This window comes from Balaenoptera acutorostrata, chromosome 6 (assembly GCF_949987535.1).
Source record: "Balaenoptera acutorostrata chromosome 6, mBalAcu1.1, whole genome shotgun sequence".
Classification (NCBI taxonomy): Eukaryota; Metazoa; Chordata; class Mammalia; order Artiodactyla; family Balaenopteridae; genus Balaenoptera; species Balaenoptera acutorostrata.
The window spans coordinates 21607735-21751913 of NC_080069.1; the positions used below are offsets into that span (position 1 = coordinate 21607735).

Sequence of the window (144179 nt, forward strand, 5' to 3'; positions counted from 1 at the left end):
TTTCATTTATACCTCAATTTTAAATAAATAGATAAAGAAGGGCAAAATCAATGAAACCTGGGCTTCCCTGGTGGCGCAGTGGTTGAGAATCTGCCTGCTAATGCAGGAGACACGGGTTCGAGCCCTGGTCTGGGAAGATCCCACATGCCACGGAGCAGCTGGGCCCGTGAGCCACAGCTGCTGAGCCTGTGCGTCTGGAGCCTGTGCCTCGCAACGGGAGGGGCCGCGATGGTGAAAGGCCCGCGCACCGCGATGAAGAGCGGTCCCCGCACCGCGATGAAGAGTGGCCCCCACTTGCCGCAACTAGAGAAAGCCCTCGCACGAACCGAAGACCCAGCACAGCCAAAAATAAATAAATAAATAAATAAATAAATAAATAAAATTAAAAAAAAAATCAATGAAACCTCAATTTTAAAAGAAATAAAGGAGGAAAAAAGAGAGGAAGGGAGGGAGGAAGGAATGAATATGTAAATAAATTTGTAAGAATTCATCTAGGAAAGTCAGTAAATTGTAAAGATACTGAAAATCATGTAATTTGGCTTGCTGGCTAGATGTATGAATTCAATCAGTAGCAGTCTGATCAACTATACATTAATAGTAACATTCCTTTTTCAGCAATACCCAGGACCTTTCCAAGGCCAAAGTTACTGGATTTTACAAAGAAATAGCATGCTTTCAATAATCCTCCCAAGTCCTGACAAATATATAAACTTTAGTTCCCAGGCACATCTCTGAATAGCTATATGAAAATGGCTGTGGAATGTGATATGTAAATGTGACTATCATTCTAATTTGGATGTTTCTTTGATCCCACAACAAGAATGATAATAACCTCTCTTCCCCCAACTTCTATGACCCCAGTACGCACCCTGGACCTCAAGAGCCATTTCTAGTTCCTACATCTTGGTGAAGGAAGGTCACAATCCTTGATGCCTGGTGTGCTCTGGACCAGTGTGTCTCTCCCAAGGAGGGTGGCAGCCTGCATAAATGATCACATGGAGGACCCAAGGTGTCACCATTGGTGACATTTGTCTTTTCTCATTTTGCTGGGATTCCAATAACATCCTTATTATTTGGTGGACTAATGCAAAGTGGTTAGTCTGTGCTTGGAACTGTGAAAATGCATTACAGAGGTTCTGAAATAATTGCACCCTTACTCCAGAAATCTGTTCTCTGGTCCCTAGAACATTAAAGACAAAATTGGGTTCCAGGAGCAGAGAGATCTGGGTTCAAATCCTGGTTCTAAAACTTCCTGCCTATGTGACCTTGGGCATATTAATTCACCTCCTTTTCCTCAGTGTCTCCATCTGTAAAATGGAAATAATAATGGTCCCTACTTCACAGGCTATGTTGAAGAAAAAAAATAGATACAGGGAAAGATTTTAGCAAAATGCCTGGAGCTCTTATAAATATGTATTTAGTATAATTTATAAGCAAAGGGCTAGGGAAGGTCTTCTGAGTGCAATGAAAAAAAGGAATGGTCCTATCTTGAGTAAAAAAGCTGTAAATGTTGCTATCTGTACTAGAAAAAAAGGAACTGGAATCTAAGGAGTTATAAATAATAAATAAATGTTAATAATAATAAATAATATTCATTGATGTCAGGGATCTTACACAAGTTATTGCTTTTAGACTTCACAACAACAAAATATAGTAATACTTTCAATTGCTAGAGATGTAAACCTAATTCAAAATGGCTTAAGACAAAAAGGAGAAAGAGCAAGGGAGGAAGAAACTGAGAAAGTGAGAAAGTGAGAGAGAGAGAGGGGGGGGGAAGATGTGTTGATTTCCACAACTGGAACATCAAGGAGGAGATTTGATATAGCTAGAAGACCTGCAGGTTAAATGATGCGTGAATGGTTTTCTCTCTGTTTCTTGCTCCATTCTCCCAGCTACATTGTTCTTTCTTTCTTCTTATTTGCTGGCCACATTCCCTCCTACTTCAGAGAAGCTGTCTCAGTGAGCCAAGAAATTATGACTCTGGAAGCTCCAGGGACATATCCTTGCAGTACGCAATCCAACAGAAGGACAAACCCACCCTTATCCATGATTCCTATGTCAAATCTCAAGGAAGCAGTCTAGGTGGGCCCTAATTGAGTTACATGCCCACCATTTGTCCAGTCACTAGGCTTACAGGCATGGGGTACCCCGACTGGCTCTAGAAAAAGAAAAACAAACTAAGCCCAGAGTTAGGAGGAGGGAGGAAATAATAAAATTAAGAGCAGAAACAAACGAAATGGAGAATAGAAAAAAATGAACAATACTAAGGGCTAGTTTTTTTTTAAATCAGCTACTTTGACAAACCTTTAGCTACAAGAAGAAAAGAGAAAAAAGACTCATATAAATAAAATCAGAAATTACAACTGATGCCACAGAAATAAAAAAAGAATTATAAGAGACTACTATAAACAATTATATGCCAACAAATTGGATAACCTAGAAGAAGTGGATAAACTCCTAGAAACATACAACTTACCCAAACTGAATCATGAAGAAATAAAAAATCTGAACAGACCAATGAGTAAAAAGATTGAACCAGTAATAAAAAACCTCCCAGCAAAGAAAAGCCCAGGAAGAGATACCTTCACTGGTGAATTTTACCAAACTTTCAAAGAAGAATTAACGCCATTCCTTCTCAAACTCTTCCAAAAAATTGAAGAGGAAAAACACTTCCTAACTCATTTTACAAGGCCTTCATTACCCTGATACCAAAACTAGAAAAATGCACTACAAGCAAAGAAAACGACAGACCAGTATCCCTGATGACTCTAGATGCAAAAATCCTCAAAAAAATACTGGCAGACTGAATTCAACAGCACGTAAGAAGGATCATACACCATGATCAAGTGAGATTTATCTCTGGGATACAAGGATGGTTCAACATAGGCAAATCAATAGATGTGATACACCACATTACCAAACTGAAGAATAAAAAAAAAAATCACATAATAATCTTAACAAATGCAGAAAAAGCATCTGACAAGATTTAACATCCTTTCATGATCAAAATAAACTACAAACAGAAGGAAGTGATCTCAACAAAGGCCATGTATGAAAAGCCCACAGCCAACATAATAATCAACAGTAAAAACAACAATGTTTTTCCCCTGCAGGTTAAATACCAGGAAGACACTCTCATTATTTCTATTCAACACAGTACTGGAAGTTCTAGTTAGAGAAACCCAGTCTATGCTCTTGAACATACTGCTATATTTGTGACAGCTGTCTGTAAACTAGACTGCTGTGACAATAGAGGATTAAGTCTTAGCTCCAGAAGGTAGCCTTAACACCAAAGGAGAGATGTCTTAGGATGTAAAAGTGTTGATCAATATGAGAAAGAACTTCATAAAAATTGGGTTCTCCAAAAATGGAACAGAGATTCTAGGACTGTTCTGATCCTACACGCAGACCCTGGGAACAAAATGGCTGGAGGCACCTATGCCTTTATGGATGCATCAAACAGGCTCCAGAACAGAGCCGAGTTTCCAAGGGGGTCCCCACATGCACCAGTGTGGGCACACATGCTCATATGCAGAGTTCCTGCCACTGGAAGGAGCTCAGGGGGGATCCTTTCCTAAGTAGAAGCACAAATCCCCCAACACAAGCCTGCTCTTGGTGGGCTGGGCTGTCTGAACCCCCCAGGGAAGGGATGTCTCCAGCTAAGCCAAGGCTGGCTCTGGGAGAACCGTGTGGAGGCAGAGACGGCGCTGCCTTTCCTTCTCCTGACCTGGCACGCTGGCCATTTTCCCGGAAGCAGAACCAACATCCTGACAGAGTGTGAGTGAATTCAACTGCCTCTCCCCAAGGTCATTGATAGAATGTTCTCTGGAAACATGAGAACATGTGGTTTCTTTAAAGCAAGATAAAGGGAAACAATTTTAAATACAGAAGCACATGCTCAATGTGAAGGCTCAGCTGGCAGGAGGAAGCTGATACACTCCCTGTGGTATAACTGCCACTTTTTCTCAGAGGTGTTTTGGGGATTTTTTGGCAAGTTTTTAGGTGTTTTGCTCCAGACTTTGTTTTCCAGTCATCTGCAACTAAACAAACCCTGATAAAACCATGCACCCACTGGAGACTGTTCTGAAGTAGAAATGCTGACAGCTATGACAAGAGGCTCATCGAACCTGGAGGGCCACCAGCCTCCAGGGTCTCACCCCACACTCACCTGGTGAAAAGAAGGGGTGTCTTGACAAAGCCAGCAGCCCTGCCCGAGAGTGCTCTCCTGTCTCTCCTGCCACAGCCCAGAAAATGTTCGCCTATGGTTCTCGACTTTTCCTTTTCTCTGACGGCCACCAAACTCCCCACCAGAACCTTGATTCTCAGGATGAGTTAAACCAAACAACCATTGATTCTATTTTTAATTATTACATTCATAAACTCTTTGTTGTTTCTGCTGAATTAGATTGCCACAGAAAGAATTTAATTTGTAATTTAGGAAGAACTTTCTAATTATGAGAGTTTTGAGTTTCCAAAAAAAATTACTAAGGGTTTCTTTCTGTCATTATGGACTGGGCATCTATCCAAAGATCTTTGGTTATTCAAAAGCACTTAAACAAAGTCAGGGGAATTTTTTATTTCTTTCTCTCATTGGTTTTTACATTATAGAATCAAAGAAAATCAGATCTCAAAGGAACCTTCAAAAGTAGAAGGTCCAGTCTTCTTGTTAAAAACGTTAAGTGTGAATGTGATTTTGTCTTATTGTCGGTAGTGAAGTTTAAACAAGAAAGGGCACTGAATGCAGCTTGGAATCCTGAACTGGATCCTAAAACAGGAAAAGGACATTAGTAGAAAAGCTGATGAAGTCAGAATAAAGTCTGCAGTTTAGCTAACAGTATTGTGCCAATGGTAATTATTCAGTTTTGATGAATGTTCCGTGGTTATATAAGATGTTAACGTCAGGGAATTTGGGAGAAGGGTACCTGACTGCTCTCTATAGCATTTTTCCAATAGCATTTTTCTGTAAATCTAAAACTATTCCAAAATTTAAAGTTTTTTTTTAAAAAATGGAAGACAGGGCTTCCCTGGTGGCACAGTGGTTGAGAGTCTGCCTGCCAATGCAGGGGACACGGGTTCGAGCCCTGGTCTGGGAGGATCCCACATGCCGCGGAGCAACTAGGCCCGTGAGCCACAATTACTGAGCCTGCGCGTCTGGAGCCTGTGCTGCGCAACAAGAGAGGCCGCGATAGTGTGAGGCCCGCGCATCGTGATGAAGAGTGGCCCCCGCTTGCCGCAACTGGAGAAAGCCCTCGCACAGAAACGAAGACCCAACACAGCCATAAATAAATAAATTAATTAATTTAAAAAAAAATGGAAGACAGATTTCCATTTATTAATATATTTCTGAGTCAAATTTGTTTTCTGTATTGAGTAATAATACATTTTTTAATCCTTTAACGTGTGTTTAAATCAGGATCTCTATTCAAGATCCCCAAAGGTTAAACAAATCAACACTGCCTTCTCATTGTCATTCATGAGATAAAATGAAAATTTTCCGAACAGTTAAAACCTTTATAAATGTTAAAAAGAACTTAGAGTGAGCACCACACATGGATACAAAAAAAGTTTGACCCTGATACTCCTAGGAAAATCAGCATGCACCATAATTTTTTGAACAGAATCGTTCTTTTAAAAAGTTTGCATAGTAGTAATACCTTCAATGAAAGAAAACAGAACTTTTTTTTCCTCTTATATTTTTGTATTTTCTTCCTTTCATTATTATATATAAAAGAGCAAGAGTGGGAAAGCTTATGACAAATATTTCATATTTAATATAAGATTTAGTATAAGCCAAGACATAACCTCTGGCTTCTGGAGGGTGGCGGGTAGGTGGGGTGGTGTTGGGGGTGATCAGGTCCCTGCAAAGGTCACATAGAGTGAGGCAGGAGTCGGAAAGCTTGCCTCAGTGGGCTCTGAGGGTAATGAGACCCTTTTTTCTTTTTCCTGACTATGACCAGGGTAACCCAGCTCAGAATAGTTATTCAGTCCCAAGTGACTTGAATGTGCTTTTCAAAGTAGAACCTAACTTCCGGTTAAATAGTTTCTGTCTCTTAAACTTACTTAATGTGTTATCTCCAACGCTGCACTATGCCACCTGTCTCTGACTTTGGGCAAGGAATCCATGCACTGTACAGAAGGACCATAATACTCTCTAGATAAGCCTTGAATAATCTAGATTATTTATGTCAGAGGTCCGCACACCTGTTCCGGGAGCCAGATAGTAAAAATGTTAGGTTTTGTGGGCCACGTGGAATCGCTGGAGCACAGTCAATAGTGTTTAGTTTTTATGTGCGTTTTTAAGTAGCCCTTTAAAAATATAAAAACCATCCTTGGCTTGGGGGGGCATAGAAAACAGGCCACTGGCCAAATTTGGCCAGCCGTTGTAGTTTGCCAATGCCTGATCGCTGCTGACGACTTCTTTAATTTTTACTTTTAATAAAATGTCTCAAAGGAAAAAAAGAAAGAAAAGGCCTGTTAAAAACCTTTCCCTAAGATGACAAAATCTTCCTAGATTAACAGGGCCATTTCCCAGGTCATGGTTTGCTCAGACATCAGCTTCTGCAGGTTCCAGGCAGGAGGGCTGTGGATTTGTGGGGGGAGTGTGCCAGTAGCCAGAGGCTCACACTATCTCTGGTCAAGGACTTCCTCCTGGGCGCAGGGCGCAGAGGATCCTGAGGGCTCTCCAGGATCTGAGGGTCTTGTCCCAGGAGCCCAGAGGACCAGCCAGCAGCCTCCAATCTCGGGTGTGGCTTTGAGTCTGCCTGATACCTGCTCACCTGATGCCCACTCACCTGAGCTCAGTGGCCAGCTGCATTCCCCGCTTCCCCTCCCCTGCATTTCATGCCCACTCCCCTCCCCAGCCTGCTCAGACAGCACATCCAGGAAGCTCTAGTCCTGCTTCTCCACTGAGATGCCCCTGGACTACAAGGACACTGAGACCAGGTGGACAGCAGAGGATGGTCCAGTCCTGATGGAGCCATCATTGGCTTCTCATCCATCATGAGTTATTCTAATGCTCTGGTTGCTCAAGGTGTTTTCGGCCCTCAGTGCAGCCTCTGACAAGGAGGAAGGATGCAGAATTGGGGACCTATTTTGGATCACTGCAAGCCACACCTTCCATGTTACCGAGGTTGATGCCCTCCATGGCTGAGAGCTCCACGCAGGAGCTCCCTTCCCATCATGTGGCAGGAATGTAGGACACTGACAGGTCCCCTGCTTCCTGCCGCTTCAGGCTGTCCATCCTCTGAGTGTGACCACAGACACTGTTCCTTCTAAATCCTCAAGGGTCCCAGCCATGTTCTAACATTTACCTTCTCTAATACAGAAGGTTAGAGTAGGGAACGTGTCTATATATTGCCTTGCAAACTATAGTCCTCTTAACTGTAGGAGAAATAAATAGCAGAAGTCTTTAAGTACTTAGGTTCTATGTAGTTTGTGTGTCTGTATTTAACAGAAAGGTTACTCCAATGTATACTTCCTATTAAGGAGTCTCTTCATAATATCAAACATATACTGAAAGTGGAAAATCTAGTTACATCAGTTATTCAAAAAAAACTGTTGACAACAAACACAGCCTCTGATTTTGAACTAAAATAAACACATTCTATAGCATAAATTATAGTTTAACACATTTATATTAAATACAAATATGTCCAACAGCATTTGTGAAGAGGCAACGCAGTGTAGAGTGATCCACACTTGTTTTTTAGCAGCTCACTCTGCTGCAGGTCACCAGAAATATCAGAAAAATTTAACATTCAATGTAGATCACTGTAGTAGAATTGTGGGATATCACTATACCAAACTCACTTTTCCACCTGATAACCATGAATTGGAGAAAAATTTCCCTTTGTTTTCCTCCTTTATCTCCTCAGAACTGAATCAGAGAGTCTGTGATCTAAGAATTCACATGCATATGCATTTTCTCAGTCTACTAATGATGAAACTAAACAGCCTATCATGTTGGGGGAGGGGCTTTTGCTATCAAAGAAGACTTTTCAAATCCTGAGAAAGAATTATAATGAAGCAAAATTACTGAGCTATAGCAATTAAAGCAGTAATGTCCTAGCATAATAGACAGATAAATGAAACAGAACAGAAAGGCCAGAAATAGACCCAAGTGTTTAGCAATTCAGTATTTGATAAAACATAATTATCAATCCGTGAAAAGATGGACTGTTGAATGAACTGACTAACCATTTGGGGAAAGAGTCTGAATATCTATTTCACTCCTTATGGACAAATAAATGCCAAATGGATTATAAACATTTAAATGAAAAAAGGTGTGAGTATTTTTATATATTTGAAGATAACAAAGGCATTAAAGCTAGAAATGATAGGTAACTTTTTATATAAAAAATTGAAATATTATTTTTGGCATAAATACATAAACAAATGAAATAGAGGAAGCTGAAAGACAAGAACAAATAGGAGGAAATATTTACAACATAACTGGTGAACATAGATAGAAATGAGGTTTCTAATCTACAAAATCTTTTTATAAATCAATACAGAAAAATTAGCATCAGTTGAAAATACTGGGAAATGTAATGAATAGGCATTTCACAAAAGAAGTAAATATTAATAATCAATGAACCTATAAAATGATATTCAATCTCTCTAGTTAAAATGATACAAATTGGAAATAAAAATGAGATATCTTTCACCTCTCACACTACATGACATAAAGGCATCAATGGAGCTTGGAATAAAGTACAACAGGTAGCAAACTTGCAAACTGCTGGCTGGCTCAAGGGCTTTGCTTGCCCCAATGACACCTGTGTAACATGAAGAATCAGCACCCTTCCTCCGGGCAGATGCTGGTCAAGCAGAGTAAGGGCTAGACTTCATCCCCACCTGATCCTGTGCTGAGCACCACCTGTGCAAGGTGGAAGTATAAATCAGACTCACATCTTTCCAGAGTGCAATTCAGCAACAAGCATCACAAATAAAACTGCACACTTTCAACAAAATTCAACACCAATTTATGATAAAAACCCTGCAGAAAGTAGGCATAGAGGGAACTTTCCTCAACATAATAAAGGCCATATATGACAAACCCACAGCCAACATCATCCTCAATGGTGAAAAACTGAAACCATTTCCACTAAGATCAGGAACAAGACAAGGTTGCCCACTCTCACCACTAGTATTCAACATAGATTTGGAAGTTTTAGCCACAGCAATCAGAGAAGAAAAAGAAATAAAAGGAATCCAAATCGGAAAAGAAGAAATAAAGCTGTCACTGTCTGCAGATGACATGATACTATACATGGAGAATCCTAAAGATACTACCAGAAAACTACTGGAACTAATCAATGAATTTGGTAAAGTAGCAGGATACAAAATTAATGCACAGAAATCTCTTGCATCCCTATACACTAATGATGAAAAATCTGAAAGTGAAATTAAGAAAACACTCCCATTTACCATTGCAACAAAAATAATAAAATATCTAGGAATAAACCTACCTAAGGAGACAAAAGACCTGTATGCAGAAAATTATAAGACACTGATGAAAGAAATTAAAGATGATACAAATAGATGGAGAGATATACCACGTTCTTGGATTGGAAGAATCAACATTGTGAAAATGACCCTACTATGCAAAGCAATCTACAGATTCAATGCAATCCTATCAAACTAGCACTGGCATTTTTCACAGTACTAGAACAAAAAACTTCACAATTTGTATGGAAACATGAAAGACCCCAAATAGCCAAAGCAATCTTGAGAATGAAAAATGGAGCTGGAGTAATCATGCTCCCTGACTTCCGACTATACTACAAAGCTACAGTAATCAAGACAGTATGGTACTGGCACGAAAACAGAAATGTAGATCAATGGAACAGGATAGAAAGCCCAGAGATAAACCCACGCACATATGGTCACCTTATCTTTGATAAAGGAGGCAAGAATATACAGTGGAGAAAAGACAGCCTCTTCAATAAGTGGTGCTGGGAAAACTGGACAGGTACATGTAAAAGTATGAAATTAGAACACTCCCTAACACCATACACAAAAATAAACTCAAAATGGATTAAAGACCTAAATGTAAGGCCAGACACTATCAAACTCTTAGAGGAAAACAAAGACAGAACGCTCTATGACATAAATCACAGCAAGATCCTTTTTGACCCATCTCCTAGAGAAATGGAAATAAAAACAAAAATAAACAAATGGGACCTAACGAAACTTAAAAGTTTTTGCACAGCAAAGGAAAACATAAACAAGACGAAAAGACAACCCTCAGAATGGGAGAAAATATTTGCAAATGAGGCAACTGACAAAGGATTAATCTTCAAAATTTACAAGCAGCTCATGCAGCTCAACATCAAAAAAACAAACAACCCCATCCAAAAATGGGCAGAAGACCTAAATAGACATTTCTCCAAAGAAGATATACAGATTTCCAACAAACACATGAAAGAATGCTCAACATCATTAATCATTAGAGAAATGCACATCAAAACTACAATGAGATATCATCTCACACTGGTCAGAATGGCCATCATCAAAATATCTACAAATAATAAATGCTGGAGAGGGTGTGGAGGAAAGGGAACCCTCTTGCACTGTTGGTGGGAATGTAAATTGATACAGACACTATGAAGAACAGTATGGAGGTTCCTTAAAAAACTAAAAATAGAACTACCATACGACCCAGCAATCCCACTACTGGGAATATACCCTGGGAAAACCATAATTCAAAAAGAGTCATGTACCAAAATGTTCATTGCAGCTCTATTTACAATAGCCAGGACATGGAAGCAATCTAAGAATCCATCAACAAATGAATGGATAAAGAAGATGTGGCACATATATACAATGGAATATTACTCAGCCATAAAAAGAAACGAAATTGAGTTATTTGTAGTGAGGTGGATGGACCTAGAGTCTCTCATACAGAGTGAAGTAAGTCAGAAAGAGAAAAACAAATACCGTATGCTAACACATATATATGGAATCTAAAAAAAATAAAAAAATAAAAAGAGAGAGAAATAGTCATGAAGAACGTAGGGGCAAGATGGGAATAAAGACGCAGACCTATTAGAGAATGGACTTGAGGATACGGGGAGGGGGAAGGGTAAGCTGTGACAAAGTGAGAGAGTGTCATGGACATATATACACTACCAATCGTAAAATAGATATCTAGTGGGAACAGGGAGATCAGCTCGGTGCTTTGTGACCACCTAGAGTGATGGGATAGGGAGGGTGGGAGGGAGGGAGACACAAGAGGGAAGAGATATGGGGACATAAGTATATGTATAACTGATTCACTTTGTTATAAAGCAGAAACTAACACACCATTGTAAAGCAATTATACTCCAATAAAGATGTTAAAAATATTTATTTCCATAACATGCTATCTAATCTTATAACTGAGTGATAAAACAACATATATAATCATACATTTATATGTCTCTGTATGCAGAGAAATGACTAAAACTACATCAAGAAAAGTTTGAGTAGTTGCCTCTGGGGTTGTGACTTGGGATGACTTTTATATTTTACCCCTTTTATTAGATATATATTTTCCTTGGAGAGCCAGAGTTCTTTCTTGAGTCATTTCTGTGTATAAATTCTGTCTTCATTTAACCCCACCTGTCTAGTAGCCCCCTGACATTCCTTGCCATCTATTTTGTCTTTGCCTCAAATCAAAGAGCCCCCATTTGGAGAGGAGGGAGACTTGAGGTCCACAGACTCAAAAGTCAAAGTATGTATTGACAGATAACTTCAGTCAGTCACTCCTTTCTTCAATTTCTATATGGCAACAAATTTCACAACAAACTGTGTTAATAATTATAAAAGATACATTAATTTGAAAATAATTATAAAAGATACATTAATTTGAAAGCTTTTCATTTTTAATTTCAAAAATAAATACAATTTTTTTTAAACAAAGAAAGACAAAAACAGTTCACCCATTTCTCCTATCCCCCACCTCCTCTGGCAACCACCAGTCTGTTCTCTGTACCTATGGGCTTCTATATATATATATATTAGATTCCATGTTTAAGTGAGGTCACATGGTATTTGTCTTTGTCTGACTTATTTCTCTTAGCATTATGCCCTCGAGGTCCATCCATGTTTTCACAAATGGCACAATTTCATTCCTTTTTATGGCTGAATAATATTCCACTGTGTCTATACACCACATTTTCTTTACCCATTCATCCACCAATGGACACTTAGGTTGTTTCTATATCTTAGCTATTGTAAATAATGCTGCAATGAACATGGGGTTCATGGGGTTCATGTTTATGAACATGGGGTTTTCGAGTTCATGCTTTTATTTTCTTCAGACAAATACCAAGAAGTGTAATTCCTGGATGATATGGTAGCTCTATTTTCAATGTTTTGAGGAACCTCCCTACTGTTTCCCATAGTGGTTGCACCAATTTACATGCCCACTAACAGAACAAGGGATCCCTTTTCTCTACATTCTCACCAACATTTGTTATTTCTAGTCTTTTTGATGATAGCCATTCTAACAGGTGTGGGGTGGTATCTCATTGTGGTTTTGATTTGCATTTCCCTGATGATTAGTGATGTAGAACATCTTTTCATGTACCTGTTGGCCATTTATATGAATGAAAAGAACGACAAGTTTTCATTCTTAATTGAGTTTCAAGGTGGCAACTGCAACCCCAGATCAAACCTGAAAATTCAAATCAGTCAAGTTTTTCAAACATTATTAAGGGAAGAGATATATGGGAAATGCAAGCAGGAAATGCCCATTCATGGAACTGCAACATATTTTTTTGCATCAGAATATGTTTCTTTGTTTCTAGGCATATTTTTTCTAGGTACACTTGAAATAGATTATGATTCCCAGGGTACTAATATTTAATAGAATTTCATACCAATACACTTAATGCTTTACATTAGAAGACTTTCTTAAAATAATATTTTCTCATCAAGTTATTTACTTTATATTTAACTTAATTTCTTCCACAAATTATTCACCATCTCCCTAAGACCACATATAGACTTAAAGAAACAAAATTCATTTGAGTACTACTGAACTAAAAGAAAAATACCAGTCATTTTTTACAAAGTGTCAGTTTTATAAGTTTAATATTCTACTGTCTGAGATAGGCATGTACAATCTCTAGCATGCATGCCAAGGAGGGCACAACAATTATTTGTTTGGGTCAGGGATGAGTAGGTCCATAGGGACTAATGTTAGTTAATGGGAATAGAACATAAGGAAGTTCACATCTAAAAGTGTTGTTAAAAACAATAGACGTTCTGGAGGTGAGCAATTAAAAGGAAGATGGTAACTTAATAATACTAGTAGAAATAAGCAAAACAGACCAGCTGGAAGATTAACAGAACCAGAACAAGAGGTAGCTAAAAAGAGCCTTCCTGGGTAGGAGCAAGCCTCAAAGCCTGGTAACATCTGTCCCTGCAAAGAGAACTGACTTTAATTGGATCAGACAGTTGAGCAATTTATACCCAGGGCATTGCTGAAAACAACAAAGAAATCAGCAGGCAATTAAAAGAGGTTAAAATCTTGGTGTGACACCAACAGCAAACCAGTCAGAAGCTCGTCAGGGAGGTCAGGGAAAGACAAAGTCAGAGAGACCCCATTAAGACCACAGTCACTCCCCATGGTCAGAGATATTGCCCCACACCCAAGGCTGTGCCCTCAGAGGAGTGACATCACAGGCTTCCCACAGCCAGGAAAATAGTCCAGCCAATACCAGACAAATGCACCAGCAAACAGGCAAACATCAACGAGCCCTGGTGGAGAGATCAGTCTCCAAACTTGCCATATATAACCTAAAGTGTTCAGTTTTCAACCAAAAAAGAAAATGAGACATGCATAGAATCAGGGAATCATCACTTATACACAGGAATAGAAAGCAGGCAACAGAAACAGCCTTTGTAGGCCCAGACGGTGGGCCTAGTGGACAAAGACTTCAGAGGAGTTATTATAAATATGTTCAAAGAAGTAGAGGAACCATAAAAAAGAAAGAAAAAAAAAGAAAGAAATTGAAGAAGACCTAAAAAAATGGACCATGTTCATGGATAAGAATATTTAATGTTGTTAAGATGGAAATGCTCCCAAACTGATCTACAGAGTCGACACAATCCCTATCAAACTCCAGCTTCTGTTTTTGCATAAATTGACAAGTTGATCCTAAAATTCATATAAAAAATGCAAAGGAACCATAACAGCCAAAACAATCTTGAAAAAGAACAAAGCTCGATGACTCAAACTTCCCAATTTCCAAGTTTACTACAAAACTACAGTAATTAAGATTCTGTAGTTCTGGTGTAAGGACAGATACATAGATCAATGAGATGGAATGGAGAGTCCAGAAATAAACCTTTATGTTGATCTTCAACAGGGTGTTGAGATAATTGTGGACAGAATAGTTGTTTCAACACCTACTGTTGGGAAAACTGGATATGTGCCTGAAAAAAAGCTTAAATTGGACCTTTGCCCCAAACTATATATAAAAATTAACTCAAAATGGATCTGAGACATAAAGGTATGAGTTACAACTATAAAAATCTGAGTGAAAAACATAGGAGTAAATCTTCAAGATCTTGGGTTAGACAATGGCTTCTTATATATAATACAAAACTACAAGCAAAAAAAAGAAAAACTGGGAAAATTGAACTTCATCAAAATTAAAGACTTTTGTTTGGTATATGATACCATCAAAAAAAGGAAAAGACAACCCTCAAAGTGGGATAAAATATTTGCAAATCTTACATCAAATAAGGGACTTGTATCCAAAATACGTAAAGAACTCTTACAACTCAATAATAAAAATGAGTCAACTGAAAAGTGGGCAAAGGATCTGAATAAACACTTCTCCAAAGAAGATATACAAATGGCTATAAAGCACATCAAAAGATTCTTAGCACTATGACATAAAGGAATGCAAATCAAAGTCACAGTAAGATACCACTTCACATGCACTAAGGTGGCTATAATCAAAATGACAATAACATGAGCTGATAAGGATGGAGAGAAATTGGAACCCTCCCACATTGCTGGTGGAAATCTAAAAATGGTAAAGCCACTTTGTTGGCGTTTTTTTAATTGAAGTATAATTGATCTACAATGTTATATTGGTTTCCGGTGTATAGCAAAGTGATTCAGTTATACATATATATATTGATTTTCATATTCTGTTCCATTATGATTTAGTACAGGATATTGAATATAGTTCCCTGTGCTATACAGTAGGACCTTGTTGTTTATTTATTTTATATATAGTAGCTTGTATCTGCTAATCCCATACTCCTAATTTGTCCCTCCCCCACCCCCTTTCCCTTTTGGTAACCATAAGTTTGCTTTCTATGTCTGTGAGTCTGTTTCTGTTTCATAAGTAAGTTCACTTGTGTCATATTTTAGATTCCACCTATAAGTGATATCCTGTAGTATTTGTCTTTCTCTGTCTGACTTACTTTACTTAGTATGATAATCTCTAGGTCCATCCATGTTGCCGCAAATGGCATTATTTCCTTCTTTTTTTATGGCTGAACAGTATCCCATTGTGTATATATACCACATCTTCTTTATCCATTCATCTGTTGATGTACATTTAGGTTGCCACCATGTCTTGACTATTGTGAATAGTGCTGCCATGAACATTGGGGTGCATGTATCTTTTCAAATTATAGTTTTCTCTAGGTATATGCTCAGGAGTGGAATTGCTGCATCATATGGCAACTCTATTTTTAGTTTTTAAGGAACCTCCATACTGTTTTCCATTGTGGGTGTACCAATTTACATTCCCACCAACAGTGTAGGAGGGTTCCCTTTTTTTCTGCCCCCTCTCTAGCATTTGTTATTTCTAGACTTTTTGATGATAGCCATTCTGACCAGTGTGAGGTGGTACCTCATTGTAGTATTGATTTGCATTTCTCTAATAATTAGTGATGCTGAACATCTTTTCATGTGCCTATTGGCCATCTTTATGTGGTAAAGCCACTTTGGAAAACAGTCTGGTAGTTCTTCAAAGTGTTAAACATAGAGTTACCATATAACCGAGCAATTCCACTCCTAGCTTTATATCCAAGAAAAAAATAAAACATATATCCACACGAAAACTTGTATACAGATGTTCATGGCAGGATTATTCATAAGAGCCAAAGAATATCTACTATCTAGAAAAAAAGAAAGAACCATTCCTCCTCTTTCACCCACACCTCCCTTCTACCCCTCCCCAGTAAAAAAAAGGAAGAGGGAGAAATAAAAATGTAAGTTACCAATAGTAACCAAACAAGAAAAGGAGAAGCGCTTAACTGGATGAGTTTAGAAAAGTGCTGGCTCATCTACAAAACAGAAGTTTGAGAGTATCACAATGAGGTCATGTCCCCACCTCCCAAAAACTACATCTTGTGAGGCTACAAAATCCTGACAATTCTCTCTCAAATCTTGAGAGAAGAAAAAGGTGTAATTACAATCTAAACCATCAATCAAACGTGAAGGTAGAAACTTTTGGGATAGGGAAGGTCTTTAAAATACCTACTTCCGCTTCCCTTATCTGGGATTCACATCCCAGTTAGTGGTCAGCTAGAATTCTAACCACATTGGAGGTCACCGCTACATGGCTTCTCTTATCAGTGGCAACATAGCCACCCCAGGTATTGATAATTAACATAGGGATGTTAAATATGGACTCTCATTGGGGGTATTAGGGCCATTAGAAATATATGATTGCCTAAAGTATTTTAAAGACACGCTTCACCTTGTGGAGTCATATGAACTGTAAAGTATCTACTTGTTAATACGTTTTAAAAAAAATAAATATCTGTGTACAGGAAAAAAAATACCTACTTCTGCTTCTCAGGAAACTCCTGAAGATTGTGTTCCACCAAAATGATGGAGTGAACTAAGGGAGAGAAAGCATGGAATACAAAAAACACGGACTCAAAGATTAAAAGAAATGTGAATGGAAGCACAGAGCAGAGCACAGAGCATAAGAAGTGAATCCTTGAGAAACAGTAACCACCAGTTGACCAAAATTGTGCCCAAATTTCCAGCCCAGATTCATATCACCTAGGTGGTCCCAAAACACATAAGCTGAGAATTTACCTTAAATTGTCCAAACACCAGTTGCACCCTAGGCTTCTGACAGAAGCAAAGGCAAATTCTCTCTGAAAGAAAGTACCTTCTCCCTAGTCCTCAATTAATCTCCACAAATAATTTTTCAAGGACAATGAGTGGCTCACATCCAATGTAACCAAATACACAAGGAAGCCAGGCACCATGAGCAAGAACCAATGGTAACACTCAGACAACATAAGTATACATTAAAGACTTCATAAGGTGAAATCAACACAGCAAAACCACATATAAAAATATATTTACTATTTTCAAAGAAATACAAAAATAAAGGACCTCCAGGTAACAGGAGACTTTAAAAAGTAAAGGTGTCAGGAGTCCCTGAGACCCTCTGTGTGCAGGGCTTTGTTAGGAAGGCTTCCAGGACTCGGCATATAATCACAGCTAAGATTTATTTCAATGAAAGATAAAAAGCAAAGTCAGCAAAAGGAAATGGCACATGGGGTGACGGAAGAAAAGTTGGGATAAATGTGTTGACTTTTAGGAGTGTTCTTTTTCTAGGCATTTGTGTGATGATTTTAACATTTAAAAAAATCATTAAAAGCATACTACTTAACTTTCAAGATGACTCAAAGGTGGGAAGGACTGCAGCAATGCTAAAGGGTGGCTTAGAAATGGATCCAAAACTTCATCTCTTCTCCCACTAGCATTCCCTAAGGAAACATTGTAATCTTAGTAAAAGCAAGACAGATCACCCTCCTGCCCATTTCCAACAATATTGCCAGAGGATCTGCAGCCTCTGTTTAGACAACAATGGATATTTCGTTGGTTATCTGCAGTAAAATTAAGTCCAGTGGTTAACAAATATAACCATAATAAAAATCTTTCACTTGGAATAAAAATTTAGAGGGAAAAATAAATGGAAGAGAATGTCCCAGTGGAAAATGCTGAGGGGCTCCAACCGAGTGTAAACGCTTCCTATCACCTTATTTTTCTCCATGGCAATTATAATCTAACACACTATGTATTTTATTTTATGGACTGTATTTCGGTTCAGGTACAGCTTTTTAAAACAGGCACTGTTAGCCACTGTTACCAAGAATGTGAGGGGCTTGAAACTGTTTTATGGGAAAATTTCAAAGAGGGTTAACAGAAAAAAAGGGGGGAGGGGAACAACGTAGGTGTTTTAAAACTATTTTAAAGACTACGGAGAAGGATGAAACTTTAATTAGGATGAAACAGAACCGTTCGTGGGTAAGAAGGAAGCAAGTTTAACTCACTGTCAAGAACCTTGTAATAATTAAAGCCCTCAGAAAACTGCCTTGTTGGACAGGCTGGTCTCACCCAAAGGTGCGCTATAAAATCTGATGTTCACCTAAGGCAGAAGCCACCTGGCGGGATGACAGGGGCCTTCTGATCACCAGTCAGCAGAAGCGTCTTGGGTTGGTGACTGGGAATACCCGCACAGTGAACAAGATTCTCTTCCCAAGCAATGGCACCGCAAATGAGCGTGCCCCTGAGTGCCTGTCGGTCCTTGGAAGGATCAGGCAACAGGCAGGCCAAGTGGCAAGAGGCTCCTGTTGTTGGCCGCGCGCCCTGTTTTGGTATGAAGCCCCCTTGTCCGGGCCGTCTGCGCCCGGGAATTGGCAAGGAGCGCCCACCCGGCTCCTCTTTCTTCTCCCCTCCGGCCTCCCGCCTCGTAGGCCAACCCCGCGGGCTGGGTTCCCGCGCGCTCCGGCCGCCGCTGCCCTGCCCTGGGCGCTGGGGGCGCATGCGGCACACTGGGCACTCGCGGCGCACGGCGGCGGGGCGGTCCCGGGGCGGTGGAACGCGGCGGCCGGGAGGAAGTGCGGTGCCTGCCCGGGAGCGTTAAGGAAGTTGCCCAAAATGAGGAAGCGTCGTGCACTGGGCGACTGAGGCGACTCCGGCGGCTGGAGCAGCGAGGAGGAGGGGGCTGCTCGGCGCTGCGCCCAGAGCTGCCGCCTGGATCGCGCCAGTCCAGTCCCCGGAGACCCGCGCCCCGCCCTAGCCTCACCTGACACAGGTAGGTGTGGCCGCTCGCTCTCTCCGCTGGGGCCGTCGGGACGCTCCTTTAGGCTTGGGAAGGCGGCGTGGAAGGGGAGAAGGCGCCGAGAGAGGGTAGGAGGCAGCCCTTCCTCCTTGGCCGGCACAGGGTCTGTGCGCCTATGCAAACCCAGACGGGTACGCTCAGGGCCTTCCTGCTTTGAAAATCGGAGGGAACATTTGATAAAATTTTTCGATTGAAAACTAGTCAGTTGTGCCAGCTTTTCTCTTAAAACTAGTTAGTGCCTCTTGGGGTTCAGCTTTTGTACGGGGAGCCGGACCCGTGGGTGTGGGCCTGTGCCGAGACGGCAAAACTTCAGGTGCTGCCGCGAGCGCAGGAAGTGCGGAAGCGGCTGGGTCCTGGGAGACTAGCTGGAGTCCGCAGGCACAAGAAACTCCGTGTCGGGTCTCGGAAAGGACACATTTTCGTTTGGCCATTTACAGAATCCACTGGAAAATTCCGCTGTATTTATCGAAGTGACTCAGTGTAGGGATGTTCATATGCCTGCAAAGGTTTTATTCATACGTTTACTACAGAAAGAAAGAGCAGTTGCATAAAAACATGAAACTTTCTGAACCACTACGAAAATGTAGTATGATTGCCTTTTTTGTTTTTCACATTTTAATGGTAAAATAACTTCATCAGCCAGTAAATGACTTGGAAGAGCAGGGAAGTTTTGTGTAGTAAAATGTGAATTTAAGTTAAAAATATTTTTGGCCGTATGGCTTCAAAACCTTAAACCCACCTAAATAACGATACAAAGGCGATTTTTTTTTTTTGGTTTGTTTGAATATCAAGAACTAGCAAGACAATCACTGGAGAAGCTAGAGTTTCAATCTTTTGGCTGTTCGAGGTGCAGTTGCTTGGGAAAGAGAATCTCATTCACCGTGCAGAGTCTCCCCAGTCATTAAGCCAAGACGTTCCCGACTGGTGATCAAAAGGCCCATGCCATCCTGCCAGGTGGCCTTTGGAAACAGGATTGCAGGTTATTTTAATGAGTTTGCCTGACTTGCCAAAGATTCCCGTTTAACCCAAGTAAAACTGTTGACTGGAGTTGTTCATTTTCTTAAACCCTGGAGGCATTTCAGTGTGTAATTAAAAGACTTGGAGATGTAGTTAAAAGACTTGGAGATACAAATTGTCACATCTGAATCTTCACGTTAAAAAAGAAAAATCATGGAATGATGGAGAATTCCTGAAAGAAATGGAATAGATTCTAGTATTTGTTTTCTTTGTTTTAGTAAGAACAAATTCATTGCTATTACACAGGTGGCATTTTACTTAAATGCAATTTAATTCACTGATGTGCATACCACGCCTCCCTCTCCCTGCAAAAAAAAAAAAAAAAAAAAAAAAAAAGGCCAAACAGTGCATGGATATGTTTGTCTTTGAGGTAAAAGGTTTAAATACTTGTAAAGTATTAGCTATTTTAAGTGAGAAATCTTGTCTACTAAAAATATTTTATCAAATTATTTTGTTCTGTCTACATCGAACTTTTGATCTGTTTAGGGAAATTTTGCAGTAAAATAGAAACATTTATATTCTTTGTATTTGGAGTGCTTCAATATGTAGGATTTTATAAATCATCTTAATAACCAGAATGTTTTTAATGTTTTAAGCCAAGGATAAAAGTGAGGTGTATATTTTAGCTCTTTACCTTTCCTGAGGGATGAAATTGTCAGAAAGATCATTTTATCGCTAGAGTTGCATGTCAGAAATAACTTACCTTAGCCTTCTTTAGGTTCATATTTAGTATTCTAAGTGCAGGTCTGATTTCTCTGTTATTAAACCAAAGACTTCTTAGTAGGACATCACTTAGCACATAGCATATCCATAATCATTATCCAAAACCCTTGTGCCAAGATATGTTTGGGAATTCAGGATTTTTGAGAATTTAGAATTCAAATTTAGAATCTGAATTTCAGCCTTGAGAAAGACATTTCTCAGAATTTAGAAAGGTCTGCATACATACTGATGCCATATGTTACACACCACTCCAACACAGCCTGGGCAGCGTCCTATAATCCCACACGTTAATATTTCTGCACAAACAGTGTGAAAAGTCTCACTAAGTGGAATAAAGAGAGGCTACAAATAGCTGTGTGTCAATGTCACTAAATGAGGTTCCCTATAAAACTCACCAAAAAACCTTGTTTTTCAGCAGTTTTTGGAGTTAGGGCTCTGGGACTGATTCTGTATTAGATTCTGTCAAGCTACTGTTGCTTTTGAAAGCAAATTACATTTCTACTGCCCAACAACTCACACTTTCCAGTAATTAGATGGGTAATTCCCCCCTTTCCAGGAAGCCTGAAATAGCAAGACTTCCCTGAATTTTCAGTGATAACAATCAAAATACAGATCCTCCAAGTGAGAATAGGATCTTTCATCCTTACTGAGAGACTTTCCAACAGCAAAGTTTCTGACAGTCTGAGTCTAGAGAAAGAAGGCAGTAGTTACTTAAAGAAAGGCTATTACCACCCTTCACAGCTACAGCATGGCCTTGGAAGAAATACTGTTTCCTGTTCACTTTGCAGCTCGTTCTATCTCTGTCTGTTATCTGTACCTAAGGAATGGCCGGGTACTTTGTACAATCTGAGCTAATTTTTGCTTTCTCAGCTTTTCACCAAATAGATTTTTTTCCCAACGATCCCCTAACTCACCACCACCCTGCCCCCCAACACTTTCTTCCACTTCTGGATTGATTTAGCTGCAAATGAGTGGAGAGAAAATTAGGAACTTAGGCCTTTGGGTAAGAATTTTTTAAAAATGTCTGCACACTGAACATTGGTTTCCTTTTACAGCAATTGAAATCAAAAGGCAGAGTCTTAAAGAGAGATTGGAATTAAATTACCTGAGTTAATTATATCTTACCATCTTACTCTTCTACCTCGGAATTGAACAAGTTGGGTTTTCTTTTTCTTCCACTCAGAAAAAGAGAGTTTTTTTAAACTGAGGAATTGTAGGAAGATTAAAAAAACTAGGCTGATTGGATTTTAAAGGAAAAGTTTATTCATTCATTTTGACTTTATATTAGCAGGAACATTTTCTACTAGCTTATAATTTTGTCTGGCAAAATGTTAGCCTGCGTCGGTTTGAATTTTTTTTTTGCCTTTAATAATTATGTAAGTTTTGCCCTATGAATCCTGAAAGGTGGTTGCATTGGAATCTTAAGTATAGTCAAATTTAGCCACTGCCAAAAATACCAGTAGAAGGAAGAATATTTAGTTTCTATTACAGTATGTTTAACAAATCAAAAATGACTCTCTCTTGATTCTTTTATTTCTGGGAAACTGTGTATTTGTTTTGGTGGCTGCCAGAGGCTGATGATGGGAAGAGGAAGGTGAGGATGATTTAGAATATTGTTAACACCTCAATTACTAAGGGGGATGTACTGAAAGCTTTTATGATGGGAAGAGGAAGGTGAGGATGATTTAGAATATTGTTAACACCTCAATTACTAAGGGGGATGTACTGAAAGCTTTTATGATGAACAGTATCTGGTAAGCAGCATCCTCTGTCCTGGGGGTACCTGGCTCTGACCCTGGAGTCCTGGCTCCTGAACCTGGAGAAGGCAGTACCCCTCAGTGCTGTGCTGGAGCCCTGGTGGGGAGTACAGATGTGGGAGGACACTGCGCTTCCAGATTGGCATGCTAAGTGTCACCTCTTTGCTCTGAGCAGAGGCTGGGCAGGCAGTAGGATTGACAGGAGAGTGTAGGGCTGATGTCAGAGTCAGTGAGGCTCAGGCCTGGATACAGTCAATGGGGGGGAGTGTGGAAGGAAGGAAGAGGGCCAAGGGCCAAGTGTTAGGAAAAGTCACAATTTAAATATTGGTTTGTTTAGTTATACTCAGAATGGCTACAAAGAGCATTTGAATGTCCAACAATTAACCTCCTACATTCCCACTCCATCTCTTTGTCTTAATTGCTAAATCTTCATGCTGTCTTGGTCAGTCCAACAAGTTATTAAATCTATCCGTTTCCATTCAGTTGTCATGGAAATCTTTTGGTTCGACCAGAGTTAATCTTTCTTTTTATTTAATTTCAATTTATAACACCTTCCAATGCTCTAGTACTGCTCCCCCAAAACAATCTTTTAATCTTTTTAGCTATTTCTTCTAGAATTTTCCTTCTTATTTCCTGATGTTATGTTCACTTGCTTTTTTTTTTTTTTTTTAATGTATCAGTTTTAGACAATGTCTCCTGACTTCCTACTCTGAGAAATAAGTGCATGGCAGTCCTAGACTCTTATTACCCAGGATAATCTTCCTATAATTTAGGATTAAGATGTTATTTGGTGTTTGTTTACCTTGTTGAGGTTATATTTACTGCTAGAGCACAGTATATAATATAGTTCCATTTTCTTTCATTTACTCCATGTTGTTTTTCCTGGTGTAAACTCTTGTTTCATTTTTGTGTTTTCTCAGTTGGTCCTGTGCCTGTTACAATTCTCTCCCCAACTCTCTGACGCAAAGCTAAACACCCCCCCACTTGACTCAGTTTCCCACTGAGTCAAATATACCAAGCAACCTATCAGTTCCATTTCTCTCTTTTTCTGGAACCCTCTGCCTCCTTATGCCAGTCTGATGGTTTCTTTTCAGTCTTGCTACACACCTATTAATAACTGAAGCATATTTTGGGGAGTTGGTTAGCTAAATATATTTCCTGCAAGTTGCTGCCCTGTATACTTTTTGGAGTCTTAACATAACTCTTATCAACATTCATGTAGCTTTCAAATCCATTGTAAATCCATTGTCATAATTGTTGAAAACATTTTCCCCAAACTTTTGATTTCTATGGTTATTTGCTTATTTATATAACTTATTACTTTTTGTAGCTTTTGGAACTTTTATAATTTCTCCCGTCAGGACATATTCTGAATCATGCTTCATGAAAGATTACTTTTAGCTCCAATTTAACGGTTAGCAGCTGCGTTTTAAATCAGTCTCAGTGTCACCTCTGTCACCTCTGTATTTGCTCTGACCCTGATGGTTTATTATCTGATTGATGGGATTATGTATTTTCCTGGGACTGGGGAATCCACAGGGCTTTAATCAGATGGCCAGCCTCGATTCCCTGGATTTCTGAAGTGGGTGCTGTGCAATTTTAAATGGTATTCCTAACACTTGGCCCTTGGCCCTCTTCCTTCCTTCCACACTCCCCCCCCATTGACTGTATCCAGGCCCTGAGCCTCACTGACTCTGACATCAGCCCTACACTCTTGTTCAAGTGAGTGAAATGAGAGACAGAATAAAGTTGAGTAAGCAGGGTAACTGTCATGGGCTTGTTCAGAGCCATTGTGCAGGTGTTGTGCATGGTCAGGACATATGTCACTGAACTCTTACACCCCTGTGGTCATAGGTTGCATTGGTTCTTGGAGCACTGTGGGGGACCAGGACTTCCGAAGTCCACTTTGGGAAACACTGGGTAACCTGCTGCCCCTTCACAAGATCCTCAGGCTTTGCTTAGGTGGAGGCAGAATGCCTCTTAAATACTCAGAGTATTTTTTTTTTAATTAATTAATTTATATTTTGGCTGTGTTGGGTCTTCGTTGCTGTGTGCGGGCTTTCTCTAGTTGCAGCGAGGGGGAGCTACCCTTTGTTGCGTGTGCGGGCTTCTCATTGCAGTGGCTTCTCTTGTTACGGAGCATGGGTTCCAGGTGTGTGGGCCTTGGTAGTTGTGGCACGTGGGCTCAGTAGTTGTGGCTCGCGGGCTTAGTTGCTCCGCGGCATGTGGGATCTTCCCGGACCAGGGCTTGAACGCGTGGTCCCTGCCTTGGCAGGTGGATTCTTAACCACTGTGCCACCAGGGAAGTCCCAAAATGCTAAGAGTATTTGAATCACTTGATTGCCCTAATGCTTCAAAGTCACAGTCACTGAATATTTTTATCAACAGTGGTTGAGAGTAGGGGGGTGAGGTCCCACTGGGTTCAAATCCCACTGTGTTTTCAAGCTACTGTTTTTAGTTTTTGTAGATGGAAGCATTACAGGGGATTTCACTGTGATGTACGGTGGAGATCACGCGTGCAGTGCCCATACCTGGCCTGTGGTTAGAACTGGCATAACTGTCACAGTCTCTCCCAGGTGGGTGGCTCTGGGAGTCTGCCCCTGTAGTCTTGGCTGGAGGCTAATAAGAGCAGTCCCAAATCGGTCACAGATGAGTGAGTACTGTCTCTGAAGTTAGTTTCTCTGACCTCCAAGATGGGAGAACTTTCTATCATTTTCTTTTTGAAAAGTGTTAAATTGCATAACTGATGTCTAAGTACATATCCATTGGTGAAGAATTCAGATATAACATTGAAACCCTCCTTAACCACCACCCTCAGCCCCAGCCCATCCCCACTGAGGGAGGGCAACTTGGTGCATATTCTTCTAATCTTTCATCCTGTGCATTCATGCATGTGTATATATGTGTGTATTTTTAGAAGATGTAGTGTTGGTGGTGCGTGTGTGTGCCTTCTTAATACCAATATCATCCTGCAACTTTCTTTTTTGAATCAACAGGGTTGGGGGAGCCCTTCCTATCAGTGATCATCGTGTTTTATTCCAGGGTGAAAAATATGATTGTTTATTAATAGACATTTAGGATTTTTTTCTAATTTTTGATACTGTAAACAAAGCTGCAGGGAATGCACTTTTTCTTTCATCCTTTCCCTCTGTTTTACCCTTTTCATTGCATTTCATGGAACTGACAGGTTAATCACTTTCTCAAGAAAGATCTTCAGCCCTGTCCATCCTGTTATTCAGGCCATCTATTGAGTCATTTATATTTTAGCAAGCAGGTGGGCAAGCAAGCACAGAAGGTAGTTAATTGTTTATTTTTTAAGTGATACATTAGGCTCTTGCCTAATATTTGTTTTTATTACTGGTTCCAGCGTAGATGTTCTCTTCTTGCTCCATGACCTCTGTCTTCTTTGGCACCTACTCATCTGTTTGCCCATTGGGTGCCTTCCTTCGTGCGGTTAGCTTTTCTGATGTGCTTGGTACTTCTAGGATGTATGCTCGTCTTGTTTATGAGGTGCCCTAGGAGTTAGTCTTTTAATGCTGTGTGTGTTGCATGGCCCTCTTGTAACCTGTCCCCTATGAGATGTGAGGAAGGTGAGAGGTGAGCAGGGCAGGATGAGCCAGTAACCAGTGCGGGGGGGTGCAGGTGTTCTCTGTTCTTCATGGATGTGGCCATACCCTGCCTCTCCAAACGCACGTCTTTCCTACAGAGGGTCTCCTGTTGCTCTTAGGAGTGCCGGCAGCTGAGAAGTTGGAGAGGGCTTGGCTGCCTGCCTGCTTCCCTCTCTGCTTCTCCCTCACCCCATCCCACCCAGGCTTTGTCATTCCCAAGGCACCACACGCTTGGCTCTTCACAGCCATCTCCAGCTGCCTACACTTAGGCTGTGGTTTCCCTCTTCAGTTTGAGCCCATCTTGCTTTGCTTCCTTCAACGATAGCAGTAGTTTTCCAGCCCACTAGTAATATGCCTCCTTTGCTCCCCAGCGTGGTTATGGATTTATATTCTACATTATTGTTTTCAATGCTGTTTCTTTTCTTTCTCTGCATTTATAGCTGCTGCATTTACTTGAAGGGGAAGTCCACCACTTCCTTTTTTTCTTTCTTTTTTTTTAGCAACACCAATCAGCTGATGGTCATAGCTGTGAAGGAAGTGACGGGGAGGAGGAGGGAGAGGAGCTCTCTAGAGCAGGCATGAATGGCAGGCCTGGGGCTTCTTTGGTCTTCACTGTTGCCCTGGGAGCTGGGCCAGCCATCCTGTAGCTTAGGCAGGAAGTATGTCCAAGGAGAGGGCTGCAGAGGTCAGGTCTGTACTGATTATTAGGAAATTGCTAGTCCCAAATCATAAGTTTCTTAGAAACATGTTTAAGGACGCCAGAGATATTAGAGGGAGAAAGGATCTTGGAGAATGTCTAATTCAACCTGCTGGTAAGCAGTGAGGCCCAGAAAGGTAAAGTGACTTTCACTTATCCAGCTGCTAAGTGATCCTGCTGTGATTCAAAGCCGAAAACCCAGGTGTTTCTAATCCAGAACCAGAATTCCTATCCACTACTCCAATGAGGAGCAAAAAGGGACCTGCCGTCATGCCTGGTGGTGAGAAGATTTCAAGTCCTATCAGTGGAGACAGGAGCCTGAGAAGGCAGCCGGAGGGCATAAGCCCAGTCTGACGTGTAGATTTCACTCTTTTACCAGGAGTTTTAGAAAACTTATTATTATCTTTATAGCTTTGTGTTGAGAAATTAAGCAAATTCAGTAGGAATTGGACCAAAAAATCCTGAATCAATGAGAGGTTAATATGAGAATGTCTGATGCTTTTTTTTTTTCCTCAACCAAGCTTATTTATTCACTATCCCACAGGTACACTGATTTTTTTTTTTAACATCTTTATTGGAGTATAATTGCTTTACAATGGTGTGTTAGTTTCTGCTTTATAACAAAGTGAATCAGTTATACATATGTTCCCATATCTCTTCCCTCTTGCATCTCCATCCCTCCCACCTTCCCTATCCCACCCCTCTAGGTGGTCACAAAGCACAGAGCTGATCTGTCTGATGCTTTTGCATACGTCTCCTTCCAACACAGATTGAGCTGACTTTCAAATTTACCACCCAAAGTGCACTAAAGTAATGTGAGAAGCTGGTTTAAAAGGACGCACCAAGCCTTTGTCCGCCCATCAGGCCTGCATCTCTGTGGCTGTCCCCACACAGGACAGAATTGCTACTCTCTGCACACATTACTGTCCCTAGAGTTGGGGAGGGGCATACATGGGGTCCTGAAGGTTGGAATGGAGAAGGAGATAAAGGAAAGTTTCAAAAGTAGTTCTATTCCATGGTGGAAACACTTGTGATGCAGGTGGGATTTCAGTGGTTCAGTGAAAGAAAGGCAGCGTGACAACTGCAAAGATAAGATGTCTTCTAGAATGAAGATAGAAAAGTCATGTATGATTTCCCCGAAGGAGCCAATATCTGCAAAGATGTGTGCATGATATTCTTTCTAGATTATCCCTTCTAAGAAAACTCTGGGAACTGTCAGTATCCATTAATAGAGGAATGATGTATTCGTTTGCTAGGGTCACTGGAACAAAGTACCACAGACATTTATAATGTCACAGTCCTGGAGCCTGGAAGTCTGAGATCAAGGTGGGCAGGGTTGGTTTCTCCTGAGGGCTCTCTCTTTGGCTTGTGGACATCATCTTCTCTCTGTATCTTCACATCTTCTTCCCTCTATTGCATGTGTCTGTGTCCGAATTTACCCTTTTCATAAGGACATCAATCATAGGGGATTAGGGCCTACCCTAATGACCTCATTTTAACTTACTCACCCCTGTAAAGACCCTATTTCCAAGAAAAGTCCCATTCTGAGGTGCTGGGGGTCTGGACTTCAACATATGAATTTGGGAGGGGAAACCGTTCCTCCCACAGTAGGTGGTTAAGTGGAGCCTGGTCTCTCCTCCCAAGTGGCCTTGCTGTGCTGCCACTGAGAGCACGAGGGAGCTCTCCAGTATCATGATGGAGAGATTTCTAAGCCAGCTGAAGTGAGCTTCATGCACAGATAGTTATGGAACATGATGTACGTGGACACCACACACAAAACTAAGCAAATTAAAATGCTCAAGAAACAATTGTCCTTCCTCCTTAGATTAGCATTTTTTTTTGAGAAAAGAAACTTATGAGACCCAGAGAAAAAAAATGAAACATAAGAATGATGAGGAGAGACAAATTCTATAAGATCTTAAGGCAAAACTGCAATGGAAAGTGGGGCAACGGACACAAATTCCACGTGGAAATTAGTGCAAAGCAAGGGTGGCCTTTCCCATCAGTCAGGAAAGGGAGCATGGGTTATCAATTAATGGTCTTGGGAAAACCAGCTGATAATTTGGGGAAAATAAAGCTTTGCTCTGTATACCAAAATAAGTTCCGGATTTAACAAAGAATAAATATATAACAGTGAAATCATAAAAGTGCTAGAAGAAAACAGGTGAGTTTTAAAATAATTGTGGAGTGAAGGCCTTTATAAATATGGTAGGAAATATGGAGACATAATAGAAAACAGTTGATAAGTATGGTTTTCTAAAATTGTAAGCAAGTCCCTATACAAATGAAAAATATATATAAATAAGTGAGGGAAAAAACCTATAAGATATATTTATTTTCAAGGTCTGTGGTAGAGGACCAGTAGCCTTCATATGCAGTGAGTTCTTTCAAATCAATGAGAAAAATAAACACACTCCAATAGAAAGATCAGTCAAGGACGCGAACAGGCAACTCAAAATGTAAATGAACCGAAAGCACGCAAATATGCTTTGCCTCTGTGTAATCTTGCATTGATTTAAGGGTTTGCTGTGTGGTGAGGTGTGGGGAAAAGAGACACTCCCACAGGTCAGCACCAGCAGGGCGGTTGGGTAATGTCTTCCGAAATGTAAAACGCACATGTGTTTTGATTCAACAATTTCACTTTTAGGAACTTATTACACACATAAATTGACAAAAGTGGGAAAATATATGTGCATACAGTAATTCATTGCAACATTTTAGTTTGTAATAGCAAAGAAAGAAGGAAGGAAGGGAGGGAGGGAGGGAGAGAGAGAGACGGGGTGGGGAGAGAGAGAGAAAGAAAGAAGAAAGAAAGAGAGAGAGAGAGAAAGAAAGAAAGAAAAAGAAAGGAAGGAAGAAAGAAAGAAAAGAAAAGGAAAGAAAGAAAGAAAGAAAGAAGGAAAGAAAGAAAAGGAAGGAAGGGAAATATGTATCATGCCTGGTTAAATAAACTATGGTATATCCATGCACTGGAATCATATGTGGCCTTTTTAAACATGTGGAATCTTGTAGACCAAAAAATAAAGATGTCCAAGTTATATTCAGTGAAACAGCAAAATGTAGTATATCGCTATATTTTTAAAAACACATACATGCACATAGCAATGTAGGCTCTATTGGAATGTTATTTACTACATATAGATGCAAGTCTGCCTATACCGATGTGTGTGTGTAAACATGCAGAGAGATCCAAAAGCAAAGGTACCAAACTGTCAGTAGCAGTTGTCTGCGGAGGGCAGTAAGGGAATTGGTTTTGAGAAAAAAAGTGAAATGTACATTTTTACTCTGCATACAGACGTTTGCAGTGATCGTGATAAAATGAGGTTTGCTTGGGGGTCTGGGGGCTAAGTAGGATGAGACCAGGAAAAGAACTAATTCAGAAACAAAGCACCAGTCATGGCTGTTGGGACCATTCTGTCTCCAAACAAGGCATTAGGCTTGGAGAGGTTGGGTCGTTTGCCTGGAGCTGTACAGTCGAGGTTCTCAAGTGTGCCTGTGCACAGCCGTCACCCGAGCTTGTCTGGCCCACTGATGCCCGGACTGCCTCCCAAGTTTCTGATGTGGTCTAATGTGTGACCTGCCTTTGGAAATTCATTATTAAGGCCTCCCCACCCCTCCCCCACCAAGTACAGCAGCCAAGGTTGAGAACCACTGGTTTAGAATGAGTTAATGGGATGGTATAGCACACAGGCACATCTTTCAAGCCTAACACAATTTCCACCAAATTTGAATGTATTGGTACACTCGGTATAGTGGCAGCTGTGTGTGCCTTTGACTGTAGAGACTTTGGGCATATTAGCTGGTGCATCCCCACTTTGTGTGTATGTGCGTGTGTGTGTGTGTGAGAGAGAGAGGGAGAGAGATTGACTGAGAGAAGGAGAGTGATTGAGAGAGAGAGAACGCACATGTTTCTATGCTGCAAACACTCCATTCCTTGGGAACTTGGATTCGTAAAGTCTGGAGGCCTGTGGCAGTTACAGAGGCAGGCATTTGAGGGAGGATGTCAGAGTGTTCTCAGCACACTGCTGTGAGACTTGTGGGAGGTGAGCGCACGTTGAAACAATTCTCAGAGGAAGAACGTGCGCACTGGTCTGATAGAAAAACCACCGGTAACATTTTCTGCCCGAGATAATGTGAATGATTTCCATCTCTCAGATTAGTTCTTAGTGTGATTCCAAGTCCACTGTACTTATTTTCTGCCATCTGCCTGTTTCATGTGAGATGGTTCTTCTCTTGAGAAGGACATGAATGAACAGTCTTGCTGTGGGTGGAGAGCCAGGGCCTGGGTTTCTTGGTGTCTGTGGCTTCTGGGCCTCGAAGCCTGCAGCAGATGGTGACAGAGGGGCTGCTCCCGCTATGGGCCATTTGGGGACAGTCTGTGGCGGGGCCTCCCGGTGCTGACCCTGTCCGTCCAAGCACACACGTGGGAGCACCGTGCAGCACTCACATGCGGAGCCCCTGGGGCTCACCAAGTGCACCCACATTTATATTTCGTAATAAAACTTCTAGGACCACGACTGTAACCCATAAACGTCCAGTTCTGAAAGCCCCTCTGGGGGGCAGTGTGGGTGGCGGAAGCAGACCAGGCACACACCTCTGATTCTGTTACTGACCAGGATTCTTGGCCTCCTTAAGCAAAAGAAATTGATCAGAGGCCAGACAAGAAATTCAGGCAAGGCTTTACTGGGGCCCCTGCTGCAGCAAGGGGGAGTGGGAACAAGTAACAGGTTCCCTTGCTTGCTCCCTGAGGTGGGGGGGCGAGCTGGTTCCTTATATGGAGTGAGGGTAGGGGTAGGTCCGGGGGGTCGGGCCAGAGGGGTGGCTTAGGTGGTTTGCCCACCCCTTTGGCGGTGCTGAGTGCAGGGGCCATGCGCAGTACCCTGCTTTTGCTCCTGGTTCTTCAGAAGTGGCAGTTGGGGCGTTTTTGGTCGTTTTTGTATCTTCTTGTCCATAATTTGCCCCAACTGCGCATGCACACGGTTATTTTTAGTCTCTTATAGTTTCTTTGTATTTTGTTCCTGGAGGAGATGTTTGTCCAGGTGTGAACATTGCAGCAAAGGGTCCCAGGTCCCGGGTCCCAGCCTGTCTCAATTCATCATTCCTTGAAACTTCTTCAGCCCTGACCACCTCATCTCCAAAACGAGGCCAGAAAGACCTGCCCCTGCGTGGTTGTGGCACCCAGAGACCCACTGTGCAGAGTGCCCTTCAGACTGGCTTGCAAAGAGGTGCCCTGCAGAGCAGTCGTATTTGGGTACAGGAAGTCAAGGAGCTACGTAGCCTCTGGTTACCTGGGGATTGAAAAGGGGGTCTTCTGGGGACAAAATGATATTAGAAGACTTTATGGGAAGGTCACAGAAAGAGTGGCTCTGGCCCAAGTGTCATTTGACTCTGAAGCAAATGAGTGTTTATTCCCTGGCGGTACACCTGGGAACCCTCCTGGGTTTTAACAGGCAGCCCTTAGGGAGCGTGCTCGCCTGTCCCCAGTGATTGGACAAGGATACCTTGCTCAGGGGGTCCTGGCAGCGCTCTCACCTGAAGTGCTAAAACTCTGTGTAACATTATTTTGGCCCTTGTCATGTATTTTTACAGCATCAGTTTGGAGACCATGCTGTGGACATTTTTGTGAGCTCCGTGCTCCCAGCATGGGGCCCTCTGTGCATGTGTAGGTGCTCTTAAAGTCCCCTCCTTACATTTCAATATGTCACATAGGATTTGGATACAGTAAGCTAGATATTTGGAGTAAAATGTGTCTCTCGTTAATAGAAAGAAAACCTAGATCCCCAAGCTTGGCCCAAGTAGGAGAAACATCTGGAAGGGAGAAGTGTCTGGACCATACAGCTTGTTCCTCGGGGTGAATTTATAATATTCGCTTTGTCGACCTGCAGTCCCATCACGTTGGTCCCAGGGAGGTGCTGCCTGCTGCTCTACCTCGGACACCTAGCCCAGGTGAGGACAGATGGCCTCTCCCCAGCTTCCCTGGCAAGGATCTAGAGCTGTGCTGTTCAGAACATTGCCACCAGCCACATGTGGCCATTTACATTTCAAATCCTTAAACTGAAATAAAATGTAAAAATCAGTTCTCAGTCACAGTGGCCACATTTCAGGGGCCACTAGCCACATGTGGCTGGTGGCTGTGTGTGGGACAGAGTAGAACAAACATCTCCATCATTGCAGTACGGATTTTGGGACAGATTAACCACTCTGTGTTACACCTGAGCCCCACGCGATTCTTCCTGGGGAGTCAGGAGACACAAGCTTCTACCCCCTCCCACCTTTCCTAGCCCTTGGTACCACTGCGCGTGGACAAGGCATCATTACACTTTTCCATGTGTGGACCCCGGTTGTCTCCCGTTTCCTTAAGAGGCTCTGACCCTGGAAAGTGGTGGTGGCATCAGAATGCCCACATCCTTCAGATGAGACCCCAAGTCTTGTCCACAGGACCTGGCCTGGCCCTTTCATCCTCAACACAGCGACAGTCTCCTACTCACCACAACAGCTTCCGCCAACACAGATACACAGCACACACCTACATGTGTGTGCACACGCACATGCAAACAAACCATGGCAGTCTGGGTAAGTGAGAGGTTACTAATGAGTAACATAAGAAGGGAAATGGTTCCCAGTTGTTTTCTTGGAGCCGTCTAATGGGAACCCAGCCTTGGAGGATACTAGGTAATGTATGGTGGGGTTAAGCACCCTTTAGTTCAGTATAGTTCCTGAAAGAATAAACTAGTTTTTTGTTCAAGAGGATTTAGAGGTAATGGAAAAAACTTTAGTACTGACTCATTTCTCTGCAGTAAAAAAAAAGAAAAAAAATCCAGTGTCATTTTCTCAAAATATTTGGAATCCAAGGTTCTGTCCACTTTAAAAGGAAGATTTGAAGAGGAAGTGTGCTCCTCGTCAAGACAAAATGAGGAAAATGCAGTGCTTACCACGTGACCGTGTTCTGTTCTTGCAAATGCAAGAAAACAAGACTCATTTCTGGAACGTGCACCATGTGCATTTGAGAACTCCGAGGGCAGTGGAAGGGGTGAGGTGGGCTGAGAGGCAGCACCCGAGGAGCCTGTGATGGGGAGGGGACAGGTGGAGGGGCCCACCGCAGGCAGCGCGACCCGCTGCAGCTGGGTGCCTGCCCCGTCCACTAGGCTCCATCTCTGCCTCATTCTCATCTTGGGTGGCGGGGGCGAGATGTACCACTTGTCTGTCTCTGGAATTCCTGTGCTGCTCAATTTCAGGAGAGATAAAATACCACAAGAGAAGCAGTTGGAAGGGTTTGCGAATTATAGAACTTCCTTTCATGATTCAGCCCGACATCAGGAAGTGGAGCAGCGCATATGCTATTCCCAAGCTGACTCCGCCCGTGGCCAGTACGCATGCGCGATGGACAAGGCGAACACGGGCAAGATTCTTTTACCTGAATTACTGTGTTAGCAAAATAAGTACGTCTCAAAATCAGTGTGTGTGAGGAGGTTTTATTGAACTGAAAGTGGTTTCCTGGATGCTGCCTTTCCTGTTTCTCCTTTAGAATTCTGTGTAAAACTTTGAATTTTTCACTCTGCCCATCTTCCTGCGTTCCGTAACCCGTGCCTCTGCTCACTTCAGTGGTCAGCTCTGTTTGGGTCAGTTTTGAACCTTCCATACAGAGGCAATAATTCTAGAGCAGTGATTCTCAGTCCTGGCTGCTCATGAGAATCACCCGGAGAACTTAAAAAAGAAAAAAATTAGTGCTGTCGGGGCCCCAGACCTGGAGGTTCTGAGTTAGTTTGGGCTAGGACCCTCTCACCAGTACTTAAAGTACCCTGGTGGTTGTCACCTGCAGCCAGGGTAGAGAATCACTGTTCTGGCCTAGAGCTTTGCTATTGAACTTGCTGTTGAAAGCGCTCTTCTGTGATTTTATGTGCATACCCAACACCTGGGGCAGCAGCCCAGGCCCTCAGACGCTGCTGTGGGCCCCGAGTCTGCACAGATAAGAAGCATCTGGAATGATTTTGGAGCAGTGTTGGAGGTTAATGGGCCTGCTTGGCCTTTGGACTCTTGGAAGAAGCATTAAAGCCTTCCTGCTGTTCACGGTCCTCTTAGCCCATGTCCTGAAATTGTGCTGCTTGTAGCCAGCCCTTAGCCCAGCTGGACCTTTTGTCTCTGGGCTGGACACTCTTGCCTCCTCTGGGGACCTCAGCCCTCTCTATGCTGGCTGGGTGCATGGCCCAGGAGAAGTCTGAAGCCCAGTACTTTCCTTCCCTTTATAGGACCCTGGATAAGAGAATCCAGGAGAAAAGTCCTCTTTTATTTCTGGAAATTTACTTTAAACATCTCCTCCACTCCTTTGTTTACATTCTCTACTTCGGGAATGTCCATCTTGCATATCTTAGGTCTCCTTTGTCCTTCTAGCCCTTTTCTGTTGAATTCTTGCACTCTTTGTTCATCTCCATTTCATTTTTCTCAGGCTACTCCATCCTGCCCACCACCTTGTTCACAATGTTAATGTCTGCTCTCTTTTTGCTGTTTGAAATAATAGCCATCGTTTCTTTCCTGCATTTTCCCCTGATCTCCAGCTTATTTCCCATGACTTTTCTTGCCTTCCCATCTCATCCCCCGCCTTTCATGTTTCCATGTAGAGCTACTGTTTTTAACAGTGACTCTTCTGTGAAGTCCTTTGATTCCATGGCTATATGTGTGGTTGTGATTTCATCTGCCCCTTCGGAAGATTTTCTGGCCAATGTTCTTTGTGTGCTATTTGTTTCTCTTGTTGCTTCTCTCCTTTTATTCTTTTAGTGTAATTGTACAGACCCAGGGTAGGTTCCTCATCTTGGAAATGAATCATGTCAGGGAGCGGCCCAGCATGTGTTCTAGCCTAACAGAATATCTTCCTCATTTTAAGTAATGCTGTGTGTGTGTGTGTGTGTATGTGTGTGTGTGTGTGAGAGAGAGAGAGGGGGGAGAGAAAGAAATAAAAAGAAAGAGAGAAAGAAAGAAAAGAAAGGAAGAAAGAGAAAGAAAGAAAGGAAGGAAGGAAGAAAGAAAAAGAAAGAAAGAAAGAAAAGAAAGGAAGAAAGAGAGAAAGAAAGAAAGGAAGGAAGGAAGAAAGAAAGAAAAAGAAAGAAAGAAAGAAAAGAAAGGAAGAAAGAGAGAAAGAAAGAAAGTAAGGAAGAAAGGAAAGAAAGAGAAGAAAGAAAAAGAAAGAAAGAAAGAAAAAGAAAAGAAAGAAAGAAAGGAAGGAAGAAAAGAAAGAAAGAAAGAAAGAAAAGGAAGGAAGGAAGAATTGCTTAAACCTTTACTTCTTCCCATGGAGGCTGCTAGCCATTCAGAATCTCCTCTCCACCCTTGGGAGGCGGCTGGCTTCCTCCTGCTCTATAGAAGTTGCACATCTGCAGGCTTTGAGGTCTGCAGCAGCGCCTCCGCTTCCTTGACCGTCTTCCCTAAAAGTCTTCATGCTCCCAGGACAAGCCTTTGCTGCATTTTGCTGCTCCCCTTGGGTTGTTGCTACGGGTGAGAGCGGTCTACTACTTCCATGACATTTCTCTTTCTTGTTCTTTTTGGGGGGTGATTTTAGAGAGAAGGGGGGCATGACATCTTTACTCTGTCAACATCCAGGCTATGTGATATTTTGATATTTATCATACAGGACAACTTTAGTGTGTTTGGCAGTTTTGTCAAACAACTAGGTTTCTACAGGAACAGTTAAGAACAAACAAGTAAACAGAAAACTTCAGAATGACCACGAAAGTTCATGTGGCACTCTTTGCTTCTGCCGGCCTCTCTGATCTACCTGGCCAACTGGGGCCATTTTATTGGCTGGTTTCTTGATCTGTTCATTACATTGATTCATTGGCCACATTCCACCAGCCAGGGATGGTGGTAGGTGTTGAGGCTATAGCAGTAGCCAATATCCTTCTCTGCACTCAAGTTGTTTACAGTCAAGTTGAAAGAAAGAGCAGGCCCAGCACCAGGCCTTAATCAGATGTAACCTCATTTATTCTTCACAATAACCATTTAAAAAATTCAGAAAATTGCAGTAACACTCATAATTAAAAAACACTGCCAGTTTACCATTTTTGCCTTTATTTCTTCTAAAGAAAGAACATCCCAAATAAAGTAGAAGTTGAGCCCTTTTTGTGGAGAGTAACTTGCTCAAGGCTGGAGAGCTGGTGAGCAGCAGGCCCCTCTAGGTACAAAGTCTGTTTATTCTTTTATTTACTTTGCTGCATTGCCTTGTGTACAAGGAATTGATTGTGCCATGTTAGCTGTGTGGCTCATCTACAGCAAATATCAACACCTGCGATAGTAAACCAGACGGATTTTTCTTGTGCAATGGACTGATTTTTAGTAAATGTAAATACAGCCTACATTTTTGAGAGTGCCAGGAAACATCTTGTTAGAGAGCCAAGCAAATAAAGGGAAGGGTGGTTATCAGAAGCTGAGATGAATTGAGATGTGAATTTTCCAAATGTTAGTATCTCTTTACCCTTGTATTGATTTTTACAGTAACCCATACTTTTTCATCTAGTTTGTGACCATTGAGGCCCCTTGTGAATATTCTAGAAGTCACTCAAAATGGATCAAGAATGAATCTAAGACTTATATTTAGCATTCTGCAGGTTCCATATTTGCAAATTTCACCTACTCACCAAAATTTATTTGTAACCCCCAAATCAATACCCATGGTGCTTCTGTAGTCCTTTGTGGACATGTGCAGAGCAGCAAAATACTTGAGTCATCCGACATGCGTGTTCCTAGCTGAGGCTGAATAAGGTGAAGCTCTGCCTTCTAGCCTCAGCTCATCCTATGAACAGTGTCTTTTTTGGGGTCAGTTGAGTGGTACATTTTTATTTTTGTGCTTTTTGTTGGTGATTTTGCTGTTTAAAATGGCACAGTGCTGAAGTGCTGTCTGGTGTCCTAAGCGCAGGAAGGCTGTGTTGTACCTTATGGGTAAAATACATGTGTTAGATAAGCTTCATTTAGGCATGAATTATGGAGCTTTTGCTGTGAGTTCAATGTTAATGAATCAACAGTATATATTAAATAAGGTATCTTTAAACAGAAGCACACATAAAACAAGGTTATGTATTGATCGGTTGATGAAAATGTGACCTGAGACTCTTTGGAACCTAGCCGTGTACTTCCCTTAGGAGCAGGGGTTCAATATTTGCTAATTCAGTGTTCGTGGCAACGTTGTAAAACATAATTATCACAAATAACGAGAAATGACTGTATTTTATTTCTTTTTTTGTACAAATCAGGGAAATGATTTTTAAAACCCAGTTAGATGTGACTGTTTTTATGAGACATATCTTTGAAAGAAAAGAACTATTTTATAATCCAGTGAAAATCTCTTTGCCTTGCATTTTGTATTAGTTAATTAAATTAGCAGGTTCTTCTTGAGCTTCTACTGTGTGCCTGGCACTGTGCTGGTACCAGGAGGACATCGCTGAACAGGTCCAGAGGTCAGATCACAATCATTAGGATTAAAAGTCCTGACACTTCATCAACATGATTGTTGTTTAAATTTGGTAGCAACCCTAGTGAGTTCTCAAAACAAGAGTCTGATTCTCACACGAGTGTTTTCTTATGAAAGAATAGTTTTTCATAGCAGTATTTGTTTTTAAACATCTTTATTGGAGTATAATCGCTTTACAATGGTGTGTTAGTTTCTGCTTTATAACAAAGTGAATCAGTTATACATATACATATGTTCCCATATCTCTTCCCTCTTGCATCTCATAGCAGTATTTTTTTAAGTAAATATCTTTCTCATAACCAGGGACTGATTTTATGGCAAGTTCCCTCCCAGCTGCACAGTTGGAGGCTCGTGGTGAAATACTGTCATACACACCCACCAGAAAGTCCTCGTGGCTCACAGTATTCAGACCCCTAGGTCATCACAGGTCATATTGGCACAGGCTGACTCAGAAGGCTGTCGGGCAGAAACTGCTCTGCGCAGCATGGCGACGGCAGGCATTTCCCTCCAGTGGGGTCTTTACTACATCATACAGCTCAGGTGTAAAGAAACAGGTCCACACCCGGAGCATGCCCAGGAAGCCAGCTATCTCTTTGAACAACACTCAAGACAGCTTAAAGGTCCCACTGGAAACAGGCCAAAGCTTTGGTTTTTATTAGATATTTATAGTTCCTTCAGTCCAGATGCAATTTATAAAATAAAATGCTAATTAGCATGAGCAAAAGTGGCGTTGCCTAAATAGGTGGGCACCACACTAGCCAATGGGAGAAGGGCATCCTCTGGTGGGGCAGAGCCTGTTCTTTAGGTGGGAAATGTTGAACCCAAGCAATTCTTGTGATAAAGGTCCTATGTTCCTTGGAGGGTAAAATGTTGGTCATTTTAGCAGTTGGAGGTTTCTGTGAACAAAATACTTTCGATGATGTCATAATAGATAATTTTTTTTGTTTAAGGCTCTATGTTTTCAAGGTTTCTTGCACCTTATTCTTGATCCTCTCTATCACTTTATGTGCTAGGAGTGTGTTTGTGTCTAGGGTGTTGTGGTCATCCCCACTTTTTCCAGTAAGATGCATAAAATACAGAGCATCTTTACTGATCATTGTTGCCCTGGGCTGCAGTTGATGTGCCTGAATATAACCCTGGGCCCTCGTGGAGTCAGAGTGGTGGCTGATGGGGACAGGCTTCAAATTTGTCTTTAAAGCCCATATTATGGAACGTAAGTTTTATGCTCATTTTTTAATATTTTTGCATGAAAAAGAAACTTACATATGCAGACACATGGAGAAAAGAGTGTAATGATCATGTGTATACTCATGACTCAGTTGTGGTAATATTTTTCCATATTTTTTTTCTGAAGTGCATTCCAAGTAAACTACAGATATTATAAAATTTCACCCCTAAACACTTTAATGTTCCTTTCTGAAAAAAGGCATGATATCCCCCCTATCACAATTAGCATTAGGTGACATTTGTAATTATGGCATCGCCCTAGCTGCAGAACCACAGAGACAGGTGAAGAGGAACGTGTGAACACAACATCCTGGGAGTGATTGGATAAGAAAATCGACGTAAGGAGGCCATTTCCAATAGTGAGGGTGTGCACTTAGTCATCACCCTGCCTGCCACTAGGACACTTATCCTCATGGCCAACCCAGGGCATATACCAGGTGCCAGGGTGCGTGAAGTGATTGGCAATGGAATCCCCACACTGCTCTTGGAGGTGGGTTTCACCAAGATTCTCGTCTTGCAAATGAGGGAAGCTGAGGCTCAGCTGCGTGGCTTAAAAGCAACAGATCCAGTGTTTGGACCCAGGGACTCTGTCTTAAGCTGGGACTCATGAGCCTGTCACAGACCACCTCTCCACCCCATGTATGCAAGGCTTTCTGTGACTCTACAAGAGGGTTCTGCCTAAAATAAGGCACAGAAAATGCTGCTTGACCTTGCTCTTGAGGTGAAAGAAAAAAGTGAACGTTGCTGTCAAAACACAAGGCCCTTAATTTTGCAGAGTTATTGTAGTTTTCTTGGTGTAGACCTCAAATGTTGTTAAAGGTTGTGCAGACGGAAAAAGAAGGGAATTAAGACAATAAGGCCCACAACTTCTCTGTAATTTGGGACAAGATTATGGTTTATTATTTAGCCAGGTAGAAAATAACACTGGTCAAAATCTAAATGGGACATATCAAGGTTTTCTAAATATATTATATTTGGGGGAGTGTGAAAAACAAATATTTTTTTCCTTCTGCATTCCAGACCTGCATGAAAAAGCAGAGACCTAATCATTTGAGGCAGAAGTAGTTTAGGACTGTCTCAGAGCTCCTGGGGAGAAAATATGGAGAGGGTGTGCACTGTGTGTCAGAGGATGTTGGGCTCTCTAGTGACTTGGAGTGAAATAGTGTGGAGTGGACTCAGGACCCCGGAGCACCTGTGGGCTGCCTTAGATTTGAGATGAGCAGTTGGGACGCCTGTCTGGATAAAACTGCAATCACATCTCACTCACTCACTCATTCATTATTCATTTGACAAATGTTTATGGACCAGATAATCACATCTGAGTCATTCTTTCATTCATTCATAAATTCATAGGTATGACGTGGTTATGGACCATCTATTATGGAGTAATCACCTCTGGATCATTCATTCATTCTTTCATCTGACAAATGCTTAGGGACCGTCTGTTATAGAGTAATCACATCTAATTATTCATTCATTTATTCATTCATCTGACAAATGTTTGTGGGCCATCTCTAATAGGATAAACACCAGGTAAGGGTGAAAGAAAAGAGACACCATCTTCCAGTTTCAGCTTCAACAAATAAAGAACTTAAAATAGGTGTTCTCACTTTTATTCTTAGAATAAGAAAAAGCTGGACTAATTGTGATTCAGTGACTCTTCTTAGACTCTCAGAGAACTGAAGTCTTAGGGCAGATTGTAACCTAGAAATCTGGAAGAGACAGGTGTATTTAGAAACACCAAAACCTGCTTACCTGGTGGGATGCTGCTGGAGCCCTAACCAGACAGGAACTCTTAAATGGTCACTTTGGTGAGGCCAAGTATGGACTAGTTTGAGAGAGAGAAACTCCAATAGGTCACAGTCTCAGAAGCGTCTCCACTTTCTTGGGCTTTACCTCTAGAAACCTTGTTTTAAGGGTACCTGGGTTGGTATGGTAAGACACAAAGACACTGAAATAACTGTCATGAAGATAGAAGTTTTTGTATTCACATATCCCTAGAAATAGCAGGCACAGCATACCATGCAGGGTTACATGGGGAAGCACCAGGTTTGGTCAGGAGGCAGAGGGAGAGGGGAAAATGTGGACAAGAGCCTTTGTTGTGGTTTCTGTGGGAAAGAATAGGTGAGGCAGGGTAAGCAGGCTTGGGATTGGCTAGTTTGAATGATTTCAGTGGGCTGTGGTGCATAGGGGCTGTCCCTAGTTGCCTGGTATCTGACCTTGGGATGATTGGGGCAGGGGAATAGTGGCTTGGCATGTAAATGAGGTTGGTGGGGGATCGGTTGTTTCAAATACAAAAGACACACTTGTAGGAGAGCCCAGATGAAAAAAACAAAAACAGAACTCTTACCTACAGAGGAATAAGGATAAGAATTATAGCAGACTTCTCATCAAAAACAATGCAAACAAGAATTGGAGTAGTAAAAGATATGAAGTGTTGAAAGGAAAAAAATAAAAGCAACAACCTAGAATCTTATATCCAGATAAACTTACCCTTCAAAAGTGAAGGAGAAATAAAGACTTTCTCAAACAAAAACAGAAAATTCACCACTAGCTGACTGGCCCTACAAAAAATACTAAAAGAAGTTCTTTAGTGGAAGGAAAGTGATATAGGTCTGAAATTTGGATCTGTCTGAATAAAGGAAGAGCATTATAAAGAGGAGAAAAATAAAGGTAAAATAAGATATTTTGTTTTTCATAATCTTAATTGGTCGAAAAGGTAACTGTTTAAAGCAATAGAAGTAACTGCGTATTGGATGATTATAGCATATGGATACATGAAATGAATGACAGTATTGTCTTAAAGACAGGATGGAGGAATTGGGAATACTGTGTTACGAAGTACCTGTATATATGAAGCAGTATAGTATTATTTGAAAATGGAATTTAAATTTTAAAATGTATTGATATATTGTAAACTACAGGACAACCACTAAAAGTTTTTAAAAGATATGCTGGGAAGATATAAAATGGAATCATATAAAATGCTTGATTGAAACCAGAGAAAGCAGAAACAGAGGAGAAAAAAGAACAAATGCGGTGAATTAAAAAAAAAAAACAGATACAAACATTATAGATATTAATCCAACTAAGTCAGTAATCACTTTAAATGCAAATGGTCTAAGCACACAAATTAAAGCACAGAGATTGTCAGAGTGGATCAAAAACCAAGACCCAACTGAATGCTGTCTACAAGAAACCCACTTTAAATGTTAAAACCCATATAAAGTAAAGGTAAAGGGATGGAGGAAGATAGTACATGCTAACACTAATCAAAAGACTGCTGGAGTAGCTATATGAATTTTAGACAAAGCAGACTTCAGAAAATGGAAGATTATCAGGGATAAGGAGGTATGTTACATAATGATAAAGGGATCAGCTATCTAAGGAGACAGAACAATCTTAAACTTGTGTGCACATAACAAAAGAGCTCAAAATACAAAAGGCAAACACGGATAAAACCAAAAGGAGAATAGACAAATCCACTATTACAACTGGAGATTTCCATCACCCTCTGTCAGTAATTGATATATGAAGTAGATAGAGAATCAGTACGGATGTAGATGACCTGAGAAGCACTGTCAATCAACTTGATCTACTTGATACTTATAAGATATTCAGTCCAACAATGGAAAAATACAGGCATACCTCATTTTATTGCACTTACCTTTATTGTGCTTCACAGGTTTTGTGTTTTTTACAAATTGAAAGTTTGTCACAACACTGTGTCAAAAAACTCTACCAGTGCCATTTTTCAACAGCATTTGCTCCCTTCATGTCTCCGCATCACATTTTGGTAATTCTCACAATATTTCAAACGTTTTCATTATGGTATCAATATTTGTTATGGTGATCTATAAGTGCCTCTCCTTAAGTGTGGGCTGTGCAGAGTTTCTTCCTTCCAAGGAGGGTGGTATGGAAAGGGGATGGGGTGGGAGAGCAACGTTAGAGTGGAGAAAGCTGACAAACCCCCTTTGCCAAGGATCAAAGATTAACATCAGTGGTGATAAGTCATGTTGATAGCACGCACCCTGGTAAGATCTAAGGAGAAGGGAATTTTACCTCTGTGTTCTTCCTCCCCAAAACGCATAACCCCCAGTCTAACCATGAGAAAAACATCAGACAAACTCCAGTTGAAACACATTCTACAAACTACTTGACCAGTACTCCTCAAAACTGTCAAGGTTATCAAAAACAAGGAAAGTCTGAGAACATGTCATGGCCAACAGGTGCCTAAGGAGGTATAACAACTTAATATAATATGGTATCTTGGCTGGGGTCCTGGAACAGAAAAAAAAAGACATTAGGTAAAAACTAAGGAAATGCAAAGAAAGTAATAAAGTATGGGCTTTAATTATTAATAATTTGTCACTATTGGTTCATTAGTTGTGAGAAATTTACCATAATCATATAAGATGTTAATAATAGGGGAAGCTGGACGTTGGGTACATGAAAGATCTCTGTACTATCTTTGCAACTTTTCTGTAAATCTAAATACATTCTAAAATTAAAAGTTTATTTAAAAAGTAAGAGAGAGAGATGAATAAATATAATCTCGGCCCTCTTCAGGTAGACAGGAATTCATCAAATAATCACGCACGTCTAAGTAAAGGTAAATTAAAATTTAGTCAGAACAGTGGTCAGTATTACAAAACAAAGGCACATGGTACCTTGAGGGGAGATGGATGGTCTGAGAGCATCCGAGGATGGTGTACAGAGACAGCCCAGTGGGAGTGAGATCTGAGGGAAGCTGATGTGGATGCTGGGGGACAGGGGCATGTTTATCCTGAGATCAGAGAGTGGACAGTGGTGGATCTTCAGCAGAGAAGTGGTGTGATCAGGTTTTGTTTGAAGAGAGGACGTGTTTGGAAGACTGGAAGATAAGATGCATGGAATTGGTGATGCACTACTTTCAGGAATTCGGAGGAGAGCACTATCTGAGAGGACTTAGGTTTTTGTCTCTAGCCATTACATGGATGGAGTCCTTGAGCCAAAGTTCTTGCAAGTTCCTGATGATGCTGATGTTGCAAAAGGTCTGAGCTTGCATTTGGATGTGCTGATAGAGGCGCCTTTTCACATCCACCTGAGGGTCTCTAAAGGCAGTAGCTCAGAGAAGGGCTGGCTTCCAACATTGGTCTCCCACTATTACCTGTGTGTTTTTTGGAAAGTAACTGACCTTTTTGAGCCCAATGTCCAGGTCTGTGAATTGGGGGTGACAGTAGCCACTACCTTTAGGGATGTTATGCAGGTCAGCCAACGCCCTATGAGGGAGCTGCTTCTGGTTGTCACCCTTGTCATCTTCGTCATCGTCCTTCTCACAGTCATCCTGGTTGGCATAAACCTCTTTGTGGCTTGGGTTTATCACCTGTAAAATGGCAATGCTTTTTTGCATTGAGCTGTCATTTTTGCTGGCTTCAGGTGCAGGTTGGCTACTGTTACTTTTCTGAACTCATCCTTGGGAGTCTCCTGGCCTCACCCCTGTAAACCATCCACCGAGCTCCTTCCAGCTTCAAGTGTCTGGAGAGGGTGTCTCTCCATCTTGCTTTTCACAGATGCTTCCTCACCTTTTCAGAGTGAAGCCTGGCTAGGCTCTTCCCAGCTCTTTTTCCAAGCGTGGGGGATGACGCAGCCTGAAGTGAAAAATTCAAAATCATTCTTCCTGCAGAGTGTGTGGATGTTTAGGAGATGCTTGGAAAGCACCTCCTGACTCAGCTTCAAGGACTTTACCAGAGGTCCTCTGTGGAGTTGTCTCTCCTGCTGGTACCATGAGTGGCTGTCTGCCAGGAGTCCTGGGAGCAGAGTCGGAGAGGGCTTGCACGTGTACTCTCACCCTGCACTTTGGCCTTCCTGCCATAATGACCTGCTTACCTCTCCAGTCTCCAGCCATGAATCAGTATCCTGAGTTCTCTGAGAAGGCCTTTCCTAGGATTCCTCTCCTATTCCATCCAGCGTTCAGGTGGAATTTGATACTTATAATGTCCTAGGGCTTTTTAAAATATAAAATAACCAAGATGATTTTGGTATACCCCACCTAGCACTTCAGGACAAAGTTCGCTTAGCAAGAACTCTTGGGAGAGTGCATTTCCTGGCTGGCTCAGCGTAACAGGATCAGCCATTGGTGCAGTCTGTTCTGTTGGGTTCCATGTCCCTGGGGTGTTCTTTTGTACCCGCAAGTGAAGGAGGCTGGTTGCGTGGGGAACTGCACTTCTGCTTTCTGGTTGGTTTGCCGATTTGGGAGGAGAAGGCCCACTTCCCTAATTGCAGACACAGTGCGGACAGGAAGTACTCCAGCTGGTAAGGCTTGTCTTCTGCTTTCTCTCCATTTCTGCTGTTCTCCCTTTAAATACTTCTCTCCATCTTGGGCTTTTTCCCATCCCATACTCCATGCTGTCCTGGGCTTCTGATTGCAGATCTACGCTTGAATCCAGAAAAGGAAGGTGGGTCAGATGTGTTGGAATCAAGTAAATCTGGAAGGGTGACCTCAGAGTTCTACCCTCTGTGGCTGCCCAAAGGAAGGAAACCACACTCGTGCTTCAGCGAGTTCATGTCTGTGCTCATGTGTTGCGTGTACTCCTCCCTGTACAGCCAGCCTTCTCCCACTGAACGCATGCCCAGAAGAGCCGGGGCTCAGGTCTTTGCCATCCTACTCCTTGCCTGCAGTTATTGTATGGTCAGACCATCTCTCTCTCCTTCCTAGAACCTTTTGCCACTTGTTTAAGCACTGGGTATATATATGTCACAGGTTTATGAAATCTAAGAATACGATCATAAGCTTCTATAATATTTTGCCATCATGAGTCACTCACATTATTCTTTCACTGACTAGAAAAAAAGTGATGGCTATTTTTAATGTAAAAATTATCTACAGAAAGTAAAACTTTCTGTAGATGATGTAATCCTTTCATTTAAAGGATTTAAATGCATACTTTCATTTAAATCAGGTGGTATGGTTTGTCTAGCAGCCGCAGGGTCCCTGTAAATATTGTGTGAATGAGGTGGGGGGACAGGAAAGTAAAATAGTGCCCCGAAGCTAAAAAACTTCTCCAGGCACCACCACAGGGGACAGGAGAGGCCAAGTCACTGCGAGGTGACCACGGCCTTGCCAGGAGCTCTGTTCTCTGAGTGGGAAAGGGTCTTGGAAAGTCATCTGAATCAGGACCAGGGGAAACTCAGTAATTTTGCTGCCTGTTCAGATTCCCTGTGTGGTTCGCCCATAGGAAGAGAATGCCAGTGAGGGCTCTCAGCCACTTTCAACGTGAGTTCTCTTGTCTATGACTTTGCGTGTTGTTTTTATCTTTCCCCAAAGCAGAGTGGGTGACAAGGTGGCTTTCAGGACACAGTGGCTGAGTGAAGTTCACAGAGGGGTAGGGGGATGTCCTGGGACCCACTCCGGGGCGACCTGGGCCTCAGCCCACTGACAGCAACCACACTTCTCCTCTTCTGCTCAGGAAAGCATGAGGGGGCATCACCCAGTGATAACTTGGATAGGGTCCCGTGCTCATTGATTCTTCACTGAGTCTAGCTCATTTTTAATCACCGCATCCTTGTGCATAAATCCGGCCTCATGACGAGCATGCCTGTGACTTGGTGCCCTGGTAGAGTAGTGCAGGGGTAACCTTCCCTCCCTGGTGGAGTTGGAGCTGAGTTTTCCTGCCCCGGGCTCAGCAGGCACAGTGTGGGGGACTTTAATTTTCTTCCCTGGTTCCCTTCGCTGCCGTGGCAGCCGGCAGCCCAGTTTTGGCCCATCTCCTGATTCCCTTCCTCCCTACATCCTGGAGGGAGACATACTCAACTCCCTTTTCTCTCTGCCAGCCCCACTGGGGGAGTGAAACATTGGATTACAGCAGAGGTTCTCAAACAGGAGAGTGCTTGAAAATCACCAGGAAGTCGTTTAAAATCCAGACTTGCCTTCTCTCCCTGCGGGCCTGAGCTGGGTCGGGACCCCCATTTCCAGGGCTGAGCCTGAAGTTCACGGCATGGTGAGTTCCCACCAAGAAGCTGCGTCTGCAGTGGCCCTGGCCAGTCACACTGGGAGGCGAGAAGAGGTGTAGACAGTAGAGACCCTGGATCCTCACAGCCCTGGGAATGGAAGCAGGGCCCCTGGAACAGATCCCGCCACCCATGAGCCTCTTATGCCTACTCACTGTCTGGAGGCAGGAGGTCCCCTTTCTATTCCACAGGGCACCCAGCAGAATGATTTGCACCTAGTAGATGCCCAACAAACATCCTGAATGAATAAATGATTCATATTTTAAAGTTAAATTCACTATGGTGGGCTGGTGGCTTACCTGTAACCAAGTATGTTGATAGTGAATGTTTATGTTAAGAGTTAACGTTTATGTAGGCATAGTATCAGTGAGCTGTGCTAATTAGGTCGAGGGAGCAATATTAGGTGGGCATAGTAAAGAGGTTCTTGAACGTCTCTTGTGGAGTCTGAAAATCCAGATGTTGTTGGTTGAGATACATCAGTCTTTCCTTGATGCGTTTTCAGGACCTTCAGGGTTTTTGAAGGCAAAGCAAAAAAACTCAGTTTTGAAGGTTTGGATAACGTTTTCAAGTTATTGGAACAGCCCCTATGTTTCTAAATATTAGTGAAACATCATGTTCTTGCCAGCCTTAGACTTACTTTCTGTTTCTGAAATGTGTGTGTCTGTATCTAAGAAACTGTGCCGTACCACAAATGCAAAACAGGGGCCACTCCGCAGAAGTCACGAAGTATGTTTCTGCCTCGGAAGACCAGGTCTGCAGCAGCGTGACCGGCCCAGCAGGCCTCAGGGGGCCTGGGGACAGCCCTGCAGGAGGCCAGCTGGTGTCACTCAGGAAGCCGGGTGGACATGGGGCCAACTCAGGCTGGGTCCTTGGGTTCTGTTTCTCCGTGTTGCGGCTGCAGATGTGTTCATGAGTTTTCTTTTTTGCAGCAAAACCCTGCCGCAGAAGGCAGCGCCCAGGGCCCTTTGCAGACTGATGGAGGGCAGTTGTCTGCAGGTGCTGTTTGGGGTGGATCTGTACCATCTGCATCTCCCTTTGCCTGGTCATTTCTTGTAACTAATCAGCCAGTCCCTGACTGACCCAGGAAGAACCCTTCTCCCTCTGGGCCGGGCTCTTTCCTCTTTCTTATGAAAATCAGTCAAACCCACAGATGAAGTTTTTCCTTTTACCAAAGTCCTGGTACTTAATTTTCTCAGCTTCGAGCTGCAAAGGAAATTCCCAGGCAAATTTTATCAGGGCTGCTTTGCATTGAGGTGGCTGTGTGGCTTTGAGCGTGATAAGCCAAGATATCTTTTTGCATCTTCCTGATTTTGTTCCCCTATATGGTAGGGCAGTGGCAGAAATTGTCCCCAGATGTTGTTTCCCCAGGGTACCATTTACTTCTTACCACTGTCACCTCATTCCACATTATGTGGGGAAACTGTGGCCCAGGGTGAGAAATCAGCCACCTTTAATGTGCTAAGCGCTGTTGAAAAGTTCTCCACAGGAAGTAGAAAGGGCTGAACCCTGTAGTCGAGACGGCAGCACCTGCAGGAGCCATGGTTTGATGGGTCTTAAGAAAAGCAGAAGCCTTGAAGCGCAGGTCTGGGCCAGTGATAACCAGGGCAGATAGGGCTTTAAAAAAGCACTTGAAAAAGAATAGACTCATGTGTATGTATAACTGAATCACTTTGCCACACACCTGAAACTAATGCAACATTGTTAATCAACTATACTCCAATATAAAATAAAAATTTATTAAAAAATATGGAGGAAAAAAAGAAAAAAATGTATATAAGTAAGCAGATGATCGTTTTGTAGCTGAAATTTTAGCATTCAAGTGTTGGGATTTTTATGGAATCTATGATTAAGGTATACATTATTATTCAATAAAAATATTCTACACTCTTAAAAAATTTTAAAAATAAAAATTAAAAAAATTAAGAAAAATTAAAAAAAAAAAAAGTACAGAGACATAGGCTACCTCTTCTGGTTCCACGCCAAGTTTAAAAGCACTGAAATGAACACAGATTTAGAGAATAAGAATAATACATTTAAGAACACGGTCTTATATTAAGGCATCATCGTGTATCTACCCACGAGGTGGGGGCTTTTCGGGGCAGGTGGGGGAGAGTGGAGGAAAGTCACTTATAGTTGATCCTCATTATTCACGGATTCCATATTTATGAATCCACCGTCTCGCTAAAATAGATTTGCAACACCCACATCAATACTCACCACACTTGTGTGGTTATTGGTGGACACGCACAGGGCAGTGAAAAACTTGAGTCGCCCAAGACGTACGTTGCCCACTGAGGTTGAATGAGGAGACACTCTGCCCTCTTGTCTCAGCTCATACTGCAGACAAGGGTCCTTTCCGTGGTCTGTTTAGTGCCAAGTGTGTTGTATATTTCTGTGCTTTTCTTATTTAGAAGAGCCCCAAGCATAGTGCTGAAGTGCTGTCTGGTGTTCCTAAGGGCAAGAAGGTTGTGATATGCCTTATGGAGAAAACACGTGTTAGATAAGCTTCCTTCAGGTGTGAGTTATGGTTGGCCGTGAATGCAATGTTAATAAGTCAACAGTATATATGAAATAAGTTTCTTTAAACAAGAACACACATGAAACAAGGTTATATATTGATCTGTTGACAAAAATGTCGTGGACCAGAGGCTCGCAAGAACCTAACCCAGTCTTTCCCCAGGAGCAGTAGTTCAGCATTTGAAAATTCATTGTTCACAGTGCCTTTGTAGAGCCTAACTACCGCCGCCAAAAATGAGAGCTGACTATGCTTTGTTTTATGCATTAAAAGAAAAGAGGATAGAGGCAAGGGTAGCAGTATTGACATAATGGAGAGAGGAGGAAGAAGGGAAGGAAAGGATGCTGTGTAAGTGTGTGAGTTACAGTTTTCAGAGACAGTAAATTAATCTGAACTTTGGGATCTGCCTCTGATCCTGCTTCCCAAGCTTAGACACTGAGGAACTTGCAGGGCTTGGGGTCAGTGCCTCTGACAGTCTTCAGCGGGTAGAAGTAGGGAATGAAGGAAGGCAGACTGAGATGGCAGCTCCTAGGGACACTCGCTGGGCACATGTACTTCATTTCCCTCCCTCCTGACCTTAGGGGTTTATCTCCTCCTCCTCCTCCCTCCTCAGTACCAGAAAGTTGTATTCGGACTCTGCTAGAACCCAGCCTCTAATTACTTCCCTCACTCACTCCCCAGATTTGGGGGCCTTGTTTGTCAACAAATCATTCAGATATTTATGAAGCACCTTTGTTTCTCTCATGTGACCCTATTCCACGTGCTGTATTAGTTATGCATTGCTACATAACAGACTACCCTAAACTTAGTGGCTTGAAACAGCAATAATCATTTAGCATCCCTCACAGTGTCTGTGGGTCAGGAATTTGAGATGGGTTGGCCTGGCTCAGGGTCTCCTATGAGGCTGCAGTCACGTGTGCTGCATAGTCTGAAGGCTCGTTGGGCCTAGAGGACCCTCTTCTGAGGTGACTCTCTCCTATGGGTGGCAAGTCCGTGCTGGCTGTTGTCTGCAGGCCTCAGTTCCCCAAAGAGCTGCTTGAGCATCCTCACGACTTGGCATCTGGCTTCTCTGAGGGTGAGAGACCCAGAGACCAGGGGAAAACCGTAAAGGCCTTTGCAGGCTAGGCTCAGGCATCCCACACTCTCACCGTGCAGCCAGCCCTCAGTCAGTGTGGGAGGGACCACGCGAAGGCCTGGAACCAAGAGATGAGGATCGATGGCATCATCTAGGAGGCTGCCTGCCATGTATACAGTCTATAATAATTCTCTGCTGAGCTTTGCAAGGTGGAGGCCCATTCTTAGGGTAGCCTCTGTTCTAGGCAGTAGGGAACAAGACAGTAAACATACTGATCCTTACAGAGTATCTATTCCAACGGCTTTCAGGATGCAGACAAGGAAAAAATAGGATGTTATAAAGCTGAGGTGGGTGGGCATGCAGAGCCCAGCCCCCCTTCATCACATCGACTTCACTCTGGTTGTCCTCTGCTGGGGATGAAGTTTCCTTCCACCTGAGTTGTGGGTTCCAGACAGCTTTTTCAGCTACTAGCCTAGATGTGAGCAGCTGTACCTATCTTCCACTCAGGCTGCCCCCAGAAACGTGACTTTTTTAAAAAAAATAGCTCAAATCTTACCTGAAACATTTTGTTTATGATGGCAAGCCTGGGCTATTCCTCTTAATCTATGAAACTGCTGTCTGATAAGCTAGAACTGAGTGATATTTTCCAAGCTAAATGCATTTTAAAGGGCAAAGGTCATGCAGGCAGCCTTGGTTCTGGGACCGGGGAAATGGGCTGTGAGAGTCTAGTTGGCAGGGGAGATTGTACCACGTCAGGAAGTGCAAAAGGATACAGTACTGCTTAAATCAAACGAGGAAGACATGAGAGTGCTAGTTGGATTCAAGGGGCTCATCGTCGGTCACAGGAATTCGTTTCTGCAGGCTCTGGGGGTGCTGCTGGTGGGGCTCCTGGGTAGGGTGGGGCGGTGGGCAGCCAGAATCAAAGCCCAGGGATGATATAGGCTGTATTCTAGATGTAACTCCTCGGAGTGCATTGAATGGAGGGTGAAGGCTTACCTGACTAGGCAGGATTTTAAAGTAAGAGAACATTGTCTGTGGTTCCAGTCAAGCCTCCATCTTGCCTTTGTGAAGGTGTCTACTGGGGATGCGTGCGCACACACACACACACACACACACACACACACACTCTCCTTTCAAGTGTGGGCTGCCCATACCTCCCCTTCACCATTCCACCACGAACCACTCCTTCTCTCTTTTATTCGGAACCCCCCCACTCATGAGGTACCAGTTGTCATGGGCACCCCTCCACACTCTCCATCATGACTGCAGTGAGTTACGGCGACTTTGGTGCCACCGTCATCGCTCTCACAAGGTGCAGAACGGTGATGCTAACGTGCCGGGGTCACACAAGCTGGGATGGGACACCAGCCTGTCCGGCTCCCAGGCTCTGCTCTGCACCCCTAGCTCTCCTCCAGGGTCGGTGCACATTTACCTCCACGGGGCTCTGATCCTTTCCACCCCTTCCTCTCCTGTGCTCAGAGTGATCGTGGTAATAAATTAGATAGAGGGATATTCATTTATCTAATTTATTGGTGAAGTTGCTAAAGCAATGGAAGGAACACATCAGATTTGTGGGCAGGCCAAACCGCTAACACAGTGGCTTCCAGTCAAGAGACATTTGGGGACACACTGCTCCCAGGAAACATTTGGCAGTGTCTGGAGATGGTTGCCATGATTGGGGAATGGGGGGAAGCTGCTGGCATTAGTGGCTGGAGGCCAGGATTGCTGCTACCCAGCCTATAGTGGACAAGACAGCCCCCAGAGCAGAGAATGATCCAGCCCAGATGTCAAGAGTGCCGAGGTTGAGAAGCCCGGTGCTGATGTAATGAAAGGTGACAGATGGAAATGGGTGAGACCAACAAAATGAGTGTGAGAGGGGGCAAATGCAGCTGTCTTAGTGTGTAAATCAAGGGTGGGGGACGTGCTTTGACCGCATGTGAAAAGGGCAGCTTTTCAATTGCCAGAAACACAATGTGGGTACTGGGAGCTGAGGCCACCCGTGGACGCATTTGTGGGCTACTGACAGCAGCCCAAGGGGGGCCTGTGCCCTTGTGTGTTTAGATCTCAGCGGTGGTGGCATTGAAGCCAACTACAACTTTAAGAGGGTCTTGGGCAAATTGGAATTGTGTGGGTCTCGAAGGAGGTTGGACGCATGTTCTCCAAAGTTCTCTGACTCTGCAACCATGCTCTCCACCTGGGCGAAGCAGCAGCTGCACAGTGACAGTTTATATTAGTAAAGCAATGGCACTATTCACTGTAGAAACTCTTAAAAGGAGAGATCAGCACGTTTCCATTTAATAGGTATTTTGTGAGCCCCTGAGAAGCCCCTAAGTGTTGGGAATGCAGGTCGATACTTCCTGACCTTGGACCTTACACTGTACAAGAGCAGGCTTGTGGTGAATGTGATGCAGGAAATAAACCTTTTCAGGAGATAAAGATGAACCGGGGCATGAAGCCACCTTAGACTCGGCCATCAGCATGTGCCCCTCTGAGGAGGTGACATGAGCTGAGACCACAGGCCTGAGAAGGAGGAAACCAGCCACGGGGGGAAGTACAGCGGCTGGGACAGGAAGAAGGGTGGTGTGGCTGGACGTGGTGAGCACGGGTGAGATGGGCAAGTGGGCAAGGTGAGGAGGGGGCTCAGTCCAAGCCACGTAGGGCTTGAAGGCCGGAGGAAGAAGGTGTGGGATGTGTCTGGGAGAGGGAGATGGCTTGCAAGCGTCACTCTGCCTGCTGTGTGGGGAATGGTCCACGAGGAGGGCTGGGCGGAAGGGAGAACTAACGGGTAAGACTTCCATCCACGTGAGTGAGAGGTGATGGACCTTCTACCCAGGGAATGTCAGGGGTAAAAGAGAGAAGCCGTGGCTTTGGGATATATTTTAGAGGAAAACTGATAAGAGATCCCTGGAGACCAGCTGGTCTAACCTCCTTTGAGATTCCCCAGCCCGTGATGGAGCCCATTGGTCTCTGAATGGAGCTCACTGCTTCTCAAAGGGACATGTTCCAGGGTGGCCTGGACACATCTGAAAGAAAACATGTTCTTTTCTGAGCTAGTGGATTAGATGTGCACGATGAGTGAAAAGGAGGGATCCTGAAAGTCTCTAGGGTCTCATCCTGAGCAACTGGTTAGAGTTGGTGTCATTTCCTCAATTAGGAGGGGTTCAGAGAGGACCAAGCATGAGCAATTGAAAGTCCCATTTTAGGCACCTGAAGGTTGAGTTGCCCTTTAGATGTTCAGGTGGAAACGTCAGGTAAGCAGCGTTCAGGTCAGGAGCTCAGCCTGGAAAGATGGATGTGGGATCCACGGGCACGTCGTTGGCAGTGGGGCCATGTGCCAGGAGAAGATGCAGCTGAAGACCCAACACTGGGTTGCAGAGTAGGTGAAGGAAGGAGCCGTGGACTGGAGAGGGGTCGGCCAAGAAGAGGGACTGACCCACTGAAGTGGGAGTGCTGGGTGGCATCCAGCAGGAGGTCAAGCAAGATAGGGCCAGAGGAGTGACCTTGAGTGTGGCCATTTAGAGGTTGGTGGCATTGGCAAGAGCAGATTCATGGAGTGCAGAGTAAAGGCCAGGCAGAGGACAGTAGACAGAAGAGGATGGGGCAGTGCAGAGGCTTTGACAGAAAATACAAAAGAGGCCAGTAAAACCAGCCAGGGTCCTTCCTCCATACCCACTGTCCTCTCAGACTTTCTGTCTCTTTTCTCACTCTCTAGGTGTATGTTATTACATACTTGGGTACATATAACCTTTTAAAAACAAAACTAGATTGCTCTGGACACATTATTTTGAAAGCTGCTTTCACTTAATCATACTGTTACCAAGTCCAAGATCTACGTACGACAGGCCAATACATTGAGAGATGAGGTATTGGGGCAAGGAATAGAAACTTTATTCAGACTGAGAAGATGGTGGACTACTGTCCCAAAGAACCATCTTACTGGGGTTTGGATGCTAGTTTCTTTTCTAGAGCAAAGAGGGGGAGGTGAGGAGGTAAAGTAAAAAAGGTAACACTAAGTTGTTGCAAATATTTCCTGGTTCTGGCCAGACTCTGCAGTCAATGTGTTAATTTCTTCTTTTCCTGCGGCCATTCACAGGTGGGCCTTGTCAGGATATTTCCTGTGAGCTAAACAAAGGTATTTTAGCCTAACACTCAGGCATGGGAGGCAGGGTTCCCAGAGACCGGCCATTATGTGTTCTCTAAGCTATGGGCAACATCCCTTTAGTGATTAACTTGTAGCAAAAGCAATAGAATACAAAGGTTAAAGTAAGAGAAACACATCCAATACGGAGTCAGATTTGTTCTTCCCTGTTACAATACCTATTAATCAACAAATATTTTTGACCACCTGCTGTGTGCCAAGACAGGGCAGTGAATAAAGGCATCCTCCTCTCACCTCTCAGAGCTGGCACTCTGGTGTGGGGACCGAGACAAGAATCCAATTCAACAGCAAGTTACAGTGTGTTAAAGGGTTGTTACCCACGGAGGTGTGCTCTGGAGAAAAACTAAGCCAGGAAGGGAGATAGGCTGCCCAGGCATCACAAAACATTATTTCATGTTATAAAACATTTTTCTAGTGTGAAATCCACCTTGAACCTGTGTCATAAAAAGGCCCCAAAAAGCAAATGATGCTGTAGTGTTATTTTTTTTTTTTAAATTGAAGTATAGTCGATTTACAGTATTGTATTAGTTTCAGGTATACAGCAGAGTGATTCAGTTGTACATATATATTCTTTTTCATATTCTTTTCCATTATGGTTTATTACAGGACATCAAATATAGTCCCCTGTGCTACACAATAGACCCTTGTTGTTTATCCATTCTAGATGTAATAGCTTACATCTGCTAATCCCAAACTCCCAATCCAACCCTCCCCAATGCTGTAGTGTTTTGAGGCACTCACCTGGCAATAGCATGAAGCCTCACCTTACTCAAGAGCTACCTGTGCACCAGCCGAGGTGCTGGGGGCATCTGGGGAGGAGGTGGGGGGCCTGGTCCATGGGGACCAACGGCCTCTTTGGTTTCTCAGTTTTGAGCTTTAGAATAAAGCTGATTTATCACAATAAAGTGATTTCACACATGGCGAAAAACAACTGGGAATGTTGAAATAACCAAAAATATATGTAGCTAGTTCTAGGCACTGTTGAGGAGAGTATTATCCCTGTGTGTGTTAAACAGAGTTTGAGCTACAGACTTTCCCTGGGGTCCAAAGAAAAGGAAGATTTAAGCAGTGCCTGTGAGCAAGTGTGGACGGAGAGGGGGCCAAGTCAACGGGCATGTGGAGGGGAGTACACAGCACATCGGGGAAGCTGCTGTCTGTACTTATTTACCATAGTGAGCGAGAGCTACTGTCTGAGGAGCAGGGCTGAGAGCAGCAGTGCGGTGACGCAGCTTCTGTGGACAGAGGCTGCAATGAACGTGACCGTCTCCTGTCCCCGTGGCCTGTGTTGTGGAGAAGGCCCCGGGTGGGCACTGGTGGGACCCAGTCCTGAGAAGGCATAAGCAGGGCATCGCAAATGTTGTTCATCCCCCAAGTTAAATAGCCCAAGAATGTGCCCTAAGCTGTCCTTGCAATAAACCATCTCTACTGTCAAAACTACCACCAACGGCCACGGCCCAGTGCATTTTCTCAGGCCCTCGCCCAGTGTCACCTCCAGCACAGGAAATCACACCATTATAAAAGGGCTGCTTGGCCAGGCACTGCTGACACTGAGGGCAACCAGGGCTTTCCCCTCCCAGGAAAGCCAGAGAGGTACCACCTGCTTAGGGGTGAGTCTGACATGCGTCATCAGAACCATTCAGGAGCATCTCACATGGGCCTGGAAGACGGGCCTGGCAGGCTGCCTTTCCACCTGTCTTCTATCTTGTCATGTTGGTTCGCTTCAACGTGGGATTCACAGCAGAGGGCCAGTACCGATGTAAATCTTAGTGGCAAACTGATGACTTTTAAAAATGATAGTTGTTAAGGTTTATGTAAATTAAAAAATATTTGTAAACACTTACAATATTGTTTTTGAAGACTTACTGTTTTAGTTGAGGCCAATGGTGGGTGGCAGCTCTGTGAGAAGTCCCAAGCACTAGGGACAGCTGAGATCGAGGGTGCATCTGGGGCAGGTGTGCAAGATGGTGTGTCCCTCAAGCAGCGGGAGTGTGTGAGCAAGGAGATAGGAGGGAACAGCCGTGGCCTGTGGACCAAGCCTGCTAGGAATGAGGCTGATAGGCAGAGAGGGATGGGGGGCAAGCTGCAGGGAACTGTGGGCCTATGGGGCAGATGAAGCAGGAATAGGAGGGGAGGGGATGGCAGGGCGGCAGGACATCAGTGCAGCTGGGAGTGATGCATTAGAAAGGGCGGTGGTAAGAGATACAGAGGGAACGGAACACACACCACAGCCATTTGGAAAACCAGCCTGAGAGAAAGCAAGGACTCTTGAAGGACTCTGGGTTCCTGGCTGGGGGCGGGCCTGGGCTGGGGAAGGCAGGCGGGTGGTACATGGAGATCGCAGCCTCAGATACGGTCAGGGGCCCAGCGTCAGCCTCACCCAGATTGTTGGCACTGCAGCTCGGCTGGCCCCTGCGCTTAATAGAGTTCAGGTGATGTGTAGGCACATGGAGGTTGGAAAAGTGCTGGGCTGCAGGGGACAGGAGTTGGAAGTGCAGGTGGGCTCACAGTGCACGACAGATAGGTGAGGCCCTGGAAGACCCACTGCAGAAACAGAGCGGAGCATGAGGAAGCAGGCCGGAGCCCTCACTCTTTGGGGGATGGGGAGGCAGGGGCTGAAACTGTAACACAAATGGCATAGAGGGATTAGCCTGAGAAGAAGAAAGAAGCAGAAGGGAACTACTGCTCCCCAAAGACAAATCTACTCACCATCTTTCCAGAGATGTCTTTTGGTTAATAGCAGATGTCTTTGCTTTAAGAGCAAGTGTGGATGGTACTTTTAAGAGAAAACAAAACCTTGCTGGAAGATGAATGTTTAGAAACTTAGACAAAGAAAAATTAATGATTGATAGTCAAATATTAAGAGAAGCAAATGAGAAAATTATTTGTACAATCAAATTATAATAAAACCCATGTCTTTTGGGGGGCTCACTCGGGAATACTGATTTGGCAATATTGCCTGGAGAAAATTCTGTTACCTCTACCAGGCAGGCACTATGTTCTACTGTCTTTTGTAAGGTAAGTCCTGTTGAGAAGAGGCTGTTTCACATAATCGTGTGTGTGTGTATCTGTGTCTGTGTGTGTGTGTGGTGTGTGGGTCTGTGTGTGTTTCTTTGTGTGTCTGTGTGTATGTCTGTGTGTGTAACATGAAGGGGTATGTGCTTTGCTCTCTAGATGCACAGATGCAGTCATCTAGATACTTTTCCATTGATGACAAGCCCCTTTTGGTTAAAATATACACTATTTTGGATGCTTTGTGGACTGGCAGTATAGATCCTTCTCATCTACAACCACAAATGATCAAACAGTCTTCCTGTCAAATTGCATTCACTGCCTTCACACTTCTCCTCTGAAGTGTGTGTCTGTTTAGTGTGAGAAGTATCTGTTTTTGGTGACGGGTGTCCTCATCAAATGTGGAACCTGCACTGTTTCTTCAAAACTGTCCCGGCGGACGGTACAAGGCGGGTGCCAGGAAGTGGTCTGGAGGAAAGTGGGAAGGGGACAGTGTGTGTCCGAGGCCTGGGACTCTGGGAGGATGGCACTTGCATGCCTCACTTGCCCGTCCTACCTCCTGGCCAGAGGTTTGACATATATAAACGTGGCCAGCGCTCAGCTCTCTGGTGTCCAGCGTATAGCGTGTGACACAGTAGACCCTCAGTGTTCAGGTAGAAGGAGTCCAGTGACATCTTCACTGCACATAACTCTGACCAGCGTGAGTGTTCTTGACAACTGTCTGCATCTCCAGAGAACGAGGGGCTCGTCTGGGTTCTGCCCCTGTGCCCCACTGACTGTCAGAGAGCTCCTGAGCCCTGTTTTGCAAGGGGACTTCTCTTTTTAGTTTGTCTCTTAGAATTCTCTGTACACACACACACACACACACACACACACACACACACACACACACACACAAAGAAGATTAATTTGACTGCATTGGTCCATTGCTCTGTTTCTTGGTTCAATACTGAGAGGGTGTGTTTGGAAATGTAATGGTTACGTGGGCAGAAAGGACGAGGGCACAGTTAGTTCAGGCTCTAGACCCAAGTCCCAGAGGGAAGAGCGTCCGCCTGGCGGGAGGACTTGCCTCGTTATCTGGAGGGTCGGTGCTCTAACAGCGTCGTGCCGCTCAGGTCCTGACCACTGCCCCGTCTTTGTTTTGCCAGGTGGACACCTGAGGGGAAGGCGCAGGGATGGGCGACAGCGCTAACCACCTGCCCTTCTTCTTCGGCAACATCACCCGGGAGGAGGCAGAAGACTACCTGGTCCAGGGGGGCATGAGCGACGGGCTCTACCTGCTGCGCCAGAGCCGCAACTACCTGGGCGGCTTCGCCCTGTCGGTGGCGCACGACCGGAAGGCGCATCACTACACCATCGAGCGGGAGCTAAACGGGACCTACGCCATCTCGGGCGGCAGGGCCCACGGCAGCCCCGCCGAGCTTTGCCACTACCACTCCCAGGAGCTGGATGGCCTCATCTGCCTCCTCAAGAAGCCCTTCAACCGGCCGCCCGGGGTGCAGCCCAAAACCGGCCCCTTTGAGGACCTGAAGGAGAACCTCATCCGGGAGTATGTGAAACAGACGTGGAACCTACAGGTGGGTGGCAGCCGGTCCCCTGGCGGCGGCGGCGGCGGCGGCGCACGGTCTCGTGTGCTCGCGGGCCCTGGAATTCCACACAGGCACCCAGTTGCATGAGAGCCATGCAGTGGTGCCTCAGATAAGCAACCTATCCCCTGGTCATCGGCGTGGGCCCCCAAATGCCTCACTCCAAGAAGACAGCCTTTCCTCTTTTGCGGTCGCACTTGAGAGAGTGGGTCCCTACTGTGCCAGCCATGTGGGTTTCTCCACTGCAGGAAACCACTGTTACCCAATTCGTGCTGGGCCCTTTCAGAGAGGCATCACAGGCGTATACTGGTTTTTAATTACCCAAGAGGGTCATACTGAACACACTGATTGGCACTTGATTTCACCCTTTCATAATATCTCCTGCAGAGCTTTCCGTGTCGACAGACACACGGCTGCATCAGCCTGTTACTGGCTGCCTGATGGTCCCTCCCGTGCACCACGATTTATTTTACTAGTACCTATTGACGGACACCTTCATTGTTTATAAATAATGCTGCTAGTAACATTCTCCTAACGCTTTACGCAGCATCAGCAGGATAACCCTGAACAGGTTGGATTTGCCACAGTGAAGGATTTGGACATATGGACAGGTTGTCATCCGGAAAGGTCCCAGAGGTTGTGACAACTTACATTCCTGCCACCCTCTCAACAGCACTTGATATCAGGAGCCACCAGGCTGGCTGATGGTCTGCTGCTCAGACCCACGTGTTCAACCATTTCCTTGTGTTTCCTGGATGTATGTTTTCTGTATATCCATGTGGATGTATGACAGTACAGGCTTTCTGAGGATTCTATACACCGACTTCTTTACTCCTTTAATATGTTCTGCACTGAATTCAGTCTTGCAGACAGATACTATGTATTCAGTATTTTTCATTAGTATTCATTACATAAGTCTTAGACCATCTTTTTACTCTTTTTTTAAAGCAGATAAATCAGATTTATTGAGGTGTAATTTACGCACCGTGAAATTCATCCTTCTTAGGTCTATGGTTCTATGATTTTTTGACAATCACGTAGCATCATGTAGCCCCCCCACCCCAGTCAAGACATGCAACAGTTCCATCACCCATCAAGCGTCCTCATCTTCACCCCCAACCCCAGCCCCTGGCAACTCCTCATCTGATTTCTGTCGCTATAGTTCTGCCTTGTCCAGAATACATATAAATGGACTCACACAGCACGTAGCCTTTCCAGACCAGCTTCTTACACTCCGCATAATGCATTCGTGAGTCAGCTGTGTGTCAGGGGTCCATTCTTTATTATGGCCGAGTAGTATTCCACACCCTTTTGCTTTTGCCCTCTGCTCACTTTGAATTGGATGCCTCTCTGGTACGTAACGATGACTGCTTTTGTATTTCATTCCATCTGTGAAGCATGACAAAATTTTCAAATTCACCTTCCCTTCTGCCTTCCCTCCCCACTTCCATCTCCTCGCGTGGGTTGGTTATGTTTTTATTTTCACTTCTGATTCTTCTTATAACTTGGAATAATCAGCTCAGGTTGTTTATTTACTACTGTGAAAGATATCTATTTCTCTCCCACTAAGAAGAGTTGAAGAAGCGAATTCACCCAGCTGTCAGCCTTTTTCTCATTTTTGTTTTCCATGTTGTCAAGGTTTATCTCCTCTTTCAGTGATCACATCTCTTGCAGTTACAGGCAGCAACGTGTGTAAGTGCGCAGAGTGAAGCCTTGTAGAGGCAGACAGGAAAAAGCATGTCTTACGTCTTTCTGATTGTTATTACGTGATCAGAGTCTAACACAGAACAATCAGTTCTAGGAGGCGACTGATTGGAAGAGGGCAAGAAGACCATTCTCTAGACCTCATGGATTATACCAGATGGTTTCTAAAGCCCAATGTGGCTTTTAAAATGCCCACCTCTGTATTCTAAAATCTATTTTGTTAGTTATATACTTGAAGGCACTTAAATAATATATAGGATCTATTATTGAATGAACATACAAACACATAAATAAATGTGATTGCATTTTACCATGTCAGGACTTAGGATAGATTGGAAATGCTTTCTGCGTCTTTCTCGTCACTTTCACTTGGTATGGCTTCACTCTCTTCTCCTCGTGGCAGGGTCAAGCTCTCGAGCAGGCCATTATCAGCCAGAAACCTCAGCTGGAGAAGCTGATCGCCACCACAGCCCATGAAAAAATGCCCTGGTTCCACGGAAAAATCTCTCGGGATGAATCTGAGCAGATTGTTCTGATAGGATCAAAGACAAATGGAAAGTTTTTGTAAGTATTGTGTCTTTTCCCTTCACCCAGTAGCTCCAGGCCTGCTTGGACAGTTAGGGGTAGCTCAGCCTCCCCATCCGTGGAGTCCTGGTGACCCTGGGGAAGGGATCATGTGCTATCATCAAAACACGTGTGTTGGTTGGCTGCACAGACATCTCACATTGAAGCCATCTCATGGAATTCAGCATTTGTTTTGCCCAGTATGGCCCCAAAGTGAACACTTTTCTTGGGCACTGAGGGACATCATTGAAGAATATCTATTCAGCCACATATTCTGCTTTTAATGCCAAACGTGGGATGCATAACACAATCTGTGGCTTTCCATGCAAGCTAAAGATACTGCAGTGTGTTTGCTCACATTTGCCCCAAGATCTCAGACTTTTCTTCTCTTTTTACTTGGGGAGAAGTACCAATAGGATGGATAGTAAAGAAAATTTGTTGGGAGTCGCTCATATGAAAGGTCAGTGCAGGAGCTTGATCACAAGCAGGTGTGCGCACTCTGGCCTCATAATCTCAGAAATGAGGTGTGTCTCTCAAGGCCTGCTCACTCTTATCCTCAGTGGTCAGCGCAGCTCAATCCTGGAGGCGCTGGAGGTGCAGGCTGCCTTGGGGCACGGTCGGTGGTCCAGAGAGGGCAAGGAGCTGTCTCAGACAGGTGTCGACCTCATTCCCCCGAGGTGCTGTGGCTGGTGGGATGCAGGGGGCTGCCGGCCGAGGCATGCTCACCTGTGTTTGTCACTGCTCAGTGAGCTCTGCCCCGGACATGCTGACTGGGTGCCCCAGTCTGGCCTCGGACACTTACACAGCAGTGTAGCCCCACGACCAAGGATGTGCAGTCACACCCAGCTGGCACTGTAAACTTTTCCTAGAATTGAAGTGTTTTCTCTGAGTATCCACCTACTTAAAGAATTTTCCTCAGACTTTACCGTAATCCCTATTATTTAAGAAATGATCTTAAACACAATACTCTTTTATTAAAAAAAAAAATGATCCTAAAAACAAGTCCAGAGCAGCCCAGGCTGGCACACAGCGTGACTGGGGTGATGGCTTAGTGGATGCAGTAATGGCCACTGGCAGAAATCATGGGACAGAGGGATATTTTTTCCCCTCAGTGTGGCACCTATCAGCTCATTTTCCCCTGAGGTTCGAACTTTTACCACCTTCTTAGGAATAATTCCAACACACCTGTCATGGGACTGCATACATGGCATCTTGGTACGTTAAGTCAGCCCCAAGTTGGGTTATCCAAACAGCAAGGCCTCTGCCTTCTCACCGGTTCAGAAGCCTGCGCTCAGGGAGACCGCCTGCTCCCCACTTAGACAAGGGGATGTTGCAGGGAGCACCCACCCTGGGACAGCCCCACAGTTGTGGGGTCCTTCCGACTGGCTCTTCTCCGGCCTCATCCAGGTTTCCCTAAAGAATGTGTCTCCGGCCTACTTTCCCATCATTTAAACCGACTCGTCCATCTGTGGACCAGCATTTATTGGTGTCCACGGTTGCGTGAGGCACTGGACGCCAGCTCCGTCCTGGGCATTGGAGACGGAGGCGTCTGCCTCGTGGAGCCCACATCTCACTGGCAGAAGTAGACACCGAGTGATTGAACAAGAGCTGCACAGCACATCGGAGCATTTAAGGAAGGGGCTAGAGCATGCTGTGGTTGGGGGTTCTGTTTTATGCTGGATGTGGCAAGGAAGGGCCTGACTGTGAAGGAGACATTTGAGCAGAGACCTGAAAGCAGCTGGGAGCCATCCTGATGAGGGACCAGCATGTGTGGGTGCCCAGAGGCCAGGAGTGTGCTAGGAGGGCCAGGCCACCACGAGGCCACTGTGGCTGGTGCAGAGTGAGAGGGGGAGAAACGGAGGATGGGGGCCAGGTTACTGAGGGCTCTCGGGCATCGGGAGGACTTTGCTTTGGGCAAGCCAGTCTGTCCAGCTTCGGGAAGGTGTTAGGGCGGATCCAACTGAAGTTCATTGGGACCCGTCTGGCTGCGTGTAGAAAAGAGCCAGTGCAGAGGTGCAGAAGTGAGCACGCTCACCGGCCCCACTGTGCATGTTTCCTCTCTTCTTGAACTATGGTATGAAATCCATTTGCAGTAGCAGAACCCCTGAGCCAGAAGGGACCTCACTGCTAATGGGCTAAATCCCTTGATTTTCAGACAAGGACTTAGGCACAGAGGAGCTTGCCCAAGGCTGTCAGGCAAGTAGGAGATGAGAGCTGGAATGCGGCGTCCCTGGCATGTCTGGGCTGAGAGGAAGCGGCAGCAAAAGCCACGTCCAGGGCGTCCACTGTCTCTGGCTCCACCGCTCTCCCCATGCAAGGTGTGGTGCCAGGGCATGTCACTCAGAATGCCCGCTCCCCCCTCTTGTCTCCTGTCCACACAGCTCGGCTGGGACTGTTCAGGAGTGGCTTTGTGAAGAGTGGCTGTCAGGGACTTTGTACTGTCCTTGGAGAATAAAGGCTCTTTACAGAGGAGATGGGCAGTGTGGTCTGTAGACCCTCCCTTGCAGTCATCTGTGGCATTTCTAGAGGTGGCTTTTCATCACCTGCTATGATGGGCTGAATGTTTGTGTCCCCACAGATTCGTATGTTGAAGCCCCAGCCCCCAGTGTAACAGATTTGGAGGTGGGGCCTTTGAGCGGTGATTAGGTTTAGACGAAGCCATGAAGATGGGACCCCATGATGGGATTATCTATGAAAAGGAGGAGGCTGGACTCTGCCTGCACCGGAGAGGCAAGGCCATGTATGTGAGCGTACAGCCAGATGGAAGCCCTCTACAAGCCAGGAAACAGGCTTTCACCAGCATCGTGATCCGAGACTTCCAGCCTCCAGAACTGAGAGAAAGAAACGTCTGTTGTTTAAGCCCCTCGGGCTGTGGTATTCTTACTAAGGCACCTGCCTGTGTCTGGGGTCTGGCTGGCCGGATGGGAACACCAGACAGGGACCCTCAGCCCAGGGCCTGTGGGTCGGGGCCGGAGCTCTGCCTCGTTCGTGACATCATGGACACAGGCAGAGTGGACAGGCCATGTTGGGGATGAGTGCCCTCAGCTCTCTGAGTCCTCATATGACAGCACAGTTTGCCATTTTGAGAAATTAGTCACAGCTCAGGCGTGACTACAAAATGGATTTGTTAGGAAAGAGAAACAAAGCTTACTTTCCGAAATGTTGTATCCTCTCCCCCAAAGGAAGGATCCAGAATTGGTGGGGTCCAAAGCATATATAATTTGGAGACCCTCTTTAAGAAAGAACACAAAATTAGGTACAAAATACAGTATATTTTAGAGTGAGAAAAAAATCACAATGATTTACAATTTTAAAAAAACTAATAAATACCTTAAACATACAAAATTTAGAAAAAGTAATATATATTTTTTTTACTTAAGTGCCTGACACATGTCTATAGCACCTTTTATTTTCTACATCTTTTGACTGCATAGTGTTTGCCTCTTCATTTGACAATAATTTGGTAGTATCTTCTTCATTTTGAAAAAAGAAAACTCAGTCCTTCCTCTAGGTTCACAATTCATTCTGAGTAATGCATGTCCATTTTTAGGATCATTGTCAACTCTGGGAAAGGAAGTTGGAGTGGAAGAAAGAGTGGTCTTCTCTGGCTGTGATTAAATATCTTTTACAAATCATACAAAACTCTAAGGCCATGTGGTCACACTGCTGGGCCCTGCTTGGGCCGAACGAGGCCGTGGGGACAGGCTGTGGTCAATGGTTCTCTGACTGTCCAGTTCAGAAATATCTCACCGTATGGTTCGTGCAGGACAGCTGAGAGCTCACATTCACAAGTGCTGCTCCAAGAGCACATCACATCTGCTGAAATGTAATGTGCTGGTCCCTTCGTGTCATCATGTAAGGGATCTCAGAACGAAAACGCTCTAAAATTTCCATGTTCTGCAAACGAAAAACAATGGAATTGTCACTTGCTTTGTGTTTAGTACCCAGGTAAACATTTTATTGTTTTTGGCTAAAAGTCCTTGAAAATCTTACAGGGTCAAGAGTGAGTTCTAGGTGACCTTTAAAATACACAGATGGCAGCTCTCCAAATGGCTGACTTAACATGGCACAGAAAAGATAGTATCTCAGATTTGTCAAAGGAGTCATCAAACCAGTAAGTCGCCAATGCCATTTTCACTGTAGTTCTTATTTTCTGACTTTAGAAGCATGCTGTTAAAAATTTAAAAATCTGCAAAAATAGCCTTTCATTCCACAAAATAATGCATTCCACCAGATGTGTGCCAGGCATTGTGATAGGACTGTGACAAACAAGATAGACTTTAGTCCCTGCCTGCACCGTGCTTACAGCCTAGGGGAAGATGTTAAATTCAGAAAGACATACTGCAAAGTGTGTGACGTGTGACTACATGTCCCGCTCCATCCATCACGGTCGTCCCATCTGATGACACTGTTGGTATCTTTATTTCTGTTCACTTGTTTGTTGTCCGTCAGTACCACTTGTTCTGAGTGCCCAAGTGCAGGGACCGGCCTCCATCTTCACGGGTGGAGCCCCAGTGCTCAGAACAGGTCTCAGTGGTAGGGGAAAGGGACATTTCAGCTGTGTTCTGAGCAGTGAGGAGAAGAGAATCAGTAGAGAAAGAAAAGAAAGTGGTCCTGGGCAGGAGGAAGTGTCAGTGCAGAGTCTTAGGGGTCAACATTGCCACCTGAGAGTGGCCTGGCCCAGGAGCGGGGCAGGAGTGACAAGCTGTGTGAAGGAAAGGCAGTCCAACCAGACAGGAAGTCCCTCCTGACTCTAAGGGGTGGACCGGGGAATGGATTATCCACTCAGGGAGAGTGAAAGGGGACCGATAACGTGATGGGAGGGGGTACAGCAGGGGTCAACAGGGCTGTCTCAGGCCAGATGGTCATCCTATTTACACACCAGCTGTAATATTTGCCAGATGATCCTTAAACTGGCCGATTAGGTTTAGCTGAGGTTGAGGTGGTAGTAAGGCAGTTCCAGACTCCATCAGGAGGGAAGAAGGGCCACAAGCAAGATGAGTGCTGGGGCAGCTGTGCCCAGAGCCGCTGGGTGAGAATGGTGGAAGGCAAGAGGTGCTGACTGCAGGTCTTATTTTGGAAATGCTTGGTGAACGCCAGGTCAGTGTTGCCATGGGACTAAGAGGTGGAGGGGATTGAAGGAGATCCCAAGAGAGCAGATGGGGACGAGGTGCTGCCAGGTGGAGTCTCCTGGGCCAAACCAGTGGTGCATTCAGGTCTGGGAGACTTGTGAGGTCCTGAGGAAGACCCTGACCTCTGAGATGACCCCCTGGATTGTGGAGAGGGGAATGAGGGTTCTGCAGGGGGAGAGATGGCAGAGAGTCAGGTCTTAGACCAGGACAGTAGTTTGCAGAAGTCAAGAGCGAGTGTTGCCCATGCCATAGCTGAGTAGTGTGGGCAGGAAAGGAAGGTGAGAACAAAGGCCGAGAGGAAGCCCAGGAGAGTTGGAGTCCGAGGGTCTGAGAGGCACACGTGCTGGGGAGTGTACGAGCTGTGGCCTGTGGGCTTCGCGGGTCCTGAGGCCGTAGAGCCTTACATCCCCTGCAGTTGGGGGTGGGCCTCAGTACCCTGCGCTGTCCTGTGGTTGTTGTACATGATGGGTGGGACTCCTTGACCCGTGCTTTTCTCATGACAGCTCTTTAATATGTTACAGTCATCCCAGGTAGCCTGGGGCCCTGTATGCAGAGAAACAAGACAGTGCAGAGGCCTCTGAGCAGTTACCAAGTAGTGGTGCCGTTTATCCTTCACATGCCCTCCACAGTCAACCACCTTTCCAGCCCTGCAGAACAACTGAGTCCCCTGTGTGATGTGCTCTTATGTGCTCTGCATCTGAAATTCAGGTACCCCAGACCTTCCCCTGTCCCTTTCAAGGAGAAATAAACACTTTAATCTTTGAGTCATCCCTTCTTCATTAGCCATTTTCTAGATGGAGTATGACATTCTCATTGCTTTCTCCCTTCCTCCCTTCTCTTTCCTTCCCTTGCCCACCATATCCTTCTCCATTATAGCCCGATGCCCCTCATACCCTCTCCTCCTTTACACACGTGTACGCATCCACACACACACACACACACACACACATTCACTTATTCATGTCTCTAATGTTCGGGGCCCTGTAGGAAGCCTTCCAGGAGAACCTACAGGTAAAACAATGGGCAACATGCACAGATGGTCCAATGAGGGCGTACACCATTCTGTACACCACTGGGTACTAGAAGATTTGGTGACAGTGGCTTTCTAAGGGAAAGGGTTGTGTCCACCCAGAATCAGGAACGTGCTAAACCATGTGGTCCTTGTCCAGGTTGGACCTGGCTTGGGGACACTGGGTGACATACCGGCCACCCTTGAATATTAGAACAATACCTTTCACCAATGCCCTCCCCCTCCCTCTCCCCCTTCCCCATCAGGTGTACTGGATGGCAGGTGGTTGCCTTTCTTTGGAAATAGCTATTAGTAATCTTTTCCAGTGCAAGTACAACTCAGTGTAAGGTAACCAGGATAAAATGTATTCAGAATATGCTACAGTTTTTCAGAGACATTGAGCTAGCTTGTAAGAATATACACTTGTATTCCCCATGAGCAAGGAACAAATGTAAACTAGGAGAAAGGATGAAGAATGAAAACAGTACCTTCAGTGGGGTTCCACAGGATGGATACAAAGTCCAGAGCAGATGATGTAAGCAGTGATTCTCAACCTTCTGTTTGTGTGCAAACCACCTGGATGCTGGTTAAAGCACAGATTGCTGGGTCAAACCACACACCCCCACCCCCCAGTTTTTAACTCGCTAGGCCTGAGTTATATCTCAGGAATTTGGATTTCTAACAAGTTCTCAAGTGATGCAGGTCTGAGGACCACATTTGAGCCTGCTCAAGATGCTGGATGCCTACCTAGGCTACCTTAAGAATAGTGATCATTTGAGATTTTCCAAGTTCATTGGAGGGTCTGTAGCTATATGTGCAGTAGGGAATGTTCCTGTATTATTTGACTGGTTGAGATAGAGTTAACCTTGAAACTGCTTCTATTTGTAGAAACTTAAGTTCAGGCAAGTGCAGCCACTTAATAGCTCTGTGATTTAGATAGCTTAATTCATCTCTCTGACCTCAGCTTACTGAATGATAAAAAGGGGAAACTACTGTGTTACCTGAGTTGTTACAGAGATGAACAGGTAATATGTTTAAAGCTAAGCCAGTGGTTGTCCTGTATCTGTGCTTCCTACAACCATGGATTCTTTCATCAGTTCTGGAAAATATTCATCTATTTTTTTCAAGTATTATCATCCTTCTTTCTTATCATTTCTGCCTTCAGAGGCTCCTATTAAACGTATTTTAGACCGTCTTAATTCATCCTCTATTCTTTCTTAGTTTCTATTGCCTTTTCTCTGTGCACTGAACTATGTAATGTTCTTGGATTTGTCTTCCAATTCATTAATTTTCACCTCATCTGTATCTAATCTACTTTAAACTCATCCACTGTTTTTATTTTCCGTCAGTTATATTTTTTAAAAAGTTCTAGAAATTCCATTTGTTTTTGTTGTTTCTCAAATAGTCCTATACATTTTTGAGAGTATCTTATTGCTTGCTAGTTTTTGTGATTCCATCTTTTGTTTCTTTGAATATTTCATGTATAGTTAGCTTATATTCTGTATCTGATGATTCCAATACAGAAAGTCCTTAGGTGTATAAATCTCTGTCTCTCCTGCTCTTTTTCCCTCCCTGACCTCTTTCTTATAACTCCTGTTTCCTTATGTTTTGGGTGATCTTTTTGAGCTCGTATCTGATTGATATTCATCTGTGGGACTCCTGAGTGTCCTATGCTGGGAACACTGTTCTCCCGAGTTGAAGAGGTTTTCTTCTTCACCGTCCTTGCTTTAATGGGGGAATCTCAGGTTCAGGTGCCCACCTTGCTGCTGGCCCGGGATGTTCTCCCCCCCGTCCACTGCAGCACTGATATTGGTATTTGTCCTTAGGCAAATCTCACTTTTTTTTTTTTTTTGCTCTTATTTGCCACTCACTTTTCCCTGCTTAAGTTATAACTCACTTTTTGTTATATATTTAAATTTCAAAAGTGATCTCTGAGTTTAGAGAAAACCGTACTCTTATTCATTGATGAGTGAGACTGCGTGACCCTCATAGGCCACAATAAAAGCTGAGTTCTGTGAGCACTCTTAGGTGCTGCCATCATGGATCAAAGTGGGCCATTTTATTCGACACGTGTGGTTCTGCAGCCGCAGGTCAGCATAAAGTGTCATGGCCTGTCTGAAGTGAAAAGTTTAAAGGGCGTTGTGGACTAATGTCAGAATCACTTCATTGGTCTGATCAAGGTCCCCATGAAGCTGGAGGAGGAGGAGCATGACCTAGTTTCACCTCATAAACTAGAGCAGAGGGAGAGAGAGGGGAATTGATAAAACTTTTTAAAAGGCAGACGTGTGAAAGAATAGCTTGGCATGGCCCCATATTTAGACCTGTGTTCCGTACTGATCCTGCTTTCACTGCATGTATGGAATGCTCACGTGCCTAAATTTTGCTATAGTGCAAGGCAAAAGCACCTGGAAGTTGCATTTCCTTTTGTCTTCCGTGGATCATTAGGGCTGGTACCTCTCCTGAGTCTGGGGGTGCTCTCAGCGTTATACTGGCAAGCATACTCCTGGGTATGCCACTCCCATATCCTCTCCTTCCTTACTCCTCAGCTGCTGTCTTGAGAAGCCACTGTCGGGCCCCATGCTGCAGTATCTGACCACCCAATACAGCATCAGCCCTGGAAGTGAGCCCCTCCCTGTCTCTTTGTACAGCCCATCCTGGCCATAGGCACACAGCTTATCCCAGGCACCCCGCTTCCCCTCCAGCCAGCCACGCTCTTCTCTGCCCATGGGAAAAAAACCGCACAGGACAGTGAGAATGCCTGGTGGGCTAGGATGTACCCCGGCTGTTCTGTCTGCAGCAGACGCAATGCACTGTCCCCAGACCTTGCTGGGTGGAGGTCACCTTGAGGGTCCCACCACCTCCCGGTCCTCACTTCCCTGTCAGTGTCTGGGCATCATTACCACATGTTTTCTCTTATCCAGGAGGTCGTAGGAGGGTGGAAAAGGGCTTCAGCACCCCCAGGCTGTGCCTGGCAGAACGAACAATCTCCCCACCTCAAGCTCCCCAAGCTTTGCCAAGTGCTTGGTGTCTGTGAGTTGCAAGCCCTGCTCATCGCAGAGCCTGAGACCATCCACCCGCAGAGGCAAGGTGGCTCTCCTGCCCTCTCACCAAGGACCTCAAGACGGTCTTAAGGCCAGTTAGGACAACTTCGCAGTTCAAAATCGCTGAAGTCCCACACCCTGTCGTAGCAAAACACAAATCTGTCGTGAGCCTGCTTTTTCCAAGAGACTCACTGGGAAAAAATACGGTATTCTAGGGCTTCTGGGAATATGCCTGAAGATAGTTGACCTGGAGGGTGGAGGCCAGCAACCCCAAGAGAAGGTGCAAGACTAGTCTTTGCTCTTTCCCCTTTGGGCGTCCACGTGACAAACCTGGCGGGTGTCCCAGGGCAGAGAGGGGCTTTCTGAGGAACAGGAGGGGGCCAGGAGGAGGAGCTACTTCAGCTTCCAAACCAGTATTTTCCGTATGTTAGATTAAAAATAGCCCAGCCCAGGATCCGCCTGCAGCCAGCAGACACCTCACAGTTACTGGCCGTTAGTGTCACCAAGCCTCTGGTCTTTGCCACCTACAGATGTAGGGCCTGTGGGTTTCCCTTCTCTGCCCTCGTTTCCTGCCAGCTGCCTCGGGGGCTGCTCAGGCTGCATGTCCACAGCCTGTCCCTGTGCCTCCCGGTCCTTAGATTGTAATCACTGGGTAGCTGTCGCCGCTGGCATCCCGGGAGCTGAAACAGGTTGCCTGGCTGGAGCTCTGGGAGAGAAACTCCTCTGGGACCTGTTCTTGGGGGGGAACCTCAAGGAAGCGTGTGCCTTTGCAGAAATCACTGCCCAAAAGCAAGAGATGCTCTATTTCTGCCTTGCACCAGCTCTCTTTTAATGCTGTTTTTCTTATGAAATACTAAGCACACAGAAGAGTGCGTCACTCTGTAAGTGCAGCTTAATGGATAATTCTAAAGCAAACACCACTGGAGTCAAGAACTAAAACACAAGCAGCATCGCAGAAGGCCCCTCACTCACACCCACCCATTACAGGACGTCACTTCCTGCACCCTTGTGTCCAGCATGCCCTGGTTGTTTTCTTTCTCGTCACCACCTAGGACCTAGGCGTACATCAAAACTGTTTGCATTTGCCTGTTTGGGAACTTCATGCATGTGGAATCACAGTATACGTTTTATACCTGTGAGAGTCACCTGTGCTTTGTATCACTGCCATTTGTTTGCTTTATTCTATGACATTCTGTGGTATGAATACCCCACAACCTACTCACTCTGCACTTAGTGAACACTTAGGCTGCTTACGGTTTTTGATAATCGCAGATAAAGCTGTTATAAGCATCCCCACATACTTTATAGGTGCAGAATGCACACATTTTGTATATCTTGGAGTGTTTTGCTGACTCAGAGGGGATAAATAGGTTCAATTTCAGTAGAGAATTCCAAACTGTTTTCCAAAATGATTGAACTGATTCATGCTCCCACAGGCGGTATACGAGGGTGCCTATTGCCCTCATTCTCAGAAATATTTAGCATTTTTGGTCTTTTTAATTTTTGCCAGTCTGAAGGGCGTGTAATGGTATTTCCATTGTGGTCTTAATTTGCATTTCCCAATTTCTGATGAGGTGATTGAACCATCTCCCCAGGCATTCTGTGATCCTCCATCTCAGTTTTAACAGCAAAAGGTCAATCAGGGCATAAGGCAAGGTGGAATGGTTGGGCATTGGACATGGATCTGGAAAACTGGAGTTCAGATCCAGTTAATTGATTCCAGGACCCTGAGGTCCAACATGCAAAGGACTTTAAATCAAAGACAGTGGTATTTTGGAATGGCCTATGGGCATCATTATCCCAAGGTCACCTTTTATATGCATATACATAAATAGATATTGCTTCATATTAAGAATTTGTATAGTTCTTTGTACCTCCAAACTATCCTATTTGTTTGCCACGGATGCTTATAAAATAAACAAAGCAGGTGTGAGTAGTCCCACATTATACAATCGCTTCCCTACAAGATAGACTCAGTTATACCTCATATAAAAATATGCTTTTCCTTTTCTGTGTGGTGGTTTTTCGGTTTGACAGCAACCAACTGGCCTTAATGGGCCGTGTAACCGTGAAAGGGAGCTTACGCTTTGGGGTGCCGGTGACCTGGTTGGGTTGGGAGGAAGGGATGTTTTCACAGAGCAGAAAGTTTCAGAAGCGGCCCCTACCGAGGCCGAGGCAGGTCTGGGCATTTCCCGCCACCCACACCAGCTGCCCTGAGCACTGGGGCATGGAGGGAACCCGTTCATCACGCACAGCCAAGCACGACTTAAACTTATTTTTAAAACAAGGTTCCAACCCCACACGACACAGCTCATATCTCAAGTCCTGGGCTAGCTCTTTGAGGTGAACCTACAAGGCCAAGGGTGACCACGTCAGCTTCCAAAGTGCATCTTGTGGATGTGGCCTCGTACAACCAAGAGGAGGCATCAGAAATCTCCCCTCAACGTGGAAATCCGACGGCAGCTTGGCATATGTGAACTCTTCCCAAAATACAGCGCATTGGGCACATTGCTTAACATTTGGGGGCCTCAGTTTCCTCATTTTAGAAAATGCCAAGACCGGAGAGGCTTTCTGGGACCTCTGGGACCTCGGTGACTCACCCTCTCGCAGATCTTGTGATCCCAAGGGCTTGAGTTGCTGAGAGGGGAAGATGAACTGAGGATGGTGATGACTAAGGAATTCAGCTGGGGAGGGGCTTCACCTCCATTCCGTGCCTTTGCAGCCCCACCAGGCCTGCGCCCTCCCCAAGTTCCACAGGCCCTCCCTGTGGGCGGCAGGCCCCCCCTACAACACAGCGGGTGTCTCTCTGCTCGGTATCAGACTCACAAGTCTCATTTCCTGGATAAGGGAAGGGGATGGTGCCCAGGAGCACCCACTGGGACCAGGAGACAGAGCCTGGGCGTCCAGCACAGCCAACGCAGCCCTGGCTCTGCTTGCTTCTCCCCACCCCACGCTGGAGGGCATTTTCTTCTCCTGGCAACATCATCTGACCGCATCACATGGAACATTTTAAATCCCGGTCCTGGTCCCGCCCTCTCCTCCCTGCAAAGGGGAGAGCGAGCTTGAGGGAGTGAAGAGGGCTTTCAGCCCCCTCCATCTGGGGTCCAGAAGGTTCCTAGTTAAAATGCCCACCAAACACCCCCCTCCACGCCCACCCTTGGCTAGACAGGGGAGCTGCACTGCCTGGAATCTGATCCAAATGCAGAGCAGACCTCACTGAAGAGAGGAGGTGAGTGAAGAGGGCTCTACAGACTCCCCAGCTGCGGAACGCTGCGGGTCCCACTTACTGGTACCCTGAGCAGTGTTGCTGCTCCAGGCAAACAGAGGACTTGCCCCCAGAGCCCAGGCCTCTCCTGATGCCCACGCAACGCTCCCCAGCCTGCTGGGCTTGGCTGTGGCCTGTCCCCGACCATAGCATTTCCTTGTCTGGAGCTTGCGGTGTCACTGAGCTGTGGGCTGGGTCTCCCTGGGTACAAAGTCCTTGACCCCTTGTCCCCGAGGTTGGGACGCTGTTGCAGGCTGCCTCCCCAGGGCGCTCCTCCCTTCCAGGCGATAGGAGTGATGGTGATGCGCTGTCTCCTCTCTTCCAGGATCAGGTCCAGGGACAACGGGTCTTATGCCCTGTGCCTGCTGCACGAGGGGAAGGTGCTGCACTACCGCATCGATAAGGACAAAACGGGGAAGCTCTCCATCCCTGGTGGGAAGAATTTCGACACACTCTGGCAGGTATACCTCATCCTCAGAAAAGAGAGGAACCGGCCCCTGGACCTTGTTAGAATATGCCACCTGGGTCCTTGCCAAGACCTGCCCAATCAGAGTCTGCTCTTCAGCCTTCAGGTTCCTGGATGACTGGTCTAGGGTCATCATGTCAGGTGACAGAGGCTCCCATAGCTTATCCAGGACCCCTCAGCTCTTGGCACTAGGAAGTGGTACCCACTCAGGACTGTGCTTAGTTTAACAGGAGACCCTGCCTTGGGGCACTAGAGGCATTTTCTTTCTAAGACGTTCTGCCTGGAACCCAGAACAGCCTTTCAGACAAATACACACAGTAGAAAGGTGTGGATGGCTGGGAAGGGAGGCCTAGAAGTGGCTAATCAGACTGTTCTTTGAGTTGTGAGAGGCCAAATTTAATATAAAATGTCAGGTGCCGTTCTCACTGCAAAACGAATCTTGCTGCAAAATTAGGGCAACCTAGCAGTCAGCGTTTCCTGTGCTTCAGGCCGCCATTTGTATAGGATTGTTCAGCCCCCGTCTAAAAAGGGGTTCTTCTTGACCCACCTGATAGTAAAACCGAAAACAGAGCATAATTTGGGAGTTTCTTAGGCACTAATGAGCCCTAATCCGGTGTTCATCCCTGCTTTCCATTGGGCACGAATGACTTGGCTTCATCCTAAATCACAGCTCCACGAGGAAATGGCAAAGCATCCTATAAACTGTAGCGGGTCCAGAGACAGAGAAAACCAAGGGACTCTGCCATCCCAAGAGCGACAGCTACGTTGAGCTTTTGTAGGCGCAGGACGTCATCGGGGATGGGTTCAAATGTCCACACCAGGACCCTCCAGGAACCTCATGTGTGGTTACAGCAGGAAAGGACCCGACTCAAAATCTTGCCTTTTTAAAAACTGATCAGGGATCCCCATTACCTTTAAAGCACTTAGAGTAACCACCACACGTGGTTTATTTTGGTTCCTAATGCTGTAGTTGGGGACAAAATCTTCTTTGAATGCTGGGTATTTTAATATTTATTCATATTAGTCATAATGCTGACATTGTCTTTTGGTTTGTAGATCATTAGCATGTAGCTTATTATCAACCACAGACTTTGCTTTGTTTTAATGGTATCGCTTTGAAAGAGAATTTAACCTATTAGGTACTAATGCCCAATGCAAATCAGAGAGATGAGTAGGGAATGTTACCTTCTGGTATTAATTTCCCATCAGAGCCTCTCACTTCCTACAAGAATTGTTGATGGTGTGCATTTAAAGGCACTGGAGTCCATCTGTCAGACCAATGCTTGAGGGTCCTGGGCTCCATCACTGGTACACAGCTATTGCACTTCTCCTGAATGACCATTTTCCCTGTGTGAGCCCACTCACAGTTTCCAAGTCTGCATGCTGACTATAATGTTAAACATCTTTAATTGTTGGAAAGTTCCTCCCCAAGACTCTTTCCCATATTTACTGATTCCTCCAGCATCTCACAGTATTCAGCCTTAATTAAATCTTTCCCCTTGTATATATGTTTAAGAAAGAGCATAAAAATGCCAGCAGTACCTTCCATTTTTAAAAGTGTGATTTCATTGGTTTTCCTTGACACCAACGTAAGATACCTCTGTGCCCTTCCCCCCCCCAGGAGTCTGGTGTTATTCTTCTGAGAGTTGGAAACTGCTACACTACTCTAGTATTCCTTTCTTTAGAGCTAGAGTCAACACATCCGTGGACCAGATCTGCCCCTGGTCTGCTTTTGTGTAGTGCTTGAAGACAATGGTTTTTATACGTTAAAGGGTGGTTTTAAAAATAAATAAATAAAGGACTGTGTGACAGAGATGCCATGTGGAGTGAAAAAGCCTAAAATATCACTATCTGGCCCTTTACAGAAAAAGTTTGCAGACCCCTGCCCAAGAGGGAAATCCTTACATGTATGCCCACCTCCCAGACACCCTTGTGGCGTAGATTATCTGAAAACATAAGCTTGTAAGGAGACATTTGAATGACGTTGGAGAGATGTGTGATAGTTCAGCTGTTGTAGGGACCTCAATACTATTAGCCTTAGAACACACTATTGCATTTAACAGAATAGAGACAGCTTTGATGTCCATTTCAGTAGCGTGTTAGGGCTGGTCAAATTGAAACATTTATTAAGAAAGTGGATCTCATGTTGTGTTCTTTCCACAATAAAATAAAATTTAAAAAAAAGAATGCTCCCTGGAAGGATAAAATATATTCATTCAACAAACATTCACCCAAATAGGTAAGTTTTGAGAGGAAAGAAATTCAGAAGCAACGAGTCCTTAACTGGAAAAGGTACCAATAAACAGATAAGGAAGAAATATCAGATAGGAAGATTTTAGTTTGTCTGAAGAAGAAATGTCTGTATGAGAAAAGTAAATGTGAAAACTAAGACTGTCTTCCTATTGCATAATTTTGATTGGATATAAATACATCTATTTGCCATTCATTTATTTTTTAATGTAGCAATCAGGCATCATGATTCATAGTTTTCTGGGAGCCATTAACCAAGGCTGTCCATATCCCATCAACATAAGGCCATTTGCCAAAGGGTCAGCTTTCCCCATGTCCCAGCTCTCACATCACTTGTGTCTTCTCTCTGAAACTTTTGGGCTGAATTGTTTGGTCCCTCCAAAGCCTTTGCCCCCAGCACTATTACACCATTAATCACTTTACATTGTTCATTTATATCTCTCTCCACCAAGAAAGTACCTCAACAGTAGGAAATGTGTCTCATTCACCATAGTTTACCTTTTGTCCTATCTCAGGACCTAGCACACAGCAGAATGTTTGTTTAATGACTGAATACATGAATGAACGTTAGCATGCAGAATTCATTGTTATAATATCACACAGATATGGGAGAATATAAACAAATAAATGCAACTTGCTACCCAAAAAAAAAAAAAAAAAAAAAAGAAGAAGAAGAAGAAGAAGAAAGAGGGTGAGCCAAGAGCAGAGTCCAAAAGGGAAGGTGGCATGTGAACTTCTGTCCAGAAGTCTGAGGGTGGCAGGAGAGAGGCATGGGGAGGGATCAGGAAGACCACCAAGGAAGCACCTTCTGTCGTTAAGGGCTGTCCTTGAATCACTTTTAAAGTCCAAAAGCTGAGTCAGCTGCTCCAGGTCAGGATTTCTCCATTGCCTGCCTCCATTATTTATTATACTTTCTTACTTCTTTTTCAGCTCGTCGAGCATTATTCTTATAAGTCAGATGGTTTGTTAAGAGTTCTTACAGTTCCATGTCAAAAATTTGATGGTCAAATGGGTGAGTAGCCAAGACATTGGAGTCTCACCCTTTCAGATGTTGATAATAATCAGCCTCGTTTTAGATTTGGTCTGTTGCAAAATCAAACAAGATGGGATGAGGCTTTGTTTTTACTGATTGATTAAAATGATGTCAGATTGCTCCAGTTTTATAGATATCATTCATCAAAAAATAGCTGATAACTTTAACTTTAAAAAACAAATTCATTTTAATTGCTTATGTGAGAAAGGTGAAAGAGGGTATCAAGAAATGTATGCAGAAAATGTATCTACTCCTCAAGCAGTAATATTTTACAGTCACATTGATTGATCTGCAGTGGGGGAGGGGATAAGTAGTTGGTTTTCACTAACATAGCAGTAATTGTCCATGTTCTTTCTAACCAGGAAATATTAATTTCCGTCCACAACTTCCAAGTTCCCATCCTGTGGTAAGTGTTACTTAGCCATGCTGTTAAAAGTGAAACAGTTGTATATTAGCATGATGAAAAGCATGTTTAGATAACAGGAGTCATGGTAATTGTTTTCATCGCACTTGATAAACCGGGATTGCTGGTGTCAGCTAGAATCAGCCTATTTTCAGATCCGAGCTAGCCAAATTAACTTCTTAGGTAGGTTAAAATCCCTCCATTTTCTAAAGAGTATACAAAATGACCATGCAACCCAATGTTAAATCAGAAATACGCCTCCTGGCAGATTTGGGAAATGTAGCATATTGTTCAGGCTCAGTCCTGATCCATGCACGTGGAGGCGTGTGCACGATCCATGTGACCACGTGCATGATGGTGTAGCGAGCCAGGTGTGTAAGACATCTCACTGAGGTTGACTGCCCGACTCTTTTGGTTAAATCAACCAAGACATTGTTATCAGAAAAATCACCCTTTCCAGGAGAGCTGCTTTGGCCATAGCTTGGTGGAGGAAGGCTTGGGATGGGGATGCTCTGTGCCATCACATGAGAGAAGCCCCTAGAGAAGGATGGAGTCAGGGGCTTGGCCAGAACCCACCTCTCCCTCCATGTCAGTAGGAGGTGAGAATGTGGTTTGTCCACACTTTCTCCACGTGGGTTTGCCCAACACATGCCTGATACTCCCAAAAAGAGAGAATTCCAGCTCTCTCCTCCCTCCAGACTGTTATGAATTGACACACGGATTTATACTCCAAGCAGGAATGATGTCCTGCTACTTTAAGGGGGACCTCACTGTGGACATTTGATGCCCTTTAATGCCATCTGTGAGGAATGAAAATTCCCCCATCGTGAGCTGTGCACCCTACACCTCACTTTCTGCCTGTTAACCCTTAAAATCTGCAAAAGGCGGAATGCCCACTCTGCCCTCAGAGGGGGCTGTTGACTTGCTCAGAAGCTGCAGCTACGCTGAACCAGGCAGGCTTTCCGGGCACAGCCCCTGTCCCCAGACTGGGGGAAATGGAACTTGCTAAAATACCGATGAACTTTGGGATCAACCTCTAAAATATAGCACTTTAATGGAGTCATCATTTTATTTTACCCTTTATACAGCTCATGGGCCTGGCGGGTCAACTTTAAGGTTGTACCCGTCATGAGACAGGTCCATTTTTCTCTAAGAGGCATGAGGGCTTAGGGCTGAGTACTCTTAAAAGAATATCAAGCCCTCTATTTAACCTTGCATCACCTAATGGCTTCAAGGAGTTGGACATTTTGGAAAAACTTTTTATTGACTAGTGAAAAACATATAGGAAAAAAATGCATGTTCCCTAAGGGCCCAACTCAGTGAATTTCCACAAACATCATGGAACCAGCACCCACAAGAAGTAACAAAATCGGGCATGCAAAATTAGTTTCTTTAGGATGATTTGTCTTGAGTTTGTGACTTAATAATTCTGTATGAAAAGTCGGCTATTTAACGTAAAAGCTCAAATTTTATAGCCTTCTATGGAAAATATTGCCAAAGTATTTTTCCAGATCCTTCTGTTCAAGTGGTTGGCTTTTCCTGAAGCCTTTCTAATGATCATATGTTGCCCCTAGTGCATCTCATCAACAGAATCTGGAGGGGGTTAGTGTAATTACAGAACAGGTTAAAATAGCATGTCATATAAGGTAGCCTGTATTTGTTTTCTGAATCATTTATTGTTCCTCTTTGCCGTTATGGTTTCTAGACTTGGTCAGCGGGTGGAATAATCTCAAGAATCAAATCGTACTCCTTCCCAAAGCCTGGCCACAGAAAGGTGCTAAAACGTCCCCTGCTTGCTGTCCCTGACTAAGTGGTAGGACAGACCCGCACTCAGCACCCACGCTCTGCCCTGTGGCTGCCCCCTCCGTGTGCCCTGCTGCCGACCCTCCTGCTACTCTGGTCTCACGTCCCTGCCATATGTAGCCCTCTTGGGCAGCCCACGCCCTGCTTTCTGTGTGTTCCGAGTCCCTTTCCTGCAAAGTCCATCACCGTGAGCGTGCTCTCTCCGCTATAATGTGCTCTTGGAAGTCATTTCAGTCCATGTAATAGGTGGGAGGGAATTCTCATATGGGAAAGTCTCTTCAAAGCAAGCCAGAATCACATGCTGCAGCGTTATGGTAATTGACTAGATACATTACATGTTGGTGGAAGGAACAGCCAAGGTTGTGTGGATCCTGCCCAGGGACTACACAAGGCCATTGGTTTTATAAATATCAAGTGCCACAGTAACTTCATGGTGGCTGTAGAGTTCCAACACAGAACTTTAAATATAACATGTATAAAGACAAGGTGGAATTTGAGGATTAGAAACGCCGTTTTTATTTATGAGACAGTAAAGTTGACATATAATGCATTTTCATAGTTTGCTATATGATTGAATTATGAAGGAAATAAAAAGAAGTTCTTTTTTAAAGATTTTTATTTACAGTGAATCACCTCCCTCAAAAAATGTATTTATAACTTGTATATGGATTGCTTTTTTTTTTTTACTTTTTAGTTTTATCATTGGGGTTAAAATTGATTATTTTATTAATAACTCTTTCCATTTTCATATCGGTTGGTATTTTTCCAAACATCTCAGCATATAATTGAGTGTCAGTTCATGAAGCAGATTGCCTGAAGTACTTATTAGAAACAACGGAAATAAAAAGCATAAAAGCCCTGAGATTTTCTTTCCAAGTGGCAGTCATATTCTAGATGTTCTCAATCTTGTTGACCACACAACAGAGAAGTGAGTTTAGTGTGGTGTTTGAGGGGAAAAGTTATGTGATAAACCTGAATGGAATAACTGTTTGTTTTGATATCATGCTCCCAGTCAGTGTGGATCAGCTCATGGGAAACATCAGCCATGAGGGAGCATCCCTTTTGCGGGGGTGGGGGTGACAGTGAGGGCCACCCATGCCAGGGTGACATGTTAGGAGTTGGGGACCAGGTTGTCAAGGCAATACACGCTCTATGTTGGTGTTCCTTTTGCCCCATGACTTGGTGTTTGTTTCAGGCCACCAGGGCCAGTAGGTGATTGAGGCTTTGACCTTGAAGAGGTCAGCCTTCCCCATGATCAAAGGCGAAACTCGTGGAGAGTTTCCACGGTGGCCAACTCCTGGGCCACCTGGCCCTCGACCCCTGTTGGCATTCGCCCCTTCTCCTTGGACAGGACTCACCTGGTTGCCAGGATGGCATCTCACAGGACCATTGTCTGGGGGAAATAGGTCAGATGGTACCCCATCAACTGAGGTGATTCAAAATGTGTTCTGGTTCAGGGTGCTTTCCAACCATGAGTCATCTTTTCAGGAGTCCTGATCAAATGCTGCATTGACGAAGCTTCATAGCACAACTCAGGGAGGGACACTGAGTTGCCCATGCATGGTCCCCCATCAGCAGGCCCAGAACTTTTCGCTCGCCTGGCTTGCTTGGCCCCTCCACGCACCAGGTCTAACTGGCAGCCGTGGAGGAGCCCCCGTGGGCATGGGTCACGCCCCTGGCTCCCACCGCTTGTTTTTTCATTGTTCTCTTTATGATGGCCCACAGCTGGTGTGCTAACACATAGCCCTTCACCATGCGCAAATCCCAGAAATGAGCAGTTGCACTGCAGACAGAATAGACACAGCAATCCACATTTACCTTAATTCTGTGGTTTCCAATGGCATCATTCAGATTTCAACCAGGGAAGCATGACCAGTCAGAGATTTATGCGTGAAAGACACACAGCACACTCACACACATGCACACGCATAGGTACATACATAACACACACACGTACATATTTATACATACACACATCTATATACATGGACACACACACAAATATACAGACTTATCACTAGCACTTGCCTTATGCAACTGTAGGGGCAAGTTCAATGTCCATAGAGCAGCAGATCATCAGGAAGGGAGGATGAGCAGGGTGGAACCACTCAGGGAAGAGCCAAAGCTATCATTCACAGCCAGCCAAGGGTCAGTCACCCTTCTCCCCTTGGTGCCCTTTCTCTCTTAGGAAAGCCTCAATCTCTCCTAAGGACTCTTGACCGATTAAGCCAGGCCCATCCAGGATAATCTCCTTAAATTAAATCAGCAAATTAAGGATTTTAATTACCTCTGCAAAATCCCTCCACAGCAGTACCAAGATCACAGTTTGATTCGTTAACACAGGAATATCATTCAGACTAGCCAGGTTGACACATCAAAATGCCATCACCCCAGGAAACAGTAACCCAGCACTGTGAGGAGACAAGCCCCACTCCCACCCCTGTCCTTGTCCCAAGCAGGCTGAAGCCAGCTCAGGTCACCCACAGTGACTAAAGAAATATCCAGAAAATAAGTTTTAGTAGATCTTTAAATTAAAGAAGAACATGTCTAAGGAAAGTTGAAGAAAATATCAGTAAGACTGCCTAAAAATAAAATATGTGTGGATAAGAACCATAACATCATCAAAAGAAACATAATAAACTTGGAATAAGTATTAGTAATGATGATACGTATATAAGGTTAATATCTTTAATATGTAAGGAGTTTCTATAAATCAATAAAAGTTTTAACTATCTGACAGATTAATGGGCAGTAGTTTATAGTAAAGCAAACATAAATAGCTCTTAAACGTAGGAAAAGCTGTTCCATTTCATATAAGAGAAATGCAAGTTAAAACTGTGGGGCTCCCTTATGTCCGCCTGTGAAACTGATCCAAATAAATAAGCTTGGTGACACCACACAACAAGGGTGTTGTGAGTAAGCACAGCTGTAATTTATTGGAGAAGTGTGAAATGGTACAATCTCTAAGAAAGGCAATTTCACAACATCCACCAAAATTGAGAGTACATGTAACCTCTTAACTGCAATTTTATTTCTAGGTATTTATCATACAGATATTCTTGCATTTATTTGTAATCATGTATACATGAAAATGTTTATTCTAACGTTGTATCATTGACAAAATCTGGAAATAATTTAAAAGTCAATCAATGAGAAATAAATGAAATCAGCTACAATAAAATTCCTACTATGATGGGTAGCTGAGATCTAGAATTGTTTCCAAAATACAATGTTAATTGAAGACAACAAAGTCATGCACATATATATGTGCTGATATAGTGTAGAATGTTCCAGAAGAATACAGAAAATACTGATAACACTAGTTGCCTTGGGAGTAGGAAATGGGGTGTCAAGCAGACCCACTTTTCTTTGTAAACCCTGTTGTGCCTTTTAAAATTTGCCCCTCCTAAATTATTTAATCAATTTTAAAGGATAATTAAATATTAGAAACTAATCTGATTAATACTGTGGAAATACTTTTCTGGCTAAAAGAGGGCTATTGTCTATTCATTTTTAAAGCATGCTGTTGCTGGTTTTTTTTTTTTTTAATTTATTATTTATTTATTTATTTTTATTTTTTGGCTGCCTCAGGTCTTAGTTGCGGCACGTGAGCTCTTTATTGAGGCATGCAGGATCTTTCGTTGCGGTGCGCAGGCTCTTGTTGTGGTGCATGAGCTTCTCTCTAGTTGTGGCATAGGGGTTTTCTCTTCTCTAGTTGTGGCGCACAAGCTCCAGAGCGCGTGGGCTCTGTAGCTTGTGGCACGCGGGCTCTCTAGTTGAGGCGTGTGAGCTCAGTAGTTGTGGTGCACGGGCTTAGTTGTCCCAAGGCATGTGGGATCTTAGTTCCCTGACCAGTATTGAACCTGCGTCCCCTGCACTGTAAGGTGGATTCTTTACCACTGGACCACCAGGGAAGTCCCTATGTAAATTTATAACAACTTTGAAGTATGCATTGAATTTTCATAAATATCAAAAATATCAATAGTTAATTGATAAAGGAAGGATTGTGTGATTTAAGCAATGGATTAAAAATATTTTAATTGCTCACCAGAAATATTTTAGGAGAACCAATACTTACGTTTTCACAAATAGAAGGGGAATTTTCCATTATTTAAGCAGTCATGAGAAAAGACTTGTGGGAATTTTGTCAAATATCCCATTTGTTAAGCTAAGGTGTAACTAATTTTCTTGAATTTGTTAATTTGATCAATATAAATAGTTGTTTTTAATAATTCAGGCACAAAATGGACATGTTAGAACTTGAATTAACTCTAGCATGTAGGTAGTTAATGACACGTGTTTTTTGATTTGCAGAATATTATTAATCAGATAATTTGAAATTCCATAATAAAAACTTTAGGGCAGGTGTATTTTTCTCCTCTTTAGAGATTAGTACGTTTTAACACTTAAAAATATAAATGGATTTAACTGAAAAATAAAAGTATAATTCACCCTCTCCTTACCCCCTGCCATCACTTACTCTAAGGACTTATAGTCCTTACAGGAATAAAATTTCTCCTGTTATTAGCCTTGGAATATTTTTCTTTGCTACTTTAAGTGCATAAACCTATCCTTCTATTAAGGATGATTGGCAGAGTTGGAACAACAGCAGCCTTAAAGACTGTGCTTCTGTTTCACAGTTCAAAGGCACAGTCTCTAAGATGAGACATAGCATTCACATTTATCTTAGTTGTGGAAAAGTGTTCCAGAATTTCAAGTTAAAACCCATTTTACATGTTTTATTCCAACACATACATTGCTGGTTAGAATATTTTAAGACATTTTCATACATGATTCACTAGTGTTCAGCTGGGAGAGAGAAAGAAGAAGTTCTTAAGTCTTACCCATTTACTTGGTAATGTGGGAGCAGTGGACCAGACCTCTGAGAAAATATTTCCACATGATTATAAAGGGCCAGATTTTAGATCTTTGCTTCTAAGGTGAGGGAAGATTAATTATGCAGGTGAATTGTTTATTTTCATGGATCTGAAGCAAACCTAAGATTATCTCATACCCTGGCCAAGAAGAGTCTGCCTTCACCTGTGGAACCTTAGTCCCCATTGGGACCACGGTCATTCCACCAGAGACCAGAACCATGTCTGGTTTGGGCAGCCAATATTTCTGAAGCCTACTGGCTCTTTTTGTCACTTCAGTTGTGACAAATATGTTGTCATCTTTATTACTGCTGTTGCCTGATTTGAAAATGTCTTTTAAGAAGTCTAAAAATTAAAGTCTATAAATGGCCATCAGAGCACCTAGCAGTACTCCCCAATCAGGAAACTCTGAATTAGCCTACCAGCTCCATAACAGCAATATGTTTTTCTCTCTTTTGTTCACTTCTGAATGTGCAGTTCTTAGAAACTGGCACGGAAAGAATATTTGTTAAATATATATTCTACTTGCAGTTAAGCTTGGCCAGTCAGAGATCACAGATCATAATTTATAACCTAAACAAATATTCTTTTTATTGTTGTGGAGTGTCTGTACCTGAATTTACAAAACAAAGAAAAATCGCAAATTGCTCTTTGGAAGGTGGAAAGCTAAGGTAGCTAGTGCCATCTAGTGGTGTCATGCAGCTTTGACTTCTGTTTCGAATACCAGCAAAAATGGGAAAAAAGCAACAGTCAACATTTCACTTATACCTTGTTCTCTGTGTAGAAAAGGGGATGCTATTGATTAGGGCAGAATAAGTTATCAAATACAAAGAAGAAAGAATAATGACAAATGATAGACTGGACCAGCAATATGTTTTTCATTAAATTAAAATTTCTTTAATTACTAAGTATTAACAATACTTTGATAATTTATCATTTTGCCTTAGAGCTCATTCTTTACAAAGTCCTCAAATTCTTCTTTTCAACTGAGCATTTGATTGCAGAGGGCTTTTGTCATTATTTTACTAATGGCATATTCACCGAGTGCTCTGGGAAAGATGAAACTTGTATTTTGTATCTTCATCTTCATATAAAGCCAAAACTACCCTTTTAACAGACACAGCAGAAAACCTCCCATTTCTTCCAAAGAACAGTCTCTCATGTGTAGTTCCATCCTCTTTCCCAGTCAGGGCAGGGAGGGCCGAGGGGTCCGCACAGGGAGCTAGTGTGGTTATTGAGGGAAACTCAAGACTCAGGCTGCAAAGGCTCATAGTCAAGTGGTGGTCCGTGTGGGCAGCGTTGAAATGAAGTCCTGAACCACCTCAGCTTAAAAGATGGGACCCAACCTTTCACAGAAGACCCCCAACCCGTTTCCTTATCCGTAGCCAAGACAGATGAGGGGTAAGCACCACACAGCTAATCAGAGTATACATTACTCTGTCCAGGGCTTTAGGCAAACTGTGTCCGTCCCTACTGATTCTTACTCCTCATGCCCTAGTATCCTTTTCAGTACTTTTTACACCCCTACCCTCTGTTTTTAAATTCTCCCCCACAGGATTCATATGGCAGGTAATTGCATTTTGAGTTCATTGTAACAGCCTTTATGAAGTCCTCCTGCTCTGGAGAACATTCCAACAGGGTGGAGAGGCTGCAGCCCCATGATACATCTCTAAGTGAACAAAGGGTGGGAGGTCTTCCAGTCAAGAGAAGGGGTGCTGGTGCCCTCTCTTTGTCCATGATGGTTGGTCCTGGTATCTTGAAGTTTTGTCTCTTTGGATTCAGAACCTCCCTACCTCGAGGGAAAATCAGAGAAATTGAAATGATAGTCAATGTGAACCTAAAAGAGACCTTTTTTTAAAATTTGAAAACTATTTCCATCTTGGAGTTTGATTGCCAGAGGGAACTGAGCAGAGCAGGAGGATGGCAAGCCTTGGGAATTACCTAGTTTCTCCTAGGACAGTTCTGTTGAGACAGGATAATTATTTTATAAATGAGAAGTGAGCTCACAGCACGTCCGATAATCTCGCAATCATATGTAAATTTTTAAAAGCGGTATATTGTCATTTGGAGTTATCCACACCTATTCTTTGTTAATATAAGAACTTGAGAGAGAATTCATTTTTAAATCACATTAGTTTACACTTCACATCTCCCAGTTTGAAGGGTATCTCCATTCATTCATTCATTCATCATGTGTTTGTTGAACCCATTTTTGTTTAGCATCAGTGGTGGGTTGAGTGAACCAAATTTAGTAGAAAAGCTCTAAATGCAGTGAATAAATGACTATGCCCCCTGTAACTTATTTTCTGTTTTCATTCTTGACATATCATAGCTACTTCTATTAAACAGTTTGATAAGAATGCTGAGATAGTCGTCAGAAAATGGATCCAATGACATCCCATTGACACATAAGAGCGGATGTCCTGTAGGCTGTCAGAAGGGCCTTTGCCCAGTGAGCAGTGGCTCTGTAGAGCTTGGTAGGCAGCAGGAAGAAGGTTTGGAGACAAGTGGACAAGTGACAGCCGTGATGCATTGTGACTTTGTTGCTGTACTTTTGGTTCCCGGGCTTGGGATATCAGGAAGGCAGCAGAAGATTCAGTGTGTGCTGGGAGATAAGTGACTGTGTAAAATTAAGCTTACTGTCTCTGTTTCTTTAAATTTCTCCAAAATCTGGCAGTATCTCATTCCTTCGTGGCCAGTGTTTGGGCACTGCTAAGGTAAATAGATATATAAAATTTCCACTCACTCATGCCAAGAAAATAGTCTGAATCGTGGTTTTCCCATGGACCAAATTTAGTAGCAATACCCTTGTTTTAAGTTGGGGTGAAGGTGGATCAGACAGACTTTGAGATAGAGACTTTCGGAAGGGAAAGGATATAGGAATATAACAGTGGATTTTTTCCCCCATTATTTCATGCTGCAAACTGTTGCAAATTGAATAAATAATGGGGAAGGTTGCCATTAATAATGGCCAGCAAGGCTTTGTTTCCATATGCTTCAGTTACCCGCTCTGGGTATAAGGAAGAATTACTTTCCTTCTGGCTAGCAAAAAGAGGCTTCCCCATCTCACCGGGTCCATGATGATGATGATGATTACGACACTGATGACGATCAACAGCAGGGGCAGTGGACCCTGGGCTGCTGGCAGCCGCTTCCTCTTGGGACCTCTAGCTTACTGACCAGCGCTACCCTCTGGCATCTACCCAAAAGTTGCTACATCTCCATGGATGATAAAGATATAAGAGGATACTAGGAAGGCATAGATATTTGGAGTTGGGGAGTGGGTGGGAGCAGCTGGTGGATACCTAATGGTTCTTTTTAAATAACTTCCCTACAATATAAAATTAAAGAGAAAGAAGTAATGGAGGAAAACAAATCCAAAGGGATAATGAGAATCTTCAGCATCTTTTAACAAGTGGAAGTAGGATTTGAAAGGGCATGTAAGTAGGAAGGAATACCACCCAAAGAGTTATGATTAATTCTCTCACAACGGGACCCCTGCGGGCCCCTTTCTTTGTGGGAGCAAGAGCTTTATTTAACCCTCACAGCATCCCATCCGTTGCCCGAAGAATGAGATAAGCCACGTCGTTGTTGTTTTCCTGTCTCTTTTCCTAGTTCCTTCCTTTGTCTTCCCTGCTTAAGTTAAAATGTGATTATTTGGAAATAAAAATAATTATGCAGATCAACTCAACAGTGTTATCCCTGAAGAAAAGTGAGCTGTTATCATTTGTGTGCCTCAGGGCTCCTCATCCCAAAGGCCAGAAAGTTCGGTGACGTTCAACCCTTATGAGCCAGACCGAGGGCCCTGGGCCAACGAAAGAGGTGAGAGATGCACCTTTAGTCCCGGGGTGTTTCCAGCACAGAGCTGTCTCCCACAGTCCCTTGCCGATTGCAGGGTGGGCTCACCCCACTGTCAGCAGCTGTAACATAGCACTGCTTAGCAGCAAGTGGTCCTGTCATCTGGTGGCAGGGGACAGATGCCACGTGTCTATGAGCAGTGCTGTCTGTTGGATGAAATGGTCTGTACAGCCTCCCTCACAATAAATTGGCCACGTTGAAAATATCCTTCAATCCTGCTGCTTCAGGATTTCTCACCTCTTGCAACAATAGCTGATACTACTCAAAGTTTCCATTTCTAAGATCCTGTTCTTGGAAAAATGTCTGTGTTCAGGAATACGATTCAGCAGGAGGTGCAGAAATAAATGGGTGACTGGTAAAAACTGAAGGAATGTCTGAGTTGCTGGAATTCAACACATGTTCAGGGAATTGTAGTGATTCTGTGAGGCCAGGAGAGGATAGGATTCAGGGAGGCACCCCCTCAAACTCAATAGGCCTCTACTAGACTGATCAGAAATGGGGCCTCTGGGTGACCTTCTTCAGTTTTCTAGGTGGCCCCAGGTTTTTTTTAATTGGTAAACTTGGTCTGTTTAATGCTACAAATAAAAGCACCCCCAAACTTAGTAGCTTAAGTCAACAACAATCATTTAATTATCTCATGCAGATCATGAATCTGGACAAGGCTGAGCTGGTCCGTGGTGGCTCAGGGCTTCTTGCAGGGAGATTGGGGGTGGAGCTGAGCCAGCAGGGGTGAAGGCCTTGGTGAGACTGGGGCCGGGGCTCTGGCAGCCGGCCAACATCTCCCTGTCTCCACAGAGCCTCGGAGGCTCTCAGTCTGGTCTCTCCGCCTGGGCTGGCTGGAACATTCTCACAGCATAGAAGGGGTCGGGGCAGTTGGACAATTGCATAGCGTCTGAAGCTTCAAGGGGCAGATTTCCAGCAACCCAGGCAGAGGTGCATGGCCTTTTAGGACCTTGCCTGAGTATATCACAGACATCACTTCTGATATACTCTATTGGTTGACATGATTACAAAAGCCACTGAGGTGAGGTGACATAGATTCCACCTCTCAATGAAGGAGGGTCACAATTTTCAGACATAGTTTAAAGCCACCACGGCCCATTAGGAGGGCCCCATCTGTCTTTGCCTCTGGCAGGAAGACCCTTTCTCGATGTTCATTAGTGCAAGAACAGGGGTCGAGTACAACAGGGATGAAGGGCTTTTTCCTACCCCGCTACCAGCTGCCTTGAGCGCCTTGAGCACTCACAGACACCATAACTGCCCAAGGTAACCAAGGTCTTAAAAGGCAAGCTGTGAGCCCAGGAGGGAGGGGTGGGGGGGACGATGGCAGTTTCATGGGGGATCCAGCCCCAAGGTTGTGCATTTCTTGACTGCGTTGCAGAAGCCCAGAGAGAAGCCTTGCCCATGGACACCGAGGTCTATGAAAGCCCCTATGCAGACCCCGAGGAGATCAGGCCTAAAGAGGTCTACCTAGACCGGAAGCTGCTGACCCTGGAGGACAAGGAACTGGGCTCTGGGAACTTTGGGACAGTGAAGAAGGGCTACTACCAGATGAAGAAGTAAGTCAACGCTGCACCCCGTCACAACACACTCATTCTCATGTGAGCTTACATTCTAGAAACTACCACATATACATGTATTGTGTTTATTTACTCTCAAATGCAAAACTTAACCTGGCATGGCTAAATCCTTTGTTATCAGCAGTGTAGTTTTTGTTCATTTCTGGTACAATTGAAGTGAAAGCATCCATTATATATATTAACTGTGTATGTAATAATTATATACATATTAGCTTAGATGTATTATGTGTCCCTTCCAGAGAATTAGAAAATAGAAACAAGCAAAATATAAGAAAATAAAAACATCCTATTTTACCACTCAAACACCACTACTGTTAACAAACGTGTCTACATTTTTTTGGATCTTTATATGTACACGTGCACATATGTACTAATTAATTAAAACGCAGTCATTCAATGATAACCCAGTGTTTTCACTTATTTTCTTTGATTTTTAAAAATTGTGTCTCATTTCCCTTAACCAGAAAATTCTTGATTACAAATATCCTTAGCATAATTATTTGCTTTATCCTGTAATTTCAAATAATAGTATATATTACATAACAGTTAGAATTGCTAAATTACTAAAAATCTCTTTGTACTTCATTTGGTCTTTAGAAGGCATCCAACATGGAATGTTCAGTAAAAGTACTGGTTCCTAAGTACTTTGAAAAATACTGGTTTCTAAAGTCCTTTGAAACAAATCTTCTCTGAAAATCTGTTTGATAGGAATATAATTGGGTTTGGTTGCTTGATGCTATTTTAAATTTAAGGAATTTGTGTAATTTTTTTTCTTGACCCTTGAATCATATAAATGATTCAAGGGTCAAAAATATAGACAAAAGTATGCACAGAAACTTATGCTTTTAATCCTGCCCCTTCCACTGTACGTGTGTGTGGATACATGTATATATATATATATATATGTATGTGTATATGTGTATATATATATATATATGTATGTGTATATGTGTATATATATATATATGTGACTGCTATGCTTATTTTTAAATATATGTGTATACATATATATATCACAGTTATTTTGTAAAATGAATATAAATTATCCTGTATTAAGGTATAGATTTTCTCAACTAGTTTGTGATACTCAAATTCCTTGCTTAATTAAATATATAAATTAACATAGACATAACTATAGATACATAATTTCAGCTAGAGATTTGGGGAGAGGAGAGGCCATATAGGTGAATTTGGGGCAAAATGATGTTTTTACAATACTGAGTCTTCCAATCAATAACAGTGACCCATCCTTCCATTTACTTGGGTCTTATTTCTCTGACCAGAGTTGTTTAGCTTTTTTGTGTAGAGGTCTTGTACAACTTCTTTGTTGGATTCATTCATAGGTATTTAGTATTTTTGATGTTAATATATGTGGTATAATTTTAAAATTTTTACTTGTTATTCCTTGGCATTGCTTGAATGCAGGAATATGACTGGTTTAGTCTGTTGGCCTGATGCCCAGCATCTTTGCTTAAAGTCCCCTATTATTTCTCACTTATTATTTCCAGTAGTTTATCTATGTATTCTTTGACCCAGAAATATATCATCTATAAATATCAATAGTTTTATTTCATCCTGTCCAATCCTTATATTTTTATATTTCTTCCTTGCCTTATTGTACTAACTAGGAACTGTGGTTCAGTGTTGAATAAAAATGGCAGTAACCTCATTCCTCCTTCCTGATTTCAGGGGAAAAACTTTCCACATTTCACCATTAGGTTTATAGCTACTGTTTATCAGATTATGGAAGTTTCCTTCTATTTCCACTTTTCTGAGGGATGTGTTTTTAATTCTAAATGTGTATTACATTTTTTGTGTACTTTTTCTTCTCTGCTGCTAGGACCACAGGCTTTTTCTCCTTTATTGTGTTCATGTGGTGAATTATACTGATTGACTTTCAGATGTTCAACCCACCTTGCATTCCTGGAATAAACCCATCTTGTTCATGAATTATATATTCATCATATCTTTTTCATAAATCACTGAATTTAATTTATTAATATTTCCCTTTGAATTTTTATATCTACGTTCATGAGGGATATCAGTAAATTATTTTCTTGTAATTTCCTTTTTTATTTTAAGAGGTTAATGTCATCCTCATAAAATGAATTGAGAAGTTCCCTTCCTCTTTTTGTTTCTGGAAGAGTTTGTGAGTGTTCTCTCTTCCTTAAACATTGGAAAGAATCAAGAGGTTTTTGCTTGTTAATTTTGACCCCTACCTCACACCATACATGAAACCAGTTCCAGGTGGATGGCAGACTGAAATGTGAAAGGTAAAACAATAAACTGTCTAGAGATAGCATAGGATAATATTTCCTTGGTCTCAGGAAGAGGATGCAGGGGGCTCCTAGGGTGCTGGCGATGCTGTGTATCTCTATCTGTGTAGGAGCTATAGCATATGTCCAATGTGTAAATACTCTTCTGAGTTCTGCACTGAACCTGTATGTTCTTTTCTGAATGTATGTCAGACTTAGTCTGTTACTCTGTTATTTTACCTATTTTGGGGGATAGTTCTGTTTTTATTCTCCCATTTCAGAGTTCAACAAAAGAGGTATATTTCTTGTATTTGTGGGAACTGTATCATGGAGAGATGCAGTTTCTCAAATCATATGTAGTTAAGTTCCATTCATTTATTTAAGCCCCACTATATCAGAATATTTTCAAGAGTTGAAACATGACCCAGGTGATGTTTTTATTAGAAAATGGAAAGTAATTAGTTTTTTGCAAACTTGTTGAAGTGTGCTTAAAATTAGCAAAGCTCAGTTTTTAAAAGTGTTTCGTAAATTATGACCTTTAACAGTATATGTTTTTTAATTCTGCAGCTAGAAATTCATTGTAACATATATTAAAGGCATGTTGTATTTACATACATTACACATAATCTGAGATGATAAATCTCAAGATGTTACTGGAATTCATGTATGTCATAGTTTGTAAAGTTTGTTAGAAATTTATTTAAATATTCTACAATGTGTTGGCTTTCCACTTGGTTGGGGCATACTTCAGCACTCTCCCATTATTTTTAACCAGTTGGGTGTTACTCTCCTTGTCTATAAAATGAGAGAACATGATTGGAAAATTAGTCATGTATAACATGACTTCTTAAGACGCATTTCCATTCTGTGGCAGATATTTCTATAACATCATTTCTAGCATAGGAATTATGCTTCATGAAAGATAGTTACCTACATGTGAGCCACTTTGAAAAGTTTCCTATGTGTTGTGGTTTCTTTTGCAGAGTTGTGAAAACAGTGGCTGTGAAAATCCTGAAAAACGAGGCCAATGACCCCGCTCTTAAAGATGAGTTATTAGCAGAAGCAAACGTCATGCAGCAACTCGACAACCCTTACATTGTGCGCATGATTGGGATATGCGAAGCCGAGTCCTGGATGCTGGTTATGGAGATGGCGGAACTTGGTCCACTCAACAAATATTTACAGCAGAACAGGTATCCTTAGGTACCCCAGAAGTTCATACTGTGAGGGGCAGGGCCCACCTGCCCAATGCACATCATAGCCTGATTTCTACAGGAAGCTTTGTCTCCTCCCACACCTTCCCAGGGTTGGTCCACACTCAGGGAGACAAGAGAGCTGTAGTCTTTGGATCAAGTGCTCTTTAGTTCTTAATGTGTAAAGAAGAACTCTAATCCAACAATTTGGTCTCCTTTGTTCACTCTGTACTGTCCTGGTGATAGAATCAGCCTTAGACTATCTTGGCAAGCAGTCTCTCCTTACCAAGCAGAACAAACATGCTCTCTTAAAAGAAATATTTAAATAAACATTTTATAAAAGAAAACAGTGATATTTTACATGTCTGGCTGACCTCTACATTCCCTTGAGTAATTACTTCTGAAAACATCCGTTGCTATTAATTGATTACAAACATCTATGGAGTAATCATGCTGTGCTCATCTCCAGCCATGGTTGAGATGGAGGAACTCACGTGGAATAAGTCATAATAATAGCCACTGATTACTTTATCCCATTTGATACATTATGTTTATACTTAACTGAGACTCAGGGTTGGTTTTGCTAGCTGTCCAATATTGGAAGGGGGATTCCAACTGAAGCCTGGCTCTTGGTGAGCCAGGTCTGACCACCCCATTATACTGCTTTTCATGCAATTCAAAGCATACCTTGAAAATTCTACCAGCTGAACACCAATCACCACCATTTGTGACTCCTGCTTAAGAAGAATAGGAAGTGAGTGGGTTCATATTCTGTGTGCATGGTTGGTTGTTCTAAAATGGACTCTTGTTCACTATCACTAATAACACATTTGTGACTTTCAGGCATGTCAAGGATAAGAACATCATAGAGCTGGTTCATCAGGTGTCTATGGGAATGAAATATTTGGAAGAGTGCAATTTTGTGCACAGAGATCTGGCTGCAAGGAATGTATTGCTGGTTACTCAACATTATGCCAAGATCAGTGATTTTGGACTTTCCAAAGCACTTCATGCTGATGAAAACTACTACAAGGTAGGAACAACTTAGCCAGTATTCAGAGCATCAGGTAGTAAAAATCTGAAATGCAAATGTATGTTTTCTTAATTTATTATGGTAGGGTTTCAAGAATCAATTTCCCTATTTAAAAATAACTATGTAAGAAATTTTCTTCTTAAGCTTTGATCCTATTGTTCAAAAAAATGGAAATACTCTAATATGTCACAACTTGGGATTTACTCAGAATAGTATCTTCCAAACTATGTTCCTTGGAACAATAGGGACTCAAGGTATTAATGATGATTCATTTGGAAAAAAACAAGAATAGAATTCCTTTGTTAAATTGTTTTGGAAAATATGCATTGAACAAGTTGACTCTTGCAGGACTTTTCAAAGCTCCTCTCTGAACCCTCAAATGAACTAATAGCAACTAAAAGAAGGGAAAAAAATAAGAAAGCCCCATCCTCATATGAATTCAATCACAGTCTGTATGTAGAGTCTATGTTGATCAATTAGAAGATGTAATAGGATTGATACCAGGTGGTGGAAGAGGGTACCAAGAACAGATTCCCACCTCTTCAGGTCCCTGGGAATGTCCAGCCATCTCAGAAATAGACAGCGTACACTGAAGATCTAACTAGTGAATGGCAGGATGGGATCTGTGGGATTGCCCTGTGTGCCACACCCTAGAGTGGCTGGAGAAATACGCCTAAGTGTCCACACCTACCTACCCACCCTTTCTCTGAGAGCCAGGTGTGGGTATGACAGGTAGCAGCAGATAGCAGCTCTTGGTCAGCTAATGGTCAGCATGAAGGTACGAGCGACAGTAGCAGAGCTCCCATCACAGCTCCTCACTCCATTCTTCATAGAGAAGCTGGCCCCAAAGCAAAGCTGCTTCAGAAATGAGCCATCATGAGAAAAGTATCAAGTGAGCCCTTTGCGAGGACTGCTGGGAGATGGAGCAAAGCGAACAATAGCCTAGAATAACAACCACACATGCACACCAGAAAAAAAATAGATTTTATGTTGGAGACACTTTGTAACATGCAGTTCATCAAGATAATTAGAGAGAAGAAAATATAGACTAAAACAAGGACTCAAAGAGGAGACGAAGACGTTGAGATAACAAGTAATCCCAAAACTTAGTGCATTAAAACAATGCCAGGCATTTATTTACACACAGTTCTACACTGTAGGCAGAACTTGGTGGAAATGGTGCATCTCTGCTCCACACAGTGTCTCAGGAGGTGGTTCCAAGGGGGCAGAGGATTTATTTCCACTCTGCTCACTCACACAGCTAATGACTGATTTGACATGGGCTGTGGTCTGGGACCTCCACTGGGCTGTACCCATTAAACAATAACTTAACTACATGTGCCCTCTCCATGTGCCCTGAGCTTCCTCACAGCATGGCAGCTGGGTCCTAAGAGCAAGTTACTCAAGAGGCAGGAAGTGGAGGCCACCAGGCTCCTAAGTTCAGGGCCCAGGAGCTGGCTCAGAGTCATGTCCACTTATTCTATTGGTCAGAGCAGCCACAGACCACCCATATTCAAGGGAGTGGGGAGGAATGTCAAAGAACACGAGGGCCAATTTTTTCAACTGCCACAGGTATTAAACAGCATACCATTGAAAGAAAACCAGTGAATCTCTGAAAATCAATAAAGAAGGGGAAGAAAATATAGAAGACAGTATAGAAGTAAAAGGCAAAGGATCAGGAACAAGACGATGGAGTAGGAGACCCCAGCTTCTGTCCCCCAACAAAGATCAACAGTTAGACAGCTATCCATGAATGAAACAGCTCTGAGAGAATGCTGGAGTCCACTTAAGAAGCTTTAGCAACACAGTGGAACGAAAAACCTGAGAATAACTACATAAAAAGGGAAGGAACAATAGCTTAATTTTGCCTGCATCATCCCATCCCTCAGGTCAGCACTGCTCAGTGGAGGCAAGAACCCAGCTAGAAAGAGTTCTCTTCACGAGGAAAGGGAAAGCAGGGTGAGCAACCAGCTTCCCCAGCCTTTTGGAGCAGTACACGAAGGACCTGCTTCAGTTTCACCCAACGCAGAGACCAGCAAAGCTGAGCTGTCTAGAGACAGCTAGGAACAAGGAAGAAGGGAGAAGGGTGAGAGCTACCACTATCAGCTACACAGCAGGAGTGAGCATGGTTCCTGGTGACCCACTCTGCAAAGGAACCCCAGCGGCCTTCACTACTGAGGACTTCAACTGCCCTTGCAGACGCTGCAGATCCCCCCAGCTTTCATCACACAGGATCTCATCATGGACTCCCCACAGATTTCACTGCTGAGGATTTTTGCCCTACAGGTTTTCTAATTCACAGACACCAGCCACCTGAGTCCCTCCCTACTCCCCCCACCTCACCCACTGGGGAGCAGGACCCATACCAGCAGCCCGCTCCAGCTGCCGTGGCTGCTTGCGTGCAAAGTGGCAGCCTGGACCCCAAGGGCTGATTCCCACCGGCATGTGTGCACTCGTGGCTCTCTCCTGCAGCTGTGTACCTGCACACTGCCAGCTCAAATCCCATTACTGGCCGCCACTGCTGTGCATGTACCTGGGGTGAGCCTGTGCAGCTGCAGGAGTGCACTCTGACAGCCAAGGCCCCTATGGCGTCTTGTGGGCTTGGATATGGCCCTGTCTCCTGTCACTGGCCTGCACGACTGGGCTCACCTGCAGCTGTGCACTTGCACACTGTCAGCCCAACTCCCATCACCTTTAGTGCCATGCATGTACCCACAGCAAGTCTCTGCAGCCACAAAAGGGCATGCCAGTAGCCCAGGGTCACTGCAGCTGCTAGTGCACCCACAGGTGGCCTCAACCTGTGCTGCTAGGCCCAGCCCTTGCCACTATGTGTTTTGCAGCCAGCCCCAGTCACTACAGAGGCAGCTGCAGCCAGCCCCCACAGCTGAGTCTATGCACACCACTGGCTCTGGCCACTGCCAACACCTGCCTGGTCCCTAGCTGCTGGGCCTGGAGGTACCACTGAGGACCCCAACAGCCCTTGTAGCCACTGCAGATCCCCTGTAACTATTGCCAAGGAGCACACAGTTGTTGTCTTGTGAACCACAGAGGTGTAAGCAAGTGAGACATCAAGCCCTACCACTAGACCTGGAGCCATCACATACCCTTGCACGTGATATCCTGTACCCTAGACCAGCAGTCCCCAACCTTTTTGGCACCAGGGACCAGTTTCGTGGAAGACAGTTTTTCCACACACCGGGGGTGGGGATGGCTTGGGGATGATTCAAGCGCATTACATGTATTGTGCACTTTATTTCTATTATTACTACATTGTGATATATGATGAAATAATTATACAACTCACCATAATGCAGAATCAGTGGGAGCCCGGAGCTTATTTTCACTTGCCACTCACTGATAGGGTTTTGATATGAGTCTGCAAGCAATTGATTTATTATGGTCTCTGTGTAGTCAAACCTCTCTGCTAAATATAATCTGTATTTGCAGCCGCTCCCCAGTGCTAGCATCACCGCCTCAGCTCCACCTGAGATCATCAGGCATTAGATTCTCATACGGAGCACGCAACCTAGATCCCTTGCATGTGCCGTTCACAGCAGGGTTCGTGCTCCTATGAGAATCTATGCCGCCACTGATCTGACAGGAGGCGGAGCTCAGGCAGTAATGCGAGCAATGGGGAGCAGCTCTAAATACAGATGAAGCTTTGCTCGCTTGCCTGCTGCTCACCTCCTGCTGTACAGCCCAGTACTGGTCCTTGGCCCAGGGGTTGGGGACCCATGCCCTAGACCCAGGGTCAAAGTATGCTCCAGCATGCTCCCACCCACAGGTGAAATTCTTTCCTTACTGAAGTTAGCCCATACAGTCTGGAAGAGGTGGCTGCATCTTCAAATGTACAGATGCCTACACAAGGCTGCAAGGATCATGAAGAATCAGGGAAACGTGACACAACCAAAAGAACATGGTAAACTTGCAATAACTGATCCCCAAAAAATGGAGATACACAGATTGTCTAACAAGTAATTCAAAATAATTCTTCTGCTCAGAGAGCTACAAAAGAACACAGATAAACAATTTAATAAAAATCAGAAAAACAGTACAAAAACAAAATAAGTTCAACAAAGACAGAGAGAACATAAAAAAGAAGCAAACAGATCTTTTGGAGTTGTACAGTACAAAGACTGAACTGAAGAATTCAATGAGAGTTTCAACCACAAACTGGACCAAGCAGAAGAAAGAATCAGTGAAGTCAAAGACAGATCATTTGCAATTAGCTAGTCAGAGGAGCAAAAAGGAAAAGAGAATAAAAAGAAATGAGGAAAGCCTACGGTACTTATGGGACACCATTAAGAGAAACAAGTTATGTATTTCTGAAGTCCAAGAAGAAGAGAGGGTGAAAGGGGCAGAGAACTTATTTTTAAAAATAATGGCTGAGACTTCCCAGATCTGTGGAAAGATTTGGACATCCAAGTTCATGAAGCTCATAGGTCCCCAAATAAATTCAATTCAAATAGATCTCCTCCAAGACACAGAATAATAAAATTGTCAAAAATCAGACAAAGAGAGAATCTTAAAAGCAGCAAGAGGAAAAAAAGCTTGTTCCTTACAAGGGAGCTCCCCATAAGGCTACCACCAGATTTCTCAGCACAAACCTACATGCCAGGAGAGAGTGGAATGATACATTCAAAGTTCTGAAAGAAAAACATTGCCAATCAAGAATACTTTATGTCCCAAAACTGTCCTTCAGAAAGGAAGGTGAGATAAAGACTTTCCCAGGCAAACAAAAGCTGAGAGAGTTTATCACCACTAGATCTTCCTTACAAGAAATTCTGAGTTCTTCAAGCTGAAATAAAAGGAAGCTAATTAGTAACATGGAAGCATATGAAAATATAAAATGTACTGATAAAGGTAAGTATATAATCAAATTCAGCATACCCCATTACTATAATATGGTGTTGTGTTAACCACTTAATGCTGATATAAAGATTAAAGGACAGAAGTATTAAAAATAGCTATAGCTACAATAATTTGTTAATGGATACACGATATAAAAAGACAAATTGTGATATCAAAAACATAACGTGTCGGGAGGAGTACAAGGGTAGAGTTTCTGCATACAATCGAAGTTAAGCGGTTATCACCTTAAAATAGACTTATATTTATAAGATGTTTTATGTAAGCCTCAGGGTAACCACAAGGCAAAAACTTGCCATAGATACATACAAGATAGAGAAAAGGGAAGCAAAGTATACCACTATGGAAAATCATCAAATCAAAAAGGAAGACAGTAAGAGAGGAAGAAAGGAGCAAAAAGAACTATAAAACATCCAGAAAACTGTAATATGGTATTAGTAAGTCTTTACCTATGAATAATTACTTTAATTGTAAATGGATGAAATTTTCCAATCAAAAAGCATAGAGTGGCTGAATGGACAAAAAAAAAAAAAAGTCAACTATATGCTGCCCACAAGAGACTCATTTCAACTTTAAGGACCCAGAAAAACTCAAAGTGAAGGGATAGAAAAATATATTCCATGCAAATGTAAACCAAAAAGTGGCAGGTATACCTATGTTTATATCAGACAAAACAGACTTTAATCCAGAAACTGGAGCAAGAGACAAAGGAGGTCAGTCATCTTATAATGGTAAAGAGGTCAATTCATTAAGAAGATAAAATAATTGTAAATATACATGCACCCAACATTGGAGAACCTGAATATATTAATCAAATATTAACATATCTGAAGGGAGAAATAGATAACAATATAATAATAGTAGCCATCTTCAATACCCCACTTTTAACAATGGATAAGTCATAGAGACAGAAAATCAATAAGGAAACATTGGACTTGACCTGTGCTTTAGACCAAATGGACCTAACAAAATTTACAAGAGAATTCTATTAAACATATCAAGAAGAATTAACGCCAATCCTTCTCAAACTATTCCCAAAAGTGGAAGAGGAGGAAATACTCTCAAATTCATCTTTCAAGACCAACATTATCCTGATACAAAAGTCAGATACAAGGAAAGAAAACTATAGGCCAATATCCCTGATGAACATAGATGCAAAAATTCTCAACAAAATACTAGCAAACTAAATTTAACAACACGTTAAAAAGATCATACACCATGGTCAAGTGGGATTTATTCTTGAATTCAAGGATAGTTCAATACACACAAATCAATAAATGTGATACCCCACATTAATAGAGTGAAAATTAAAAATATGGTCATCTTATTAGGTGCAGAAAAAGCATTTGACATAATTCACATCATTTCATAATAAACAGTCTCAAAAAAGTCAGTATAGAAGGAACATACCTCAACACAAGGCCATGTATGGCAAGCCTACAGCTAACATCAGACTCAGTGGAGAGAGGTTGAAAATTTTTCATCTAAGATAAGGAATAAGACAAGGGTGCCCACTCACACCACTGATTAAACAGTACTGGAAGTCCTAGCCAGAGCAATTAGGCCAAAAAAAAAAAAAGAAAAGAAGAGAAATAAAAGGCTTATAAACCAAAATTACCTCATCTCTATTTGCAGATGACATGATCTTATACAGTTGACCCTTGAACAACACAGATTTGAACTGTGCAAGTCCACTTACACATGGATTTCTTTCACTAGTATGTACTACAATACTACACAATCCACTATGGGTTGAATCCATGGATGCAGAACCGTGGATACAGAGGGCCAACTGTAAGGTTATATATGGATTTTTGACTGTGTGAAGTGTCGGCACCCCCAACCCCTACATTGTTCAAGGGTCAACTGTATATAGAAAACCCTAAAGACTCCATCAAAAAACTGAAAACTAATCAACAAATTCAGTAAAATAGCAAGATACAAAATCAACACACAAAAAGCAGTTGCATTTCTATACACTAACAGTGAAATATCCGAAAAAGAAATAAAGGAAAAAAATCTCATTTACAATTGCATCAAACAATAGAATACTTAGGGATAAATTTAACCAAGAAAGTGAAAGATCTATGTACCAAAAATAAGACATTGATGAAAAAAATTGAAGAAATGGAAAGATAACCTGTGTTCATGGATCAGAAAAGTTAATATTGTTAAAATGACTACACTACCCAAAGCCATCTATAGATTCAATACAAATCCCTATTAGAATTCCAGTGGCATTTTTCACAAAAATAGAAAAAATAATCCTAAAATTCATATGGAACCCAAAAAAACCCTGAATAGCCAAAGCAATCTTGAGAAAGAACAAAGCTGAAGGCATTATGCTTCCTGATTTCAAACTATGCTACAAAACTGTAGTAATCAAAACAGTGTGGTACTGACATAAAAACAGACACATAGATCAATGGAACAGAATCAAGAACCTAGAAATAAACCCATGCATATATAGTCAACTAATATTTGACAAGAGAGTCAAGAATGTTCAATGGGGAAAAAGTAGTCTCTTCAATAAATAGTGTTGAAAAAACTGGATATTCACATGCAAAAGAATGAAATTGGACCTCTATATTATAACATTCACAAAAATTAACTCAAAATGGATTAAGGATGTGATTGTAAGACTTGAAACCATAAAACTCCTAGAAGAAAACATATGGAAAAAGCTCCTCAGTGTTGGTCTTGGCAATGATTTTTTGGATATGACACCAAATGCACAAGCAACAAAAGCAGAAATCAACAAATGGAACTACATCAAACTAAAAAGTTTCTGTACAACAAAAGACACATCAACAGGATGAAAGATCAACCTACAGAATGGGAGAAAATATTTGCAAACCATCTATCTGATAATTGGTAATTATCCAAAATATATAAGTAACTCATACAACTCAATAGTAAAGCCCCGCAAATAATCAGATTTTTAAATGGGCAAAGGGCCTAAATAGAAATATTCTATTTTTTTCTATATTTCTATGACAAAAGAAGACATTCAAATGACCAACAAATACATGTAAGGGTATTTGACATCACTAAGCATCAGAGAAATGCAAATCAGAACCACAATGAGATGTCTCTTCATACCTGTTAAAATGGCTATCACCAAAAAGATAAGAGATAACGAGTGTTGGTGAGGATATGGAGAAAGGGGAATCCTTGTACACTGTTGGTGGGAATGTAAATTGGTGCAGCCACTATGGAAAGCAGTATGGAGTTTCCTCAAAAATTAAGAATAGAACTACCGTATCATCTGGCAATCCCACTTCTGTATATATATCCAAAGGTAATGAAATCACTATCTAGTAAAGATATCTTTACCCCCATATTCATTGCAGCATTATTTACAATAGCCAAGACATGGAAACAACCTAATATCCATCAATAGATGAATGGATAAAGAAAATATGATACGTGTATGTGTGTGTGTGTGTGTGTGTGTGTGTTTGTGTGTGTGTGTGTGCATGTGTGTGTGTGTATGTGTGTGTTGGCTTAAAACTGTAGACAAATATATGGGATATATTCAGACATAAAAAAGAAGGAAATCTTGCCATTTGCAATAACATAGATGGACCTTGAGGGCATTATGCTAAATGAAATAAGTCAGAGAAAGACAAATACTGTATGATCTCATTTATATGTGGAATTTTAAAAAGCCAAACTCATAGAAACAGAGAGTAGATTTTGGTTGCCAGGGTTTGGGAGGTGGGGGAAATGAGAAGATGTTGGTCAAAGGGTACAAAGTTCTAGTTATAAGAGGAATAAATTCTGGGAATCTAATCTGCAGCTCGGTGCCTAGAGTTAACAGTACTACATTGTATAGTACTTGGAAGTTACTGAGAAAGTAGATCTTAAGTGTTCTCACCATTACAACAGTGACAACAAAAATTAGCAATTTTGTCAGGTGAAGGATGTGTTAACTAACCTTATGTTGTAAACATTTTGCAATATATATGTGTCTCAGTCATCATATTGTACAAAAAAAAGAAGCCATGTTAGAAGCAGCTAAAAGAGACTGAACACAAATGAAAAGATGGGAACATGGAGAATTTCTTTAAGAAAACAAAGTGAAATGGAAAACATTAAAGAGTTAAGCAAGATTAAAGAGAAATGATAGTGATGAAAGCAAATTAGCTCTGTGCTCGGAGAACTGCATGACAGCATCAATTTGTGCAGCAGGACTAAATGCAAATGCCCTTTAATCCAGCAACTCCTTACAAGTACTCTACACACCGGGCAGATACACACTGTCAGTAATGTTCATTCTAGCATGATGTGTAATAGCAAAAATCAGGAAACGACTTAATGACCTCTCAGTAGGAAGCTGGTTAAATCAGTTGTAGAAGATTTATGCAAAGCATACAATTAACTCTCCTAAAAGTGACTTTCTTTGCATGTGCTGACATAGACATATATCTATGACACATGGTTAAGTAGAAAACTTAAAAAGTAAAGTGCAAAAAGTATATACCTATAGCTTGATTACCCCTCAAGAAAGCATATATTACCAGTTTATACTTGTATGTAGATTTTTCTGGAAAGATTCAAGAAAAACGATCAAACGTGCTGTCTGTTGGTGAGGATTTGGAGTTTGTGGTGGAGAGAGATTCCCTTTTCATCATATTTAGGATTTGTCAAAGGTTTATCTTGTGATCAGTTTAAAATTCAGAATAAACTGGAAATAACATACATGACTAGATTGTTCACAACTTTTGAAATCAAAATCTAAAAATAATACATAACATGAATGAGACAGACGTATAAGCAGTGTGTCATTTAGAGAAGTGCCCTAGCACCTGTGGTCTCAGATTGATATCCCCGAGTTGTCTCCTCTGGCCACCGTAGGGCAACTCACCTTCCTCCCTCCACTTCAAGAGATGTCACCCAGGTTAGAGTGACTTCCATGGGAGGTATCAAGACTTCACTACACCACGCTGAACCCTAAACCCCAAAGAAAGAGTTTTGCTAGGCAAGATTTTGATCTCTTTACTAGCACTTGCTTTTTTAAATTAGAAAGTTTACAACTTTGTTTTAAATGATACTAGCAAACCGTCTCCCCCAAAACAGTGTTGGTTTAAAGCTGTAGACAAATGTACAGTAATAGTTAAATATATTATGAACAGCCGAGTATTTCTTGGAGCAAAACCATGAAGTAATATTCAGGCCTGACTCTTGCATTGCCATGCCAAGCTCCAAGAAGCTGTGAGTAGGCAAAGGAAGAGGTAAGAGAAAGAGACTAAAAAAATACAAAAAATTCAGTCTGAACCTTAAAAATATGTATTTAAATTTTAAACATTTAAGATGTTAAGATTTAACATATTTTTAAGATTCAGACCAGATATATACACACAGGCATTTTGTGAGTCACGATTTTATTTCTTTTTTTTTAATTATGGTAAATGCACATAACATAAATTTTACCATCTTAACTGTCTTTAAGGTTACAGTTTAGTAATGTTCAGTACATTCACTTTGCTCACAACCAATCTCTAGAATTCTTTTCATCTTCCCAAACCGAAACTCTGTACCCATTAAACAGCTACTCTCCATCCCACCCTCTCTCCAGAGCCCCAGGCAACCATTATTTTACTTTCTGTGTCTATGAATGGGACTGCTCCAGGGGCATCAGATGAGTGGAATCATACAATATTTGTCCTTTAGTGACTTGACTGGCCTACTTCACTGAGCGTAATAAAAGGTAACCACGTGGTGCATCCACCTTTGTGAATAGTGCTGCTATGAACTAACATGGTGTCCATCATTTTATTCTTAATGAAACATCTCCATGTGCTTGATTTTCAGGCCCAGACCCACGGGAAGTGGCCCGTGAAGTGGTACGCTCCGGAATGCATCAACTACTACAAGTTCTCCAGCAAGAGTGATGTCTGGAGCTTTGGAGTATTAATGTGGGAAGCATTTTCCTACGGGCAGAAGCCATATCGGGTGAGCTACTTTTGTTTCATTTCCTAATTAACAGACCATCAGAACAGATAAGCCCCAGATTATCTTTAAAGGACCCTGAAAAGCATCAAATCTGGACACCCTTTCTGAGTCTTTATCTCTTGAGAGTGTGGGGTTAATATGATCTCACTTTATTCTAAACTGAAAGAAATATTTGAAGCCATCTGGACAGTATGTAGGGTTTTTTTATTGTGTATTACACATATAAATATGCATAAAATATGTCAATGAAAATTCAATTAACTATCAAGTTAAGAAGGATAAAAGGGAATTTTATTTGAGCCAAACTGAGGATTATAACCCAGAAAGCAGATTCTCGGGAAGCTCTGAGAACTGTCCCACTGTTAGAAGTCGAAGGCACAGTCATATACATTTTTGAGACAAAGGATCATACATCAAAATGACATACTGATATTTTACATAAAGGTAACTAGGGATACATAGTCCAGGTAAACATGTACAAAGGGAGCGGCAAGTCACCATGCCCTACAGAGCTAGGAAAGAACACTATTTTTTAAAGAAGTTACAGTGCTAGTGTCAGAAGAAAGGAAAAAAAGTGATCTTTATGGCCAAGCAGGCACTCCCATCTTTGAGGAGCTCTGGTTAATGTGTAATGCAGATGCACACTGCACATTAGGGAGGGAGGGAGAATGTCCACACAAACACAGAATTTTATGTTTAATTTTTTCTTGTCCTGCCTTAAAATATAAATTTTATTTCATCAAATATATACCCAAATCACGATTTATTAGATTTGAAATAGAAATAATGGCTATTCCCATTAACAAATTTGCAGCTGTTACCTTTTTTTAGATGTTTTTCATCTCTCTCTCTCTCTCTCTCTCTCTCTCTCTATATATATATATATATATATATATATATATACTGAAAAGTGCACAAATCCTAGGACACAGCTTGATGGATTTTCACAGTTGGGACACACCCATGAAGCCAGCCCCCAAATGAAGAAACAGAACAGAAGCCCCCCTTTCCCCCTGCACACACAAAACTTAACCCAAGGGTAACCCATCTGACTTCTAGCATCATAGATTAGGTGCTCCTGGTACTTCCCTGGTGGTCCAGTGGTTAAGACTCCACGCTCCCAATGCAGGGGGCCCAGGTTCAGTCCCTGGTCAGAGAACTAGATCCTGTATGCCGCAACTAGAAAGATCCCACATGCCACAACTAAAGATCTTGCACGCGACAATGAAGATCCCGTGTGCTGCAACTAAAACCCAGAGCAGCCAAATAAATAAATAAATATTAAAAAAAATGAATTAGGTGCTCCTATTTTTTGTACTTTATATAGTTGAAATCACACAGCATGTACTCTTTTGTTTCTTCTGGGGGGTAGGATGTATTTGTTTTGTTTTGCTACATGCTATGTTTAAAAAGCTCAAGAATATTTTGCATGTTTTAGGGAATGAAAGGCAGCGAAGTTTCTGCTATGCTGGAGAAAGGAGAGAGGATGGGGTGCCCTCCAGGGTGTCCGAGAGAGATGTATGAGCTGATGACCCTGTGCTGGACCTATGAGTGAGTACCCAGCCCTTCCTGCCATTTAGCCCCACACTCTGGAGGCAGATAGAATTGCCGAGCACTAAAAAGGAGCATGAATTCTGTCTTTTCATGAATCAGGGATGGGCTCCTTTCTAAACAAACAATGGGGGGAGAGGTCTTGCTTCCTGAACCACGCACTTATATTCTTTAGTCTAAAGAGTATAGACAATTACTCTAATTCGGGATATCAAAATTTAAATGTAGATAATATTGGCCAAAGGGTGGAGGGGTGGTCAAAGTAAAAAAGTATTCTTAAGGGTCTGGTCTGGTGATACGTGCTATTTTGGCACGAGCGGATGGCAGAGGTACTTAGCAGGGAGATGTCATACTTCCTAATTCCTGATCACCTTTCAGAGTGAGGCATGACCACGGATGGTGGCCAGCTCACAGATGGATTGGTCAAGGTAGAAATTCCTGAGAAGCAACTCAGAACTTGGAACAGTGGCCCTAGAGTCTGCACTGAGAGGCCTCACGTGGCCTGCCTGGTAGAGCACGTGTGACGTTGTAGACAGGTGATGTCCAGGGCAGCTCAGCTTGCAAGGGAAACACACAGCACCTAAGAATCAGGGACGTGGCCTTTGACCTTGCCTGGGTTTGGCAGCCTGGACGTGCATCATGGGGAAACCCCCAAGCCATGGTCTCTGTCCCTCTGCCACTGAAGTGTGCATATAGCACCCTTGCAGCTTGGCAATGATGCAAGTCTGTAATCCGGGGGAGCTCATATATCTGCCAATAGATTTGATACTTCGAGGGTCAGGTTTGTTCTCAGATAGCTGATATTGCAAGAGTATCTTCAGGATGATGGATATTTCAGGTGCTTTCAGATGCCACCTGGGATTCTGCAACGCCTCAGGAAGCAACTTCCACAACTGTAGCTGGGAGTGGAAGTGAAGAATCTCATTATTACCTAGAAGTGACCCAGGGTCAGCAAGGGAGAGGGCAGTTATTTCCCTGCCACTTTCCTCATGGAGGTTACAATTCTGGGCTAGGCAAACAGGAAACAAATTAACCCCGAGATAAATGCATGATTATGTATTGTGATGGGTGCTATAGAGCAAACTACAGGGAGCTTTGAATGAGAGTAGAGAATTTCAGGGGGGAGGTCATACTTCCATTGGAGAGTCCATATTGGCCTCTTTTAGGGAGGGTCATTCCAACCGAGAACTGCAGGTTGAGGAGCTTGAGTGCCGGAAACGCCCCCACTGGGCACGAGGGTCAGAGCGGAAAAAGCACCCCAGACCCAGGTAGTCGGAAGTGAGCAGGACGCCGGCACACACACAGGACACTTGGCCACCCTCCTCTGCAGAAGCTCGGTGTTGTCCTGGAGGCAGCCTCACCCATGGTATAAAGGAGAGATTCCCTGGGAAACCTGACCAGGTGTCTTCGCTGAGGGCCAGTCTGTACTCCTGTTTCCCTACACTAGTTTGTTTGCTTGGTGCTAGGCTGCTGGGTGGATGAAACCCTCACAGCAAGACTCAAAAGGACTCTTTGTGCATTCGGATCCCCATGGTCGGAGTAGAACACCCTGTTTGGCAAAGATGTTGAAGTTGTGTTCTTTGGCTTGAAGTTCAGTAGCAGGAGGGAGGCTTTCCTTCTGTGTGGACACAGGTTTCCACACATGGGCCTACATCCCAGGCTTGGCCATCACGTCCCCTCCTGCAGCACAATTTGGTGGCCAGAGACACATCTTCCCACAGTGAGCGTGGTCTATAGACATGACCACAGATGTCTGATATTTTTACGGTTTTAATGCCTGCTATTGAAAGCTGTAGGTGCAACCATTTGTTTGATGCCATTTGACAAAACAACCTATTTTGGTTCTGTAGAAGCCACTCTGCCCTTATAACAGTAAATGATTCTTGGTTCCCATGTGTGGCCGCTGGCTGTTCTCTTATAATGAGACTGAACCATATGAAATCGCAGTTGTTGTAGGTCAAAACGGTTGAATGTGGACAGTTCGTGCAGTTTAACCTCAAGTTCTATGTCACTTTTTGGGCAGTTTTACCCACTTGCAATATAGCCAAAAATCTTACAAAATAAAATTAACTTCTGAGCAAGGATAGACTCTCCGAATTTTAAGAAATACTTGCTTCCAACTGATTCTGTTCAGTATGCCCATGTTAGAGAAAGCAGAGATGTCTATAGCAGTTTGTTTAGAGGTTGCAAGTTGTGAAACAAACTTTTACCCATGGTTTATATGCATCATCGCCTCACCTGCCAACAGTGACTGAAGTAAGGCCTTGCCACATTAAGGTCTACAATAGCAGCATCTTTTCAGAAAATCCAGAGCCATCTGATTGGGGTGTGGGGAGGGGAAGTTTAACTTGTGTCCACATTTTTTTTTTTAAAAAGGTTGAGTCAGACGTTAAATATATATCTGCAGCACACTGACCAACTAAGTATTTTCAGACACATTCTGTTTTGCTAGGTCATAAGGGCACAGTCTCTGAACCTGCGGTTAAAAGATCCTGACCTTGAGAACAAAACTTTCCCATCTTTAAGGTGGACAGGAGTCACCTGGAGACCTTGTTGAGTGCAGACTGGGCTCATTAGGTCTGGGGCGGGCCTAACACTGTATTCCCCAGAGGCTTCTGGTCAACCACACTTAGAGCACGGATGCAGTGTGACCGCAGGCTCGTGAGGAAGCGGGGCGCGGCCACTCCACTAGCGCTTGGCCTGCAAAGGCCCCTGCTGTGACCAGCACTTTTTCACAAGCATTGATAACAAACAATAATGCCTCGCTTCCCTTTGCAGCGTGGAGAACAGGCCCGGATTTGTAGCAGTGGAACTGCGGCTGCGCAATTACTACTACGATGTGGTTAACTAACGGCTCCCACGCCCGTCTGTGGCTGCCTTTGGCCAAATGAGAAGTTGAGGGAAGACTATTCCAGTGCTTTGATTTTGAGTCTCCATCTTCCTCTGCCCGGGAGAGCCAGCTCAGGTGGAACGTTCCAGTGACTGTCGTTCCCCAAAGCCTGTCCTGGAACACGCCCTCCACAAAGCAACCCATCCTAGAGGAGCGGTGGGAAGACAGACGGACACCAGGACCAAGGGTCCCTTGGATTCGTGTGTGTTTCTTGTCTGAGTGGCAGGTTATTTGCAGGATTTGTTTCCAAATTTCTTTCTGTCTTTTCAGTTCTCGGGCTCCTGGGCTGCATTTGAATACCCAGCGTCACCATGGGGTGCTGAATCCTCTTTCCCATTTCAGCTGCATTTTCAGTGGCCAGAGGGTGCCCTTGGCTTGTGATGCCTGCTGTCGAGGGAAGGAAGGGAGAGGAGAAGAGGTTTGAGTGCCTCCAGAACATGGCTCCTACAGGTCCCAAGATTGAGCCCTGCCACTGAAAAACATTCCCCGAAAAAAGTGCTTTGAGGCTTAAAAAAATCAGGCTGGACCACTGCAGTTTCTAAGCCTGTAGCCCAGTTAAGGGAAAATAAAAGGTCTGGATACTGCTTTTGCTCTATGTGTTCTGAGGCAGAAGACTCACATCTATATGAAAAATGGAGCCTGTTGGAATGAATTGGCTTGGCTTACGTTCCCTGCAAAAGCCTCTCTGAAGACTGTACTTGACTGGAGACTAATCAATAAAGTTCTTCGTGGAGACCCAGTAGGGAAGAGGATGTCTGTCATCTCAGGTCTGATCTAGGACAGACAGCAGGGTACAGCGGGCTGTCATCTGCTTAGTGTGGTCGAAGCTTGCTCTCCCCTAGAGAGGGGCCTGCAGCCAGAATTCCCTGACTCTTTCTGTATTCGTAGTGAGGGACAACCTGGTGGCCAAGGCCATCTAAAGAGGAGTTTCTAAGGCAAGTATTAATGCACAATAAAGCCACAGATCCTGACCCTCTCCACAAGTAAGCCTCACTGAGTGCAACTTTGGGTTGAAGATACAAGACCCAAGAAATTTTTTCTAGTCCCTGGGTCTTAGTTAATCCTTGGCTAATGTTTGATCTCATGCGGATCATCAGCCCATTGATATCAGATTTGCTGTAGCCGTCCTTCTTAAGTCAGTCGAGACACATAAACTCAGACCGTCTTGTCTTCAGCGGTACCTAAGACATTTTAAAGTGTACATCCAGCCTATGGCCAGAGAGGAGGCCCCACTCATGACAGGAGAGCCAGGAGAAAGGCAGCAGTCGGCACCCCAGCTTAGCCAGCAGAAGACATGAGTCCACTGGTAGAACTTGTGTTAAGAAACTTTCAGAAGCCACCCATGCTTTTTTGCCACATGGTGGTTTAATCATAGTGTTAAAGAAAGGATCCCTGTGTGCTGAGCAGATACTCAAAACAATGGCAATGCACATTTAGAGTCCCTGAGATTATAAAGATGAGTGACACAATCTCTGTGGTCAGGTTGTAGAATCGTCACAGAAAGGGCTGGATAAAGCAGTAATGGCATCTGAGAAAGAGACCATCCATACAGACTGCTGAACTCCCAGGGTCCTTCTTCTACCCACAAAGTGTGTCTGTAGCAAGGCCACACACTTACAGGAATAGAGGGCATGCATGTCATAAACATGTAGAGCTCTTGCCTTCTTTCCAGTGGGATTTTCCACACTCTCTAGCAGCTCAACACCCTTCCCAGGAGTCTGGGGATGAAGAACATCTAGAATGTGAGTGGGCAAGAGATGCCCTGCCCAGGAGGCAGCCAGCACTCCCCTCCACTCTGTCCTCCACTTCTCCCGCTAGTGGAAAGAGGTCTGTGTATAGAATTTTCACTGTGGCCGCTCGCCCAAGTCTTGTCTAGTGAAAATTGTATCCTGCGTTAGGGATAACTGTTCTTTTCCCCGGGGTCACAGAGGAAGGCACATAGGGAAAGGCACCTTTGTGGAAGGATTTATGAAGTAAATGAGCAAAATTTGGAATCTTAGGGCTGACTGCAAGGGCTGGGCTTTCACATGCATGCTGCCCTTCTGATGGGTCTAACCATGTCTTTACCTGGGTCTGGGCTCACCCCATGTGCCTTCACCTTTTGGTCCATCTTTAGCAGGAACAAAAGGACAGCACATCAGACACTCGGCCCTGGCCAGCACCAATTGTCTGCTGATGCCACAAACACTTTGTCACCTCAGTGGGACCAAAGGTTTTTGTAACAGAAACATAGTTCATTCTGTGGTTAAAATAATTACAAGTGTTTTTCGTTTGAGCGTGTCCTTCCCCTGCACTTGCTGGTACCAGCCTTGCCTTTGTCCGTTGCATGGTGACTTCACATCTACTCCAGCCCAATGACTGCAACCCCACCTGGGTTTTCACATGTAGGCGTGACCGCTGGTTTATCAGGCCCCCAGACTCCCAAAGAGCACACTCGACCTGTTAATCCAGGCATCATATTCTCCATTCATTTCAGAAGAGCAATCTTTTGTCACTGGACTTTTTTCAACTGTGATTTTTAATAAAACTTTTAAATGAGCTTTGTGATGATTTTCATGGATGTGATTAAAGTATGATAGGTTATACTGTCAAATACACTGTGTCAAACAGCATTGTTAAATGTGCAGCATGTATTTTAAAAAATGGTAAGTCCCCAGCCACATCCTAAAAAGATGGATGTATGCAGGCTGGTCGGAGCAGATCTGGAAGCTTCTGCCATGCACAGAAGGAAAAGGCCTGTCAAGGAGGGCCCTGGCCCGCCATGATCCTCTGTTCACAGGCAGGGGATCTGCCCAGCGAAAGCCTCACAGCTCACATCGTACACTAATGGGAGGAGGGCTAACAAGACAGAAATCCCAAAAGAGGCCAGAGCAGCATTGTGGCTTGTGAACTTTCCCTTTCTCTGTACAGATAGCTTAAGGAGCATTGGGCGTGTCAAGGAAAGATATCCAGAGCCCCCATCCCCTGTTTTAAAGGAGGTTACACACATGCGTGGACATCGCATACATACACATACATACACACACACCATGCACATACACACACTGCAATAAGCACACATGCACACTGAACCTTATTCCAAATGACCACTTCAGTGCCACTGTGGGGCAGACATCCTGCCTCAGAATACATGCTAGTGGATCTAGTCATCTCTCTTCTACCTGCTCTGGGCCTGGGTCAAGTACCAGAGTCTCTCCTGGCCATCAGCCTCCCTCCCAGCCCCACTAGAGGTCCTCCGGCTTCTGGCGGGCAGAGGTTTGGAGGAGACCTGGGTTGGCTGGCCTCACACTCCATTGGTGGGCCCTGAGACCAGGAGGGCCCCAGAATGGGGATGACTGCCAAAAAGCCCTTTGTCTGGTTTCCCCAGAAGCAGGGCACAACAGGTGGTCTCCAGCACTGACCTTGGGCGAGTCATACAAACTCAACCTCCTGATGTGCATAACTGCAGCTGAGGGTTACCCAGTGACCTACGATGACACATGTAAGTGCCGGCCACAGAGGCCAGGAGCCATATTCTAAAAATGCCAGCGGGCACCACAGCCTGTGCCCCCAAGAGCAATGGGTGACCTGGTCAATGGGGATTCTGCAGTCCAGCAGGTGGCACTGTGTGACAGCTCAGGATGTGACTTCTTCAACCCCAGGGAGGGCGCAGAACCCAGGTAATCACATGTTTGTGATCCTTGGAAGCAGTGATGTGAGATGGCTTTGTCACCAAAGTGAGCTCGGGCAGAAAGAGATTTTAAGACCTGCCCTTGTCTATCCAAGGGGAGAAGGGGACTTCAGAACCAGTCAATAAACGCTTTCTCTTTTTAGTAAAAGCACCCATTAGACCTTGTCTGTCCCAAGCTGCAGTTAAAGTGAGAGCTGCTGGGGCCCGAAGGAAAGGGGGGTGGCAGAGAACAGCTGACTTCCTGTAAGCTTGGGTGACTTCTTGTCCCCTCAAGAGTTCCATTTCATAGAAATTGGCCCATTCTGGTGTTGTTGACTGGAGGAAGAGAATGTGTTTTTCCCATCCCACCCACACAGGCCAAACCGAGGAGTCTGAAAACTAATCCCCATATGGGGGGTCCTATGAATGACATCGCTATAAAGAAACATATCCATTGACCACCTGATACATGGAAGTGACAACTCATTGTGTGACCCTGAACTGCCCACCAATTTGTAGAACACCTAAGGCCAGGAGCATCAGTGGCTCCCAGCTTCTGAAACATAAAGCTGATTTTCAGAAAAATGAAAATAATTTGAAAGAGCCAGAAAGAGATTCTAATTCGGGACAAACGATGCTGGCATTTCCCACTTTATGCAGCAGTTGCTTCCTTCTGGACACTGACTTGTGGCCTCAGGGTGAAATTTGTCCCTGCTTCAGGGAAAGCAAGTCCTCCTGAATCATGGCCTTTCTCAGGTATTGGGAGCCCAGCAGAGGCAAAGCACAGTCAGGCCCCCCGGCCCTATACCTTTTCCTTCTCCCTGCCGTCCATCCAAAGAAAAACCGGAGAAACAGCTCACAGGTGTCTTCCCGCGAATGTGAGTCTGGAAGACAGAGCTGTGCTGTGTACCCAGCAGCTCCCTGATCAAATAACACGGCTGAGTGCATTCCCACGTAAGGACTCTGGTGCCCCATTAGCCCAAAGTTCAAGGAATAAAGTGCAACAAAGGCCTTTTCACACATTTTTTTCTAGCTCATCATTTTCCCGGCTTCTTTGATCACAGAAGCACTATTGTGCTCAATGCCTACTAGCAAGACCACGCTGGTGTTCCTCACACACTTTAGGAAATGCCAGACTTACCACGCAGGAGGGAGGGGTCTCTACAGTGGGATACTGTGCACTTGTGGGAACGTAATTCTGTCCCTGAAATCAGCCAAGGAAACAGTTACCCTGTTCTTATTAGCTGAAAAACCAGTCCTGTCCTGTTCTCAAATGTGGGTTATTTATACATCATGTTCCCTCTCTTTCTTTCTTTCTCTCTCTCTCTCTCTCTCTCACACACACACACACACACACAAAAACACACACACACACAACACTGGGACACATATAATCAATCTTTCCTTCCAAGAAAAAGAAATAAAATGATAGCATTTTGATACAGAAGGAGGGCCCAGGGCACATAACTTGATGTTTCACTACATAGAGCTCTTTTTAAGACCACTTATTTATTATTTTGTGGTTTTACAAAACTAACCTACATTAAGAAAGTACACATTTCCAGAGCCACCACCACCAAATCCAGCAAGAATCCACCTGGACGCCCAGCATGTCCTGAGATGATTCAACCCGTCCTGTGCCTGTTTAAACTCATGATCTCACCAGCTGGGTGCTGCCAGTCACTGCCCCCTTATGGGGCATTAGCTGACCAAGTGGTGCTCTCAGCCCACATGTTACTCAGCTGAGGACATTTCCAGGAGCTATTTTCTCAGCGAGGCGTTATTTTACCCAAGTCTTGATTCATGAGACTTTATGCCTTTGCAGTCTTTGAGGTCTTCAAATGACTCAGTTTTCCATGACGACCATTCAACTGTGGAACAGTGAGTGGAAATTGTATGTTGTTCACAAACAACTCTTTCTCATTCATAAAAGTAAAGAGCCAGTGTCTAGTACTGTTTATTCTCCATAGTGTGTATGAAATGACACCATGAATTTCTATAAACCACCAAGGATGTCAAAGCTCTTTGGAAGACAGCACTGTTAATACCCATGGGTTGTGAATAGCTGCTCTGAGTCCCTCCTCCCCCGACACGGGGGAAGAGGTGACGCCTCAGCTTCACAGGCAATGAACAGGAAAGGAAAGGTAGGAAAGATCATTGATCAAGAAAACCATTTGGAAAAAAAAAAAAGAAAACCATTTGGGGGACCTTCAAGATGGTGGAGGAGTAACATGTGGAAATTACCTTCCTCCCACAGGTATATCAAAAATACATCTACATGTGGAACAACTCCTACAGAACACCTACTGAATGCTGGCAGAAGACCTCAGACATCCCAAAAGGCAAGAAAATACCCGCATACCTGGCCATGTGGGTGACAGGGTATTGGTGGCCCAGCCTGGTATCAGGCTTAAGCTTCTGTGGTGGGAGAGCCGAGTTCAAGACACTGGACACCAGAGACCTCCCAGCCCCATGTAATATCAATTGGCAACAGCTCTCCCAGAGATCTTGATCCCAATGCTAAGGCCCAGCTCCACCCAATGGCCAGCAAGCTCCAGTGTTGAATGCCCCATGCCAAACAACTAGCAAGACAGGAACACAACCCCACACATTAGCAGAGAGGCTGCCTAAAATCATAATAAGTTCACAGACACCGCAAAACACACCACCGGATGCAGCCCTACCCACCAGAAAGACAAGATTGAGCCCCACCCACCAGAACACAAGCACAAGTCCCCTCCACCAGGAAGCCTACACAAGCCATGAACCAACCTTAACCACTGCGGGCAGACATCAAAAACAACGGGAACTACAAACCTGCAGCCTGAGAAAATAAGACCCTAAACACAGTAAGTTAAGCAAAATGGGAAGACAGAGAAATATGCAGCAGATGAAGGAGCAAGGTAAAAACCCACTAGACCAAAGAAATGAAGAGGAAATAGGCAGTCTACCTGAAAAAGAATTCAAAGTAATGATAGTAAAGATGATCCAAAATCTTGGAAATAGAATGGAGAAAATACAAGAAACATTTAACAAGGACCTAGAAGAGCTAAAGAGCAAACAAACAACGATGAACAACACAATAAATTAAATTAAAAATTATCTAGAAGGAATCAACAGTAGAATAAGTGAGGAAGAAGGATGGATAAGACACCTGGAAGATAAAATAGTGGAAATAACTGCCAGGGAGCAGAATAAAGAAAAAAGAATGAAAAGAATTGAAGACAGTCTCAGAGACCTCTAGGACAACATTAAACACTCCAACATTCAAACTATAGGGGTCCCAGAAAAAGAAGAGAAAAAGAAAGGGTCTGAGAAAATATTGAAGAGATTATAGTTGAAAACTTCCCTAACATGGGAAAGGAAATAGTCACTCAAGTCCTGGAAGCACAGAGAGTCCCATACAGGATAAATCTAAGGAGAAACACACAAAGACACATATTAATCAAACTATCAAAAATTAAATACAAAGAAAAAATATTAACAGCAGCAAGGGAAAAGCAACAAATAACATACAAGAGAATCCGCATAAAGTTAACAGTTGATCTTTCGGCAGAAACTCTGCAAGCCAGAAAGGAGTGGCAAGACATATTTAAAGCGATGAAAATGAAAAACCTACAACCAAAATTACTTTACCCAGCAAGGATCTCATTCAGATTTGACGGAGAAATTAAAACCTTTACAGACAAGCAAAACTTAAGAGAATTCAGCACCATCAAACCGGCTTTACAACAAATGCTAAAGGAACTTCTCTAGGCAAGAAAAACAAGAAAAGGAAAAGATCTAAAAAACCCAAAACAATTGAGAAAAGGGTAATAGGTACATACACATTGGTAATTACCTTAAATGTAAATGGATTAAATGTTCCAACCAAAAGACATAGACTGGCTGAATGGATACAAAAACAAGACCTGTATATATGCTGTCTACAAGAGACCCACTTCAGACCTAGGGACACATACAAACTGAAAGTGAGGGGATGGAAAAAGATATTCCATGCAAATGGAAATAAAAAGAAAGCTGGAGTAGCAGTTCTCATATCAGACAAAATAGACGTTAAAATAAACACTATTAAAGAGATAAAGAAGGACACTACATAATGATCAAGGGATCAATCCAAGAAGATATAACAACTGTAATATTTATGCACCCACCATAGGAGCACTCGATACATAAGGCAAATGCTAACAGCCATAAAAGGGGAAATCAACAGTAACACAATCATAGTAGGAGACTTTAACACCCCACTTTCACAAATGGACAGATCAACCAAAATGAAAATAAATAAGGAAACACAAGCTTTAAATGACACATTAAACAAGATGGACTTAATTGAAATTGATATTTATAGGGCATTCCATCCAAAAACAACAGAATACACTTTCTTCTCAAGTGCTCATGGAACATTCTCCAGGTTAGATCATATCTTGGGTCACAAATCAAGCCTTGGTAAATTTAAGAAAATTGCAATCGTATCAAGTATCTTTTCCGATCACAATGCTATGAGACTAGATATCAATAACAGGAAAAAAACTGTAAAAAATACAAACACATGGAGTCTAAACAATACGCTACTAAATAACTAAGAAATCACTGAAAAAGCAAAGAGGAAATCAAAAAATACCTGGAAACAAATGTCAATGAAAACACGATGAGCGAAAACCTATGGGATACAACAAAAGCAGTTCTAAGAGTAAAGTTTACAGCAATACAATCCTACCTCAAGAAAGAAGAAAAATCTCAAATAAACAACCTAACCTTACACCTAAAGCAATTTGAGAAAGAAGAACAAAAAAACCCAAACTTAGCAGAAGGAAAGAAATCATAAAGATCAGATCAGAAATAAATGAAAAAGAAATGAAGGAAACAATCTCAAAGATCAATGAAACTAAAAGCTGGTTCTTTGAGAAGATAAACAAAATTAATAAACCACTGCCAGACTCATCAAGAAAAAAAGGGAGAGGACTCAAGTAAATAGAATTAGAAATGAAAAAGGAGAAGTAACAACTGACACTGCAGAAATACAAAGAATCATGAGGGATTATTACAAGCAACTATATGCCAATAAAATGAACAACCTGGAAGAAATGGACAAATTCTTAGAAAAGCACAACCTTCTGAGACTGAACTAGGAAGAAATAGAAAATATGAACAGACCAATCACAAGCACTGAAATTGAAAATGTAATTAAAATTTTCCAACAAACAAAAGCCCAGGACCAGATGGTTTCATAGGCGAATTCTATCAAACATTCAGAGAAGAGCTAACACCAATCCTTCTCAAACTCCTCCAAAATAGAGCAGAAGGAGGAACACTCCCAAACTCATTCTGCAAGGCCACCATCACCGTGATATCAAAACCAGACAAAGATGTCACAAAAAAAGAAAACTACAGGTCAATATCACTGATGAACATACATGCAAAAATCCTCAAGAAAATACTAGCAAACAGAATCCAACAACACATTAAAAGGATCATACACCATGAACAAGTGGGGTTTATCCCAGGAATGCTAGGATTCCTCAATATATGCAAATCAATCAATGTGATGCACCATATTAACAAATTGAAGAATAAAAACCATATGAACATCTCAATAGATGCAGAAAAACCTTTCAGCAAAATTCAACACCCATTTATGATAAAAACCCTGCAGAAAGTAGGCATAGAGGGAACTCACCTAAATATAATAAAGGCCATATATGACAAACTCACAGCCAACATGATTCTCAGTGGTGAAAAACTGAAACCATTTCCTCTAAAATCAGGAACAAGACAAGGATGCCCACTCTCACCACTATTATTCAACATAATTTTGGAAGTTTTAGCAACAGCAATCAGAGAAGAAAAAGAAATAAACGGAATCCAAATCTGAAAAGAAGAAGTAAAGCTGTCACTGTTACAGATGACATGATACTATACATAGAGAATCCTAAAGATGCTACCAGAAAACTACTAGAGCTAATCAATGAATTCGGTAAAGTAGCAGGATACAAAATTAATGCACAGAAATCTCTTGCATCCCTATACACTAATGATGAAAAATCTGAAAGAGAAATTAAGGAAACACTCCCATTTACCATTGCAGCAAAAAGAAAATACCTAGGAATAAATCTACCTAAGGAGACAAAAGACCTGTATGTAGAAAACTATGACACTGATGAAAGAAATTAAAGATGATACAAACAGATGGAGAGATATACCATGCTCTTGGATTGGAAGAATCAACATTGTGAAAATGACTATACTACTCAAAGCAATCTACAGATGCAATGCAATCCCAATCAAACTACCACTGGCATTTTTCACAGAACTAGAACAAAAAATTTCACAATTTGTATGGAAACACAAAAGACCCCTTATAGCCAAAGCAATCTTGAGAAAGAAAAATGGAGCAGGAGAAATCAGGTTCCCTGTCTTTGGACTATACTACAAAGCTACAGTAATCAAGACAATATAGTACTGGCACAAAAAAACATAAATATAGATCAATGGAACAGGATAGAAAGCCCAGAGATAAACCCACACACCTATGGTCACCTTATCTTTGATACAAGAGGCAAGAATATACAATGGATAAAAGACAGCCTCTTCAATAAGTGGTGCTGGGAAAACTGGACAGCTACATGTAAAAGAATGAAATTAGAACACTCCCTAACATAATAACAAAAATAAACTCAAAATGGATTAAAGACCTAAATGTAAGGCCAGACACTATAAAACTCTTAGAGGAAAACATAGGAAGAACACTCTTTGACATAAATCACAGCAAGATCCTTTTTGACCCACCTCCTAGAGAAATGGAAATAGAAACAAAAATAAGCAAATGGGACCTAATGAAAACTAAGAGCTTTGCACAGCAAAGGAAACCATAAACAAGACAAAAGACAACCCTCAGAATGTGAGAAAATATTTGCAAATGAAGCAACTGACAAAGGATTAATCTCCAAAATATACAAGCAGCTCATGGAGCTCAATATCAAAAAAACAAACAACCCAATCCAAAAATGGGCAGAAGATCTAAATAGACATTTCTCCAAAGAAGATATACAGATTGCCAACACACACATGAAAGGATTCTCAACATCGCTAGTCATTAGAGAATGCAAATCAAAACTACAATGAGGTATCACCTCACACTGGTCAGAATGGCCATCATCAACAAATCTACAAACAATAAATGCTGGAGAGGGTGTGGAGAAAAGGGAACCCTCTTGCACTGTTGGTGGGAATGTAAATTGATACAGCCACTATGGAAAACAGTATGGAGGTTCCTTAAAAAACTAAAAGTAGAACTACCATATGAGCCAGCACTCCCACTGCTGGGAATATACCCTGAGAAAACCATAATTCAAAAAGAGTCATGAACCACAATATTCACTGCAGCTCTATTTACAATAGCCAGGACATGGAAGCAACCTAAGTGTCCATCGACAGATGAATGGTTAAAGAAGATGTGGTATATATATACAATGGAATATTACTCAGCCATAAAAGGAAACAAAATTGAGTTATTTGTAGAGAGGTGGATGCACCTAGAGTCTGTCATACAGAGTGAAGTAAGTCAGAAAGAGAAAAACAGATACCATATCCTAACTCATATATATGGAATCTAAAAAAAAACAGTGGTGCTGATGAACCTAGGGGCAGTACAGGAATAAAGACGAAGGCATAGAGAATGGAATTGAGGACTAGGGGAAGGGCAAGTGTAAGCTGGGACGAAGTGAGAAAGTAGCATTGACATATATACACTACCAAATGTAAAATAGATAGCTAGTGGGAAGCAGCTGCATCGTACGGGGAGATCAGCTCGGTGCTTTGTGACCACCTAAAAGGGTGGGTTAGCGAGGGTGGGAGGGAGATGCAAGAGGGAAGGGATATGGGGATATATGTATATGTATAGCTGATTCACTTTGTTATACAGCAGAAACTAACACACCATTGTAAAGCATTTATACTCCAATAAAGATGTTAAAAAAAAAAAAAAAGAAAACCATTTTGTTGAATTCGAGTCCTTCTCAGGTGGGTTGTTCCAGAAAGAAAGGGATTTTCACAGAAGTAAGCAAGTCATCTGTATCTGCTGTGCAGGAAGCGAGTTTTCGATTTCATGATGCACCTGGAGATGCTTGGAGAACGTCCAGAGAAGTGTCTCCTCTCATACTGAAGGCACCTGGGAGAGCAGGACCTCTGGACACTGGATGTGTTCCCAGGGATGCCAGGGAGCTTTCTGCCTGCCAGGGTGCCCAGGTGAGCAACTTTACACTGCAGCGTGCTGCCACCCCCAGCACCTGTCAGAATTGAGGCGCACGAGCTGCCTGATAAGCCCCCAGCCTGCCCCATCCCTCCCCACCTCTTCTTACTTCTGTCAGCATTCAACCCTGAAGAAGAAAGAAAAGAGGATGCTTGATGAAGCCAATCCCACTTACCAGCACTTTGTACCTCACGCGATTATGAACATGGCGGGAAAACCAGACAGAAAAAAAGTGACCTAAACACACAGTGGGTATCAGGACACTAGGACCCGAGCAGACTCTCCTTGACTCAGAGATGAGTTCTGTCCTGAGATGGACAGAACTGAGTGCAGGAGATCTCTCCAAAGAAAAGGGCTGCCCAGGTAAAGCATAGCATGGAACAGAGAGCCACGTCAATCGACTTTACTCTGCAATCAAAACTTTCAGACATTTGTTCATTCTGGGACACTCTTCTCTTAAAGTCAGTACGACATCCTTTCCTGAACGTTCTGCGATGAGAACTCGCTGGCTAAAGTGCCAGAGAGTTCGTTCTATTCCGAATTCCTACTTCTGTATGTTATCATTTGGAAACACAGGGTCCACAGTTGGCTCATGGGACCTGTATTCTTTTGTAATGTTTCCCCAGGGATTCTTTGTGTGTATGTGTGAGTGTGTGTGACTCTGTCAAACAGGTGTCTGTGTCTATTCTTTTTTTCAGAACTCCCTGTACTTTTAATACTCTTCTCAACATGAAAATAACTTTCTCTTATTAACCAGCTTGAACCGCTTTTCCCACTTCAGTTCTCAGTGTGTAGAACCGGTTTCCCCCGCTTACCATCACGGACCTCGGGCCTGACGCACTGTTACTGACGTCTTCGAAAGAGCCAAGTATTTCAGTGCACGAGGAAAGGTCTGCTTTCCCTGCACTGCACAGAGATTGACCCCCCGCTCTGTGGTGAGATGGGGGCAGGGAAGCCCCAAGTCAGGCGAGAATTGGGTCCACCGAGAGCAGAGGGCATCCTTTCCGGACCCGCAGGTACTTCTTCAGTGGAACTTGGACTTTTGCTGCAACTCTCTGTCCTCCTGCCCCTGAGGAACCAGCCTAACCAGCAGAGCGACAGTGCTCGGTACTTGGAAGCCAGCCACCGCCCAGGTTTTCCCAAAGACAACTCCCTGCATGGCCAACAGGGCGGGGACACTCCCTGGACCTCGGGTGAAGCCTCAGGCCACTGGTGATTCTTGGAGCCTTCATCAGGAGAGAAAACAAAGTTAGATTACTTATCCACATCACTTGAGGGTGGAATTAGAGTCTGTGGGGGTCATAGTCTTCCTCTCTCCCCATTCTCAACTTTTGCAGAGCACCCAGTGAGCACTCATGGGTCAGAGAAATGAATGTCTCTACGATGCCCTGCAGCAGCCCATGGGCTGCACCTCTGACCACTGAGCAGACCAGCACGCAAAGGGCTTTATAGTAAAAATCTCAAACAATGTGTGAATTCCCAGAGCGTTGCTTAGGCACACAAACGGTTTAGCCTGCTTTGGTAGACTAGGTATGTGCAGTGTCATTTTTGAGCCCTCTGTAATAGAAGTTGCATTTGCATAATACAGCTGGCAAAGCCTTTTCAGATATATTTTCTATTTTAAGTCTAAAAACAACCAACTTTTGAAAGTGAAGTGCTTCTGGGTCACCGCCAGCTGCCACCTCCCGGTGCAATGAGGACACTGAGGCTCAGAGAGGTTAAGTGACTCGGCCAAGGTCAAACAGCTAGTAAGGACTCAAACCCCGTCTAGGAGCCATGCGCACCTTGTTCCCCTCCCTCTTTCTCTGTGTGACTGAGACACTGATTTAATCTGGATCGACCCCGTGTGGAGGAGACAGGGCTGCAGCGGCAGGAACGGCAGCATCAGGCCTGGCACTCTGACGATGAGGAAGAGGGAGATGAAGATGAGGATGAGGATGGTGAAGAGGACTCAGAGGATGATGAGGACGTGCAGGGCCTGGATGAGATGAATGACTACAATGAGTCACCCGATAATGGAGAGGTCAGGGAGGTGGACGTGGAAGGCACCTCGCAGTATCAGGACCACTGGATGATCTAGGGAGATTCCAGCCCCGCCCAGTCTATCCTGGACCCCCTGCGGAGCCAGCTGATCACCCAACCCCCACCCCCCACCCCAGTGCCTGGAAGCTCACCCTCGGGCACCTCCTCAGCTGCTGCCAGCACCTGGCATCCTTGGCCCCTCCCAGCCCATCAGTCTGCCCTTGCATCCCCAGGGCTTGAGCCCACCCCTCCTTTCTGGCCAGTACCTCACTCCTTGGTTGCCAGACCTAGTTTCTTTCTAACTCTCTTTAATAAAGGACTGATATAAAAATAAAAAATAAAAAAATAAAAACAACCAACTTTTGAGATAGTTGTGATTATTAACTCCTTATTTTACAAATGAAAAGTCCGTGACTCAGAAAAGAGCACCCGGAAAGTGGCCAACCCAGATGTCTTTGTCTAATACCACTGGTTCCCAGTACTGACTGCACAGCAGAATCAGCTGGAGCCTTAAAAAGGCTCATGTCCAGGCTGCGTTCCCAGAGCATGGCTGCATTCATCTGAAATGGGGCCCAGGGAGGTCAAGGCACTGACAGTATTTAAAAGTACAGTCCATTCCTGTTGTGTGGCCCATCGCTGGTGCTCCTTTTAATCAGGGCTCTGACTTAGGGGACTTGGAATCATTTGGGATCCTGGGACAGGAAGTTAAGGTCAGAGCCTCACCTGAGTTCCAGCAGGTTGGGTTTCTCCAAGGAAGCCAAACAGCGTGGACCGATGTTTCCTACGATGGGTCACTGAACACCTGCCAGGACAGTCCTCTAAGAGGCCCCTGCAATCCCAAAGTGGCCCAGTGAAGAGTGAAGGTCTAAAATTCTCTTGGCTGGTAGAACTCCGACTTTGTGGTTTTCTCTGTTAAACTTCATCACTTTTCTGTGATGTGGGTTCCAACTTTTCATGGAAGAACAGGGAACAGCCTGTTGGTGCTGGTCAGCAAATTGGGGAACAGCCTGGGAACTGAGCTGCCTCCTTCGCTCCCTCTCTGCTGGCAGAGTCTGACAAATAGGGGGATGGGGTTTGGGGGACCTGAGAAGGCGTCAGGAGCTGTTGTCAGCTCAGGGTGACGCAGAGGAACCTGTGAGGCTCAGGCCTCGCTCAAGAGAAGAATCTGGGAGATCTCAGCCTCGAATGCACGAGCCCCAGCACCTGGGTCCCCGGATGACTTGCAGGATGCCCAGCAATGAGCAAAATCCACGGTAATTTCAGCTTGAAGCCATTCCCTTACAAACATCCCGGTGGAGGTCCACATCCCTGAAGCCCTGGAACAGGGGAACCGAATACCCTTTATGTCTATCCCGGAGGCCAGGGCGGATTCAGGCTGAAGTTCACACACACAGGGTTGTGGAGCCTACTTTAAGAAAGAGATTTCATCAGAACCACCAGAATCGGCTCTGGTCCAGGTGTGCTAAGATGGGTCCAAAGTGCTGGGAGATATAAAATGTGCAATTCTGCATACTGAGTGTAGGATGGCTACAGGTTTGATCCAAGAAAATAGGAATTCTGGTAAATTCCATTAATTCCCATCAAAAAGAAAAAACAAAAGCATGATGCAATCATATGAATGATTGTATAAGTCTCGCTGTGCAGGGCGTGTGGCTGCCAGGGGGATTCGCCTCACAGTAAGGACCTCCCCTCCTCCCACCATGAGGAGGCTTTCTCAGACACGCTTCCAGCCCTGCACGTGGTCACCATGTTCCTCCTGCAAGTCCCCCCTCCAGTCCAGTGCTAGCAAACAGGACACTATCCTATCACCTGTGACCTTCCCGTCTCAAACCACGTGCTCAGTAGAATAGGTGGTGGCCTTGGCTGCCTGGAAGGCTGACGGTGACCTAAGTACACATGGAAGATGCAGGGAACCAAGCTACTCTGCTGCAGGGGGCCCAGGCTCTCTGCATCCCTAACTTGGCTTTTCTTTCCCAGAATTTTAACAGTGCCCATGGCTATTCCAGTGCTACCCAGGAACATGGAGGGGAAAGAGACAGCTGTCTTGAGAGATTGCAGATCAAATTTCTTACTTGGGGAAATTTTATTTAAAAAACATAACTACCTTGCTAGGTCCTCTCCAAGGATCTTGGAAGGAGCCCGTGCAAACCTCAGGCCCTGAGGATTATACAAATTATAGATAGCTGCATGGTGAATCCATCTCTGCCAACAGGCAATGCGATAGAGAGAAGCTGGGTGTTGGGAGAGAGAGAACAAGAGAGTGAGATAGCAAGAGAGAGAATGGAGGAGGGAGGGAGGGAGGGGAGAAAGTGGGTGTAGGTGGTGTGAGAGGAGGTGGACGAGTAGTGCCAAAAAAGAGGAGAGAAGTCACCTGCTAGGGCCACACTCTACTGTGGGTTCTGCCTGGATCCTTACTACCCCCTCTACACCCCCAAGCTGGGCCCCCTGGAGCTCAGCCCCATCAGGACATCATCAGGCTCTGAGAAGGGCCCCTCCTGGTCCCCACATTCTCCATCCTCCTTTTCACCAGGTCACACCACCTGTGGATGAAACTAAGGCCAGGTTCATAGAGAGAATGGTAATGTCCCTGGCTCCCAGCATCTGTGAACACCCCGTCTTATTGCTGAGCATCTCAGGGTCTCACATGTGGCCCCAACAGACTTTGCGATCCCTGGCCAGGGATGCTGATGGGCATTCAGGGCAGCCTGCCCTGGAGTCCATGCAGAGACCAAGGCTCAGTGGGGCTGCTCCCGGCCCATGTCTCACGGAACAAGAACCAAATTGTGTTCTTCAGACTGCCTGCCATACCTGTCTGCACACCTGTGTGTATGTCTGCAGCTGGGTGTGGTCATCAGGCCCTGCCCCCAAGACCACATTTTACATGCTCTTTCCTGTGACCAACCTTTCCCTTAGGCCAGCAGAACCGATTCCTCCCCCTGTCAACATCCTTGTGTGCAGCAGTGTCCCAGGGCTGCTGTAACAAAGCTCCACACACAGGGTGGCTTAAACAACAGACATTTATCGCTTCACAATCCTGGGGGCTGGAAGTTCAAGATCAAGGTGTGGGCAGGGCTTGTTTCTCCTGAAGCCTCTCTCCTTGGCTTGCAGATAGCTGTTTTCTCCATGTCCTCACGTGGTTGTCCTTCTGTGAGTGTCTGTCTTTGAGTCCATATTTCCCCTTCATTAGGATTTTAGAATTTGGGGCATATGACACAGCCCCTAACACTATGCAGATGGACTCTATGTCATTCTGTTCACTGGCTCATCTCAAGAGACTGGAAATGGCTGGGTCCCCACTGGGGTCCAACCAGAGCCTCACTCCCAGCTCGGAGAGATTCTAGCTGACCAACTCAATGGTTCCTTCAGAGCTGGACCCTGAGGCCGTGCTGTGGGTTGGTGAGGATGCTTTCTGAAGATGGCAGGGGCAGCTGAAGTCAGCTTGCCACCTTCTGAGGGACTCGCTACGTTTCCCTTGACGGTGGGCAGCTCCAACCCATCAGGAGGGGACTGCTGCACCAGCCTCACCCTGAGACACTCTGGAAAAAGTGTGGTTGAGTTGTGTCCCCAACATGATGTTGAAGTCCTAGCCTAGTACCTGCTAGTGTGAACTGATTCAGAGACAGAGTCTTTGCACATGATTTAGGTAAGATGAGGTCACGACAGTGGGCCTTAATCCAGAATGACTTTGTCCTTATAAAAAGGGGAAATTTGGACAGAGAGACATGTACAGAGGGAGACCACCATATGAACCTGAAGACAGTCATTTACAGGCCCAGGAGAGAGGCCTGGACCAGATCCTTCCCTCACAATCTCGGAAGGAACCAGCCCTGCCAATCATTTGATCTTGGACTTCCAGCCTCCAGGACTGTGAGGCAATACATTTCTGGTGTTTAAGCTGCCCAGTCTGTGGTGCTTTGTTACGGCAGCTGCAGGAAATGAATACAAGTGTCAGCAGGGAAACCCGGGCTCCCGTGGCCCTGCCTTCTCTGCCAGGTGCCCCTTCTCTCAGTGGCAGCAGAGGCTAGTGCCAGGGAGACCCAGGAGAGGGCCGAGTGGCTCCCAGTTGCTTTCTCACTTCCTCCTGTGCTCACGGATTTTGCAGATCTGGTTGAAAAGCAGATTCTGACTCAGTGGGTCTACGGTGGGGCCTGTATTCCTTTCAGCTCCTGGGTGAGGCTGATGTGGACCATCTGAGTAACAAGGAGTCTGGCTTCTGGTACTCGATTTGCTGCCCTTCAGACTTGCCTGCAGAGGAATGTGATGCTGGTTTCCTTGGGTCTGGGCCGTGGCCTGGGTGTTGGCAATGTTGAAAGGCCCCTGGGTGAGTCTGATGTGCAGCCTTTGGGAGGAAGACACTCCCTGGGTGTTCAGGGGGGCAGGGGGACTGGAAGCATCTGCAGAGCCTGAATCTCGTCCAGTCTGGGACCCCTTTGTAAGAATAGACAAATGTGAATACACTGGGAAGGTCCAGAAGGGAGACCATGGTCTCATGCACTGCGGTCAAAATGCCTCCCTTTTACTGGAACATCTAGTCATGTGAACAAGTCACTGAAGTGCATCCCCCATCCTGGGAAGAAGAGGATGAGGGTCCCACCCTGAGCATCTTTAGCTGTACCATGACCCGCCTCTGGTCCTACGTTAGGGCCACTGGGATGAGCTCCCAAGACTGAGCCAGAAGCTGTCCCAGAGGGAAACCCAGGGACTGAAGGAGTATCTCGGGTTCCCAGGGACCTGACTTCATCCAGTGGGGAGATTAAGCGCCTCACAGCTTCATGGTATAGGCAGGCCTCCTGAGGGAGGCTGCGGGTGGGTCTCCAACCAGATGGGTTGTCCAGGTCTGTGCAGGTCTGGCGGTTTTGGCCCACCTGGGACAGCTCTGCTGGGTCATGTGAGCCCTGGAGCCCCCATGGAAAAGCTGCTGGGCCCCTTCCTTTGTCCACTGCTGATGGATGGACCCTGCACCCTCGTTGATAAATGCTTGCCCCAACGCTCCCTCAGAGTCAGCTTCCCAGAGGACCACCTGCCTTCAGGCTCTTTCCAAAGAACCCAGTGCCCTTGTTACTCCACTCCTGTGTGTCCTGTGTTGTGGTGAATGTGGACTGCTGGGGGCCAGAGGACATGTGTACTTTATTTTTTAATTTATTTTTTAAAATAAATTTATTTATTTATTTATTTTTGTCTGTGTTGGGTCTTCGTTGCTGCGCACGGGCTTTCTCCAGTTGCGGCGAGCCAGGACCACTCTTCGTTGCAGTGTGCAGGCTTCTCATTGCGGTGGCTTCTCTTGTTGCAGAGCACAGGCTCTAGGCGTGCGGGCTTCAGTAGTTGTGGCAGGTGGGCTCAGTAGTTGTGGTTCACAGGCTCTAGAGCGCAGGCTCAGTAGTTGTGGCGCACAGGCTTAGTTGCTCCACGGCATGTGGGATCTTCCTGGACCAGGGCTCGAACCTATGTTTCCCGCATTAGCAGGTGGATTCTTAACCACTATGCCACCAGGGAAGTCCTGACATGTGCACTTTATTTTATTTTATTTTTTTAACATCTTTATTGGAGTATAATTGCTTTACAATGGTGTGTTAGTTTCTGCTTTACAACAAAGTGAATCAGTTATACATATACATATGTCCCCATATCTCTTCCCTCTCACATCTCCCTCCCTCCCACCCTCCCTATCCCACCCTTCTAGGTGGTCACAAAGCACTGAGCTGATCTCCCTGTGCTGTGCGGCTGCTTCCCACTAGCTAGCTATTTTACATTTGGTAGTGTATATATGTCCATGCCACTCTCTCACTTTGTCCCAGCTTACTTCCCCCTCCCCGTATCCTCAAGTCCATTCTCTAGTAGGTCTGTGTCTTTATGCCCGTCTTGCCCCTAGGTTCCTCATGATCATTTTTTTTTTTTTTTTTAGATTCCATATATATGTGTTAGCATACGGTATTTGTTTTTCTCTTTCTGACTTACTTCACTCTGTATGACAGTCTCTAAGTCCATCCACCTCACTACAAACAACTCAGTTTCGTTTCTTTTTATGGCTGAGTAATATTCCATTGTATATATGTGCCACATCTTCTTTATCCACTCATCTGTCGATGGACACTTAGGTTGCTTCCATGTCCTGGCTATTGTAAATAGAGCTGTAATGAACATTTTGGTGCATGACTCTTTTTGAATTATAGTTTTCTCAGGGTATATGCCCAGTAGTGGGAGTGCTGGGTCATATGGTAGTTCTATTTTTAGTTTTTTAAGGAACGCCCATACTGTTCTCTATAGTGGCTGTATCAATTTACATTCCCACCAACGGTGCAAGAGGGTTCCCTTTTCTCCACACCCTCTCCAGCATTTATTGTTTGTAGATTTGTTGATGATGGCCATTCTGACCGGTGTGAGATGATATCTCATTGTAGTTTTGATTTGCATTTCTCTAATGGTTAATGATGTTGAACATTCTTTCATGTGTCTGTTGGCAATCTGTAGACATGTGCACTTTAGATCCTGGCAGCTGTGGCCAGACTGTCCCCTGGACTCCACTGCTTGTCAGCGAGGGCACCTGGCCCATCCCCTCCTGATCCCTCCAGCACTTGGCGGCTTCCCAAAGCCTGAGGCAGGAGAAGAAAGGACTCTGTCCCCAGAGAGTCTGCAAGCCTGCAGGGGTCGGGGTGAGGGTCACGGGCAGGAGGGGAGTACCATGCTCACTGGGTCCTGCTCACTTCATGTCCCCTGCTCACCTGAGTGCAGGCTGAGGACACAGTGCTGTGTAAACGGGGGCAGCTGTGGGCAGGCGGCCTGGCCAGGACTGGCTGTTCCTGCCCTGAGGCTCTCTTCCTCTCTGTCCCCTCAGCTTCCCCACCTGCACGGACCAGGCTTTGGCCACATCATCCCAGCAAGAGCACAGGGCCCTGGGAGTCACTGGGGCGTCCCGGGAAAAACCAGCTGCGATCACCGTGTGCCTGTGTGTCCGCTCCTCTGTTTCCCACGGTGGCCTGTAGGCTCAGAAATGCTGACCACAGAGGAGTACTCTCATTCGGAGAATCTGTGATTCAGCCAACACCAGATGTGATTGCATTTGTGTAAAGAAGGCCCTCACTGACCCATGAGTCCAACAGCCTGCCAGGGCACCGCGGCCCCCATCCTCTGAGACAGCCCCTGGCCCCTGCTTCCAGGTCAGCCAGAGAACTGGGGGCCGGCTGAGGCACCTGACTTTGGTCTCTGAACGGCTGTGTTTAACAACCTACAGACCCCACGCCTTCATGGCCATGGGTTCTTTCTCTGGACCCAGCAGTCACCCTGACTCTGGCCAGCCGGGACAGTGGGCGCAGCAGTGGAGGGTAGGCAGACGTCAGAAGTCACCTGGACAAAAGGGGGCTCTGCTAGAATCTGCTAGAGTCCAGTATTCCTTTCCCTGCTCCCCGGGTTCAGCCCCGCAGGCTTTTCACAGACCGGACCAGGCACAGGTGTGACATCATCCACGGGGAGACACTGAGGCTCTGGGAGCACTGGAGGAGGTCAGGCTCACCTGGAGAAAGCGCCCAGGCATTGGTGGTTGATGTCTAACAGCCGCTGTGTTCACCTGTCGGTGTCGGGCACAGGCCGTCCGGTGGGGAGCAGGCAGGTAAAGGCACTGGGAGAGGTTTCCCGAGGTTCCCGCCCACATGGACGAGACAACAATGAGAGGATGGACAGCCACGGGTGGTTCCCTGGCTGTCATCGGGGCCTCTCTGTGTGGATTTGTCCAGCCAGATCTGGGGGGGATTGTGCGCGGTCCAACCACTGTGTTCTGGCTTTGCCCTCTGACCCTAGGAGGCCTTGGTCATCCCAAGGTCATCAGTTTTAACCCCACCCTGCAGGGCCCCAGGGTGGAGTCCCCTCTGCTCTCCAGACCCTTCCCAAGGAAACAGCTTTGGAGGTCAAAGACAAATGTCACCCTGCCACCCATTGTCATCCTTCCTCAGAGGGACAGAGAAACCCTGGGAGGGCTGAGAGACAGGTTTATATGTGGGGATTTTCAAAATCTGGGACTCAGCCAGGGGTGTGTGTGTGTGTGAGAGAGAGAGAGATAAAGAACTAGAGAAGAGAGAAGATGAAAAGGCCAGCAGAAGGTTTTCTATAGCCCAAAGAAGGCCCAGAGCCAATACCTGGGGAAACGCCCCAGGTAGTATTTTGTTCTAGTAAAAGTAAATTCCAGCGTTCTAGGGAAGGACCAATGAGGAAGCAGGAGCCTGGAACTTGAGATGATTTTCCCCATAACCTGCTTGTGGCCTGTGGAGGTGGACCAGACTCCAGTTCCCAGTGCCCCTCCCAGGGAGCCCTGGAGAAAACCACCTTCTCCCTGGCACTGCTTTAACTGTTAAACCGGTAATGATCATCATACCTGCATCTGGGGTTTCCTGGGGAGGAGCTGATGAGACACTGTGGGCAGGCGGGGAAGCAGGTGTGGGACCCTGGTTTCTGCCACCCAGAGCTCACAACCCCTGGGGCCCACAGGCCTGTCAGCCTGTTTCTCAAGCTGTCTGACAAGGTCCACAGACACCAGCTCCAGGTCCCTCCAGGTGTGGGATGGCAGCTCTGTGCAGTTCATGTTCGGGGGGGCGCCAACCTGGCACATGTGTGGGCCCCTGTGAAGCCACCAAGTGACAACTTGGTCAGCTCGTGCTGGGCCCCTAGGCACCCTGTTATAGTGACCTAATAAACTAGGGAGACCAGGGCAGAATTACGATCCCTAAGTAAGCCTTATTCCTGAAACCCTGACGGGGAGGGGCCCTGTCCTACGGAATCTAACAGCCCCCGACCTGTTAGGGTTGAGTCCACCTGTGCCAGGGCCATGCCCAGTGTAATTTCTAAGAGTCGACAGTGTCCTTTCCAAGTAAAAACCTGGCCCTCTGCTGCAGGAGCTGCCTCTAAGGGGGATTCATTTCATTGGGTTGAACCTCTTTTAAGAGATGGGAGGGGAGGAAAAGAAGGGACAGATGGGAGGGATGACCATCCCATCAAGTCAACATAGGCGGTGTGGCCTGACCTTGGCAGGAAGGCAGCAGGCTTGCTTGGCCCCTTCCACGGGCATGGCTGACACAGGGGAGCCCTCTGCTGCAGGACGGGCACCGTACGTGGCTGCTCCCCAAGTGTCCACTAGGTGGCAGCATGACACCTGGGCGAGAGCTCGCCAGTCTTGGAGACAGTGATTTAGGTTCCACCTATTTTCACAAAAGCCTGAAATTTGCCAAGTGGATGCAGTATTGGAAATCACATTTCGGCAGGTAAAAAGATGTAGTAAGTGATTTATTTTCGAAGTAAGTGGTTGGCATCTGGCTACTCAATTCAGGGAAGCAATTTCTAATCTTTGCCTTTGCATATTGAGGGCTGAAAGGGAATTGGAAAGGTTTCTTATGTCCTCTTGTTAAAGATCTGCCTGCTGCATGTTCATTCCTGCTGGCCTGAACTCGAGGTGGGCTCATTTTGAGGTGGGATGCCGAAAGTTTGAGCTGGAAGGGCCCCTCATCCAGGCTTGTTCATCTGCAATCTAGAGGCCTTGGGAACTGAAGGACATACCACGTATTCCTGGAGAAGGCCACCTAGACATCAGAAAGACTCGGGTTCCTTAATTCAGGATCGAATAGTCCAAGCCTTTGATTAAAAGAAATCTAAAAACAATAGGTTTACTACGCAGTCAACATGGTTTGGATGTAGGTTCTAAGGGGGTAACACAAAGGATCCCAGGTCTAATCCACCCTGTTTTACAGGGGGAGCAACTAAGCCCCAAAAATGGGTGTGTATTGAGCCCATGGACCTCATAACTGCTTGTTTGGCACCCTCTCCACTCTGCCTGGGTCACAGAGCCTCAGTGAGTGGAGGAAGTCACATTGCAGGGCTGAGCTGTCTTTTCTTGATTCCCAGACATGGAGAGAAGCCAAGGATGAACCACCTCCTTGACACACCCCCAAAATATTTGAGAAATGTCAAGAGTGACAGGTGATTCTTCTAGGTTGGAGAAAAGAGATGTATTTCTACATATTCTCTTACCTCCTTTTAGTTAACTGACAACTGGCCTATGGATAACACTACACAGAGGGCAGGGATTTAGACCCCAGATAAATGTGTTTTGTCCTCCAATTTCCCCTACACTTGGGCACATCATCGTGAAAAACTTCAAGCGACCCGCTTGGGAGCTGAGTCCCAACCCTCTCACCACAGCCCCTCCAGGGAAAGTTCCAGTCCGTGCATGGGGAGATTCAGCTTGGGAAGTAAGCTTTTACATTCCAACCAGTACGTCATGCTTTATCACATGTTTCTGCAGCATGAGAGGGTGAGGTTAGACTTAGAACTCATGCACAGGCTGAGGAATGTGCTGGAGAAGGAAGGGCAGGCTTTGATGGCAGTGGGTGGAGACTCCTCAAACTTTGCCTCCCAGGCATCTACAGAGCTGGGCCCTGCACAAGGAGTCCAAGTGGTCCTCAGCACCCAGGAGCAACTCTGGAACCAAGTTCCAAAGCTGGACCTGTAAGAGCAAGGGCAGCCGCCACATGATCCTTACTTGCCCAGGCTTCCCAGGATGGAGGGCCAAGGACCTCTCCATCCACGTGGACGCCAAGGCTGGGGGGTGCCTTGTGCCTCGGGGTCCCTGCTATAACCCAGGGCCAGGCTCGGGCCTGGCACCCTTGGATGGTCCAGAGTGATTCTCCAGACCTCAGGCCCAGCACAGAGCCTGCTGCTATGGCATAGATGATGCCTGACCTACATCACCCACTCCCACAGGAGTAGAACGGCCTTCACGGAGTGGGTTTGTCAATATACACTTGTTTCTGTTTTTAAATGTCTGGACTTGGAGATTTTATTGTGCGCCTTCTCTTTCCCACCACAGAGAGAACGATTAAATAAGACCCATTCCCTCATCCCTCTCTCATCCCCTTAACCCTTAGCTTGGCACTTTATCCTCTAAGGCAAGTCCCTAACCACACAGACAGAAGCACCATCAGGGGAAGTCATTTTCTGCAACCATCTTCAGCACGTGGATAGTTCAAAGGCATTTTAAAAGTCAAAATTGATGGCTGCCACTGCCCCCCACATGTGGTTTCCCCCTTTCACGTGGTTAGTGACCCTTCTGGAAGTTCAGCTGTGTTAGAAAGACAAGATTTCCCCTTCTTGAGGTCACTTTGCATTTCATTCTGAAGGCGGGCTGAGCGGACTCACCCTACACTTTGCATTTCCCTGCAAGTGGACTTCAAATTCCACCAAGAGCTGTGCGCACCTGGGTGAGGGGCTCACTCCTGCCCGGGGCCAGTCCTTTTCAGCCAACAGCAGCTTTCCAGCTCCACACGCTGTTGACCTAGCAGAGTGGATCAACTCTGCTGTGCATTAGAATCAGGACCCTCTCGTCCCGTCTCCCAGCTGCAAGCTGTCGCCTCCCCATAACCCTTACGGCCTGTACCATCTGTTCGCATGAGGATTTACAGGCTGTGTTCTGCTCAGCAGAACAGTCCGTGGTTGAATTCTTATGGAAACCTCTGTCGACTGGTTTCCTATCAGAGATCCAGAAAGCACATTTAAAATGCACAGAATGCCTGCATCACAGGCACCTGTTCATGTGACCCCATATGTCTTCGGGGTCCTTGGCCCAGCACCACCCTTCACGTCTGCCCAGCGAGGGCGCCTGTCTGCCCGCCCTGGCCTCACTCTCTGGTCTGAGCTCTTCCAGCCAAAGAAGTCGGCCCACGCCTCTTTCCCCATAAATCTTCCCTTCCTTCCACTGCCGAGCGCCCACTCCCTCACATTCCCTCAGCTCTCACGGTCCCTGTAACACGATGTACCATCCAACTGGAGGTGTGTGTTTTATGGACGTTTGGCTGTAAGTCCTGTGCAGCAGGAGTTGCATTCCGTTCCTTCCTGAGCCTGGACCAGAGCAGCAGGGACGGTGCTGAGTGTGCACCTAGCGGGTCAGCCAACACCCCTGGCTGGCTGGACTTTTTCCCAGTGCTTTGTTGCTCCGCATCCCTCCTCCTGGACGGCTTGGCTGGGTTTGCTCATTAGTGCCTCTACCAGGGGATGAAGAGGATGGGATGAAAGGCAGAACCCCGACTGACCGTGTCGTTCACCAGCTCCTAACATTGCACAGGAGTTTGCTTGGCCAAAGTGAATAGTTGGTATATTTCTGTATTTGAAGAGCCAAAGGAGAAATTTCCACTGCTGTGTGTGTCTGTGTGTCTGTGCGTCTGTGCGTGTGTCTGTGTATCTACCTATGTGTATAAGTCTATGTGTATGTCTGTATATGTGCGTGTCTGTGTGTATATATAAGTATGTGTCTGGGTGTGTCCATGTGTGTCTGTGCATATTTGTGCATGTGTGCCTATGTATGTATCTGTGTAATGTATATTAATGTATGTGTGTTGTGTGTGTCTATAGGTATCTGTGTGTGTCCGTATGTCTGTGGATGTGTCTCTGTGTGTCTGTCTGTAGATGTGTGTGTGTGTGTGTGTGTGTGTGTGTGTGTGTGTGCTGTCTACCAGCGCATGAACACAGGGCGTGAACTCAGAGTTAGTCCTGGCCATCCTCTGACACGGAAAATGGCAGTCGGCCTCCACCACCCACTCCATCTTCCTGGGCTTTCTGCTGGCCCCAGAGGCCCAGGTGCTGGAGCAGTGGAACGCTTTGTTCCAATGTGTCCTCGAGTTGCAGCCCACCGCCCACAGCCCCGCGGGGACAGCCCAGCTGAGCTGCGTCTCTGCACATCCCGGGAAACTGGACTGGATCCAGAGCCAGCCCTGCTGCTTCCGTGAGGAGACAGCCCTAGGAGTTTCACAACCAGCCTGCTTACTGCCCCAGGACTCTGGCTTCTCCACCTCCTTTGCTTTCTAGACCAGATGAAGACAAGATGCAGGCTGGGCCACCTGGCTGTTCAGAGTGGGGGGCCCTGGGAAGGGGACCCCTCGGTGCCCACATCCCAAGTGGTCAGCAAAGGAATCCTTACCCAGCTCGGCCATCACTTGTCCTGGTCACTGTCATTTCTTGTAAATGAACTCTTCTTTCTCTCTTTGGAAACCTCAAAAATTCCCCTTTACCTTTGAAATTCCAAAATAAACATGTTTAAAATGTATTCTGCTGTGAATTTGTCAGGCCTTTTAAACGGGGCCAGTTACCTCATTCGCAGGACCTCATGCAAAATGTAAATGGGGGACCCTTGTTCAAAACATAGGAAAACAGTGTACTTAAAGGTACCAAAGTATAAAGCTTTCCTTTCCTTCACAGTCTTTCTTGACTTGCCATGGTGTTTTTATTTAATGTTGTTCCAAATAAAGAAAAGTTGAAATTTTAAATTGTTAGTGTACATTTTAGCATTCACCTTTATATTGTGCAATGCCAGTTTTAAATGCAAATAAAAGAGCGTTTTAAGTCACATGAAGAACCATTGAAATTACGTAGCTTATTTTGTACCTCATACATGCAGGTGTATTTCATTCTTACCGGAACAATGGAAACACTGCACAAAGCTACCTCAAGTATTTTTAGTTCATTTATTGACGCTTCGGCTCGGTGAGGAGAAAGGAAGGACCGAATAAGAAGGTTCTTCCCTTTCCTGCTGTGTCATCATCACTTTAGAGTAAGTGTTCGGCTGATACAGGGATGTAAGCAGGTGAGAGAAGCTAGGCCAGGGTGCCTTGGTTGCTCTTGTTGCTGAGAAGGCCACTGCCTTCCATTTGCATTTGAAGCAAATTCTGGTTCAAGTGAAGAGTGTGACTCCTGAGAGCTGCCAGCGCCCCACTCCCTCGGCTATAAAGGTACACACTTACCTGTACATGATTTGAGTTTTGCTGAATAAACTCCACACATCCTGGATGCATAGGAACTCTATTTATGGGGTGCTGTGAACTCAAATCAGGCAGCAAAAAACCAGCAGACATTGGTTCTGCGTGATGTCTCCTCTGCTCACAGGCACGCTTCATTATCCCACCAGACCTCACCTACAAAACACAAGTTCAAAGCTTAAATTATTAACGATTTCAAGTTGGTGACAGCAGGGCATTAAATCAAGTGGAGGGCCTTCTGAGCAGAGGGCCCCGTGTGACTGCACACAGCAGTGAGGTTAGTCCTGCTGAGAACTGAAAAAAATCTGATAAATGGTCTTCTATTTGTTAATTGATTATTTTCCTCCCTGGATTCTCTCTGTTCTCCTGGAACTCTAGGAAAATAAGTAATGAGACTTCTGGTTCTCCCATTTGTGTGTCCACATTTCTCTCTTATTCTGATTTCTTTGTCCTCATGAACAGTCTGCAAGAAATGCCTGGTCTTTCAGTTCACTAATTCATTCCTCAATCATGTCTATTTTGTTACTGAGCCTATTGATATTGTAATTAGCAATCATTTTTTTGATTTTCCAATTTCCCTAGTTCTTTTTCATAACAAACGCTTCGTGTTTTATAGATAGTTTACATTCTCTAACTTCCTTGACTATATTCATTATAATTACCTTTCAGACTTTGCTGTATGGCCTTTTTCCATTTGTTGAATTGGATTGCCACTTTTTCATAGTGTTCATTTTTCTCTGATGTTTGACAGCTCTCGGCTATCTGCTGATCTTTCTGTTTGGGAATCCTTGATCAGCATGTTTCCCTGTGCCCGGTTTTCTCATCTGTAAAATAACGACCTCAAGTAGATCAGTGGTTTTCAACTCTTGTTAGCTTTGGTAAATGTTGTCAAATGATAACTTATTTGTGGAAGCACAGTGTAGAAATGGAGACCGTGTGGCAATAATCACAGCAGATGCCAACCCTGGAGACATCACCTTGGAAATCCCTCCTGCAGCCCCACCTCAAGATGGACTTTGGTGGGGCTCCCGGGCCACGTGTCTCAGTGACCACAGCCTGGACCCGGTGATCCAGATGTTCATTTCAAACTCAAATATTGTGTGATTCCTTGTAGGGGAACACCCAGACTTGAAATCTGTGAAATTCCTTCCTACACATTCACTGGGGTGTGGTTCTAGAAATGGAAGCATCCCCCTGGCAGGTACACTCATGGTGACTTGAACACCATCACACTTCAGATGGGAACAAACCTCCCATGAGCAGCTCCCAGATACAGTCTCGACAAGGATAGCTGCGCATAACAGTGGTGGTGTAAGTCACCAGGGAACACACAATTCTGCTTCTTTTCTTTAAGTGGACCTCCTGATTCAAAGGATACATTTCCAGAAAGGACTGGGCTAAGCTCCAATCTTGGCCTCTGTGTAAAATATCAAAGTAGATGCTATAAATCAGTACATTCTCAGCATTCGATCATAAAAAAGACAAAACTGCCTTTTTGGCTTGACCCCATGCTGCTCTTTCCCAGAACCCGTGCAGAGCAAACGCCAGGTGGGACGGGGCTTTGTGGACCTGCGATCCAGTTTCTGGTCTAGAAATAAGTCAAAGCACCAATGTGGAAATACCTGCTGTTCTTAAAATAGGTCTGTGTGTCTCAGTGTTTTGTTTTTTCCTTAAGTTCACTTGAGATTCAGCAAAAGAAATGAGGAAGTGAAATTTTTGAATTGGTTTGTCCTCTTTTATCTCAGAGAGGATGGTTCTTCTTTTAAGGGTTTCTGACAGGGAAATTTTTACATGAATCAAACTAATAACAGCAACAACAACCATAATAAATCCTGGATTATAACCTCAAAAGAAGTTTGCCGCTGGAAACCCATTTCCTTGGCTCTGGGAGGCTTTCAGCTCTCCTCCTCTCCCAGGTTTTTCCTCCAAGAGCCCTGGGACCAAGGGCTGCCCCTCATACCTCTGCTTCTTCTTACACTCTGATCTCTTTGTCCTTCTGAAGAGATTCTGGAAGAACCCTGGATCTTTGACTTCAAGTGCCAAAATGCTGTTGGGGGTCTTCACCGTTCTGGATAATCTGGAGTCTTAATGTTGAAAACAACAATAACAATATTTTTTTGGGTTTTTTTTCCCTTTTGTCAGCCACCTCAAAGCCATGATCCCACAAGAGGGGAGCATTTGGGGATCCCACTGCTGTCTGTGCTGGCCATCTCCTCCTATCCCCAGCTTGTCACTTACAGCCCGTGGAGAGGAAACATAGACCAGACCACCACGCAGGAGGGAAGTGACACTGAAGGAGGAAGGCAGTGTCTGTAAGGGCCTCTCCTTTCCAAAGGCCCACGTGGATCTTCCGACCTGCTTGCCCCACAGCAGATGCAGCCCTTGATTTTTTATTTTATTTTAAAATCTGAGATACACACACACACACACACACACAAATGGAGCACGTTTCTTTTTTTTTTTTTTTTAAAGGAATTCCTTTATTTTTATTATTTATTTATTTATTTATTTATTTTTGGCTGTGTTGGGTCTTCGTTTCTGTGCAAGGGCTTTCTCTAGTTGCGGCGAGCGGGGGCCACTCTTCATCGCGGTGCGCGGGCCTCTCATTATCGCGGCCTCTCTTGTTGCAGAGCACAGGCTCCAGACGCGCAGGCGCAGTAGTTGTGGCTCATGGGCCCAGTTGCTCCGCAGCATGTGGGATCTTCCCAGACCAGGGCTCGAACCCGTGTCCCCTGCATTGGCAGGCAGATTCTCAACCGCTGCGCCACCAGGGAAGCCCTGGAGCACATTTCTGAAGTGCACAATTTGTTGAAGTCTCACTAACTGTTCAACCCACGTATCCAGCCCCAGAACAAGAGCAGATGTCAGCAGCACCACAAAAGAATCACCTGGTTATGGCCAGGCCCGGGGCCATTGTTACCCTGACTTCCAACAGCACAGCTTAGTTTCCCTTGATTTTGTTCTTTGTACAAATGGAATTATACTTTCCTGTCCAGCTTCTTTGGCTCATGTTGCGTTGGCAAGATTCTCCTCTGTGTTGTCTCATGAGCTTGTAGATCACCTCGTCCTCATTCTGGGTGGCGTTCCCTCACTGGGAAGTGTGGGGATGTCAGGTGATGTATTAGTGCATTCCTCTGCTGCCGGGCACTTGTGTGCTTATTCCCACTCGCTGGGGGTGAGCGGCGGATGCTTTCAAGAGTATTTTCAGGTTGAAACAGTTGCTATTGTCTAAAGAATTTGAGAAACAAACCAAACCCAGCCCCACTAAATGCACAATTCAGTCGGTACACGAGGAGGGATAAAAGCTGCTTCTAGATCCCTGGATTACTGCCCTTTCCCCCTTTCTCTGGGGCAGGCAGTGTTGACTGAGCTTATAAAGATCTTAACATATAGATAGCTGGTGATAGCTGGGAAGCTGCTTACCAAACCCCACCTTTGATTTGCTGGAAAATCTCATCAGAAAAGGAAGGATAAGTGGGTAGGAGAGGGGAGAAAGGAGAAGCAGATGACATCATTCAAAGGGAATATTTTCTTTTTAGAAAAACCTGTATGCTTGACTCCACAGATGTCTCCAATCTAGAAGGTTGTGAAAAACACATTTGACCACTTTACCTTGTCCCACTATGAAGAAAGTGGGAGTAGGCCACTCATTCTCTCTTCAAAAAATCTCCTTGGATTGAAGGAGGTTGGAGTTGGCAACGGGTCAATGTCATGAACCTGCAGAAGATGCCACGCCATCCAAGGAAGCCCAGGGACATGCCACTTAGAAACTTCTAACTGGAAGTCAAATTTCCCCACTTGGATGGAGTAAAGTAAATCTCAGAGGATTTTGACATTGGAGAATTCAAAAGTTTGGATGTTCATATTCTTGGTTTGGTGCTAATATAATGTGATATTGCTGCTTCTGTTGAATGCATATTAACTACATGGTATTATCTTGTATTTTCAGGATCCAGGGCATTTTTTTCCCCAAGAGAGCACTATTTTGTAAATTCATTCAATGAACACCAAAGTAAATGAATCTGTTCAATGAGGGAGAAGTTTCTGTTCTCAGATTCACCTGGCCTCCAGCTGGAAATTTGCTTGGGTTCCAAGATGCAATTCACTCCCTACCCCCCCGCAAGGGCTGCTGCCTTGAGTCTCAGGTCCACAGCCAGGTCCCGCCTGTCCCAGGAGATCCACTGGGTGAGCAGGTGCCCCCTTCTCATGCAGGAGACCAGCTCTCCTCTGGGGGGTGTTAGATGGTGCAGGCTCACCCCGGGCCAACAGCAACACCCCCCAACTACCCTGCTGTGGTGGTCTCCTCAGTCCAGACCTTGCTGGCCAGCCTCACTCGAGGGCAGGCGGCCCAGGGCTTGCAGGCTGCTTGACAATTGTCCGGCCAGGGTCTGTCTTGTCCAAGTCTCCCCATGTGATCCACAGCTACCTGTGTCCCTGTCGCTGCAACACTGTCAGTTGCTCTCCATTGACCCCAAGACAGAGTATCGAATGACCAACAGAGGGTAGAGCATTTTCAGATTTAAAAAAAAGAAGTGTTTTGATTTTTTTCTGATTTCCAAGCCAATACAGACAGGTGAGGCAAGGTGGTGGTGCTGCAGAAGGTTTGAGAAACTTCTTTCCTTCTAAACCAAGTAAACTGAAAGCCCCCAAGTGAAAAGAGCAGAAGGGGTACCGGCTATGTCAGAGCTGAAGAAGGGCTAAAACCATCCACCAGATCAAAAGAATCTAGGAAAATCATTCAAGTCTTGTCCCTAAATACATCATCAGGGAAGGAAGTAGCAGAAATCTCTTATGTGATGTCCACCCAGGGCCCATCAGAGATGGTAAAGCCTACCCAAGATGCACAAGATTGTTTCTCTCGACTCAGGAACTGAGTTGATTGCCCAGACATAACTTCTTCTAACTGTGCACAGGATTTGTGTATAATAAAAAGACAAAATCAACAAGGGGAAAGAGGAAGCAGAGGGCTGACACACATTTGAGAGGCCCCTCCCTTCCCGTGTGGCAGAAGCTTGCCCCGGCCCAGACCTCCTGCAGGAAAAGAACCTGCAGTGTTAATAGCTGTGCTTTTCTTCCCTGTGTCCTCAGGTCCCTTCTTCCACCCGACAGATGTGTTCTCCAGAAGGATGGTTGTTATGGAAGGAATTTATCAAAAAGAAAGAGCCCCATGTACAACCTTTGGCCTTTAACAGGAAGCCCACTTTGAGACAATAGTACTAAAAGGCAAGCTTTCAATCTGCCAGAAAAGAGCATTTTGACATTAAAAAAACAATCATTTAAAAGGATTTGAAAACCCAAAGACTAGTGAGCAGGGCATTGCGCTCTCCATGAATAATAGATTGAATAGGTAACAGGTGAATAACTGGCCTATCCAAGGCTGGGGTGAGGTGGGAGGATGGAGGGCTGCCCAGGATTATGGTCACAGCATCAGAGAGAGGAAGCTGCTGGGCCCTATGGGACATGAAAGGACAGGGTTGCAAATAGCCAAGGCGGGGCTGCCAGCCTTGAGGGAGAGGAGCCCATGCTTGCCGACCTCCATCTCATCCAGTGAGCCTGGGACACATATTCCATGAAGAGGAGTGACATTAGCAGCCTCCTGGCTGCTGACCAGCAGGGCACCCCTCAACTGCCTTCATGTTGGCTGTCCCACAGGAGTGACCCTCAGGTTTGCCTGAGGACCATCCTCAACTTTTCTCAATAACCCCGTAAGGCCCAGACAATTCTGAGCCCCCCAGGACAATGGTGAGGCCCCAGGAACCCAGAGATCATAGCTATGCACAGAAAGGTTAATTTTATGTGTCAATTTAGCTGGGCAATGG

General features: G+C 44.2%; 1 protein-coding gene and 1 pseudogene across 2 annotated transcripts; both read left to right on the forward strand.

Moving 5' to 3' along the window:
- Positions 1 to 18904: 18904 nt before the first annotated feature.
- On the forward strand, positions 18905 to 113162 carry SYK (spleen associated tyrosine kinase). Of its 2 annotated transcripts, XM_007193419.2 has the most exons (14): positions 18905 to 19079; positions 59486 to 59914; positions 62031 to 62191; positions 74964 to 75099; positions 78285 to 78366; positions 78750 to 78793; positions 80496 to 80564; positions 89208 to 89289; positions 90707 to 90884; positions 94144 to 94353; positions 95197 to 95386; positions 106073 to 106213; positions 107652 to 107764; positions 110543 to 113162. In XM_007193419.2, exons 2-14 carry the CDS (start codon positions 59513 to 59515, stop codon positions 110613 to 110615), a joined length of 1881 nt encoding a protein of 626 aa, XP_007193481.1. In that variant the 5' UTR covers positions 18905 to 19079; positions 59486 to 59512; the 3' UTR covers positions 110616 to 113162. The 2 variants fall into 2 exon arrangements, with proteins under 2 accessions (XP_007193481.1, XP_007193482.1); XM_007193420.2 differs by lacking the exon at positions 80496 to 80564.
- Positions 113163 to 124312: 11150 nt separating this feature from the next.
- On the forward strand, positions 124313 to 124634 carry LOC114235458 (anaphase-promoting complex subunit 15-like; annotated as a pseudogene).
- Positions 124635 to 144179: the final 19545 nt, after the last annotated feature.

What these genes read in the sequence shown, in the direction of transcription:
- SYK (XM_007193419.2), top strand. Translation starts at nt 59,513, where the DNA reads ATGGGCGACAGCGCTAACCACCTGCCCTTCTTCTTCGGCAACATCACC. An exon ending in ATTTCGACACACTCTGGCAG is followed by an intron (nt 75,100 to 78,284) that starts GTATACCTCATC and finishes CTTCTTTTTCAG; the next exon opens with CTCGTCGAGCATTATTCTTA. An exon ending in CTGATGAAAACTACTACAAG is followed by an intron (nt 95,387 to 106,072) that starts GTAGGAACAACT and finishes CTTGATTTTCAG; the next exon opens with GCCCAGACCCACGGGAAGTG.